This window comes from Ptychodera flava, chromosome 17 (assembly GCF_041260155.1).
Source record: "Ptychodera flava strain L36383 chromosome 17, AS_Pfla_20210202, whole genome shotgun sequence".
Taxonomy (NCBI): Eukaryota; Metazoa; Hemichordata; class Enteropneusta; family Ptychoderidae; genus Ptychodera; species Ptychodera flava.
Window position 1 is genome coordinate 3,723,581 of NC_091944.1, and position 144,179 is coordinate 3,867,759.

Below are 144,179 nucleotides of genomic sequence, written 5' to 3' on the forward strand. Positions count from 1 at the left end.
CTCTCATGAACTTTAAACTTCGATCTTAATTACTTGGTCTGGCTAACAGGGCATGGGCAATGGTGGTTAAAACGGTTCTGAATGTGGCAGTGCATCGTGGAAAGGGCTAGTATATTGCTCCATCCATCGACTATTAAGGGCCTTGTTATCAGGAAGGGTAGTGTCGCCTATCACAGCAGACGAGATCTGTATCTCTAGCAGCAGTGAATGCCCGGTGACGCCGATATTCAAGAATAGTGTAAACCGAGACGTTGGTCTGCTGCAACTGGTCTGGATCAGAATCCTATTAAGCTTTATGTTTGTATAATGAAATAATGAATTCCCCTTGTTTGTATGTAATTATGTATGTGTGTAATTATGTATGTATGTATGTATGTATGTATGTATGTATGTATGTATGTATGTATGTATGTATGTATGTATGTATGTATGTATGTATGTATGTATGTATGTATGTATGTATGTATGTATGTATGTATGTATATGTATGTATGCATTCGTACGCTCACATACAGACAAACATACATGCATACATCATACATACATACATACATACATACATACTGTAATTTGGTGTCAGTGAAGTAATAATCATAAATATGGAAACACCACGTCAAGCACTGTTTTATTCAAGTTAAAACATATCTCCTTTGATCATACTCACCTATATCTGTATAACGTATATCGATATAATCACATAATAGATGAAATACATGTAACTTATTTATATTTCTTCAAATGTATATTTGTGTTGTAGAAACTTTAAACGTACAGTCAATGTCTCTTAGGTTGTACAAGTGTAAAGTGAGAAATAAAGATACGCTTGTGGCTTTGGTAAAGGGAAGACACGTTTAATGGCAAAGACTCATCTAATATACAATGAAGTTGTTAATCAATTAAGCGTTTTAACATATCCTTGATCGTCTATAGTTCATTTACCAACTTTTTGTTTCAATATCTGCAATGTGGTCGGTTTACATGCTGTTAAAACCCTAAATGTTTTTCATTTTCTTCCGCTTGCTTAGTTGTCAGTGTTATGAAAAATCGATTGATAAATCACTCATGAAAAATTTATAAAACCCTTTCACCCCCGTTTAGCTGTACATAGGTCCAAAGGCACTGCACTAAATGAGTGTTGGGTTAGACTATGGCATGGCGGTTAAGGGGTCTATTATTTTATACCCCTTTGAAGGATTCGCCGCGGCGCCGCATACGCTATAGCCATGTCTGTAACACAGGCAACGCATGCCTTGTGGCAGAGCGCAACGGGAGAAGACCTGACCAATTACTGAAAAAGACTCTTTTGCGCAAATCGACATTTTATAAGCTGTTCCAAATGCGGATTAAATCCACAATGAATCCTTTGACTGATGCTTTCAATAAATATCATTTAGCAAATTTGAATTCGGATTTTTTATCCATATATTTACCATTATATCGCTTATTGCTAAAACCACTCGAATGATGGGTAAACATAAATCAGCTAAACCCAACCCGCTAGGAATAGTCTTGCCAACTTTCAGTACAACAAATAATAGTTCAATTTTAATATGAAATTCAATAGATGTATGAAGCCATGAATACCCGGTATATGGCGGTCACATTTGGTTTTTGCCTCCAAATAAGGCCAGTCGACTTTCTGATGTACTCCCGGGGCAGTACTGGATGGTGACGTGTTTATTTGTGTTGATGACTATGTCTTCGGCGAGCTAAATATTTGTGTTGTAAGATTCGCTCATGAAATGACATGTGCGTTTATGTTTGTTTGTTTGTTTGTGGGATAGCCTTGTTGCAAGGACTTGGTTCATCTTTGCCAGGCTTGGCGGAGTTCATGCGTTTACCACTTGCAAAGTTTTCATCCATGATGAGTCTGTCCCTCCTCTTAGAATTTCAAAGCAGTTTTTGTCTTGTGATCTAACATTGATTAATTGTTCTACAAAGTCATCGTAAACATGGAAATATCCATCAACCGCCATCATGAAAACGCCCCCAGCATCACCCTTCCCCTAAACTCCCCGTGGAGACGTCAACTTTGATTAGCGAGGACAAGCCTGCTGACATAACATTCCTAATATGGCCGCTAGAAAAGTCGTGGTTGTAATTTGTCACTGATCGACTCAAATAGCCCCGATCATTCCTCTGTGACGGCGTGCGGCCCACTTCTCGCCAAATAAGTGTCAGAAATTCGGGGGCGTAGTGCATATGTGTGTGGATTACTTAACCTTCGTAGCCTTCACTAATCCCACCAGTCAGGTCTTACATTGTTCGTGTCTAGGTGCACTTTGCTCCTACCGACAGTGTTTACTTGCTCAATTAACTCGCGCAAATAAAAAATGCACAATAAAAATGTTTCGGAACCCAAAACCTGAAACGGCTTTTATTGGTCCACTTTTTCCATTCTCTTTGTCGAGTCATTCACATTTGAGTTCATATTTTGTCACTAAATTGAGTACACGTACTACAATCGTTCTCGGCGACAATACAGCGTAAAACAAGGACAGTGTTCACATTCTATCGGTAGTATATTTTGTCCGTTTGTTTGTTTCTAGACTTTACACCGACAGTGTCGCGTTAAAACCGCCAAACGAAAGAATCAGACGAAAATGTTGGCGTGTAAAAATTGAAGTTTTTTTTAAATCTCGTGAAAATATGCGACTAAAGTTAACTGGGACGATATCAGAGGATGCGAACATGGCACAATCGGCCCTACGCCTGGAATCTGCGGTAGTTTTAGCTAGTCCACTCTGATGGTCACATTTTGTCGTTCGCTCATACGCATGGAACCCAGTTTCTTCAATTTTTCGGTCACTTCTCCTTCGCGCCGTTTTAAAAATGATTTCCACAAACCAGGTCAAGTAGTAAACTTTTCTCCCACTTATGCAATGTTGCACTTATGACGTCATGGTCTGATAAAGTTTAGAACTGACATCTCCTTGTCTCAGCACGTTTTGAGGCAACCCAGACGGCAAAACATTTTACAAGACATTGCTTTTTACATTAATTTTCACCACGAAATTCGTAAAATGTTCCAAAAGACAAAAGTCCCAAGTTCCACGAAACATCGGCGCATAGCTTGCTCTGAGGTTGTCCAGTACATTTGACATATTCATTTTTTATTTCAAACAGCTATAATAAATTGTGAAATTAACCTGGAGGGGAGATTGTTATCAAGCGTACCTACTTATGTGCTGATCCAACGGGAACTGTATAATAGCAAAGCATATTCGTTTACTGAAGCCGAACTAATAACGTTGTCACGATTTGATTCAAAACATAAGCTGTCTCTGGTGACAATACCATAAATTTTTCAATGGAAAAAGTTTTACAAGAGAAAAACAACATTACAAAAAGTGCATTGTGTTTTACTTACATAATCGAAGTCTTCAATTTAATGTCTTTTTCCTGCTGAAGTCTTTGTGTTATCGCATTTTAAATTGTTTTCGCTGAATACTGCTGTAAATGTGCAAGCTTTGAGCTACAAGTCAAGGAACTGCAACAAACAATCGCTGTCGGTGTATGATACAGTATATCTCTTGTAAGTTTCAAGGCATACCTGTTGGTTTTAATCCATTGGGTGCCATAATCTTACCCACCGACATTTTGGTAAAACATTTTACAAAGTTTTATGTGTTTTCCTGTATTTTTTACACTTTTGGACCACATTGATATGCTTTCCTATAGGCTACAGTTTTTCATCAAACATTCTGAAAAAATAGGAATAGGAAAAATTGCCTGTAAAAGTGACAAAGATTGGCACCCAAAGGTTATACACTATCCACTACAAATAATATGCGTTGTGACTAATATTGCTCTGTTTTGCCACCACCCCAAACACTGCAATTCATCTTCAAATTTTCAATTTATAAGTTTTGCTTAATTCTAAAATCGGAAGGCTTCGGTAAGGTAAGCTCTGCAACATATTTCGGACCGTTGGTTGGTGTACTGGACAATATGATTTGGGGTTTTTTCTACCAGCCAATTTGCATATTGTTGTTGGGGACACAGCGACCATGTTTATTATAATAATATTTATCAAACAGTCGCTTTTAAGCGTGCCTTTCATCTAGCGTATCTCTCAAATTTGAAAAAAGCCAAATTATTGTGGATTTTTTATAGTTGCGAGACCTAAATCCTACAGTTTGGCATAAAGGTATCCGCCGATTCAGTTAGGTTGGTGGTCAAGACATGCATACATAGGCTCGAGTCCCGTAATTGACGGAGTCTATCAAAACATGATAAGAAACTGTAAAAGTTACGATAAGGGCAAAGGTTAGTCCCTCACATCTCTCGTAAGCTTGAAAAGTCTTGATATCTCATCTTACAGATAAACTTTTTAGCTCGGCGATAACTGTCCGATAGGGACAGATTTGAGGTTGTTTACCCGCAAGTTCTGAGTTAGATCCCGAGCAAAACTGAAGTTAAGTTTGGCGCGCGAGTTTTGTCGCGCGTACGCATTGGCGGTGACTCAAACGAGCTCAGTGTAGCGGGGTGCAGGTAGGTGCTAATATCGGACTGATAGAGGCGCCTTTTTATCAAAATTAGGGTCTTTACGTTGATTTATTGACGTCAACTGCGCTTCGGACTAAAGGGTTGTTGTATCAGAAAAGAAAGAAAAGATAACGCATCTCTTATCAGTGTTGTTTTTGTTAGATAACACCAGCCCGATCAAAGCGGGCCCTCCAGCTTGTTGTTTGTGTGCAATGAAGTACCTGGCAAATGACGCAAGCCAAACTAACACAAAACAAGAACAGCAGCAATTCTGTTTAAACAGAAATCACAAAATTTACGCTAACTGTAAAATCGTTTTACAGCCAGGATTGCAAAAATAAAAGATCACTGAGAACAAGAATGGAGGCAGTATCAAAAGTTTATTTGATAAATGAACAGAATTGCCCATCTTTGCTGTATTGGTGGTGATAACCTGACATTGTTCGTACTTGTACGGATGTACACGTATCAATATTGACCGCGTGTCACTTTTCACAATTGGTGACATCAATAAAGATGCTTATATTGGATCAAATACTGTGACGCTGTCTGTCAGGATGTGTTCTCCGTATAGAAAACTCTCTGGTAAGTGGTCGGGTATCTGAAACTTACATTGCTCCGGAAACTTAAAGTATAAACTTCGACATAAGGTACACTACAAAAATTATCGATTTCTTTCGTCAACCCTTCTTCTACATGTTGACCCAACAATTACAAGTTATGACCAACTCTGACACAGCAAAAGATGACATGTTGTGTTAGCTCGTTAGCGATTAGCGAAGCCCCAGGGGATTATAAACTAATAAAACTCTGGTGAACCTTGCTACAGCCCAGACAAATAAAGTTTATCGCAGGTGAGCACGCTCGCGTGGCGTTGATAAACTTTGATCTGGAAATTTCAGGAGACCCAAGCGTGAGTTTGGAACTACATTGTATTTGCATAAAGACGACGTGTGAGGAAAATATAGGGATATGTAGGAATTAAACAGCAAGAAAGCAGTGCGGATTGTGAACGATTTTGTATGAACGAACATAATCGAAAGTGTTTGAGCAAGAGATTCCACGATAACTTGGTCCAGCATCCGTTGATTTGTAAACATTGTTGTTTGCATGTTTGCTATTTACTTCAATATTATCATCAATATTTTACTTTTTAAACTCAGTTATTGTGTTAACCTACATCTTCTCATTTTGTGTTCCAATTAATTCTCTCTCAATCAAAAGATTACATTCACAAGCAGGGCACACTACTGTTCATAAAACGACTGTGTCGGTGGCAGCTGCAGTCTGAATGTTTTTGAAGTGTCAGGCTAGATTCACATATGACCAATGGAGGTATTGAAATCAGCACCACCTAACACCTAACTGCCGTTTTTAATGGTCAAAGTGCATTCCTCGCAGCCCACAACCTTACAATAAATGTAATGTTCGCTTTGTTGGTTTGGTAAATCCTGGAACAGCAAAGCCGGTCTTTAGCTGTGACTTTGATGTATTTTTGAGTACATGTGTTCTATTTGCAAAATACAATTTCTTGTTCTATTCCCCGTATCGACTCAGAATGCCCAGTGTAAGATTGTCAACACAGCCTTTCTTTGTCTGTGCTATGTCCGACCTCATCCTTGATGAATGAATTATTAGTCCGGACTAGAATTCGTTGATCGACAATAATATTTTTATGCAGTAGACAATAAGTTGTGTTTGTAAGGCTTTATACTTAGCATTTCATCTTACCATAGTCCCCAATGCACAAAAGTCCCCTCCCAAAGTCCCCACCCAAGTCCTTCACCCTACTCCCCGACCCAAGTCCCCCATCAAATTCCCCCTCCCAAGTCCTCCATGGATGATCAAATAAGCCTTGTGAATTATGGCGTTCTGTACAGTATTTTCAATTTTTTTGTATTCGAGTGTAGCATCGTTGTTTTAACTGTTTATTTAGCTGTCTAAAGAATTACTCTAAAATGACTCTTAAAATTGAAATACGTATTTTTAATTTGATTTCATAGTTTAGTCCTGTTGAGCTGCAGTTTTGCATCACTTATCACTGTATACCATTTATTTGTGTACGTGCCGGTCACGGTAGATGTCAGTAATACATGTGTTGATGTATCAGCCATGCATTACTGGACCCGGGCTTTCATCTTTGCCAGGGAAACATATTTCCTGTCAACCCACGAACGCCTTGGAAGCCAAACACAGTGGGAATTTCCCGTGCTTACTGACCAGTCAAGGGGGACTATATGTATATTGATAAGAACACTAGGATAATTATCGAGCATAAGTTATTTCATACTTCTGTTGCTGTTGAAGATCTTCAGACATACCGATACGCTGTGGGCGCCGTGCAAATCAGCAACTGTAACGATAACGACAATAAATTCTATAAAAGCTTTAACCGTTCATTTGGATTTAGCTGATAAATATAAATCAGTAAATTGTATCTCAGTGAAACTATTAATTGCCGTAAGTTTATCGTTTGTTTGGAAAAAAAACATTGAAATTCCATTTGGGAATGTTCACCACCGGTGAACTGATTTAGTACTGTAGGTTTTAGTTTCTCTGTCTCTACTCGCTCCAGGTAGCAAAAAAATCATCGGCAAATATTTTGTAAAACTTGTTACTTTCAGATATTTCAGCGTTTATCAAAGCACAGAATATTTGTTTCAAAGTCTCTCCTCAACTCTTCAGAGATGAAATTTTTTTTAAAGCAGTGTCGAGTAAGGTGTGCTGCCACTGCGCCCTGACAACGTCTGTTTTGCACAACAGTTGTCCGACATTAAGGTACAAAGATTGTACCTTGGACACTCTCTGCTCTCAGTCCTCTCCTCCATCTCTGTTAATTAATATCTCTCACGGACTGTCACTTCTACTAGTTCACACATTTGTCTATGCATGTCTGTCAACCACTCTGTCCGTAGGCCCATCTGTGTGTGTGTGTGTGTGTGTGTGTGTGTGTGTGTGTGTGTGTCTGTCTGTCTGTCTGTCTGTTTGTCTGTCTGTCTGTCTGTCTGTCTGTCTGTCTGTCTGTCTGTCTGTCTGTATGTATATGTATGTATGTATGTATGTATGTATGTATGTATGTATGTATGTATGTATGTATGTATGTATGTATGTATGTATGTATGTATGTATGAATGTATGTGTGTATGCATATGTGTGTATGTGTTGGAGTGTATATCTTTCGCACTGTAGTGACTTTTGTACATAAAAGATGAAACTAAATTCCTTTAATCACTTTGTAACAACACTTCGTGTTCTTCTGTAGCTTAACTAGGCTACGCTGGAGTTATCCAACTGTTTTATTGAATGATACATAGGTATTTAACACTCCCCAATAACTCATTCGGTCATAAATCAGTTTTGAAGTGACACACATAGACACTTTAGCCCACGGTACCAGGCGCATCGTTGTATGGTCACACCATGCACAGTCATTGATTTATGAATAATTTCAGTAATACGAAAATAAGAAAGAAAAAGATTTGTCAAACTTGACCAGGTCAATTGTTTGAATAGCTTGTTAATTTCAGGTGACAAGTGCAATGCCCTTGGTTTTCGTGTTATGTGTATCGATGAAAACGGCATTTTGAACTCAGACCGGACAGCGGAAGAGTTTGCGTCAAACCTGGGCAGGGCAAAGTTCACGCGTGACCCAAAAAGTCAGCGGTGACTCTGAAAGGCTCTTGACAAGTTGAAACTGGCAAATATAAAGCTTATGTTGTCAGTTGTACAGCTGCTTATATACACATGAAAACACTTTTCGCCTAAATTTGCAATCTAGGCGATGACAGATTTCCAGGCTGATGCACTTTAATTTGAAGGAATTGCTAAAGTGCAATCACTGATATTCTTGTATTTCGTCGTAAAAAACGGTCGAGTGCTGGCCTACTTATCGCCAACAGAATGAAATGTGTCGTTTCTCTATTCACTCCGTCGTTTACGAGTGCGTTAATGAGCTTTGTAAATAAATGAACCGAGAAATTGTTCGGGGAAGGGAAAACAGCTCATGCGCTTGACTCAGAGTTGTATTCGACGAAAATGAACACCCGATACTTGACAATTGTATGTTTGCTTGGTAGAGTCAAATGGTTTTGTCATGTCTGTCTTAACTGTGTTACATGTCCTGCTTTGCCATCTATTTACAGGTTAAACGAGCATTGAATTGGACTCTAGCCTAGCCAGTAAACAAATACATAAAAGTCGACATCTATTTCGCAAGCCTGTTTGTCGCGTGGTTTTGAGAGCAGTTTGACACCATCCGTTAAAAGCTAAGAAACATAGAAGCCGATATAAATCACCCCACCACATACATTACACTCGTTGCATTTTATTCAGTATAAAATATATTACAGCGAACAAAGTACGGGTCAGGAGTCAAAACGGTCACTTTTTTGTCACAGAATATCAGAAGACAAAACTTAAGGCGGCTTCCAAGGCAAAACAAAGTGATTAATTAGAGGAACGCTGAATGACAGAAGTTTCTATTTCTTTTATTAACTTGATATCCTCAGACATAAACCTGTTTCTCAGAAATGAACGGACCTTGATGGGCTTCCAGTAGGAGTTTTTGAACTAGTATGTAAAATGTAAATTGATGTGTCAGTATGGTTTTTTTGAAATTCAAACTATCAGAGTTCTGATTTTGGTCTCAATAGCTAGGCAAAATAATTCAGTTATAAGCGGGAAGGCAAAGTTGCAGTTGTAACGTGATTTTTATCGCGCTAATATCTTAGATACTGTTAAAGTATCTACATGGTCAAAACAATGATAAAATTATATGGAGGCAGAGGAAGTAACCATCACCACAGTTCTGATGTTTAAGTTTTATCAAGATACTGAAAGTTACTGTAGGAAAGGATTGTGGAAATCTGATTCGATGCAAATTGATGCGACAAGATTTGATCTGGGATAAGCGTAACTAGAAAATAGACAACAAAGGCAAACAGCACATTCAATGCGAAATCACTACGCATAACTTTACTTTCAGACAAACAGACACGCGCCACTTTTTGGACAAATGGCGATACTGTAGCAAACACGATTTTATTGAAATAGCAAGTAAGTACGCATCGGTGAAGAGATATCGATAGCACTTATAAATATGGCCGATTTCTTAGTGAAATATAATCATTTGTGAAATGAACAATGTTTGAGTATGCAAATCGACTCAAAACGAGTCATCACCGGCGAACATTTATTGACCTAAAGTCGTGCACTGTATAGAGATGTCGGTGATCGTCTTAAGCTTGAAGAGTCAACTATAGTAATGTAGATATTTCTTGGTACAAACAAACCTGAAGGCAACTTTTGTCGATGGGTTGTTTGAGGACGATCAACAGGTGGTTTTTCGATGCCAAGGTAGGGAAGCTGCCCGTGTCTTCACTTGGTTGTCATTCCGTGGTGAAGAGCAAATTTTTACTGTTATCGTACAGAGAATAGGGCGAGTTTCTGGTGGTCGAAAAAAAAATCACTCTTTGACCTTCTCTCCCAGAGATGGCTCAAGAAGCTAATTTGCCGTTTGGCTTAAACAGTCGAATATCAGCCCCGGTGTCTAGACGATGTCGTAACCATAACGACCAAGGCGATCTCGGTCAACAGTGGATTACAATCTGTACCCGAATTTAATAAAATTCGGGGTAATCTTGTCGGGATTTGCGATCTGTGTAGTTAGCACACTACGCTTCAAAGTAGATCTACACATTAGATGTGACGCTACGGCTATCGAATCATCAACCATATCCTTCCATTAGTAACTGCTTGTGAGACACAGCAAACTACCGGTTAAAAAGTAATCTCAAGTGCTGTCATTTAACGCCATTGCATGAAGTTCTCATTGCTCAGAATTTCGCTTTCGTTAGCTTATTTTATTTATTTCTTTTGCCCAGCATTATCTGAATCATTATATCTTTGCTCCAAAATATTTACCAAGAAGCTTTGACACATATTTTCACCGTTACAGGTTCAGTAATATCATAGAATTCCTGCGATGCTGGGGAGGGGGAGGGGAGGAAGGAGACGGTATCATTTTTGTGGTATCCTCGAAACCGTGGCACATGTCGCTTTCATTAACAGTGCAGAAGTTCAACGACACGCATCTGTTCACTGCTGTGTAGTTATTTGTCCAAGAGTTCACACACTAGGGAAGTGTCCCTTCTACTGCCGTTGCGTGGTTGAAAGAAATATTGAAATACGGTGAAATACGGAAAATCGCCCATCAACATGTTGTAATTGAACTTGAATGAGTTTAATTTTTTCCAGTGACAAATGGGCGGCTACAAAAAATTTATTCGTGACTCGACTAATTTGAACGAGTTCACATCGATCTGTCTTTGCGACTCGTAAAAAGCCACGACAGAGTGACAACCCTGTTTTCCCGTTCAGAGATGGTAGCTGAGCTCCTGAGGTATTTCATTTGACACGTTGATATCGGAATCCGCCACCGAATAGGTAAACAGGAGTCGTCGAGTGTTAAGTGGAGTTTCATTGAGATGAATGGTTCCCGGGGTGTCAAGTTCATGACTGATTTCCGTGTCAACGAAAAACAGGGGGCGTTGGGGCGGGTTGCGGTGCTAAATCCCGGCCAACCTGGTTTTTCTGAGCTATCTAAGCCAATGGCTCGTTCTCAGCGATAAGCACGGCGTATATGGAGGTGTGCGGGTGACGCCGTATCAACGTTTATTAGAACAGATCGTGCTGGACAGAACATGTTTGCGTCACATCACGGGGGATGTTTTGGAGTGCTGGAGCTGCCAATCTTGAATTTTTCATAAACGAACGAATATCAGCTAAATGACGAGTGATACTCTCTCGAGATTTGATGCATTTTGCAAATTTTCAGTCGTCTCTGAAATGATACATGCACGTTAAATCAGCATTTGGATCAGCGCTACTACTGCCATTTGACACATTTCACTCCAAAACCAGTCCAAAGTTTTCCTCCCTTTCCCTAAGTCAGTTTGATCATAGAAAGTCCTGTGTTTTTATGCTTTTAAATTTCCACATTTGAATTTATCAGTTTATTTATCAGTCTTTCCATCTCTTTGGTTCTCCTCATTATCAGCCAGTCAACATTTCAATCTATCCAAAATAAAGCCATCGCCATGGCGTGTTTTGTAGTTTTTGCAGTTTGTTTAGAATTTTTACACGGACACGAATTGTCCGCCTCTAAACATATCCCCGTCCTTCCTGTTCTGTGATATGTAGAATCGACGATGACTGACAACAGAGGCCAATTAATGCATTACTTGTTTCCCATATATTTCTCATACTTATTTGCCTGTCCCGCGCGTCACCGCTACGTTTCCGTTCTTGCAACACTATGCGAGACCCGTTTGGTTCTTACACTTTTCTGTATGCGGATAACATACTGGGAAAAATGTTGTTTTCGAATGGTTCAGTCGATGTTCATTTGTCTGTCGCACGCGAAAATATATCTGTATTCCTATATAGGTCACCCTTGCGCAAAAACAGAAAATTCGATATTACCTCAATATTAAACATTCAAGTTGTCTGCCGTTTTGCTAACTTCCTTTGAAGCAGTGTTAAACTGATGTTATATGGTCAAATATAAATATTATTCTTCTATTCAAAGACATTTTCGATGAAAAAATCCGCGAAAAGTTTCGGGGGTCTTCATTGGCGAATGTGTGCTCATAGGGTGAGACCTTTATACCGGACAGATTAAGGGTCTACTATCTGAATGTGAAGCGGTGCTCTGAAATTTTTCCTTCTGAGGTTTCTTGTCTATGGACATAGTAGCCTGTAAATCAGCTGGCAGCATCGAACCTGTCGGGTTTTTGTGCTGTCAAGGCGGCGTACGGTTCAAGTTGTTTTTTGACTGCTCCCCTGCAATTCACAAACGTGTTCCAACATGCCGCACTGGGGCGGAGATGAACGTTACACCGACGGTGGTGCGACACTTCAGCGGTGCGACACTTCAGTGGTGCCATTCGATACATAGGGCACGCTGTACATAAAGCAGCACAACTTGACCCATTGCTGCGAGAGACCCTACAAGGCAGTGATTAACGCACGGTAGAACTACTTGTGTTACTGGGGAGAGGTGGGCAGTCTTTCCGCTATGTGTAAATTATCGTGCCCGTTGTTGTTTGTATACCTTTAATGTATGGGGGCAAATTTCAAAGTGGAGAAAAGAATGAGAAAAACATGTTTAATGTTAAAAACAGGACTGGTTAAGAAATGAACCGAATTGAAAGTTGGTCCTAGAGTCACGTAAACAAACTGTAGGTAAATCAAATGGTTCGTAAATTCTAAATTGTCGCATTGTAAGACAAACGTACGGACAACGATCGCTATTCTTCCCTGCCCATTTGTAACCCCCACCCCGACCCCGCACCCAATTTACAACCGTTTTGCAATTTTTTTGTCTCCCAAAATTATCTAAGCTATCCCAGGGAATATTCTTCCTTGAATCAGGTTGTCCTGACAAAAAGTGACGTTGTGCTCGACAGCGAACATTGAAAAGTCCTGGTGATACACAACCGCTTTGGCCAGAGCTCCCCGTTCACAACGTCGAATGCACCAAATCATTAAACCCCCGAACTCCACGTTGAGTGGCGTGAAACACCGCCACCATTGCCTGCTGTACGCAATCATCATGATAGGAACCTGTATCATAAGAGAGCCATAAATAGCTCAATTTCTGACGATTGTGTTGTAAAATCTACAATTTTATCACACGTTTGATTAAACTTGACAAAACTATCGAGGATGCTCGAGTGTCCTCAAAGATTTAAAAGTTAGTAGTTTAGGTTTAAGTGAGCTTGCAAGCTCTGAACTACTTTGTGACATTCTCGAGTTTTTCTTAAGCATATTTCTGCTTCATGTTCAGCGCTAAAATAGAACGAGTCGCCGTTTTCATGAATGGTGTAAACGTTTTATCTCATGTGTCTATACCTCTACTTCTACTTGCCAAACCATTACCGTCGTTTTCGTGTTTCACAATTATTTTGCGCGCCTTTGAGCGCGATCGATACAGCAATCAGTTAGACTGTGTCGGCACTAAAGAAGGTTAGATAAACAAGAAGTACTTATCGATAACTTAAAGTAAATTTGTAATTAATTATTTCAACACATCGGGGTGGATCGTTCCTATTTGGGTCTAAGAGCCCTCACTTCCAGATGGGGACTACATGTATTTGTCGCGCATGGGCAGAATTATCCAAGCTTTCCTTGATCACGTGTCTTAACACTTGCTCCATTTTTTGTAATAAAATTTATGAATGACAGGAGATCATTTGTCACAACTGACCTGTACTTTTTTCTACTCTGCTCTCACCATTCAGAGCAACAATTCTTCTGTTTACTCCCTTGCTTTTTTCATGTTTGTTAGTTTGTTGACTCATTTAGGGGCGAGAAACGCATCCACTCTCAACGACGACGCTCCAACTTCGATCTCAACAAGGGCGAAGGTTTCGCTGTCCCCATCACCTGTATATTTTCTCTGTGTGTACATGGGTTAATGCCGATACTTTGGCACAAGAAGTCGTCCTATCTATTTATAGAGCAGTAACCTTGGTAACAAATCACACCATTGTGGTTGACTCCCAGCTGCTATATTCCCAAGGTTAGAGATAGTGCCTTTCCGTTTTGGCGTCAACCAAGAGAAAATATGATGGAAAAAAAATTGTGTTTGAAAAATGTGATCATAAATCAATGATAGAAGGTGTTCTGGTGGTTTTTCCACTGGAGATATTCAGCACACATTAAGCATTACATTCTTTACAACTTTTCTCAACCTTCATCTACATCACCTGTACTGAAATAAAGCTGTAGAAAAGCCATAGTGTATACATAGCACTAACAAACTCACAATCAACACATCCAAAGTCATCGTACATCTCTACCGACATACAAATATGCGTGAAGGGTGTCGACGCAAACACATACATACATACATACATACATACATACATACATACATACATACATACATACATACATACATACATACATACTGATCTCTCTATGTGGAACAGGTGTACAGCTTTTCGTAAAGTTTGAACGGTTAAGCCTCTGTGCCTCCAACTGTCACCCCTTGTCACCGAGTGTTGAGGTTGTCCTACTCTCCCTATCACACCGTCACTTTCGAATGCTTGTCGACAATTCCAAAATAAACAACACCTTTTAGACCTGACGGATAGCTGTCAATCATTATCGCCCATGATACAGTGATTTGTTTTTTAATTTGCTTTTTTTTAAATTTCCAATCATAAACGGTGCTATCTACAATGGACCAGACGTAAGCCTCGTGTTGGTACCACAAATCCAAACGCATCTGACCTTACAACAAATTATCAGTCACACACTAACACAAATTTGATGTTGTTCAACTTAATATCTGCTCCAAAATGTAATGAAAACAATGATAAGATTGTGGAATTGCTGGCTCGCTACTTTACTATACAAGGTGTTCCCGTACATTGGTATCATACATAAAATCACAGTCGATAAGGGACAGTGTAAAAGTTATTTGGTACACTATCAACATGAATGGCAGATATTTTTTTAACGATTAGCAAAAGTTATCCTAATGACTTGTTGTATCACAACACTTGAGTGATAAGACGACTGTATTACTCGAATCATAAAAGTGTTTCCCGATCTAAAGTGGGATTTTATCGTGTTTTTTGAGAGTGGTTGACAAAGCAATGGAAGAGAGCTTGAAAAGGAACAGTTACTCAGGTTCAAATATACCTTTCACTGCCGGTGAGGCATGCAACTCTAAAATGACAGTCGCAAACTTTGCACATACTTTGTTCACTTCAAATTTAAGCGATATCTTCAGTTAAAATCTGCAATATAAATACACTCATTTTCCAACGCGAACAGACTCTCAGGGTTCGGAAAGGAAAGTACCCAGGTACCAGTGTTGGATATGTTTGAAATCCAAAATGGCCAACGCTCGGGGTGTTGACGGTATGCGGGAATATTAAATTTTCGATTTTTAAACAAACAGGTATTAAACCTAAATTTTCTCTTGGTTTGCATAGTTTACAGAATGACTCCTCATCACAACACGCCGGTAAAACCATGTCATATTTCAAGAGGTCGAAAATCTTGCAGGTACATCCTGCCTTCGACCTATTTACAGTATTACTGCTTAGGAGACAGTCAGAGTGATCATTTTCACGGAATTTTCTATTTGACTGTGAGAGACAAAATGTCCCCTTGCAGGGGTGTGTGATCGGCGTCCGGCCAGGTGATTTCGACATCTGAAAGACTCGCCACCTGTCGTTCAACACATAAAACAAGCACAGATCTGTCAATCGTCATGCGAAAAGCGTTTTTAATTTTTCAATTTATGTCGCCTTTTGGTGGTATAAAATTGATAATGTAGCGACATTTGACCCAGCACGTACTGCCCTATCATAATTGACTTCTTTTGAGGGGAGGTTACCCACCGCCGCGACACCGGCCTACTGGAGGAGGTAAAACGTGTTCCGACTTGGGGAACTTCTCTCAAGTGCGGTGATATACTGTGCCAGTAGACACATGTATTCAACAGTTGCGTACTCTGTACCCGAATTTAACAAACATGGACATGGTGCTCTGATGGAGCCTAATCATCACCATCTGACATGGTAAACTATATCACTATTGCTTCTTAAACCACAGCAGTTAAAATTCCGATCGGTCCAAGAGCGACAAACACGGTGTCGGACGGACAGAATCAGAGCTGTTAGCGATTGTCCAACCGTGATGTCAAAACTGATGACTGCTCCCTTCTGTCTTCCTTCCTTCCTTCTATAGAGAAAAGTCGAACAAGAAATATGTCAAATTTTTAGACATCTTGTGGACCCTGAGCCGACTGTTTTACCAGTGAGGCGGGCCGTACAACCGACAACGAATTGGTTTACACTTAACGTAGAATGCGCCTTGGGTACAGGTGTTTGGACTTCCAAACTTCTACAATTATTTTCTGGTCTATCACTTGTAGGGGTTCATTTTAAAGCTCTTTCTTGGTGTGAGAAAACTTTTCACCGTCTTTTTTTCGAAAATCGAAAATTCTATTTTCTCCATAAAGTTAACACAGGGATGGCGACCATTTTGAATTTCAAATACCGGTAAGTCTTGGGTAATTTGTGTCTCTAGTACCGCAATTTGTACGGCGACCCCCGATTTTTATTCTTGATTTTGAAAGAGAATGGCTGACATACACCTTGAGGAAAGTTTGAGCAAAAGTTTAAGTCTTTCACTTATCGAGGCGCATACTACCTTAATAACGAACTTGGTGGCCAAATTGTGACAGGAAATTGATGGCCGATATTTTTGTATATATCATAAATTCTAAATAATTGTAGAAAGTATCTCCATCGATTTGTTAAGAAAATAGAGACCTTATTGCTCTCCTTTGTCGAATCCTGACTTTTCCTTGAAGTGGAGCTCGCCATTCAGTGACTCAGTGTACATATTGTTGTGCAGGACATTTTAAAGTAAAGAATCGGTCGCTTTAAATTTAGTTTCAGCGATTCCATCAGATATTTTGATTAAAAAATATTTCATTAGAAACATTTCACGCCATTTTGATGTTGAAAGCGAAGTACCAGCTGGTCGTCAAAGAGAGAAAAAATGAACTCGACAAAGCGAGACAGGAGAATCTACCGTCATGACGGCGACGTGTCCAGTATCTTGCCAGGGAATTTTGGAGTGCATAAAAAACAGAGCCTACGCTGCAATCATCCTCTTTATCCTTGGAAAAAAATTCATGAAATGACCGCCAGTCATTCATCTGATAATCACGAAGATGAAACTGTAATCTTTATCATCACGACGATGGTACTGTCCTTCAATAGATTCACGAAAAAAGCAGTCCAGAGAATTTTGCGATTGAATGCAAAAAGGTGCAACTTTCGTTGTTTTTGTATTTTTTGAGGAATTCCTAAACATATGACTCCCATATATAGACTCCAAAAAGTTGCAAATGAAAATTCCAGCAAGGCAAAAGCACACGACAAAGTCAATATCTGGTGATAAACGGTTTGATACTACCATGATGAATCAGTTTGTTCCGAAAAGGGCACCTTCAGGCCCTTTGACTGTTTTAATTGAGCCGAAAATCGCAGAAGAAAATGTAAAAATAATTGTCAGATTTGACATATAGTATTTATTTTTGGAACATTTATTTTTGTTGTTGACGTGAGTCACAACGGTCCGTGTGATACCGTATGATTATTTGTCATTTCTATACAGATACTAATATGCGATTTACTCGACACTAATGGGAACTCCCTGACTCAGCTCATTTTTAACCTGAAAGCACTACTGATTCCCGGTCAATTTTCCTCAATGCAACCATTCTATAGAATACTGAATTTTCGTATGAAAAGTACGAATACATGTTGTATGGAGGGCATATATTCGTACTAGAGTTCGAGTTTGACGATGTCGGGACAGATATGATGCTAACCTGTTTTATCTCTTTAGTGGTGCGACAAAGTGATTTGTGGCAGAAAAAACCAGGTCTGGCAACTATGTATATACCTTGGCTGACACCGTACTTTGTTGTAAGTTGCAAATTGTTACGCATGTGAAATGGACATGTAGGGCACAGAGTTAACGACTTATCTTAATGCTTCTGAAAACAAATAAAAATTAATAAAGAAGCTTCGAAAAAAGAATAGATGAGGGCAGGTGTGTTCACTACTTTTACGGCAAAGAATGGCAGACACTGAGGCATTCATCAACGAGGTTTTTAAATGTATGTATGTATGTATGTATGTATGTATGTATGTATGTATGTATGTATGTATGTATGTATGTATGTATGTATGTATGTATGTATGTATGTATGTATGTATGTATGTATGTATGTATGTATGTATGTATGTATGTATGTGTGTATGTATTTATGTATGTATGCGTAAATATAGTGGCTTTGTCTGACATTGCACAAGAAATTGAGGTTCTATGGGGAATGAATTACTTTGTTTTCGACAGCTTTAAAATAACTTTATTTGTTTATTGCTATTTCATTTCATTTTATCAGTGTCCGGACAAGTTTGACATATTTACGACGTTGGTTGAAAGTACGCAAGTTTTGTGCAGGGTAATCGGTTTATTGTAATGTCAAGAAATACAGTTTTATGACTTATGAATTTTGGGCCAATATTGACTTTCTTGCATAGACTTACAAATACTTTTTACCACTTTTCTGATACCCTGGATACCCTGTTCAGTATATGTCCAAATTTGGGTTTCAATCAAAACGGTAGAGGTTATGAGCATCGGAAATTCTTTTGAGGGCGAGTCTTATTTCAGTATAGATTGTTCAAAACGCTGGGCCTTGTTCTTTCCATCATTGTACAGCCCATGATCAGTGCTACATGGAAATTGTAGAATGCAAACATTTTACCGCAAATTTCTTCCAGGTCTGTGTCCTTGTGCAAAGTTCCGATGCATGCTGCATTCATCAAGCCGTATGGTTGCCGTTGTTTGTGTTTGTTTTCGTCGTTGTTTTTGCTGCAGATGGTATTTTTTGAAGCAAACCCTGAAGACAACGAAACGGGCGGTGAAATAGTAGAACTGTCAGAAACTGAGCAATGCTACACACTACCACGTCCATTAGAGCTCCATCGATTTTCAGTCGTTGCCCAAATACCTCTGACGGCAAGTGTCAGCACTGCTCGACACCTTGACACTCACTTCTTGCCGTCTGTTTGGTTTAACACTTTTACTGAACAAACCTGACATGAAACAAGAATTTCCCATGTTTTGATATACCTGGTGCCAAATACCACTCCGCCAACTAGAGAAAGTTTTGAAACATGAGTGGTGTCACATTATTGTTTTTCGCCTTTATCAAATTCTGTATTTTCAAATAAGTTCTATGCGGGTGCAGTGAAGGACGAAGAACTTTGTATGTCAATTTTTGAAACTTTTATTGTCCCCTCTCATTGACTATTTTCCCGCCTTTTGTTGACCAAGATCGATTCATCTTCTCTGATGGTGGCATATTGATGGAAATTGTGTTTATTTAGGACTGAAGAGGACGTCAGTTATTCTTATAAATGTATTTGTTCCCAAATAAAAAAAGAGAAAGACCTAGGTGGAATGTGGTTTGCAGAAAATTGGCTTCTTTTTGAAAAATGCTGTCATCGTATGTTTCTTTGACAGTCACGTTTGTCCATCCGCGGTATCACTATAACTTCAGCGATTACCCATACAAGCTGACAATCACGCCTTTAAAAATGAGAAATCGCAAGAAACGTTACAAGTAACGTCTGATGTACGGTAAATTTGTATGAGTAACCAGAGCCTATGTACGTATCATGTCATGATAGAGGCTGAGACGTAATCATGCAAAGGATGAAAGTCAACTTTAAGTTAGGGCTTCATGCATACCATAATCTCTTAATGGATTTCTGATTCGAATTATGTTGAAGAAATATAAGTTCAGTGAGATCTTGACTCGCTACGTCCCTCTTGCATATCCACAGAGTTCCCTGAAGCCATCATGTTACGGAGCATAAAATAGATTACACCTGCGTTAACTTCCTACGATCCCCGTGAGTGTAACTACAAGATAAAAATTTGAGGAAGATGAGGGTAAAATCACATACAGAAGTTTTTGCTTTTCCATTTGGTGAATGGTTTCGAGAGATAGTTTAAAAATAATCACTTGGTTGCCGACTGTCAATTCATATTTCAACAATGACGTCATTTGATATTGCCAATATAATGAAATCGATTTATGTTAATAATTGGAAAATTTACGGCTTGGCTGCATGGGAAAACATGAACATTTTATTGAAGTAAATACTTTTTGAATCGTTATTCGCAGATTGGCAGATATCCACACTCGAAGTTGTTTGGCAGATTATCATACTCGGAGTCATTTGTCGTTGCTTTTACTTCTTTCTCGAATAGCACACTTTTATGCAATTCGCTGCAGCTTCTCTGTCACGAACTGTGACAATTTCATACATATAAAGTACAACTCATGAGCTTTGCGTCCCCTCTCTCTAATCATTCAGTGAAGTCGCCCATCGTGGCGTGTTTGACTTCTTGAACTGTATCAAACACGGGTAACTTCTTGTACTGAATCAATCCACACTTAATGATAGGGAATTCCTCATATAACCTCACAGCTACCGATAAAAATCTGTATCAGTGTCTTTGAAGACTAACAGATTTTGGGTGTGTTACATTCTTTACTGGGTTTCACCCGGCTCGCAACGTCTTGTTTGCGGAAGGTCGAGCGTTTCAGAGCGCCCTCATGACATTAGTCACCGATAATCCCTTACGGATAATAATCCTTGTCGATGTCGAGAATTCAACCTCATTCTGGGGCCATAGTGCCGTCTACGAAAGCTCATCTTCCGACATAAAAGTGTATATATATTTCAGAAACTTGTGAAAGTGATGAAATATGTTTTCTAGACTTCTCTTGGGTTATAAATCCGCACCACTCGCAACTATTAAGTGTCTGCAAAGACCGTTCACTAGTATCTGCGATGACTCGTGGAGGCGCTATTGTCTTTGGTGGCCAGCCAGCCAAAGTTTAATACCTCTACTGTGTGGTGTTGTCCTCGACGAAATGTTTCCTGTTCGAGAATTTACATTCTCCAAGTCTCTCCTGTTACGATGGGCTCAACCTTCTGAGTAAATTTCCTGATTCGTTGCCCTGTGCTTTAACTTATTCTTACTTTCACCCCTATTCTCAATCAACCTTGACATTCACAACCTTGCTAAACTTCGATCCTCACAACGGGAAGGGAAGAATTTTCGGAGACATTAAAAAACCAAAAAAGGCTGCAAATGCGTTGTCGAGAAGCTCCTAGTATCTATCTCGACCTTGATAACAAGACACCGTATTGACACAACACGTGTATCTATGAAGAGAACACTATTTTTCTTATTTAAGCAGTAACCGATACTCAACGTGTGTCATTTTTGTCAACACGCACTGTAGAATTAATCAAACCAGGTAAATTGAAAACGTACATTGTGACAAGGCCACCGACTTAGTGGCGTACCTCGCACCGTTTGGCAAGGCCACAAAAGGCACTCATTCGTCCAAAAGAAATATATCAACGTCTCGACAAAGGACGGCAGAAAAGCCACAAGGTTTCACACTTTCAAGCGGTTTTAGACTGTTTATATTTGGAGAATGTGTGGTCTGGTTTTCGTATCTACGGAGTGTTTCTTACAAGACCACAGCGACAAGTTCCGATGTATAGATTGTATGCAACTTTGTGTCATATCCAACTGGCGGGCGTAGTTTCCCAAGCTTCTCTTGTCCAGCGTTTGGTTTGCTTTGCAGATGGTTTTAGCTCCCCCTTGACATGACCCTACATAATTTATTACAATACTGCAGAAACACCTTCATTAATGACAACAATTTTTCAAACTAGGCTTAAACACACCTTGCCACCTTTCTTAAGCAAACTTTAAGGAAAACCGCAAGAAATGTGAACGTGACATGAGACGCTTTGAGACAACAGTATGAGAGAGAGAGAAAAAGAGAGAGAGACAGAGAGAGAGAGACAGAGAGAGAGAGACAGAGAGAGAGACACAGAGAGAGAGATACAGACTCCCCGGGGAGTGGGATAAAGAGGTAGGATTGTGATATTCGAAGTGTTCTCATAAAGAGAATAAAAGCACATAACCGGACAAAATCTGTGATATTTGTAATGACTCATTGAGTATTACGCAAATACACCTAACATACATGTTGACATGAACACAATTAACGGGTGCCAGGATTGGGGAGTAAAGTTGAATGCAAACCGTCTTTCAGACGAACAAAAAAGACATGGACAGGCTAATCTAAGTCACTCAAACTCAAACTCACCTGCAGCCTGTTATTCCAACATCCACGCTGATGGGGTCTGGACAGACACCTGTTGCATGGTCCGATACACCGGTCCTATCTCTAGCAGATACACAGAGTGTGTACAGACTCTGATTACCCATGACAGTTTTTACACTTTACAAAGGGTAAAATTGACATTGCTGTTGATAAAAAGACTGTCAAAAAAACCAGACTACTACGTTCCCTATTACGCTATAGATTAAAAAAAAGTCGGCTGCTCTGTGAATGCGACGTGAAGATCCGCTTAAAAACGATTAAAAAGGGTGTCCGCTTTCGAAGCCAAGCCATTTTTGTAGAATTTTTAATGAGAAGTTTATCTATCTTTGAAATTGCGGTTTTGTTGCGTGATAAAATTGATAATTTTATTTGATTAGCGGGAAAGAACTATTATTGAAGTTGTCGTTTGTATGATGCTCTGAGATCGGCTAGTATATGGATGTCATAATCCAGTACTGTCTGAAATATTCACCAGCTGATAGCATTATATAGCGACCATAATTTAGATATAAAACTGGCAAGAAATGTGACCAAATATTACATAGTAAGTGCAAACCTTTCTTTAGGGAAAAATTTCTCTAGGGTCTATGATGGAACACAAAACGCATCCAGTGTAAATATGTACGCGATTTCCTGAAAGTGTGAAATGTCGGACACTTTTATTGTCCACTGCTCTCATGTTTTCGACGGCGATTTAACGAGGTTTGATGTGTTGTATTCGGGCCATGATATGATCGAAATTGTGAGACGTCGCGAATCATGGCAAAATGTGACATTCTGAAAACGTCTGGTGATATGTTACTGGCGTGAAGGAGCTATGTCTGGCAGATTGACCGCAATTCGCGTGACTTGAAGGTCGAACAAAGGACTGCATTCATGGTGCTTTTGTGATAACGTGAAAATAATCGCAACCGTGTTCTAAAATAGGGTGCGATTTTATCGATTACAGCGTGGCCGTGTTTCTAATAAATTTGTGAACGTTGGAGAGCTCGAGCAAAGAAAACGTTTTGTAAAACCGTAGACAAGCTTTTAATAATGACATATTTTGAAATCATTTGCTGTGATAGAAAAATAAAATACCACTCGCGACAGATAATAAAAAAATAACGCGGCTTGCTGGTGATATACAGGTGAACACCTGCTATACAAAGTATACGGGGTTATCTTACCCTATGCCCGGAACGACAGCCGAACGAGAAAAGGATAGATAGTCTAAGCTCTGGCATGGCTAAGCAGTTGTGTCTCGGAGAAGGTGCATCCCGCCTCCATGTTTTCACCCGTCAAGGAATCACAGACATTGGAATCTATAATGGCTTGTTAAGATGATGTGTACATATTCTAGTCACTCTATCACTCTGTAAGGCATGGATCCAAGCGATTGAAATAAATCACTAGAAAGTTGTATCTCGCCTGCAACTACGGAAATACTCGTCAAGTAATAGTTTGTACAAAGCGGTAATGTTAGCCGGACAAGAACTTCTTCCGAACCATACATCCGAAGAAGAATCTCTTGGAAGCTTAGTTTCAAAAATTCCCCAAAAATCAGCGATTCGGATATTAAATATACCATCGTTGCAACCAATTTTTCCAGACCGAAATACCGTGTGGATTTGATGGAAATAGGAATAGCCAAATGTTGACTTAGCTAGCTTGATAAAGGTAAGCATTTTGATAAAATTGACTGTGTGTCTTGCCACATTCTTATTTTCCTTATCCAATTGCCCACATGAACAAAATGATTTTTAACTAGTTCTTTATGTTTTACTAGCTAAAGTGATGCTATTCCCATTGTATTTTGAAAGAACCGCTTTTTTCACACCATTACTGCATTTGAGGGCTGTGAAGGGAGGACAACTGCACACGTTGAGTCTATGCTAATTTAGTGATACACATTTCTGGATCTTTTACGTTGTGTATTAGCTCTATGTATCATAATGTGACGTTGAAGATTTTGTAGTACACACCTATACTATTAAGAAAAATTGTGGCATTTAGGTGTTGAAGTAGAAAAGTATAGAATAATAATTGATATAATGCCTTGCATCCATCAGAGGATATTCACTGGCGCTTGAACGCTTAAAAAAAAATGTTACAGACAAACTCCCAATTAAGTGAGTGTTTAGCTTTGTCTTGAAAGCACAGACATATTTGGATGAACTTATACATCTCGCAGTTGATTCCGACAGATTGATAAAGAGTAAGAGAAGGATCTATCGCAATATGATTTAAGTCTGGTATGACGCATTCGAGTGTCAGTTGAAGGCTTGATTGAAGAGATATGCTAGGTATTTAGGATTGAGGCTACATTGCGAATTATAGATGAAGATTTTTGAACTGAATTCTGTAGGGCACGGTAAACCAGTGAAGTAAAGCGTGTACTGACAAGAAAATAATCTATTTCTTGGTAAAATGTTTTGCAATAACATTTTATTACGATATTAAATTTAAGCCCCGACTAAAAGTGAGGCAACTGTGTGTACTAACATGCGATCGAATTTGCTACTGTAAAGCCCAATTTAATCAACGAAATTGTTGTCGGTTTTGTACCACGGAAACGAAAGTTTCCACTCTCATTGACGAAGATTTGTGAACACTCTCCTATCTTGCTCTATATTTACAATGTAATACTGCCGATAAGAAACTTCGTTTTCTATCATATTTCCGAAACTCTCGAAGTTATATTTCTGAAATGCGTGTCTGTTCTTCTGTCTGATGTTTTGGATCCAGCAAGTTTCATGATATGTATACTGAGATAGCAATAAAATAAGTTTCTGTTCTATATTATTATTTATAAATACATAAATAATGAAGCTTGTATGGTGTATTTTATGTACAAAAGTTAAATGGTCATTTCGATCAGGCTAGAGAGATAATTTATTATTTTATTTTACTGGCAGGACAATAAAGTCGCCCTGGGTACAATTTTTCTTCTTCTTTTTTTTTTACAAACCAGTAAATTATCCTTGTCATTGTGTAATATTAAATGTGCTGTCACTGTAAGTGTGCATTATGAGATGTAAATAAACAATAGATTTAGTTTCCAGAAATTTTACTCGTGTTGTAATGGCGCAGAGAACACGACTGAAAGGTGGCTGGAAATATTATTGCAGCGTGTCAATTCCGCTTAATTTTGCGGCATTTTCGTAATATCAAACTCGGCAGTGTGGGAAGCGTTAATTCCGGCTTGTAATTCCTTATCTCTCCGTCACATTCGATGAAAAAGAAAACTGGGAAATGGTGACCGACATTCTCTTCCAAGCAAAAGTATAAAGATCTGCGGAATAAAAGTATGAATTGTACTTAGAAGTGCATCAAACGAGGCAGGAATTGATCCCACTGTTAACAACGCGTACCATTATGTACATACACATGTACACTGTCATACTTCACTGAGAGCGGAATTGACGTGTATATCGAGAACTAATTATAAATAAGCCTTGCTACCATTAACATTTTCCTAAAATATTTTTCCACTCTGATATAACATTAACCTCATGCTGCAGAATTGCCGCTTTTATACCTTGCCGAGTTTAATGTTTTTCGAAAATGCTTCAGATTAAGCTAGAATTTTACTAACTCGCAGTAACATTTCATACTGATCTATGAGCGTGTTCTTCCCGATTCTTAAAATGGTGAATAACACTGTTTAAATAAAATGGCTTGAAACTAAATTTATTGTTTTTCAATCCTATATGATATACACTTACAGTGACTGAGATTTCAATGTCATAACATTTTTCGGAAAACATTAACTGTTCGTTAAAAAAACGAAGAAAAAAATCGCTCGCCGACGGTTTTATCTCCCCTGGAATAATTTTTCTGCAAAAGTGATACAATCGTGATTTCAATGGTTACAGCTTCCAAGATATGAAATATGACCGATCTGATATTCCCTTAATTGACCAGATCAAATATTTTGCATTTCCTTCTCGTCTCTTTTTGGAATATTTATCACACCATTTGCAACCATCACGTGAAATTAATGACACTGAAATCACATTAATCAATATTAGATTTTCCCCAACATGGACACTGTTATTTATCCACCATAATTTACAGAGTCTTAAATGAATTTTACAAGCTGTCCAACATACACTGGCAACAAAGCTACCTGTTTTCAAACTGAAACTTTATTTTTGTCCCCGCCACACATCGCTAGAACGACAAAATAAACGACAGACATCCCAACAGCATATGAGAGAAGCGGAGTCAAAAGAAATATTTTTACAGAGGAATTTTCTTTGTCACGATTATTTTATATTTTCGTGCATTTTAAAGATATGTTACCACAACGATAATGTTAAATACCCGACAGGTTTTGAAAGTATGTCATTTTTTATATTACCACCACCAAGTTCAACAACAACGAGAATAAGAACAACAACAACATTACTATTCCAACATATTGCACGCGTGTTTTCAGCTGATCGATTTGACACATATTTTTAACACTTTCACACCCCATCTCTCTTTACATGAGTCCACTCACCATACTGAAAATAATGGAAAAGTATCAGAGTCTTGTGGTGTCAGGGGTAATGTTCTTTGCATTTAAATATTGTGCAATGATTGGGTCATACCAGGCTAAAATCGGTACAGGTAGCGGCAATGTCATCCAATAATGAGTGTTAATTTCTTTATAGTAGGGAAAATGTGTCGATGAAAATACCTCAGTTCTCGTTGGAACCAGGTTGTTAGAACCCTTTGATCGTTTAACCTTACCGTAACGTCTCAGCCTGAGAGAGAATGCCGAATTTTGAGCATCAAATTTTTCCTTTCTATGTCACCGCCAGACATTTATCACGACCCCTTTACTTCAAAACCACCACAACGCTCTCGAATGGAATAAAGAGCGTAATCAAATTGGTCGGCATACTTTGTGGAAATTTTCCTGGTTTTTTCACCCAGACATTTTTAATTGATGAGGGGAGAAAATTTGAAGTGGCTGAATTACATGTAAGTGGTTTCTGATAAACACACAATGCTAACTTTGTTTCCACTAAACTTTAACCCAGATCTGTTTGAAGTACCAAGCTGAGAAGGGATTCAAAATGTCCACAACAGAATGGAAAGATATCAAGTAATGCTGAAATCAAGGAATAATTTGTCTGAAATATTTTTTCAACGTTGAATCAAAAGCCCGAATTGTCTAAATGTACTACCCATCAAAATATGGTTTCTGGAAGAGAAAGGTGAGGTCACAAATCACTAAATGAAGGAAAAGCAATTTTTTTTCTTTGTTTGCTTCGCGCTCTCACAGAAATTGTCGGCGAATTTCGTGTGAAATATTTAATTGACGAGATGTGGATTACAAGGAAAGGACGAACGATAAAGTGTTCAATCAAAGTCAAGAGGATTTTTTTCATAAACCCACATTAACTCTTACAAACTTTCATTCTTTTCGACATAAATATTAAGCGAGGATTGACATAACTATTATGCCGTTGTTGCCGTTGGATTTTGCTAAGCAAAGAAAGGTATTTCCGTCTTCAGAAAAAAGAGGACAGACGTTCAACATAAAATCGGAATTCGGCATTATTCAAATCATACCGGGAATGCCGGGGGAGGGGCGTAGGAGTTAAGAATGAGCAAGCGAAAAATATGAAACCACGCAGCAACGTACACCATTTGTAAGCGGTGCCTTTTCCTTGAGCTTTTCAGAGAGAGAGAGAGAGAGAGAGAGAGAGAGAGAGAGAGAGAGAGAGAGAGAGAGAGAGAGAGAGAGAGAGAGAGAGAGGGAGAAGAGAGAGAGATTTCATCTCGAATTTTCGTTCAGATATTTTCATCTTTTACAAAGAGTTCGAGAAGCCAGTAATACTCTATCTCATAAACAACGTTATGTTACAAAAGCGATCCACTATGACCATCCTGCCCCATTCCAAACAAGACCTCGTATATTTCCACACGATCAGCTCATTTCTTCTCATTATAATGTAGCCGACATTAATTTGAATAAAAGCATTTCCTACCTTCGATATCGCAACAAGCATTCGTGAGATGATATTCAAATCGCATCAATATAATTCTTTATTTCCTATCAAGCAAGGGTATCCGAAGGGTCGGTGCACTGTGTCACAGCCATCAGACGTAGCAATAACTGTTCTGAAATCGACCTGATGCGGTTGCGGAAACAATCCAAAGTTTCATAACGTCAGAGCATGACATAACTGTTTGCCTGCCTATCAGGGTCAGGTGAATATTTTGCCGGACACGGTGAAACTTTACAGCTATCTGTCAGATGGACAGATCGAAAAAATTCGCAACGATTTCGTTTACATCTGATGCCAAGAGAGCCAGATTAAGATAGTATGCGCCGAGAAAGTAAAAGACTTAAACCTTTGCTCAAAATCTCCACAAGGAATCTTTAAACAATTCTCTTTCAAATTCAAGAATAAAAATAGAGGGTCACCTTGCAAAGTTTGGTAATGGAGAAACAAGTTACCTACCATTTACCGATATTTAAAAGAAGATTTACCGTCTTAGTTAATCGAACACCGACTATATTATTTTCTCAACAGCGCTAACATAGGGAGGGCGGTGCCGCCATCCCTATGTTAGCGCTGTTGAGAAAATAATATAGTCGGTGTTCGATAAACTAAGACAGTAAATCTTTTTTCTAAATGAAACCCCACAAGTGGTAAATCAGAAAATTGGAAAGTTTGAGAGTCCAAATATCTGTCCCCGAGGCGCATTCTACCTTAACATTGTGTAGCAGGCATGTGCTATTTTGTTCTTGCGGGCGACTTTTAATAATCTACTTGTCGGGATATCAGGTTGTTTGGTTTATTTTCCAAGAATTTCTCGTACTCCAGTAATCGTATCTTGTGTCATTTTCAAATTATTTTTATTCTGCTTGTGAAATATATTGTTCCATTTAACTCCTCACATCACATCGCAATGCCTATTTTGGAAATCACATGTGTGTTGTGCAAATTGTTATCGTTGATATCTGCATTGTAGTCCAGACTAGACTTCTTTTGTCAACAATAAAATTGCACACAGCGTGTCGTGTTGGCAGGGTTGCAGAATTCGTAAATCAGCATGACTTAGGCAGAAAAGTAGAATAGTTATTTTTATGTAGAACAGCAATAAAAAAATATAGATAATCACATCCCTTGTCCCTTTAGCAATGATAGAAAGCACAGTTTTTTCGCATTAGAATCTGCCAGCACTTTGATGAAAATTACCTGTTGCATGCGTAGAACTGTCAAAGGAGCGTCTCCAAGGTCTTGCACTTCGTAGATTCTATGCTCTTTTAATAATATCATACAATTTCAATGCATGGTGAAGAGTTGTTGGACGAAAAGTATTTTTTAGAATTCACATAACAGTTAACTATACAAGCTCAATTTTGCAGAGCTCAACTTGAAGAGCTCTGGAAATATTGAAGGCCGTCCGTCAGAGGGCGCTAGTGCTCTTGGGTGAGATATGGCGACACATTTTTAGCTGCAAGTTATACATACATACATACATACAGACACACACACACACACACACACAAATTTAACAACAATAAAAAACCCGTTGGTTCATTTTACTATTTTTTATATTTATGAGTGGAGATTTGTTTCTTCTGTTTTATCAATTGTGTTTAGGTCTTCCGGTAATAAATAAATAAATAAATAAATAAATAAATAAATAAATAAATAATATATACTATACTATATATATATATATATATATATATATATATATATATATATATATATATATATATATATATATATTAAACCGGAAGACCTTAACACAATTAATAAAACAGAATAAACAAATCTCCACTCATAAATATAAAAAATAGTAAAACGAACCAACGGGTTTTTTATTGTTGTTAAATTTGGTAAATTGAATGATAATGATCGACGTAGGTGACTATACATTGTCCATTTGCTAGGCGCATAAATGCACTGTATCCGAGTCAATACTCAGCAACGCTGTGCCACTTTTATGGAGGGACTAGGGTTGTATACAGTGATACGATATAATTTACCGTATTTGACAGAATATGACAAACAAACGACACTCTCATTGGTAAACACGTCCTTACTGATCTGAAAGGTGTCTAGATCAAGCGATATGAACGTTACAAACTCTCTCTTTATACATGTCATGAACAAAAAAATGAAAAATATTACACAAAGATGTTTGTTAGCACACCTTTAGATCATGCATACTACCCAATCCAAACCGAGGGGGCCGGGCACCTACAGCATGAGGAAAGGTATAGTGTTAAAATGCAAAGAAGAACTTGAAATATTGCACAGATATGCGTGGCGTGACGAGCTTCTCATTTAAAAGCTTATCATCGAAAATTGTTAAAAAACTCCAACCAAAAATGTCAGCGATATGTACGACAGCTATAACACAGATGGAAAGACGTTGGACAAACAAATTATTCAATTAGCATACTTTTATGGCCACGTTTTAGGTCTAACGGGCCAGTAATTCTAACTTTTGATAATTTTTTCACTGATTTTGTATTTGATGTTAATTTCTTGCTCTATTCCCAAAGCTTGCTGAGATAAACATTATTCAGATTGTCAACTAAGCCTGTACATGTATAGACTGCATTGTTATTATTCAAGACTGATCTTTACTGAATGATGTACGCTTGTGATACACAGATGTACATAAGCCTGATGAAGTCACTGCGGGTGTTGAAATGTGTGTTGATGATATTCGCGGATGGATGAGAAGTAACATTCTGGTGCTGAACGATAACAAGACTGAAGTTCATTTTTCGTCACGCTTTAAAAACGATTCAACAGAACTGAATAGCCTCAGGATTGGTGAACTTAATATCACTCCCTCTCCTTTCGTTTGGAATCTTGGTGTTATTCTCAACAGGGATGGCTTTGTGTGTGACCATATCAGTCAGCTATGTAGGAACGTATATTTCTCTTTATCAAGAATCGGTAAAATTCGTAAATTACTCGACAAGCCCACTACTGAGAAACTCATCCATGCATTAGTTACATCCAGACTTGACTATTGTAAGTCTGTTCTACGGCATTTCAAATGACCAACTAAATCATCTGCAGTCTGTTCAGAATGCGGCAGCCTGTCTAGTCACAGGTACACGCAAATATGACCACATTACTCCTGCTTTAATTGATCTATACTGGCTACTTTTAAGATTGTTAGATGTGATGCATCTCTGTATCTGACTGATTTAATTGACCATTTATGTACCGACAAGATATCTACGATCTTCTGAGAAATTGCGTGTGACTCATCCACGCAGTTATTTTAATAAGTCCTACGGTCAGAGAGCATTTTCGGTATGTGCTCCTTTGCTGTGGAATGCACTGCCTTCAGAAATTCGTTGCGCCAGAAATATTGCATCTTTAAACATTTCTAAAAACCCACCTTTTTACTTTTTCGAGTTTTTAGCTGTCTTCTTGTATCTTTTTAACAGTTGTGTACATCGCACTGAGACGTTTATTACTATTATTATTATTATTAAGAGTAAGTTCTGGTCCGCACTAGAATTCAAATTTAAACAATAACAGTGCGTTTTACATTTATAAACGGGGGCTGGAGGAATCGCCATTGAAATCTCTTTTTTTCAGACCCCTCCTCAATACCCTCAAAAACGTTTCACACCCCCTCTATATGATCAAAACGTTTTAACCCCTCCAAAAACTAGCATCTAGTGTAGCCTCATATTTATAAGAGATGTATGCGGCAAATTAAACTTGTATCGTGCAGTTCTGCTCGCAGATGTTTGACACTCCCTTTTAAGACACACACAAATATTCTGTAGCGGTTATAGAAATGTTGTCAGCAGTTTGTGGAGCCATCTTCCTAGGGCAAGTTCTCATCAGTGGACTTTTTGGATTTATCAGTGTAAGCCGACTTGAGTTAGAAACCGCGCATAGAAATATCAAAAATTAACACTCGCGCGTATTTTTAGGTTGCAATTCTGTTGCGAGTGTAATAATATTGCCTTCCTGGAAGATATTCAGTCAGAAGAAGGTGATGATTTCACCAGACCTTTTATCCAAATCTGGTAGGGTCAATGGAACCCGGCCGCTGAAGACTACCCAAAATGCCGATCATGAGAGAGTATTTGAATTATGAATTCCAGCTGGCTACACTTTGCCGAATAGTGGAAAGCTGAGAAAGGTGACCTACCGAAGTAAGATTTTTATTAAAAGTACAAGATATATATATATATATATATATATATATATATATATATATATATATATATATATATAGGCTCTGAAGGAAGAATTTCGATTGCCTACTATACCTCTATTTTCGGTAGTTCATCGGCCAAACACCTGCCAACAGTCAATACCAGCGGTGATGTGAGAGGTGACGATGATGCAACTGATAACACTTGCGTCAAGGCACTTTATTCAGAAATTGCTGCAAGGAAGCCTGATGATCATCGATGTAGCAAACAGGGTGATCAAGGAAATACAGACAGTGAAGGGTTCACTACTGTTCAGCGACGTAGGAGAAATCGAAAACTACTAGTAATCGGTGCCTCTACTTGTTCTAAATCAGCATAAAAGGAATTCGACCACATCGTCCACGAAGTATATTTGTGTCAAGTTACATCCGTTGACATCTCCTGCGGACGTCGAGATGTACGCGAAGGGAAAATTTACAACGGATGCCAAATGTACTAAACTTAAAACACGATATGACACATATTCATTGTTTGTGGTCGAAATTTCCGGGGTGGATCTAAAGATTTTGCTGGATCCATCACGATGGTCTGAAAATGTTCTGGTTAAAAGATTTTTGCATCAAATAACATCAAAAGGGTGTCGCAGACTAACACTTTTCGTGTTATTTCCTACGACTGTAGGTCATTAAAGTCGTCTCTTCACGTGATTAGCGAATTATGTGACAAACACGATGTTTGTCTTCTGCAAGAACATTGGCTTGTCAAGGAAGAACTTTCGCTATTGCATGACATTCATACCGACTTGACTTCATACGGCGTGTCTGCCTTTGACTCTCAAGAACTACGTATAGGTAGACCAAATGGTGGCTTAGCAATTTTACGGAGAAAATCTTTGGGAAGTATTGCCAGAATTTTGGACTGCAAAGATTGCCATCTTCTCGGTTATATGTTGACAATTGCGAGGACGAGTACACATTTCTTAATTGTTACCTACCAACTAATGCCTCAGGGAATTTTGAAATTTTGAATATTTGCACAAGATTAATGATTGTGTTCAAGAAACAGATACCAGCAACATTTTTATCATCGGTGACTTGAATGCTGACGTAGCAGCCAACACTGATTTTGGTAAGGAGTTGAAAGAGTATTGTGATCAATTTGATTACGTTATTTCTGATGTTGAGTTGTTAGGTTTGAAATCAGAGGCTTTTACATATCTTAGTAATGTTCATGGTACTACTTCATGGATTGACCACTATCACAACTCAACAGTCTCATAGCAAAGTTATTTCTGTCAACATATTTCGTCTGACAAAGGCCGGGGGTAATCTTTTTTTCACGAAAAATGCAGGGGGTCTATATTTTTTTTGAACACCGGCGACAAGATTTTGCCGGCCCCCAGACCGTAAAAACTGAACGGTCCCTCTAAGTTTGGACCGTGATCTAATGTTTTCATATGGCTGGGTACGGGTATCTCCAAATAGAGATTATGACCCCGAAATCTAAATTTGAAAAGAAAAGAAAAGGTCATGATTTTCATAACAGAGGGCGAGAAATTAGTCGATTGACGCGTAGATCCAGACTTGGTTCAACTCAAGTCTGTGATTTTTGAATGTTTGAGTGGAGTGAACGCAATGATTTCATGTGAAACCCGCACGTTAGTGGAGTGGACGCTATTTGTACGAAATAGGAGAGACACAAGAGAAACTATTAGGCCTATATTAATTTATTAATTTATATTATTATAAATGATTTTTTTTTTAATTCACCGACTTGAACCAAGTCTAGCGTAGATCCAGTAGCGTGATTGGCTGGAGTACGTTCTGAATACAAATTTATGTAGATTATTATGCAAATGAACAACTCCTGCGGCAGGATGCAACATGCAAATGAACCATAGCAGTTGATAAACGTAGGAAGTGTTGTCCGGTCTGCATGCGCAAGCTCAAAGGTTGAGAGAGCTGATACTGGAGTGAAGTAAAACGAACGCTCAAACGGAAGTGTTCTGGCGAAATGCAGTCGTAGGCTGTTATATACAAACACCACACATGTGTCTAAATCCTTACGGTCAGCTGAGAGCGTTTGATCGGCTACTATAGAAACGAAATACTCAATCCGTCGTACAGTCGCCTCAGAATTATGTGAAGATCGGACCAAATGGCACAATGGCTGCTAATATGTACGTTTGTGGGTCTCTACATCGCGACAAATTTCACAAACAAGGTATGGCACCTGTACAAGTAGGCTGTACAAGTAGTAAAGGGGGTGGTGCTGGTGTAATAATGCGGATAGAGCTTCCCGAGCAAGTGGACACATGAAGTTACACGTCACTTCCTGCTGAAGTTTGGAAAAATTACCATGTATTGCCTCCTTTCGTTTTCTAGAGTTTTAATTTTGCCCTCAACCAGCAGTATGTATAGTGTTCTTTATTCTGTTTAGCCCACAGTCACCTGTGATCGTTCTATTCCGCTCGACGTCTATGCCCCCATAGACGTGTGTACATATGCCTGAGGGTTTTTCTCAGGCATACGTACACACGTCTATGGGGCATAGACGTCGAGCGGAATAGACCGATCACAGGTGACTGTGGTTTAGCCATACTATGAAACTTTTTGCAAGGATATACAACAAGAATTATCAATCAACCTTATTTAATTAAATAATTATACTCAACTCACACTAGCATCTAGGGTGTGCTATGTACATTCAAAAATTTGACGAAGAACATTACTGATATGATAATTATGTATAAATTCACTTAAAAGAACATTTTCACAAAATTCACAATAAAAAATGAGGGAAGGGGCAGATACCACATGATACCTGTATAAATAAAAAACTACAGCGTCATTTTGATGAAAGCTTGTATTGTAGGTAGCATTGTTGCCACGGGGAAAATGATTGATTGACCAGTGACTGCAGTATTACCTTAGGTTGCCAGCAACATAACTGCAATTTGCTAGGGGAGGGGGTTACATGATAGGGGATTGTAGAACCTGTCCCTAGGAGGAGGAGGAACAACAGGTCGAATTAGATTGTACATTGCTATAATGTCATGCATATAGCTGTACACATACTGCAAGATGATGTATGCCATGTGTTACACATAAAATGACCATGTTATGTTGATCTCCTTATAAAACGGAATGCTGCAACACCACGCTGGGAAATTTAATGTTGAAAAGTAAACATAAAATGTTTGAAATGGAAAAATGTACACCATAACAAGTACAATCTGCCAAATATAATCATCATTTAAATTCTCATTTACAGTTGGCACAATCTGCTGATTTAATGAACCTTTAACTATGTTCGAAAAAACGATGAAATAATTATTTTGATTGTACATTAGTATCATCCTTATCAGTCTAGATATACTCTGTATCAGGAAGCAATGAAGGACAAAATTATATTTACTCAGTTTATGTGCGTTTAGAACGCTCCAGAGTATTGGATCAAATCCCCAATGGTCCAAAGTTCATCACACTAAGATATTAAGGTCATATTTTTGGACATCTTAGGTCAAAAGTGCAGTATATTGACAGTCATCCTATGGTCACAGGTCAGTCTTGATATGACCTTTGATTCATAGTCAACTTTGTCATGTGAGTTTATTAAAAAAATGCATTATTTGCTTCATTCCACAGTATGTGTTATCAGTTCTTCAGTTCACCTTTCCGACAATTTTCCAAGGTTGGCAGACACTGGTTGGTTATCTACTGCTAACTCTGGTGGGAAAATGGCAATATGTGGACAGAGGTAGCATATCAAAGTGAGTGCTTTGTTGAAATATAATAATTCTCCATTTTGTCCAACCTCTACAGGCGTGCATTTAGTCTGGCAGAGACCCCGCGATTCGCGTTCTTCCCTGGGCCTGTTGGAACACGCGCCAACCTTTAGAGACGCGACGCGAATCCCAGGGTCTGGACGTTCTTGCAAGCAACCGGTCGGATTTCTGCCTGATCCGGGTACTTTATAGAACTCCACGTATCTGTTAATCAAAAAAAATGACAAGTACCATAGCCGAATAAAATTAAAAATGAAAAATAAAAACATACTACATATATAAATCTACCAGCTACTAGTAAAAATTTTCTCCGCCCAGTTAGATAGGTGTTTCTTTTGACGACACTACCCTTATGAATATTCATACCCTTGCAAAAACGGACAGTCGCTGTGTCTGGCAGCGCGTGCTCACAGCTAGCACAGTGTAGCCTTCGAATGCAGGCCCATCGTAGGCGCGCACAAAACAAGGCACAGCGACTGTGGAGAGTCTAGCGTGCATTATGAACTGCTACATCCATCAAGCATTTGTTCTGATTAAATCAACAATCCCATTTGTCTCAATTATATATATATATATATATATATATATATAGATAGATAGATAGATAGATAGATAGATAGATAGATAGATAGATAGATAGATAGATAGATAAATGAAAATAAACATTACTTCAAGTACAAAGTAATTAAATCTATTACTTAAGTTTCATGCATCTTGCAATCCTCATATATATATATATATATATATATATATATATATATATTGCATCTTGCAATCCTCAATATATATATATATATATATATATATATATATATATATATATATATATATATATATATATATATATATATATATATATATATATATATATCTCATTTGAGGTTACTTCTGTTTAATTTCATTCACCATGAAATTTCTGAAAAAAAAATTAATGAGAACTTTTGACATTGCTACTTGTACCTAAGAATTATAATGACTGATGTTGAATTTGTTATCGAAAAAAGCAGTCAAATAATGCAAAATTGAATGTACCCACAAAAGCAGGTTTTCTCTAATTTTTGTGTGTAAATTTGTGTTTTAGCTCATATTTTGTTTTATATATAAATACCAAAAAGAGCTTATATGATGAGTCTGAGTGGTGTCTGTATGTCTGTATATTTGTGGGTATGTGCGGATGTATGTCCGTCACACACAAAGGTTCCCATACCGCCAAAGCTACCGTCTCAGTATTTTTTTAAATTTGTAAAATATCAGTTTCATATCATTTTCATAAAAGAGGGCTTTCAGACTTAACCAGTGAACTCCATGCTGTGTTTATAGTCAATCTATAATAGTGCACCAGGTTAGTCATAATGGGAGCAAGTGAAAGTGAAATAAGATGCCAAGAGTGTGAAGGTCATTTCATGTCAAAGGTCACTGACCTTGTTTCTCCATTGCAGATCCAGTGTGAAGGAATGGTTACCAGCTGGCATTCTCTATGTTGGGGTCATATATTCAGGGTCAAAAGCACTCTCAAAATTGGTAAGTGTTGACATACTGCCTCATTGGTGCTGGTACAGAGATCTTTTGATGTGAGGTATGATTGTAATGAATCACTGGACTATGATTATTTAGTTGGGCTAAGGGACTGTCTCAGATTGTCGCATAAGTTCAAAAAGCGAAATTCATTCGTTTAGGGGGGAGGGGTTTGACTTCCATTCAATTAGTGAACTTCACTTTCGCACTTTTATTTTGTTATTACAAGTATTCTTTACATTGTGTGTAAAAATGAACAAAAAGTGCACACTTGTACCAACAAATGGTGCTGTAACTGTTTCCAACTCGTTTGTGTCATACTATGGTCAGTAATAAAATTTGATCGACTACTTGATGATGTAATGTGCTCAGTAGTAGATACATACATGTATTCTTCAGTAGCTACAGCCAAATGCTACATTGTACTCTCGGGCAGGCATCAACATTTCACACTTTTGAACTTTCGTTTGGGGGAAGGGGAGGGGGGTTTGATGTGAATGAAGAAATTTTGTTTCTTAAACTTATGCGGCAATCTGAGACGGTCCCTAAGCTACCCATTCTCTCTAATGCTGTCTTTCAAAGATATCGCAGGATGAATTTACCCAAAGTCGTCATCCAAGCCCTCAGTGTAAATTAACAGCGTTCTCACCAGGCCGCGATTCCGCGATATTCTCACGTATTTTTCTGTTTTGTCGCGAATATCTTGGGCATGCGCGCCCATAGTGGCGTGCCTTTGAAATTATAAACTTTCGTGGTGCCAGCCGTACGGCCGGCCGGCCGTATCATACAGCCAATACTTTTCACCATGGACGTAAATGATTGACACGAGTAATTACACTTCCTGGTTGAAACCGAGGCAATCTGGAGGCAATACCCGTCAGAGGGCGTACTTAAGCCACAGTCACTTGTGATTACGATTCGATACATGATGGCCGATGTGTGGATGCATTACGTATACCACACAGCGGCCGTCGTGTAATTGAACCACACGAGACTGTGGTAGTCTGATGCACTGGACGTGTTCGCTTTGCATGCATACCGGTACATGTCCACGGAATTCGCGGAAGCTGGAGGCGTCATGGGCACGATAAATATTTTCATAGGCTACGACAACAATAATCCGAACTACGAAAACACAAGAATGTAAAGCTTGTATATCCCTAAGGATTTTTCGAAAACAACGAACTCGAAGCTGGTAGCATTATACTGTGAGTTCCGCATGGCAACCAGGGTCTTGACGGGAACGACGTTATAGTGTTCGTGCCGTTGAGATTCAGTGAATTTTTGTTCTCGAAAAATAACGCAACTTTGTCTGAGATAATTTTTAGGTCTTTGCTATGTTTGGAATCATGTATAAACTTCGCGGGAGATAAGTGTTGTGTGATGTTATCAGGCATTTGCTCCATTCCTCACCCACGCGACCTAGTACCCACGACTGGAAATGATCGACAACTGGCCCACTGCCGATTGATAATTATTCCAAAAGTAGTTCCGAGGTTTAAATGTGGAATAGTTGGAGGAAAGTTCTCTTATTATGCAAAAAATTATCAATTCTTGGCTTGCGCATGTGATAAGTATATTATTCCAGGCGAACTTATACGTGAGAACATGGACGTCTTTTTTCCATGCTTCAATCAATTGACTAAATTTGTAGCCTTGGCTGGCGACCAAAATTTCACGTCAAAAGTTGATGATTGTTTACAAACATCATAGGGATATGTTTCCTGATCTAAATAAATGCTGACTTCTGCTGGTTGTGAAAGGGGGTTTAGTGTGCGAAAAAAACGTAACTAATGACAGGAATCAACTGGTAGCTGAACGGCTGGACACTCTAGCAGCTACTGTTATTGTAGAGGGCCCCGAAATGGACTTTCACACTGGAAAGAACGAAAGTCCCATAGACTTTTCATTAAAAGGCACTGATATTCAATATCAGTTGATATGTTCACCGAATGTTTACAAAAAAGTTGTTAAGTTGAATGAGTTGTTGAGTCCTTTATTTTTTCCATGCATAGAATAAGGTTCGTATTTGCAGTTTGACTTTTTTAACATATTTATATATTGTCTCACAAAAATCATCCGTTGTCCCGCTTTTTTTTGGTCAGCGGGACAAAATGTCTCACAAAATTTTTTTTCTGGTGAGAACACTGAATTAACAGGGCAGTGATGCGATTTATGTATAGTTATTTATTGCTGGCGCAAATAAACTTGGAACACCGAAGTCCCTATATACATAGGAAAACCGCTGGCGATATCCCTATATCGCCAAGTGATTAGCCAAAGCGGTATCGCTAGTGAGTTAGATCATCTTACAGTTTGTTTATCGAAAACACTGCGGGGTGCCCATACTGCATGTGTTTCATAGACAAAAAGCCATAGCAGAGGCCGTTCAATTTGCGTGAATGATGGTACAAGAAAGGATTGACGTTTTGAGTAAAGTTACTTGGGTAAATTTCGATGAGCAGGGAACCTGTTGAAGCAACCGTTTTGACAGACTTTCCCTCAAAATGAAGAAAGAGTGTAGGTGAGAAAACGGTAGGTGTTGTCATTGAGCTCGCTATCGTTTGGCTTCGTTTCGTTGTGCAGGCGTGTCATCATAAATGCCGTCATTTCCACTATCTCACAAAAATTGTAAATTACGCCCGGCATTGTGGTTAAATCTGTATTTTTAACTTTCATTTTTATAAAGTGATCAGCTTACGTTGAGTTTTACAATGTGCGTCTCTTTCTTATATGTTGTACATGAACCTTTATTCACGTTTTACACCCATCGAGCGATGTAATATCTCGAGCATGTATTTCGACAATATCCATTCAAAGCGACAGTGTTTCCTTGAGTGAAATTCAAAGTCGCTAAATTTCTAATTTCGTTTCGAAGAAACCGCTTTGTCCATAGACCCTCGTTTCTCGAGGATCTATGGTTTGTCGACCGGTGTAAAGTAGATGCGTATTCTAAGTGAGGAATAGACGGTTGTGAACATAACCAATGGTACCGGTACGTTACCGGTACGTTATCGGCCGTGCGAGTTGCTGGGTAAAACTTCCTGGCTTTGACGTTTTTTTATCCGACATGTCGTAGCGAAATTCTGTGAGAACTAATGCTGGCAAGGTTTCGGTTTTCGGAGAATTTCAGTGTATCAGCTGATTATCAAGTTGAAATAAAGCGCGAGCGTGGATGGTCCGACTTGTTGCTGCTGGCGCACGGCGTGGTGTGGCGGGGAATCTCTGTTACAAGCATCCAACTGTCGGCCATAACCTCTACGGTCGCCATCGACGGCTTTCGTGATTTTGAAGAATAAACTAAACCGTAGATAAAGCTAGACTTTTCTCGGCTTTGTTTCTGGAAATCTCTCCTCAGAGGCAAAGGCGACGTAAACCGTGTCCGAGTCTCGGCCTTGACATGACGCAAGAAAGTCATAGTTCAATCACATTTATTGCGTGCGTCATACAGATGATATCATTATTCATAGGGGTATCCGATTGAAGTGGGTACATACTATTCTCAAGAAACGTACGATGAAAAAGGACAGGCTAAATAAAAATGTTTCAATCATATCATCAATTGCAAAGAACGCTGAAATGCTGCAGATTTTAATCGCTACGGCAAAGTTTGTTTTTTGACCTCAACGTTATCCGATCGAGAACGTAAACTTAGTTTGACCCAAAGTTTGAAAATGTATTTTCTGATCTCCCGCGGCATGGCCCGCAGCCCAGCCAGTGACGTCGACGTTTCGTACTTCGAATTCTGAGAGCTACATCAAATCGCCACGGTCAGCGGACAAGAAATTACTATATTCAAATCGCTATCACCAAAAAATTACAGAGAAATGAGACAACACGGTGAGAAAAAAGGCATATCATCAATGATGTTGATAACCGCAGGCTACATTTTGCTTCAAAACGGGTACCTTTTCAAACCACCCAGATTCCCGATACCAACTCGCCCGAATTCATTGACAATTTGTTGGGCGAGCCAACGATATATTTTTCCTGCAAACGTAAACAGACTTGCACTGAGCACTGAAAGGAATAGTTGGCGATATCTTTACCGAAACTCAAAAAATAGCTGAAGAAGTAGCCACCTCTCAGTCAGTACACGGCCAAGGTAAACCTGAGCGTTCATATTCGACTAATGCCAAATGGAGCATTTTCAACGAAAACGGCGATGTCTAGGCGATGACTTATTTTTAAAGTTGAAGAAAAATGCTTAAAATTTTGGTTGTGTTAGTCAATCTATCGAAATATTTTTGTTCCAACTGATAAAATCATAGACAGTCTCGATTATACCATCCATAATTAATATTTACAGACTATATCGGCAGGGGGGATGTGAATTTTAACACAAGGAACGCGGTACGAACGAACGTGTAATCTCAAACAACGGGCGAGTTGGTTTCGGGCCAATATGACTAAAATCAGATGTAGGTTCCCTGGTCATTGAAATTTACCAACGTAACTTTACTCAAAACATCAATTCTTTATTGTACCATCGTTCACGCAAAATGAACGGCCTCTGCTAAGGCGTTTTGTCTATGAGACACAGCATGGGCACCCCGCAGTGTTTTCGATAAACAAAGTGTAAGATGACCCAATGCACTAGCGATACCGCTGTTGGCTGATTACTTGGCGATATAGGGATATTCCCAACGGTTTTCCTATGTATATAGGGACTTCGGTGTTCCAAGTTTATTTGCGCCAGCAGTAAAGTTCAAGTGATATTGTAAGTTCTTGTTAAACTTTAAATCACTCAGCCAGTCCATGGTGTGATTTTTAACAATGATACTTTCATGATCAGCCTTTATGAAGACTCATCATGCAAACATTGTGACAGTTATGTTTTGATGTACCTCATTGTGATTTTATGAGCTAAACTCTGCTACCATGGCAATGTCAGCCATAGTTTTGAAGTTTCATCAACAAAAACATTGCCTATTTTATTAATGTCTGGATGAAAGAAAAACAAGCTCTTCAGTTTTCAAAAAATTAATTACGCTGTTATTTGCCGTTATTGACTGTATCAGGGATGTAGAAAATTTTGATTACAGGTGGCAAAAATCAAAGCATTTACAAGTAGTGTATGTGCACATTAGGTTTGTGCAAAATGTCCTGAATTTTCACTAAAACTAAATTTTCACAGCTGGCAAATTTTAGCAGACTGTCGGTTGTTTTTGTCGGCTGTTGGCTATTTTCTACATCCCTACTGTATGGATAGGACATGTTATCCTTTTCTCAAAAGTAAACTATTTGAACAAATATTTTTCTATGTATTTCAGCTTGAAATCAAATCCCTGTGAAATTGTCAAAGATTTTAAATTTTTGACAATGATAATAAAGGTGTAATGCATGCAAGATCTCTACTACCCTGAAGACTGTTTGTAAAATTCAATATTTTCTTGACAATAATTATTCGTTATGGAAAAACTACATAATAATTTCCAGATGGCCTCTAGAGGGCGTCCTCTTTGAGTGTTTGTTCATTGCTGTTTGTTTTGAAGCCTTTTGCCTCTGTTTTGCTGTGTAGAGGTGCAACGTTACTATAGACAACAGCATGGTTGTACTTGAGTTAGGAGGCTTAAGGGTTTTGATACACAGAATACTGCCAATATCCTAACAGAGTATATCTCTATGAAAGGAATCAGTCAAATTTATGAAGATGTTTCCTGCTGTCTGTATTAGACAACAGCTGACGCATCACCTCATGTATTGCATTATAAACCATGTGCTGTGCAATAAAATACCATCAGCCTGGTTCACTCATAATGCTGAACACGTGTCACGGCTGATCAGCTGATGAGTATCTCATATATATGATACCGGTATGTTTCAATTTCTATAGGTAATCTATTTTTCAATCGTCAGTGCATTCTATGTTTGTATGTCCACGACATTAGAATTAGACAGAAAATATGAAAGAGAACAGAATACTGGTATTTTTTTAGCAGTAAATTATTGCTAGACAGCAGATCATCCATGTCTAGATACAAATAAGCAATTAGAATTTGACATTTAATAAGCTTATAATTTCTGGAGTGCACAGGTGCACAGAGTTTAACTTTTTATGGTGTTTAAATCCGCTTATCACCCAGTGATATTTGTGTTCAGTACAGACATGTTTCCAGTGTACACGTGTTGACGCGTGTTTCCACCAAGACAGACTTCCAAAACAGCAGTCAAATTGTGTGTTGTGGACTGGAGACATTTTGCAAGATAGGAAATTTTATTTTGGTTATGTGAACTAAATTGTAAAAATTTGTGATCAGTTTAGTTCTGATAATAAAATGTAATCTTTCACCACGCAAAAGTAAATTATCCTTCTTTATATTTACTGATTTGTTGGACTGTGCTTTTAAATGTTTTCCACTCTTGAAACATAATTTGTTAGAAAGTACAGAATAGTGCGTGTTGGTATTCGATTTCTCCTCTCTGACCATTTGATCAATAACATTTCTTATTACGATTTTTTTCCGATTTCTAGAGAAATTCAAGTACACTTACATTTGTCATAAATAGTGGACTGACTCATCCATGTATTGTATTTTTTCATTTTTTTGCGATATTATAATTTATGTTAAAGACATACAATGTTAATCAGCTTTATTTTTAAAAAATCAGTTAATTGAGAAAGCTTTCAAAGAAAAATGAAATTACCAACACCATGTCAACTGCAAATTAATGCATGTACCAATGATTTAGATTTAAAGTTGTAGCTTAAATATTTACAGAATTTAACCCTTTGAGTGCTGTAATTTGCCCGCCACAATTTTAGAGCAACATTTTACCAATTTTTATGATTTTTTCTCTAAGTTTTTTTAAATTTTGGACCAAATGGACATCACATTTCATTTGCTACAGGTTTTTATCAAAATTTGGCAAAAAGACTGAAAAAAATTGACTAGGGTATAAGGGTGACAAAAATTGACTTTGGCGTTCAAAGGTTAAACAGACAGCAAATCATTTCAACATAAAAAATTTACTCATGGACTGAAGACTTGTAAAGTATGAATAGGGTTGTTACAAAAAGATGTCATTGTTCTCTCATAAACATACAAAAACAAATATTTGCATGAAGTTTTAGATTATACTTTTGGAAATAACCCATGTAAGGACGGCAAAAATACAACTTAGTAGGTGACTGTTAGTGTTGCAGTAAAAACTAAAAGACATATTAACGGCTCAAACTTCAAACTGCAACAACAGGTATGCGTTCAACTCTGTCAGTACTTGCCCGCATTTCAAAGGAGCACATACTGTCTGATGTTGTACACATACTATATTTAGTAACAAACCTGTAACCGGGAACAGCACTATTAGATTGATACAAACTTACAACAATTGGTGTAACATGTTAAATGATATATGCCCTTTTTCAGTTGTTATATCAGCAGAGACTGTCCCTGTACATGGTATAGAGACAGCATTGTACACTGAACTGTGAACTCTGTACACTCTCATCACCTTTGACCTCACTGTTTGTTTGTTTGTTTTCTTGTCATTTGCAGGCAATTCCAGTATTTGTTATATTTCAGAACACAACTCACAACACTGTCGCCTTCCTGGAATGGGCTTACCTCGGAAAGATACCGTCCTTTGATATTCAGTTTGGGTAAGCTACATCTGCAAAAGGGATGTCTGCGTTTGATAGAGTGTGTTGATAAAGGAGCAAGTGTGTTGTCAAATTTTCCATAAAGAAACTTTAAATCATTTCCTTTTGATTTAAGCGTAAAAATCAGGGGTCACTGTGCAAAATTTGGTATCTGAGAAACAAATTGCTCAAAATTTATTTGAAATTCAAAATGGCTAGCATCCCTGGGTTAGCAGTAACTCTATGGGGAAAAATAACATTTCTAGTGTATACTTTACTTCATGAACTTCAAAATGAAACCCCACAAGTGATAGACCAGAAAAAGCATTGTAAAAATTTGAGAGTATGAATATCTGTCCCAAGGCGCATTCTATAAATATTTACTGTAAACTTCAGAGTAATAAAAACCATTTAGCATATGATCTGTTATCCTGTTTTGAAAATTGAAACAACAGAAAACTGGAAAGAAAGAAGCTATATCATTCATTTTTGCATTTTTGTGTCGCATTGTTATAAAAGGGCAAAGAGTTTCATTATTTTTCTTTTGTATGTCAATGGCAAATTCTAGTTCTATTCCCTAAAGCATGTTGAAACATCCATCTAGTTTGCCAATATTGCATCTGTATGTGAAAAATGCATTGTTATCTTTCAATCTGAACCAACATTCACTTGTCAACAATAACAATGCAGTCTGCACATGTACAGGCTGAGTTGACAAACTGAATACTTTGCATCTCAACATGCTACGGGAAGTAGGACAAGAACAGTGTTTCTGCTACCCGCTCGCCAAATCGCAAATGCGAGAAAAAAGTAGCGTTTGGCGAGAAGATTTTGGCAAAAGTTAGCCAAACTTGCGAATCGGAAATTGCACTATGACGTCATCACTTTGTCTGTCCGCGCACACATGTCCTGCATTCAACTTGAGACGTAATGCTTTATCTCTGTGCATCCCCGACCTTATGCGTCAGGAGATCCTATTTTTAACGCATAGAGTATGAATAAAATTGTAACGAAATAACTCACAAATCAATAGTACCGCATGTATATCATGACTAGTTGACTAAAATGTTGCGAAGTTTTGGGTTTGACTACACGCAATGTGTGCCTACAGCTTCCTTAAATATAAATTCGCGACAATTTTCAGTGTATCACGGACCGTGGTGTATTGTGACGTGACATCGTATACAGACTTTCACTCAGAGAAGCGCTCGCTCGTCCGCCGAGTGGGCCTAGTTCCGCGTTCACATCGTGCAAATAAATACGCAAAGTCTTGTCGCGATATTTGAGCATTTAACTTGATCGTCAGTGAAACAAAAAGATGTTTCTCCATATCAAAAGGGTATATATTTGATATTTTACGGTTCTGTTTACTAATAGACGTGAACATTTGGATTTATGACCCGTGATTTCCGCGATCCATGGCATGATTCAAGCTGGCTGTGAATACACACTGACGTCTTTGATGATGACCCCTGACCCAAGCGCCATTGATACGCTGTGCGCTGTCCAAGCTTCGCTTGCTAAACTTCAAGCGTAAAGCAAATGTATTGGAAGTCTAAAAAAATGCACATACTTCTCAAGTCTGAGAGTATTTTACTTTCGAACTACTACGAGAATTGATTCGTTTGAAAAAACTAGTATGCTGAACCAGGTTTCGTGCCGTTGTCTGTAGCGATATCGCACGATATACCGTACGAATACTATAGCAATTTCAGGTTTGTTACTGAATATAGTTGCATACGCCTAACTTTGGACAAGTGTCGCTTGAAATTCGGACAAATTTTATGTTGTATGCGTGGCTGATGTTGGCACCTTGTAATCTGAACCATAAATTGGTGTTACTTTTAGTATCTATAGTAGCACTAACAGGGTTTATTTCCGTCATTCTTACGACAAATATTTATTTTTGCATATTAATGAAAAGAAATGACGTCATTTGTGATCAGTGGTATCGGCTTGGCTAATTGAATATCGGGTTTGGCGAATAATTTTTTAGGGCTTCTAGCCAAATTTGCTACAAGATTTTGGAACCCAGGGGAAACACTGAAGAAAGTACATGTACTTTACAGTCAAAACAAAAGGAGTGAAAAAAATCATCAAAAGGTACAGCTACTGACCATGTAAACAAGTTTAAACAAAAATGTTCCATTGATTATGTGATCATTGATCATTTTAATAGTCTTTCAAGGTAGTATGCACCTCGAAAGTGAAAGAAACTTTTGCTCAAACTTTCCTTAAGGAATCTTTCAACCGTTCTTTTTCAAAATCAAGAATAATAATCAGGGGTCACCTTGGAAATTTTGGTACTAGAGAAACAAATTACCCAAATTTACCAACACTTGAAATTCAAAATGGCTGCCATCCCTGTGTTAACTCTATGGAGAAAAAATAAAATTTTCGATTTTCGAAAAACTAAGCCAGTGAAAGTTTTTCTTTCTCCAAGAGCTTCAAAATGAGCAGAGATCAGAAAAGAATTGTAATAGTCTGAATATCTGTCCCCGAAGTGCTATCTGCCTTAATATGCTGTCAGGGAGATAGAGTGTCAGTATTGATTTATCAAATCTGACCCAAATACATGCGCCTGAATCACAAATGTCATGTTTCTTATTTTGTAAATCATTTTTCTTATTTTGTAAATCATTTTGCATTTACAGTCTACTATGGATGCTAGTGTCAGCGTTACTAGTGTTACAGACTGATCCACAGGTGAGAACTAAATGCCAAACACACTTTAACTTGTGTCATTCATGTGCATATGTTACTGTGATAAATTCATGTATCTATTTATCACAGGGTGAATCTGATGTTTTGTATGTTGTCTTACCAACACACTCATCTACTCAACAAAATTACGTCAACCTATATCTCAGTTTGAATCCTATAGTTGTATACATTACTTAAACAACAGACTGAAATGTGAAATGACCAAAGTTGACCTCAAGCAACATTAGTTTTATGAAGACTATAGATCAGTATTTGAAAGTGCACTATTGGAGTCAAGGTTGATGTATCTGTGATTAAATATAAGCGTAGACATCAGTGATTTTACACCCCAACCCTTGTACCCACATCCTATTGATGCAGCATCCAATTGGTTGTAGCATAACAAACACATCACAACAATTTGTCAGTGAAATTGTACACTTGTTGTTTCATCATGTTTTCAATTGTCATACTGTCCATGGTATTTGCAAAGGTTATTATATGGCCTGTCCGTATGACAATTATATTTGTTCAATATGTCCAGGTCTTTGTCTGTCTTTACTTCATCTTTTTCTTCACCGCTGTTAAACCTCGTTTGAATATTTTATCCATCAGATCAACCCTCACAATACAGTTTACCCATCCCTTCAGTGTTACAATTTCGCTGTGAACAGAGGTTTGTTGGTTGTTGTCCTGTCTGCTTGTCAAACTGTCTGTCTTTGCTATGCTTCTCACACCATTGAATTTTTGTCTTGGTTCAGTTGTAGTGCGCCCTCTATGGCAACATGACACTCTCCAGGCTCACAAGTGTTCTGTTTGATGCGAGAAAACTTTGTATTCTGCATGTATCTGTGCCTGTATTAGGCTGCATTAAAGCAAATATCCAGAAATTTCAAAAGTGACCAAAAAATCAGAAATCTTGTGAGCCTTTTGGGGGCGACACTCATCTATACCTAGTGTCAGAGTCTAAGGAGGAAGCTCCCTAAAGTGCATACAATGAATGTACTATTTCATGTAAAAGTTGACCACTAGCACCCATCTAAGTGTGCACATGGATTTTACAAATTTTGCATGTCTTTAAGTCTATTTAAAGTAACATGGCAAAGATGAGAAACCATCAGTTTCTGTTCAATTTAATGCCAGCTTGGTGATACCAGTACATGCTTCTTGACTGAAGTCAGACAGTGAATTGTATATCTGTAATTTGAATCGTTTGCTTTTGTTACAACACATTCTCCATTAAAATTAGGATATCCGTAATATTTCCATGCAGCAATTTTCAGTGACCATAGGGTAATAATTGCCCAAACCAAACAGAGCCAGACATTTCTAGCTATCTTGATTTAATCACCCATGATAATTTCAAATACAGAGAAACGTAATCTTTCTTGATATTGTCAGATACTTGTTAACTTGTGTTACGGTCAACAGTTTCCATGAAATTGTACATTCTGATTTCCTAGTGCACCTGTATGGAAGGCCTGGTACTTGGAATATTTTTTTTCCATACATATTTATTGATCCTTGCCAAGGTAGTTGAACTATCGTGGAACCTTCCCCTCGTAAGGTGTTTCATTGTTATGTGGCTAAGGTATCACTAGACTGTTGTGTAGGCACTTTACTACAGAGGGCAGTGGTGGTAGTCACAATGTGTTCAAGTCTGTATGGAATGATACCCAGCACAGTAATCAAAGCCTCTCTGCCCGGACAGTGCAGGTCTGGTGTGTGTTGTTTTCTGCTATGATTTGGGATTTCCAAACATTTAGTTACTAAGGTCAATGCCATACCGTTTTGAAAGCTCATTCTGGTACACATGGAATTTCAATACTATACGATGATATCCTTTAGTTGGATAAATGGTTCAATCCCTCAGCTTTATTACATAAATAAATTAGTGCTTACATGCATGTTACTGAACATACCAATGCAGCATACACAGTAAGGCCATTTAAAGAAAATTCTTTGTTTGCTGTCCTTGGATTTTTTAAAAACCTACCAGCCAGCCAGGGAAAAAACAAACACAGACAAAAAAACAAGTGTATTAACATAAGCTCAACTTTAATTTGGTTGTCTTTGGAAAAATAATATTTGTATTTGTAATAGTGTTAACAATGTGTTTGTTCTCTTAATTTTCTCTGAAAACCTACCAGCATGCGGACAGCAAACAAAGAATTTTATATAAAGTGCCTACTTACATGCATACTCCATCACACATTAATTAGGTAGACAAAGTGGGTAGGATTCATGAAGATTAGATCAATCGTAACAATTATGCAAGCAGGTGGCAATCTAGAGCATTTTATCAGCATGTGCGTGATTAACAGTCTTAATAAATGCAAATTAGATATAATGATCTTCTCATGAATATGCTAATTAATTTGAATCATGTGTTCACCTCTGCCAATCCAAGTTCTGCTATTCTGGTCAGGTGAGAACATACAGTTTTAGCAGTTTTGATTTGAATGAGAAGCATTGTGTTGTCCATGAGTCGCTTAAGCTGATTGGATGTTACAGTTAAACACTGCCTCTTTTAGAAGTAATCAACCAATTAGGAGAGTTTTAAAATCATACATTATGTCTGTTGTCTTTCCGCAAGTTTATTTGCCAATATTACTACAGTACAGTAAACTGCTGACAGTTGAAAATCTCTTTGCGACATGTGAGAAGAAAAAAAACAGTTATTTATTGTTTTGTTTCAGTTTCATGTTGATGGTTACATCTGGATGGCACTGCATGTACTGTGTTCATCATTCTACACATTATACACCACACATATAGCTAAAAATGTCAAACTCAGGTAAGGTTGTGTCGTCATTGAAATATATGTTACCATGGTATCCACAGCAGAGCTCAGCAGCCATGTTGATTTATATTGTCATGGATTGCTCAGATCTCTTGTTCAAAATATGTCACAGTCCCTCCATACACAGAGAGGAAAACAAGCCATTAATCACTTTGTACCTCAATGATGTGAAATTTGGAACATTTCTGTCATTGTTTTTGCAAAATAACCGAAACATCTGGAACAATTTAGAAACGAAACATCTGGAACAATTTATTCATAAAATCTCATCTTTTTCACTCACCAACTGTAACATATGGGCATATCGTTTTTATTCTTCACTGCAGTACAACTGAAAAGACACCCATTCCAGAGAGGTTTATAAACCAGCTGCTTTCATGTGTCCCCCTAGCATGATGCAAAAAGTCATAAATGTATGGAAATGGGCCCTTATGGCTTACTTCCAGCAATATATATGTAACAAGAACACTGAAACATTAAATTTGTAATCATGATTTTGTCATTTTTGTGTATCGCCTCTTATAGAATGTTTATATTTTTGCTTATTTGACTTTAGTAAATGGACAGCATAAAAATTGCTCAATCAAAATTCGAGAGTGAATGGCAAATGAGTTGATGACATATACTGGTACAGTCCATGCATATTGACATTACTCATATAACTGTTTCTGTTTTTTATCATTTGTTCCACAGTGAAGTCAATAAACTCTACTGCAATTATTTCATAGCTGTAGTCATATTGATTCCCTTGGTCATCTTACTGGGTGAGTTTACAGGACTGGAATCTGTCCACTTTCTGTTATTTTGAAGGAAATGCTTTGTCATCATGTACAATTATACTTGGGTAGAGAATACATGATTAACACAGTTTATCAATAAAAAAGATGAAGGCTTGAATGAAATGAATGACAAGACAACAAAAAAGTGAAACTTTACCATAATTACTGGACAGCTATTCTGAAAGTTATGTATAGTTGACATCTTGTCTTTAAACACTTATGAATGGAAAGGAAAAATTTAATTCTTGTATCTAGCTGCATAGAAAATATTTGAATGTTCCATCACTCTACACAGTGTTTCACTATAAAGTAAAAAATATGAAGTTCTTGCAAAGATTTGTCAGTACATTTAGCAGGATAACAGTGGTGAATATCTTTAAAGTCTGAAATGTTTCAGTCAGCAGTTTTGCACTGTTTCTCAATGAAGTGGATATTGTAGAAATTAAATTTATTTGCAAAGAGTCATCACAAAGTTAAGGGTTCAACAGGTCAGGGGTCAAGGGTCATGCCATGCCTGATATATGACTGTCTATGTGTTCTGTTTCAGGTGATGCTTTTTATGCCAGAAATTTTCCATTCTGGTTTTACTATCGCTTTCACACTGGATGTGTGTTCAGGTACGTCCCGGAAACTAATAGATAATTCCAAGCATTAGCAAAGTTGACTTTTGTCAGTTCAAATGTGAACATTTTTAAGTACTAATATGTACCACTTATCTTCCATGTCAAAACAGTGTTGTGTCTTTTAATTACATGTATGCAGTCTGAGGTCAGAAGACCATGATTTGCTGTTTACAGTCAGAAATTCTTAAATTCTTTAAATTCTATTTTAAAATTGCATAATTAGCTTTCCATATGTTCTTGAAAGGAGCGATTCCATTTGGTATTTTTCACTTCCTTTGATCCAGCAATCTGTACAGTTTTGCTATATTGGAGATGGTAATCAAAAATAATATCTAAATATTTTTACATTGCAGTGGTATCTTTGGCACTTTCCTGAACCTATCAATGATCAAACTCACAGATATACTGCCCTCAACGTCCTTCAACTGGATGACTTTACTTGCAAGAGTGCTGCTCACATTTTTATCTTTCTTCATCTTTGAATTTTACTTCACAACAAGCTTTCTTATTTGGTAAGTTAGTGAAAAAACAAACACTTTCAAGAGAGAGAGAGAGAGAGCCATATTTTCATTGTTTAATAATTGGTTTATACTTTGCATCACATGTCTAATTTATGTAATGACCATTTAAGTTGGCGAATTTTCATTACAAATATTAAATTTTGGTGTCATGTTGTACTTCATTTGTGTCTGCTAGGTATAAAAATGTTGAACCAACATATGGTCCACAGGGGATTTATGCAAATTTTCTATGGATATTTTGATTACGTTTGTCAGAAATGCGTGATTGCGACTTTTATGTGTGTGGGTGCTTCATGATCTCGACAGTGTGTGGAGGGATCGCTGTTAGAAAAACTGTAACATCTATAGCTTGGTGGAGATTTAGCAGAGTGGTTTTGACTGTTATGTCTTCACCAGGTGACTGGGTGCTGTACAGTGAGAGTTTAAATCACAGCAAGAATTTACTGAATTTGGCTCTGAAGTACAACAGACAATAGAAAGCTATTATTATTAGAGTCAGTTGTAGCCTATTTCCACTATTAACTACTCTCAAAGGTGCTTTTAACCGTCAATGATGTGTTTTCTCTTTCAGTGTGATGTCAGGTATTTTCAGTGATATTGCGTACGTGTACACAAGGATCATTTTACATGATGACAAAGCCACAACATGGACTCCCACAGAGGTAGAGAGTGTGTAAAACTATCAACTGAAAACTCACAGTGTGTAAAGTTACCAAGGGAGAACTCACATTCAACATGGTTTCCATTCACAACACAGAAAACAGTGTTTACTGACAATCAGAGATAGTTTAAGCTGTTTTGAGTAAATGAAAGCCTGTTGGTGTGACATAATACATGTTATCAGACTTGACACTTATTTTAAAGTTATTTTAAAGCTTCCCTAAAGTCTAAATCTGATGAATCTTTATTCCTCGTTCATTATCATAGAAATTCATACCTTGTGCATCTGAAAATCTCTTTTCATATCAACCTGAATTGCTTGCATCTTAGGTTCTGAAGATATACTAGCATGTGCTGATACGTAGCAGTGACTTTCTGCTAGATGTACAGTAGATACACTTTTTGTTTGTGTTTGGCATTTTGGGAAAACAGTGAATATACAATATTTCTCGTCTGATATTATTTCTTTGATAGGCTGAAGGGTTACTGCCAGGGGTCATTTATGACAGTCTATACCCAGAATGTATACTTGTAGGAAAATGACTCCCGAGCTAAGAGGCAAGAAATCAAGTTAGTGAAAGCGATATTGAAAATGGTGAAACAAGTATGATAGGAGCACAGTTGCTGTGTTTTGAGTCTCAAAATACAGCAACTACAGTACTGTTGCTGTATTTTGAGACTCAAAATACATCAACTACAGCACTGTTGCTGTATTTTGAGACTCAAAATACAGCAACTACAGCACTGTTGCTGTATTTTGAGTCTCAAAATACAGCAACTACAGTACTGTTGCTGTATTTTGAGACTCAAAATACATCAACTACAGTACTGTTGCTGTATTTTGAGACTCAAAATACAGCAACTACAGCACTGTTGCTGTATTTTGATTCTTTGAGTTATTTCCGTATGATGTGATTATCTTTTCTTTTATCCCACTGGTGGGATATATTGAATCTTCAGTTGACAATATCAGTACTCATGCTATGTGTACAAGCCCTAGCATGTAAATATTTTATTGATGTTTTGGCCATTGTCATTATCCCTTTGTGACCCACTTCCTGACATCTTAGTTGGTTTAATTAGCTTGACAAACTTTGAGAAGCAACTGTATTCACCGAAGACTGAACAAATTTCCTCCAACTTTTTTCAAACAAACTTTGCACTTTTCTCAATGCATAAAATGAACTCACAAATACTACAAAAGCTGTCCATTCGGCGTGTGGAGGGATTTTGCTATATCTACCCTATGTAAACTGATTTAAAGTTATGTAGGGATCATAATAGTGATTAATTTCCACTGTGTTCTTGGATCTATGTCATGAAATATTCATGAAATTGTGTTAAGCAGGATCAAATAAGAGGTTTTGGGGAGAATAATTGTTGGTGTGCAGTTTGAGAGGAATAAAATGAGTCCTTAATATTTCATGGTGATTGAAAGAACAAATTTATGTCACAAGAAGTCTTATCTGAAAATTACAAATGGTTTGTTCTTTGTTTTACTGGGACCAAGTAATTGAGAAAATAATGAGTCTTGGGTTCCTACGAGCATTTCAAGAATTGTATAACTACAGACAAGATTAATTATGTGTGTTCAAAGGCTAATTGCACAAAATTTCATCAAAATGCAGTTCATTTATGACACAACAATAATTGGAATATGAGAAATTATCATACTCAGTGAACTGAAAAATCCTGGCACCATGTCAAATTGATGAGTGGGATATTAATAAATTTACTTCACATTTAGATTGCAATGGACACTTTATTTATTGCCAACATTTTATGATTCACTGAATATGCAAATGAGAAAAGTATATATGTTACAATTGCTATATACACTTACCAGTAAAATGTTAATGATATGGTTTTCATAAATGTGGGTCATGTCTACATTTTAGTACTGTCAATGATAATCCTATCATTCAATCATAATCCCTGCAACATAACAGTGAGAAACAAAGCATTAATTTACAAAATATGTACATCGTATTGTGAGATAAATATTATTCATAATACAAAATTTATGTGGCACAATTTGATGGGGTAACTGTGCCTCTAGGTCAAGATGCAATGATTAATTTTTGGATTCGACTACAAATTTCACCGTGTGTATTTTTATTGATAGGAGATATTTCTTGAACTCGTATAATAATTATGTACATATTTAGACAATCGAAGTGGTAGTGCCATTCGACTAGTGTTGAGTCATTTTAGAACTGAAACCCACTGTTTAGCCTGCCAACACAGCTTCTATGTGTCTAAAATGCACTGGTATTGTGAACATTTGAATTCTAGTCCTGACCAAAGTTCACTTGTCAACAATAACAATGCAGTCTACACATGTACAGACTTGAGTTGACAAACTGAATACTAAGTATCTCAACATGCTTTGGTGAGTAGAACAAGCATTATAATGAAGAACAAAAACAGCAACACAATGATCATCACATGTTACAGCTATTGGCCCAATAATCAGTGATGGCCAGAATGGTCAGCGAGTTCAAAAATGTATATCTCAAAGGAAGAGGAGCAACAATATCCTGAAGTCAGTATGAATAATATCATCAGTGTGCTTTTATATCTAAGGCATACATTGCATTAACCCTTTGAGCACCATAGTCAATTTTTGTTGTCTTTACAAAATAGTCCCAGTCAATTTTTTTCAGATTTTTGTTAAGATTTTGATAAAAAATGTAGCCAATGAAATATGATGTCTGTTTGGTCCAAAATTATCAACAGAAATTACGATGAAAAATTCATGAAAATAGGTAAAATGTTGCACTAAAATTTTGATGGGAAAAATTACAGCACTCATAGGGGTTAATACAATGTATTGTGAGGTCCTTTAGGTGTGAGATCTTGTCTAAAACATTAATCAAGGAAGTCTCTGATTTACAGAACAGATTATCAAATTATTTTGTCTGTATAAAATTAATTTTTGTCCATTTAGTTTTTGATCTTGTTTTACTTGAGGAAGAGTCATATTTTTTGGATTGTTGTATAATTTTTGTTTGATTTTGACAACTTTATTTTTGAAACGTAGGCAATCATTTAATAAAGAAAACAATGAATTATTTCCGTGTCCTTTTGTAATATTACAGTAACTGTGTAAAAACTTTGAGACACTGATGTATGTGAATTGTGAGTGTAATATTGTATCACACAAACTGTTGATGATCTCTGTACGTCAAAAATATTTTACAGACTCTATTTAAATCTTTTCTCTGTAATGGTTTGGTCCAGATGTGTTGTTTCTGGCAAAGTTGACATCAACGAAGTGATACAGAGACAAAAGGGCAGCTACAAAAGGATGTCAGTGATATTCGGAGGTGAGGGTTCACATGACCAACAGAAGCTGAGTTACGGTAAACCTTACAAAAATTATGACAGCTTGGCTAGTGTATCACCATATTCTGGTACCCTGGACAGAGCTGTTGGGTATTGTGTCCAGCAACACTGGTTGGAACGCATATGCTATTGTGAAAATCTGAGAGCCAAAATGGCTAACTTTGGCTATTGATATGTTTATAAAATTGCTACAAGCAAACTGATAGAACGTGAAGACATGCTTTAATACTCTGGACGATGAGATAGGAATAACATGGAATGTAGATTAAACATTTGTGTCTTGGATCAAGGAATATGCCCTTGTAACATTTGATCAGTAAATCGTGCAACAGAGATGGCAATTGCAATTGCTTTCGAATTTGGGTTGGATGTTTGTAAGGGTGTTACCCTTCTAATTTGTTGAAATTACAACAGAATTAGCAAAACTACCGACAATTTTTGTCTTTTTCGTTGAGAAAACTACTTCTCAAAAACTACTTGTCTAAAGCTTTGTAATTTGATATATTAAAGTCCCGAGGGACGTTATGAGATAAATCTGCTCAATGTGTTGGGAAGCCCCCAAATATGTATATTTTAGGTAATTTTCTCAGTCTTTCACCTTAAATGACCTATACCAACCCACCAAGGATACGTTGTTAGACAGTGTCATATTTGGTATCAATAATGGGCCAATCACGTGACCTGTATTAGCGGAGTCGATCGACTCATTTGGGTCATACAGGTTATGTGATTGACCCATTAACGATTTCAAAGTGCTGGCATGGCTCAACGGACAACACAGTGATCCGGGCGTTTAAACTCCTCATGTAGAAGAGCAGAAAATGGAAGAAATGGTATCAGCACGACTTTAGATCCACAGGAAAACTGCTTTCTTTTTGATCGTACATTCATTTTACATGTTGAACATGAGAGCACCATTCATATCCTTCCCAACTGGTATGGATTTTTACTCATTTGCGGTGAGACGGTCATTTTATGTGCGGTTGGAAAAATTATATCACCGGCCGTGTCATGGCGTTGCCGGGCATTAAGTCACATCCTTTGTGGAAGTATAGTGAATATTGGTACTGCTGTTGCATGTTGAATATGTTGCATGAGCTGTTCAGTCAATCATTTCAATCTTTTTTTCAATGTGCTGTTGTTTCTTACACTCACACACATACATTATATAAATATATATATATATATATATATATATATATATATATATATATATGTGTTATATCTATATATGTGCGTGTGTATACATTTGTTTATTTGTTTATTTCATTTGTTTATGTGTCTGATTATTAACTAAGTAATTTTTTGCTTGTTTTTACATTTATTTTTTTGGTTTTTTTATTTATTTGTTTGTTTGTTTGTATGCTTTTTTGTTTGTTTTTTCCTGGCTTCCCTCTGCTTCAAGTCCTCTTCTTGTCGCTCCGTAGTCGTCGGTGTGTGCATGTGGCAAATCTAATCTGTATTTTATTCAAGGGTTATTTTAGAAGGGATAAATGGTGAAATTTCCTGGACTTAGGTTTCCCTTTAAATGAATTCTATTGACTGATTTAATTCAAAATAAAGTGAAATAAATAAATAAATAAATAAATAAATGAATAAATGAACACAAGGCACTTTCACCATATGTCGGCACTTCTATTTAAGGAGAAAAAGGAAACATTCTTATGCTTATAGCACGTATGGACTTGGAAACTGCAGTTTATTATTAAATACAATGATATATGTACACTTTCACTATGTAACAGACAATAACTTGTATTCAATATTTTTGTTTACAAATTATCAGCTATTATTTTTATTCAACTGCCCAAAGCATGTTGAGATACACAGTGTTGTCAACTCAGCCTGCACCATACATGTTAAACTGCATTGTTAATTGGACAAGTTTATTCCCGTCTGAACTAAATTCAAAAGTAAATAATATTAGAGTATTTGCAGTATAGACACTGTGTTGACAACCTAAATTATGTTGGTGTTTCAACATGCTTGAGGGAGTAGCATAAGAAACTATAGTTGACTTTAAAAACAAAACAGAGAAAAAGTAATCAAAAGTTAAATTCAGTGACTGAACCATTAATTATGGCCTGACTATCAATGACATTGTATATTCATTTTGTTTTTATTAAATAAGTTACAATAATAATTGTAATTGGAAAAATAGTGTTGGCGTTTCAATCACTGAATTTCAATATTTTGGTGCTCTGAGCTGTAATTTTGAATTTGATGTATGTAGCTCATTTTGTCCAGTACAGTGGACAGTAAAATTGGTATTGATATTTGCATTGTTCGATATCATAAACATTTTGAAATATTGTTGAGAAAAAAATGTAAAAAATGTCACATCCCATAGTGCACAACACATGCCGAGTAAAAAAACAGCGTTAATCATTAATCTGGTATTTTGCATTGAGGAGTTGGGCCACGTGTCATGTCGAATGTATATTTGACAGTTAAGGGGTAAATCATAACATGTTTATTCTCGGTGTGCTATGGGGCCTCTCTGACCCCAGATGACCTCACACTATGACCTCGCAGGTACTGGTATGGCGCTTGTTTCCTTCAAAGAATGTCTTCAAATCTCGAAGTGCATGCATGATTTAGCAAATGTATGATAGCATGTTTGTAAAGAACGAAAAGCTTATATGTGTGACCACCGTTCTATCGTGCGGTTTTTTTTGGCCTTTGTTTGCGCGCGCGCTCTGCAAATTACAGTCAGAAAGTCGTCGCGTGTCGAAGGCCAGAGCCAGCGTATGTGAGCATAGTATCATTATATCACTGGTCTGTTGACGTGTTGTATATCTAGTATCTACGCTTCCATTGGCTTGAGTCGTCTGCTTTTTCTCGTTATGCACAGCAAGCTTCCATGTCGTGAGATGCCTCCGATCAAAATAAGACTCAAAGTTCTGCCAGTAATCTGCATCACTGGTATCTTGCTGTTCATTATTATATCATGGGTTGTCAGACGTGGCACCCTGGAAGACTGGAGGTCTATGCACAACTATCGCATGTCCAAAGCTCAGAGCATAGCGTCACTCCTCAGCCAAGACAGTCCCTACAACAGACGAGTTGTCGGTGTTCCTAGGTTTAGTCCGGACGGTAAGTCAGCGTCAAACATTTTAATTGTACAAAATGGAAGCTGTTTGGATGTGTTGTAAGTAAAACATGTTGCAACAAAACACAAGCAGTCACGTACGACTGACATCTTAGCAAGCAGAGTTCCTGCGTTAGTACTTTCTATGTAGTACCACCTTGATCAGAGATAACGCACTACCTTCATGGTACCACAGACGATAGAGAGCTAGTAAAGATCCTTTTCTAGTGTATGTGACATGGCCATTTGTTTATACGTACAAGAAAATTGTCAAGGTATTAAAATACACCATTCTTCACAGTATTGATTGTGGAATATTTTCTCAGCTTTGTCAGTTAATACATGTAGACACCAATTCACATTTTCTGAACTGAAAGTGTTTGCCAAGCCCTCCATCTGTGTCATTATAATCCAATAATCACATGTCATTTATTACAGATACCTACCTTTTCAGTCAGTTGCAATAAATAGGGTTCCTTAATAGCGCTGTTCACGGTTACAGGTTTGTTACTAAATATAGCTGTACGTGCGCGACATCGGACATGCAGCTTGAAATGCGAACAAATTTTATCATGATGCATACATGGCTGTTTTTGCAGCTTGTACTCTGAGTCGTCAATGCCTTTTAGTATTCATTGTTAAACTAGCAGTCGCCCACTAAGATGTGTTTTCATTGTTCTTGCATGCGTAATTTTCAAAAGTGTAATCTAAAACTGTGGACAAATATTTATTTTTGCATATTAATGAGAGAACAGTGACGTAAAGTGTGAACAGCTCTATTTTCCCAGCTCACCCAGTCAGGCATGAGATTTCAACAGGGGATTGCGCTACATTACATTACATTACATTACATTACAGATACAAAGTTTGGCAAGTCACAACCTCAAACCAGAATATGAAAAGTTATGTTAGCTGCCTATAATTTTCTCATGCCTGCAGACATCATCCAGACAGCTTAATAACTGATGGGGCGGCTAATCCAGTAGTTGGTGGCTGGTTCAGATATACTTTTTCTGCAACATTTAATCATAATATTTGGACTTGTTGACCAACATGTTGAAGTGTTTCATAATTGTTGTGCATGCATATACCGGTAATATGATAACAATTTTGTCTCGCAGATGTTCCCGTGTTTTACAAAGGTCTCCTTGGATACAATACGTCAAGGTATGTGTAGAAAGAAACGCTCTGATGTACTTGTACTCTGTGATGTGATATTTTGTAAATATATTTGCACAACAGGTTCCATACGCTCAAAGTCCTTCACAATTCAAGAATTCTCAAGGACTTTTTCAGCAATGTTGAGGGACATTTGGAAGACCCAAGGTGCCATTTCCCCATATATCATTCTGTATGATATATCATATCATATTTATGTATCATTTGATTTTGATGTATTCATTTTATGATATCAAGTCATCGTTTCTGTGCTTTTTGGAAATTGTTGGTGGATTATCAATTTTCCAGAGCTGTCCTGCATGTCTAAGGACCCTCCGGCACTTAAATTTCCAGAAGGCTTTTAAATTCCAGGACTTTCCAGGAGCATATGGACCCTGACATGATGTCATCAACACATATTGCATCTGGTTTGATACTGTGAGATTGTTTAAAAAGGAAAAAGGGAAATTTATTGGCAAATGTATAGGTCTTAGGCTATTTTGTTTACCATAATTTTTTATAGACATTTGAGCAGGGCTGAAGTAATGCCCAGGCCCACACTGAAGAATTTAACAGATTAGCATAATCCTCGGGGATCCATTTGCTACACAAAACCAGGGGAGGGCTCCCTAGTGAAATGCTATGGTTTTTATTACCAAGAATGAGCTCACTGTTTTGTAGGAGCACTGACATGTATCTATAAATTATTAACAATTTTGTTTGAATGTGAAGCCATTTGTCATATAGTGCAACCACCTGAAAACTAAAATTGTTAAAAAAACTAATACACTGAATTTTTTTGCACCACTTAGCTTTGTTTAGGCTATACAGGGAGTTTTATACAAATACCACATAACTGTATACTTATCTGTGTGTCTTTTTACTCTGTACAAAATTAGTAAATAATGTTGACTCAAAATATTAAAATGTCACTTTCAAAATAGTCATTTTAGACCAATATACATTAAAGGCCAATATACATTATTCTTGGGTGTGTTTTAGCTTATTGACCTGTTGCTATGGAGTACACTATTATCAGATTATCTGATAACAAGTCAATATGGTATACTGTCTGACTGTCCACAGTTTTGATTTCACTCTTGTCGACCAGATGGATGGTAACCTTGATGAAAATGGTGATGGAAAAGTCTACAAGGGCCATTCATGCCTTTTTTACACTCAATTTGTTGAGAAGTAACACATGCTTACTGGGAAATTGTAGCAAACTTTATCGTAGTGAGAATTCTGGGTTACCCGACTGTGTTGTCCATTATCAGTAATCAATCAATCAATCATGTAAATTTGTGCTGAACTACATTAAATTGTGCTTTCAGAGTAAATAGTATAAGGTTAGTAATGAGAATGAATTCTGTTTCCAAGGGATTGTCGATAATTAAAATGCTCTATGGCAAACAAAACTCATTGTGTTTGATCTCAAAGCCCATCCCGTTCAAGTTAGGAAAGTATGCAGTTATGAAAATCCTCTGCCAATATTATTATTTAAACTTCCTCCAAGATGTTTAAACTGCTGATAGGTTTTTGAACAACAAGTATTTCACAACAGAATCTAATCAGTGATGGTATACAAGGCTTGCATGGTGTAACCTCAATGTGAATATGCAGATGATAATTAAAATTCACCTGAACCCCTCCCCTAAATGTTATGAGTTTCCTCATGCACGTTTTAATCATCTGCAGCCCCTGAGAAGGTGATGTAGATCGTAAGATTTATCATATAAGGACGCTTCTTGCACCCTGACCAAAGAGCATTAAGTGAAGGACTTCCAGTCTACAAAGGTAACATGGAGCTGTGTTAGAAGTGTGAAGTTAGCTACTGTACAATGTTTTTCTAATCTCTCATTTTCCATTCCAATTCATGCTATAGGATTCCCGCACTGGTATACAAGGATGGCATATTTGTGGCATTCTGTGAGGCAAGGAAAGACACAGACATGGACATTGGGAATATGGACATTATATCAAGGAGAGGAAAAAGATCGGGAAGCAGGATTATCTGGGATAAACCAACAGTCGTGGCAAGCATTCCCGGAAGCAGGTAAAGGAATTGTTTTACATATTTGTGAATACTTGATGTGTATATAACCCTTAACCAAAATGTTACTTTGAGCATATGTAAAGCTTGACAATAAAACACTTGAAGGGACAAAGTCACTATTATTTCACATTATTTCGATCATTTTTGTTTCGCCTGTGCAAGTAATCATATTGTTCTGCCCACTGAAACATGCTAAATTATCAGTAGCCAGATCTCTACTCGCTCCCTGCTTGCAGACATACAATAAATGCTTTGATTTTATGGTATGATTTATGTGCTAGAATTTGTTAAGAGTCAGTTTTAAATATTAACAGGTGATGTTTGCTGTGCTGTTTTCCTGGAGGTGAGAGTTCAGTTCCGTATTAAATAGAAAAAATAAAACAATTTTCTTTAACATTAAATCACAAATATTGGTCAATTTTGCATTTGGTATATTCCAAACATTTGCAAAGCAAGGTATTTTGTTTTCAAAAGTTTCAATGTATTCACAAGAATTTTGAAAATCCGATGCAGTGTTCCACTCAATAGCATCACATTTTTGTCCTGTCTGGCAGCGATAAAGTCAAGTTACAGACAACCTAATGCACTAACCCGTTCACCATTATGGTTCAGCCCAAACCCATTGTTATCAATGTTGAGATTGGACCTGTTTACAGGGAACATGGGGTGAACAGGTTACATCTAGGAACTCATATTAGAAACAAAGTTGTGATCGTTGGCTAATTTATTCATGTGAGTTCAAATTGGCTGCATTGAGAAGACGAGAATAGTCATGTTGAGGGGTGAATTATTAACTAAATATAAGAACTAATAAATCATGTGAAAGGAATTTTAACCCTTTGGCAACCTTGAAATCCAGAAATTTCTTGTTTGGTATTGAATTACTGTATACCTTGAGCATTGTGTTGGTCAGGGGTTAAATTAAATTATTGGAACATGTCTGTGTTATTTTTACACATTTTTAGCTCCCATAGCCATATGTATATATGGCAATGGAAGCTATTCTTATAGGCTAGGGAAATGTCTGTATGTATGTATGTCTGTATGTTTACATAATGTCACTGGTATGACGCTATTTCAGGGTTATGAATCCCACACCGATTGTCGACAAAGTCAGAAACACCATTGTTTTGGTGTTTATCTCACTTGTGGCAGAGGTTGACCAGCATGATGTCTTAGCGAATGGTACCTTAGCACAAGGCTTACACTTTACAAAGGTATGTTGCTCCTTCAGTCCAAAGAGGAAAACAGTTTGTTACCTATTCTTGCAGTTTCTCACCTTATGTTGTATTTCTGCTGCTTATGAACTCCCCCTTTAATGTTACTTTTATGTTGCAAATAGCGTTGATCACGATGTCAGGTTTGTTACTAAATACATGTATAGCTGCACGCGCAACTTTCGACAATACTACCTGAAATTTGGACAAATTTTCTTGTTGTATATGTGGCTGTCGTTGCAGCTTGTAATCTAAGCCAATTCAACTGACTTTTTGTAGCCATTGTAACGCTAGCAGGTGTTATTTTCATCGTTTATGCTGAAAATGCGGACAGATATTTATTTATGCATATTAAAGGGACATAAGCTGTAGCTTGTGGCAAGTTTTTCAGTATTCTGCTTCTGTATATCAACTACCGTGTCTGACCCTAATCCGTTTGTCATGCTGAAATTTCGAGTATTCTTTTTGTCAACACAGCTTGTACATGTATGTGTGTAGTGATCATTGTTTATTGTTTACAAATGAATTCTAGTCCAGACTTGAATACAATTTTCAACAACAACAATGTAGATTATACTCATATAGGTTGTGTTGATATGCTAAATACTTGGCATTAAATTACAGTTTAGAGATTCAATGCAGAAAGTGTAGGGAAACCACAAAATAAAAGTTTTGAAGAAATAGGCAAAAGATACAGCTCATGGAGCTTTAATAAAAGAACAAGTGACGTCATTCGCGATCAGTGCTATTGGATCTTGTGAGTTCAAAGGAAAAACTAACAAAAAGAAATTTAAGAATTAACATTTTTTTACTGCATCATTTTTTAAGAGACTTAAGATGAGAAATAAACATAATTTTCAGGGCTTCATAGTGATTAAAATGATAAATAAATTTGCTGGATGGTTTCCTTTTATAATACTTGTAACTTTCAATAATAGCAATAATTTTGGTGCTTTTATCAAGGTTAAAAAACATAGGTAAATATTTTTGAACTCCTGTTACATTTCTTTCATTCATTTTTAATATGGTATGTTTTAGTATAAACCAGGTAAATCATCTGGCTGATTGTTTCATTTACACAAATTATTATGCTTGCTATACAGGAATTTACTGTTTGAAAGGACAGTCTGTAATTTTTGAAAGTACAGTTTCACAAATTTTTGTTCTATTAAAATTTTTTTTTTTCTGGAATGTGTTGAAATATAAAACATTGCCCTTCCCAATACAACACAACATGCAGTGTTTATTATTCACAGTTTTTTTGACAAATTCATTTTAGTCCAGACTAAAATTTGGATTGTTGACAATAAATTCAAATTATATATACAAGTGGCGTTGACAATTTCAACACCCTAGGAGAAAAATGTTAAAGTGTATTTGATAGACAGAAGAAAAATACCAGAAAAAACATCAAAAGTTTTAGATAGTAGTGCTATCACTTTGTTTTCTGGGTGATTATGGCAGTGCTATAATCATGGTTAACATTGGGGAATGACATGGAGAACGAGACCGGGACCATGGGCCTGTATAGGTCACCACGCATTGCTTTGTCTTACAACTCACTTTGTGTACTCTAGACGTAACATAATGCGCCACCTCCTTCCCTCAATCACTGTTACCTAAACTACTTGAGTCATCTCAGCTGAGTCAATACCCACTTATCAATCCAAATCCAATCAATTCTGCACTTCGGCCATTTTAACTTTTGCCATGCTCAAGTTCACCTCTTTTATTTGATTCTGCCAATTTATATGTCCATTTTCTTTCATTTATAGACATCTGACTATGGTCTGACTTGGAGCAAGCCTGTGAATTTGTCATCTAGTATTCTTCTCCGTATGAAATTCACTCCATTAATGTTTGCGACAGGTAAGCTGTGAAAAGTATAACACAAACACATTTCACTGAACAAAAATAATAAAATAAAATATCAACAGTTACAGCTGTCACTGCATTTTATCCTTTATTAGGCAGAATTTTAATGTAATATTGTATACCTTTGGGAATATATGTACCTGTACTAAAGGTGTTTGCTTTCACATTTGAACTGGACAGGGCCTGGTCATGGAATACAGCTGAGTTCAGGCAGGCTTATTGTACCAGCTAATACCTTCTACAAAGATAAAAGAGGTGAGTTGCTTGTTACTCATTCAGCCGTGATGTTTTATAAACATGATTTGTCAATATTTTATGGATGTTGATTTGTATTTCAATGCGTTCAAGTTGGCTTCACCATCTTGTTTAGTTCACGATAATGTCAACATGGTTGATTCCAAATGATGCTACATTTCTGTCATTGATGAGCTGATAATTGTGTATACTTTGTGAGATTGGAATGAGAAACATCCCATATCCTCTACCAATATGAAATTCCTACATCCAATTGATGATGGCACATTGTTACCAATGTGATCATAAATTTCACCAACAGGCTCATACAAACAGAAAGACTGCCTTGACCATTCCCTGGTACTGTACTCTGATGATGGCGGAGACAATTGGAACATCGGTGGTTCAGTACCTGTGACAAAAGACAGTAAAGGATATATTATCTTAACCAATGAAGTACAGGTATTAAACTTTCCCATTTATCCCAATCTCCACACTCTATTATGTCATAAGTACACACAATTATTTTTTACACAGAAGCAAATCATACAATGATGCCCATTCTATGAATGCCTACAAGTAATACTGCCATAATTTCATTTTCATGTTGGTATTTTTTTGAATGTTATACACAGCTTGTTCCACATTTATGAATATTTACACCAACTGGGACTGCAGTGCAGACGAGTAGTGTTGTTTGTGTCTCATAACATAGATGCCAGATGTTAATAAGTGTCTTTGATGTGTACGTTAGAAACTTCAATTTGTCAACATCTCTTGTTCGATTTTGTGAATGTTTCAACATACATTTGCACTGTTTTTCATGTGGATTTAGACGCTAAAGAAATAAATTACTATAATTATTATCACAGGGTGTAATCGACGATTGCGGTCAGTGTCATGTCAATTGCATTGCTTATTGTCCTGGTTGCCATATTACAACATCCCTCTTCCAAAACATCTTCAAATTTTAATGAAACAATTTTAATATCACAGTAGCGCGAGCCCGTAAGCTTGCGGAGTAAGATTGGAAATAGAATTTCAATAGGGCTGTTTGTAAATAGTGTCAAACTTCTCTAATTAATATGCAAAAATAAATATTTGTCTACAAATTAAGATTACATTTTTTGGAAATAATGCATGCAAGACATTGAAAATATATGCAATTTTTACCTTCTTGTGTCTATTTATAGACAGAGAAGGTATTAGAGTTGAAAACCAGTATGCTGCTGTCAAGACTTCCGTCTGTCAAGACTTCTGTCAAGACTTCCGTCTGTCAAGACTTCCGTCTGTCAAGATCCGTTGACGTCATGCCATTGTGATGGGTCATATTATAAACTGGTGGGGGTGTTCATGGCTCAGGTTGAGGTGTGGGAGAACGATTTTGAGCTATGACAAAAATCAAAAGGGACTTAGCGGCATAGCCACAGTGTTTAAAAGCCTTTCTCCAAGGTTTCTAAGTTGACTACAATCTATTACAGACTACTGAGCTGACGTTAGGGGTACTCACTTTGTGTTTGCTCACTCTGTGAGCGCTAGTGTTTGGTACTGAGTTGCGTGGATATCCCCTCATGGCCTCACGTGATCTTGGCCTGTTGCATAATCTGCAGAGATGATCATATGCCTCCGAGTCTGAAAACTGTCATTGTGTAAGCCTGTCGGCATTTTCCTTGCATTTTTTCTCATTTAATTTTGCAAATATCGGCCAGTACCTCAATATTTCAAGATAACCCTTTCTTCCCAATCGTTTCCTGGAGTTTCAGAGTCATATGACAAAATGAGTGAAAGTTTTAGATAGGAAAATCGGACGTCGGCCATGTACATGTTCAATGTTTACAGTACAATCAGAAGTTACGTGGAGGAATTAACCAACAAACACTGATGCCCGCCCTCTAGAGCAGACCCTCGGATATGAAGTACCACATTTGATGCTTGTGGAAAGCTTGACCACACAATGGAGCATTTAAACTTTTAGAAAATGACAAACTGAATAAGAGGGTATTCAGAAAATGTCAAATACTGAGGAAAAATGCGCAAATATTCAAAATAAACAGGTTAACTGACTGGTCAGCTATAAAAAACAATGAAAATGTTTATGATCAAAAGTTTTTGAGATGCGCACATTTTAACAAATACAGAAATTATTAACATTATAAATATAAGATCAAACTATTTTTCAGGGATGGGACAGGTTGGAAATGAGGGGTGAGAGACAAAGGCACTCCTATTGCTGCATATGGATGCAGCCACACCATTTCATTTACAGCATACTTATTCACTGTGTTGTGTTCAAGCTCATTGTACTGACTGTCATACAAGGATAACATTAGCAAATCAAATCAAATTAGAAAAGGATCAATGCTGTTGTGTGGATTTTGCTGAACATGGCTGATTTTCAATATTTCGCCCTATATATTTGGTATCCAGCAAATGCATATTTTGATGTAAAGTCAAAATTAACACTACATTGCTGACAATATATTTTACCGTTTCTGCATGAACTTTTCTTTTTTAAATTATAGTATATTAGTACTTCAAACAGATTAACAGTTATCGTGATGTCAACCCATAATTTTACATCACAAAGACTGTAATTCTGCCAATTTTTTTTGTTTTTCAGTCATTTTATAAATTTTGCACTGCACAAGATGATTGAACAAATTGCAATGATTGAATTTGTAAACTCAAAGAATAAAAATCCTTTGGTCACAGATTAAATTATTTTTTGAAAAGAAATTTACTCTTAAACACTTTAGCATATATTCTTTACACTGTCATGTATTTCAAGGAAAATATGCCTATTAAAAACAGTAATTTCTTCACTTTCATTTTTTTTACAATACTATGACAATTATCAGCCATGAGGTTATACAAACACAAGACCAGATAAGCGTTTTTCATCATTTCCACAGGACTTTTTGGAAAATCCATTAAAAACAGTTAAAAGTGACTTAAAATAATCACGTGGTATACATTTAATTTACACATGCCAGGTTGTGTATTTCACATGCACTCAGGTCAGTAAGGAAGTGCGTCATTACTATTTTGGACTGTTAATTCTTATTTCTGAATTATTTAACTTTTTTCCACATTGAACTATCTTTAGGCAGTTTATACTGTAGCTTAGAATTTTTTTGATTGATGTATTTAATCATCTTTTGGGTTCTTTGGGTCCATATCCCACCTCATGCCCCTACATCATCAACTATTTACCAACAACTCCATGCCAACAACCAATTACCTGACCTCATGGCCACACATTAGAGAAGGTACAGCGTCATTGACGGTATTTTTTAAGATTCTCTTCTTTGTCACAGGTGTTGATGACCTTGACGGCTACGCATACGGCAGCTCACTGAGCCCTGCTACCAAGCATACATGTACATGTACTTTGTGCTAGGACAGTGGCCCTCGAGTTATGCTGTCTGCTATCGAACTTTGCTGAATTTTTCATCTCCAGCAAATGAAAATATTGATGCCTTTTAATGTATTTTTTAAAGTTATTTTAGTGACTTTTTGCAAATCTTAACCAAAGTAAAAAATACTGAAACTTGGATCCGATGTTTGATAATCAACACACTCAAAGCATTGTGGGATTGCAATGGCAACCACTATATGGTCATTGAAAAACTTCTTATGATACGGCTGACGTCTGCGTATCAGTTAGCTGCTGGTGGCCATTATCCCCACAACTATACTAATGTATCATTTTAACTTTCGGCGATCCACTGCGGTTGCATCCTGTGAAAATATCAGTTTTGTCTTTGTTCTTTCGATCGTCATTTCTTTTTCCTTTTGTGTCGTTACCAGGCTGTTGAATTGGATGATCATGTGGTTTGCTTGAACAGCCGTACCTTGAGTTCATTCCAGACACGTGCCATATCTTGTAGTTATGATGGAGGCCTCACTTTCAAACCTCCGGACTTGATCGATGGATTAATTGAACCAGGATTCAAGTATAAGATGGGCCTAATACAGTCAGGAAATTTCTCTGGTTGTCAGGTGAGTTAAAAAATGTATATTAGCAAAATCTCTACAAAATAAAGGATATTTGCTGAAATTTTATTGGTGACTTTCACATCACTGTGTTGATGTCCGTAGGATGGAGACATTTCCCTTTTTCTTCAAGTAGTTGTTCATATACATCCACTGCAATCTTCCATAGTGTTTGAAAGTCTTATCCCCGTGTCTCTTTAAATTAATGAGAATTTGCTGAGGACTTTACACAAATAGATTCTTACTTTTCACACCCAGTAAGTTATTTGTTTTCTCTTTTACATTTCGGCAACTAGTTTATTACCATCCTCATAACTAACTGACTTATACTGATTGATTGTTCATCACTACACAGCACTGTGGTGAATGAATTGTCATATGTCAGTCAGTCCTCAGAAAGGCAATATAAAGTCTTGTTGCAGAAACATCAACAGGAAAACATAAACACTATGTTTAGAAAAATACTAGCTAGAATTTTTTTGTGCAATATGTGTTTCTTATAAAGGTAGTACACATGTCAAAATTGAAACACTTAAACTTTTTCTCAAACGTTCCTTGATGAAACTTTCAACAACACTCCTCAAATCAAGAATAAAAATCAGTGGTCAGTGAGCAAATTTTGGTTCAAGAGAAACAAAATGGCCACCATTTACCGATATTTCAAATTCAGTATGGCAGCCATCCTTGAGTTAACTTTGTGTGGAAAGATAGAAGTTTGATTTTCAGAAATCAAAGAGGCTAAAAACGTTCCTTAATCCAAGAACTTGAAAATAAGCTCCCTCAAGTGTTAAGGTATTGAGAGTCTGAATATCTGTTCCTTAGGATTAATAGAATCTCACACCCCAAGGAACTGGGATCAGATTTCTCACACAAGTTGGGGATATTTTGTCTCACAGGAGCTGCAGGTGAGTGTGAGACTAATAGAATCTCACACCCCCAAGGACCTGGGATCAGATTTCTCACACGAGTTGGGGATATTTTGTCTCACACGAGCCGCAGGCGAGTGTGAGACAAAATATCCCCAACGAGTGTGAGAAATCTGATCCCAGGTCCTTGGTGTGTGAGATTCTTTTTCTCACATGACCACAAAATGCGTTAAATTCATATTGGACACGTACAATATTATCAAAAATCGTGACAACTCTGTCGTCTGCCACTGTACTTTGACCTGCTTACTTTGTAGTTCTAGTCCATGTGTTACTCGTCGTGCCATTGGATAACATTTTGCGCGTGGAACAAAACAGACTGTTTATCATCCAATCAGAGCTCGTGTATTATTTACTGCAGAGTGTGGGACGGTTTCTGAGAGTGGGCGATCGATTTTTCCCACACTGTCGATCCCGCACTCCCAGCGGCCAGGAATGTGAGAACATTCATTCTTGATTGATGTTGCATGGGACTTGTTTTGTCTGATCTTTAATATTAAACAAAATACATACATTGATAATTTTTGTGATCTGAAATCCCCTTTACTATATGAAAACTTCTTCAGGACAATTTCAATAAAAAATTCAAATGCCTGCGAGATGAGGTTATTGTCCTTCTGACAGTAAAAATTTCTGTATTAACTTTTTCAGGCAAGTATGATAGGATTTCCAGCACCACCAGGCACTGTCTTCAATGCCAACATTACCAAAAGATGGGTTTTGTTTTCCAACCCAGCTGATGTTGCAGAAAGGAAAGACACATCTATTCGTATCAGTAAAGATGGTCTGAAAACTTGGAGCGAACCTTGGACTATCAACTACGAAGCAGGGGCATATTCTGATATGACATACTTCGAGGCTAAGGAAGGGTTCAAGAAGGTTCAAAAGTTTGGTATTCTGTACGAGAGAGGTCACCGAGATGCATATGAAGCCATAGTCTTCAGGACATTCACTCTCAATGATGTCATCAAGGGAGTTCAGTAGCCTGTGTCAAAGATCAATAAAAACAGGTCAAAGGTCAAAAGTCACAAGTCATGTGTTTACAGGAGTGGGGACTTAAATTCCAGCCTTCATGAAGAAGGCAATTAGCTGCACTTTTAAAGATATGATGAACATTATGGACAATTGGTGTGTTGGAGTTTCTTTCATTTCACAGGTTTTTCAGCCCAGTTTGTATTCGTTTTGAAATTCATGATAAAGGCATTTTTGGATCAAATTATTTGTATAGTTCTAATTATCATGTTGTTGACTGATATACATTTCTAATTCTGGGTACACCCTACTCAAAAGTTTTCTTCAAGATGTTTTCAAAAATGAAGAAACATTAATAGCAAATCTTAGCAATATATGTATATTTCAATCTTTATTGCAATGATTTCCAGACCACATGTAGCGGTAGTTTTAGATTCTACGTGAAAAAGGGGCTGTTTTTGATGAGATTGGCATCATTGTAGCCTCTTAATAGATCACAACACAGACATGGATTCCCGTGTGAAGAGAAAATCATTTGGAGTGAAAGTCAGGGTTATTGTAGCAAACTGTGTTGGACAAGCTCCCTCCATATTTTATAAAATGAAGTTCTGTGGAAGTCATGTACTTTTTCTGAAAGATCTCTGGAGAGAATGAATGGTGACATTTTTGCTGTTTTACACATCAATAACTTCTATCTTCAAATGTGTTTCATCAATAGTTTGGAGGTCCAAAGCATTTTTATGAAGCACACACCAACACATACATATACAGTAAAACCTGTCTAAACCAAACCCTGTCTAAACTGGAAACCTGTCTAAATTGAACCCTTTTCCCAGTCCCATTCCAATAGAACTCTATTTTAAAAGGACCTCTATAAACCAAACACCTGTCCAAACCGAACAATTTTCTCAGTCCCTGAATGGTTCAGTTTAGACAGGTTTAACTGTACATAAATTCACAGATCTGAGATGGATATTTCTATATTGCTAACTTCACTTACGTTTTTTTGCTTTTGCTATTTTTACACCATGCACCCCTATTTCACAGTGTAGAGATCGAACTTTTGTCAAGAAAACAACATGTTTATATTACAATTTGGCAATGAAAGTGTCAAAACAGTGAGGCTGCAAAGTTAGATTTTAGATGAGTTTAGGTTTGACAGAATCAAGTTGACAAATTTTTCGAGTGGCTTCTTATCACATTCCTTTACATTTCTCTTTCCCCATAGATAATGAGAGATTTTGAATTTCAGTATTGATTGACATAAATACATATCAACTATTTTGTTTCAAGGAAATAATCTTTAATTACGTGTCATATGAAAAGCCTTTTCGAAGTGTTTGCCAGTGATCGCATGGTCAACTGTATTTTTGAAGGTTTACTGCGTAGTGTATTCTGACTGCCGCCTCTATGATATACCCCAGCAATTTTAAAACAAAACAGTCAATCAGGAAGACATGCATCTGAAATTCATAATATTTCCTAACACCTCTGTGGTGCTGAGTCAGAAACTGACTTAAGTATGTCAAATGAATGTGCCTTGTATTTTCTGTATACAGCTTGGATGTTTTGCTATCGTAGATAACAATAATTTTCACTGACGAGAGAAGCCATGTAACAGCACCAAACTGACTGTTTTTAGAGCTACGTAAACATGGAACTAAAAAAGAAAGAAAAGACTTGTAAAATTACACGTTCATTACTTTGCATTTGATTTTTGCTTGAACGAGGATGTCTTTTATGTTTTTTTTCCCTTTTATATGTATGATACATTTTTCTGGAAATGTTGTGGCCAGTGTTTGACTGCCCTGAACCCCTGAAAAATGCATATTCAAAAATAAAAATATTTTGGGAAAAAATTCCTGCCGACCTACCTACCCTATTTTTGAAAACAATGTCACCGGAATAGCACAGATTTTTTGGGGGGGGCCATATTCATTCAATGATGTTACTGTCATTTCCTATAAGATACAAATTCAGATAATCATGTTAACTTTAAGCGTTAATGGGTGATCTATCAATGACCCTTTTTATTAATTATGCAGTGAAAACATATAATCCGACAAAATGTACACACAAAAGAAAACATACACACATATATATGTACACACGCGTATCATTTTCAAGTCTCTTCACAATCACTTTGGCTCATTTCTGGAAGAGATGGTTGAACATTGTCACAACTTGAACTGGGCCCAGGTACGTACTTAGCTAGGTCACCTCTTTGCAGTTGTCGTAAATCATTTTGTGATCATCGACATAGATCCCAAATTTAATATCCTGAAATACGCTGACATTGCGGATTAGAGCATATGAAAGAGAACATATGAAAGCCGTGTCAATAGTGTGACATACGTACATATAAATATAAACTGGCAGCATAATACGTTGATGTGCTCTACACATGTGATCATGCAGTACCTTAGCCCAAGCTTGGCGGTACTCTGTGAAATGTAAAAATCATTTTGAAATGTGCAAAAACTGTACCATTTTGCATATCCTATCTCACATGTCTCTCATTATGATAAAAAAAAATTGTCGCTGATGCGAAAAATTAATTGCATTTCTTGAAAATGTAGTTTGGTGTCAGACCTGCCCACAAAACGCAATTTGAAATGTCCACCAACGTCCTACTTCTGGTTCTATGGTCAATGACATCATTTGAGCCAAACACAAGTGGCATGGTTGCTATTGAACTGTGGCCGTCTAGCAGAGTATATTATCTTTTCTTATATGTAAATAGATGTTGCGCTCTTAAAGAAGGGAAGGAGTTCAAATTGGGTGTGTCCAACTTCACACGTGAGGTTTTACAAAAAGCTGGCCAAAATATGTAAATACCAGGTCATTTTTTCTGGAGGGTTTAATATTAGAAGTTAATCTAGCCATTTGACATCCATCATGCAGTATTTGATTTTGTCACATCATTTTAGTCCCCACGGACACCGTCTGGGGGGACTTATAGGTGTTGTCGTGTCAGTGCGTGCATGCATCCATCCGTTCACGCAGATATCTCAGAGATGCAATGAGCGATTTCATTCAAACTTGGTACAAGGATTACTTCATATGTCATACAGATGCGTGTCAATTTGTTTTGTGATACGATCCAATATGGCCGCCAGGCGGCCATTTTATTACGATTTTTTCATGTACAAAGCCATAACTCAGACATGTTTCAACCGATTTTATTCAAAGCTGGTACAAGGACATTGACCAATGTCATAGATATGCACCTTAATTTGTTTTGTGATACGATCCAATATGGCTGCCTTGTGGCCATTTTGCTACGATTTTTTCATGTACAAAGCCATAACTCAGACATGTTTCAACCGATTTTATTCAAAGCTGGTACAAGGACATTGACCAATGTCATAGATATGCACGTCAATTTGTTTTGTGACACAATCGAATATGGCCGCCAGGCGGCCATTTTATTACGATTTTTTCATGTACAGAGCCATAACTCAGGCATATCTCAACCGATTTTATTCAAAGTTGGTACAAGGACATTAACCAATGTCATAGATATGCACCTTAATTTGTTTTGTGATACGATCCAATATGGCTGCCTTGTGGCCATTTTGCTACGATTTTTTCATGTACAAAGCCATAACTCAGACATGTTTCAACTGATTTTATTCAAAGCTGGTACAAGGACATTAACAATGTCATAGATATGCACATCAATTTATTTTGTGATATGATCCAATATGGCCACCAGGCGGCCATTTTATTACAATTTTTCATGTACAGAGCCATAACTCAGGCATATCTCAACCGATTTTATTCAAAGTTGGTACAAGGACATTGACCAATGTCATAGATATGCACGTCAATTTGTTTTGTGAAACAATCGAATATGGCCGCCAGGCGGCCATTTTATTACGATTTTTTCATGTACAGAGCCATAACTCAGACATGTTTCAACTGATTTTATTTAAAGTTGGTACAAGGACATTAACCAATGTCATAGATATGCACCTTAATTTGTTTTGTGATACGATCCAATATGGCTGCCTTGTGGCCATTTTGCTACGATTTTTTCATGTACAAAGCCATAACTCAGACATGTTTCAACTGATTTTATTCAAAGCTGGTACAAGGACATTAACCAATGTCATAGATATGCACGTCAATTTGTTTTGTGATATGATCCAATATGGCCACCAGGCGGCCATTTTATTACAATTTTTCATGTACAGAGCCATAACTCAGGCATATCTCAACCGATTTTATTCAAAGTTGGTACAAGGACATTGACCAATGTCATAGATATGCACGTCAATTTGTTTTGTGATACAATCGAATATGGCCGCCAGGCGGCCATTTTATTACGATTTTTTCATGTACAGAGCCATAACTCAGACATGTTCCTACTGATTTTATTCAAAGCTGGTACAAGGACATTAACCAATGTCATAGATATGCACGTCAATTTTTTTTGTGATATGATCCAATGTGGCCACCAGGCGGCCATTTTATTACAATTTTTTCATGTACAGAGCCATAACTCAGGCATATCTCAACCGATTTTATTCAAAGTTGGTACAAGGACATTGACCAATGTCATAGATATGCACGTCAATTTGTTTTGTGAAACAATCGAATATGGCCGCCAGGCGGCCATTTTATTACGATTTTTTCATGTACAGAGCCATAACTCGGACATGTTTTAACCGATTTTTATTCAAAGTTGGTACAAGGACATTAACCAATGTCATAGATATGCACCTTAATTTGTTTTGTGATACGATCCAATATGGCTGCCTTGTGGCCATTTTGCTACGATTTTTTCATGTACAAAGCCATAACTCAGACATGTTTCAACTGATTTTATTCAAAGCTGGTACAAGGACATTAACCAATGTCATAGATATGCACGTCAATTTGTTTTGTGATATGATCCAATATGGCCACCAGGCGGCCATATGATTACAATTTTTTCATGTACAGAGCCATAACTCAGGCATATCTCAACCGATTTTATTCAAAGTTGGTACAAGGACATTGACCAATGTCATAGATATGTATGTCAATTTGTTTTGTGGTATGATCCAATATGGCTGACGTGCGGCCATTTTGTTACGATGTTTTCATGTACAGAACCATAATACTCAGACATGTATCAAGTGAATTTATTCAAAGTTGGTACAAGGAGATTGACTAATGTCATACATATGTATTGCAATTTGTTATGTGATATGATTCAATATGGCTGCTGTGCGGCCATTTTGTTACGATTTTTTCATGTACAGAGCCATAATACTCAGGCATATCTCAACCGATTTTATTCAAAGTTTGTACAAGGACATTAACCTATGTCATACATATGTACGTCAATTTGTTTCATGATATGATCCAATATGGCTGCATGGCAGCCATTTTCTTACAATTTGTTCACGTCCTTAGCCAAAACTTGGGCACGTCTCAACTGATTTTATACACCAATTTTATTCAAACTTAGTACAAGGACATTGACCTATGTCATACATATGCACATTGATTTGTTTTGTGATACAATCCAATATGGCCACTGTGTGGCCATTTTTTTCCCCGATTTTTTCATGTCCGGAACCATAACTCAGACATGTATCAAGTGAATTTATTCAAAGTTGGTACAAGGACATTGACTTATTTATACATATGTATGTCGATTGGTTTCATGAGATGGTCAAATATGGCCACATGGTGGCAATTTTGTTATGGTTGTTTCATGTCGAGAGCCATAACTCTGGCAAGTCTCAACTGATCTTATTCAAAGTTGGTACATGGACATCGACTTATGTCATACATATACGTGTTGATTTTTTAAACAGTAAGATCAAATATCGCTGCATGGCGGTGATTTTGTTACAATTTTCTAATGTACAGAGCCATAAGTCAGATATATTTCCACCAGTATCATTCAAAGTTTGTACAAGGACATTGACCTATTTCATACATATGTTCGTCAATTTGTTTCACGTAATGTAGCAGTAACATGTCAATTATTGAAGTTTCGTAAGTAGGCTGATATGTCAAGAAATACTGCACCAAATTTCATGAAACTTTGTACAGATGTTAAGCTCACATTGCTTTAACATTGAAAAAGACATTTATCAGTGTCATTTTAATTAATTTGTAATTGCATATGTAATGAACTTTCCTAAATTAGAGTGATATAGCCACAAATTAATACAACGTCAAATTTGATGAAACTTGATACAGATGTTGATCTCATAGTGTTGTAAATACTCCATCAAACTTTATGAAATATGGTACCAGTGATAATCTGTTAATTAGGATTGTATGCAAAAATGTTTTGCAACATCCTGTTGATTAATTCCTAGTTGACTCATTTTATGAACTTTAGAATGGTGGCCTACATTGGTTTTATGTTTTCATCACCGTGGAACTCAGACTTGGCCATTGAGCGCCATCTGTATCAAAGTATTTTTATCACAGACCTAATTAATGACGAGGACTCTATCCTCTCTGAGGACTAGTAATCAAAGTACCCATTAACAAGTGGGGACTGTGTCATCAACGATGACTTGTTGTAGGTGTACTTTATATGGATGACATGTACCCAGAAACACTATGAGTGAATGACAGACATCATTCGTGAAGTGGAGGAGAATGAAAGTAAAGAGAATATGGTCTCTGTCGCATCTTCATCACGCAATTCTATCAGAGATTTGACCTGAGAACAGCAATGCTGGTAAGTTTGTTAATAGATGCCCTTTGGTATTTATCTCAGTGTACAACTCTGCTCTACTTTTGAAATCCGTTTGGCCAGCAAACTGTAATTGTTTTAGTGGCTCAATTTCCCAAAGTTTACTTATTATCCCTGTGATGTAATTTTCCCATTGAACAAAGCTGAACAAGGATTTATGGATTGGGTTCCATATATCTGTCTGGAGCCACTTCACGGAAAATGACTTCACAGATTTTTAACATAATGACCGTAAGTTATTGTTACTGTGATGGGGTTGGTTGAGTTGACGTCGGACAGTGAAAATTTTCCGTAAACAAGTGCTGAACAGACTGTGTTAATTAGTGATTTAACTCCGAAAGTACTGTGCTAAAGTTGATGAAACCCGCTACATATATTGATATGACAGATATCTGATTGTTCTGTGAAGCTTACTACTATGTGCACAGGGGACACGTGCTTGTTGTTTATTTGTGTGTATGTTTGTGTTTGTTTATTTATTTTTAATAAAATAACAGCGAAAAGCTGTTTTGTTAATATTTGTCAATAAAGAGCAGTTTATTTATTTATTTGTTTGTTTATCTATTTATTTATTTGTTTGTTTGTTTGTTTCTTTGTTGGTACGTATTTCCGATGGTTAGGGTTAGGCTTAAGTTAGGGTTAGGGTTACGGTTAGGGTTAGGCTTATTCACTCCCTCTATATATTGAGTGAATAAGTCTAACCCTAACCCTAACTTAAGCCTAACCCTAACCCTAACCCTAACCCTAACTTAAGCCTGAGCCTAACCCTAACCATACGTTTCAACAAACAAACAAACAAACAAACAAACAAACAAACAAATAAACAAACAAATAAACTGCTCTTTATTGACAAATATTAACAAAACAGCTTTTCGCTGTTATTTTATTAAAAATAACAACTAAACAAACACAAACATACACACAAACAAACAGACACAAATAAACAACAAGCACGTGTCCCCTGTGCTATGTGTAATGAACCTGTTGTAAACCACGTGAGCACATTCAGTTCACATCTGGTTACAAAAATGTGGTGGATAACGACATTTTTGCTAATCGTCGTAGAGTAATACGCCTCGCTAGAGAGCTATAACCGCTTGGAATGCTGTTCTTAATACGATGTAGATATAGTACTGCAATGGAGTGTTGTCGGAAGTCTGTTTGGGCAACTTTGCCGCGTTAGGAAGTGGTGGTCTAACAAGAACACAACGACTATTATGTTCTGTAATTTTCAGAGTATATATATCAGTCATTGTACTAAATCAGTGTCTTTATTTACTGATGCAAGGTTTTGAAGGAGAGTTTTACTTTGTATTCTACAGAACCATGGCAATATCTATACCATGATTTTTTATTGGAGTTATCAAAAGATTTTAATACATGTCTTATTAATCTGAGATTTTTTTTACATTACAGAAGCCAATAAGGTATTGAACATCAATCATACATTATCATTATCATATGTCATGTCTGTTATGCATGGGTCTCGGTGGATATTAGAACTTTAAATTCCCTACTTCTTACAATTTATGCAAACATTTTCTCTTTTCCAAAGGCAATCTGAATCTAAGTTTTTTATGCAGAGTTAACAGATCTACCACTTCCGGGGGAGGCTAATTTTAAAGCTTTTAGGTCTTTAATTGTATTAGATTTTTGAAAATACAAAATTTCATTTTTCTTGTAGAGTTAACACAGGGGTTGTGGCCATTTTAAATATTAAATATCGTGAAATGTTGGATAATTGTTTCTCTAGTACAAATCGTTGCACAGTGACCTCTGATTTTAAATCTTAATGTGGTAAGACAATGGGTGAAAGTTTCAATTGAGGAAAGTTTGAGCAAAAGTTTAAGTCGTTTACTTTTGAGGCGTTGTCTACGTTTATTCTGTTTACTGATAGATGTCAAAGCTGGAACGTTTACGATCACGACTCCATCAGATCCAAGCAGCATATCGTACTTGGCTAGAACTGCCACAACATTCACATTCATTCTGGTCGTAACAGAGATAGCCGGAACTGTTGCCGGTTCATTAACAGACATCAACGTGTATTTCGTCATCAATGCCAAGTACAAAGACGCAATCGTCATTTCATCTGCCACCAGGGCTTCGAAACCAGTCGACGGGACACCGACTGCCATTCATGCTGGGAGTGCAAATGAAGTGACGGTTTCTTGAGCCATTGTAGCTTACGGTTGACGAGGCGAACTGCATATCCTATTTGCATGTGTGTACAGTCATAACGGTGGTCGGAGATGAAGTGGGTACGGATGACGACTAAACGTGCACAGTATTCGATGCTACCAGTGCTGGGATGGTCGTCTGTCCAGGTAAATGTACATGTTAAAATAACCTGCTCTGAGTTATGGCCTATATGTAAATTTTGATGTACTTTCCAGTTGTTTGAAAAAAAAAATTCTTGTTCTATGTTCTAATTCCAAAATGATGTAATAATGTCTAGTTTTCAACTCAACAATTTGTGTGTATTGTCTCTTGCTATTGTCGACTTGTCGATTTAATATTTCTCCAGATAAGAATCCATTATATTAGTGGACAATAAAGACTGCATGGATTGTACTCAATATTCTGTCATTACTAGGCTGCTTCTGTTAGTGCAAAGAATTTAAAATGGTGAAAAAATAAATACACTTGTTTACTAGTGACAATAAAAATAGAAATATAGCAGCTATTCCCCATAAACAGATTTCGACCTATGCCACTTTTAAGCTAAATAAGTTCAAAATTACTTTTTGCAAAGTTCTGAACTGGCACGGTTAATGTCAGATAAACGCTTTGCTTTAAATAGGTCACTTCGCTTTTCCTGTCTCGCCTCTGGTAATTCCTGTTCTTTCACAACTTGATCTCCGTCAAAATGGAGTATCTCTGGCTTTAAGATCAGTCTATATTTAAGTCAAATATTGAACTGTAATCCATGGTACTGTTATATCCTAGATGTTTCTGCCTGAGCACTTGTCGTGACGAATCCAAGCCAAATCAAGTACGAAACAGACGCCGCTGCCAGTAGATGACTATTCACTATTCTTTTTTTGTATATTTTCCAATCACCAAAGCATGTTGAAACACCATTTTAATATTCAGCTTTTCACCGTCTATTGTACGTGTAAAATGCAATTTATATTTTTTAACATTTGAATTCTAATCCGATTAAAATACATACACTTGTCAACAATAACAATACATGTACAGGCCTGATTGAGTTTACAGGCCGCTTACTGCATATCTCAACATGTCTTGGAGCTAGATCTATGGCTGACATCTAACACTAACACAGTGAAAAAACCCATAAATAGTTAAAGCTTCTGGCTTTTTAAAAACACGGATATTATCATTTGGTGTCGAATAACAACTGCGCTGCATTATTGAGTGTCAATGTCAACAGGTACATGTAACTTGTATGTGATGCTATAAACTGCTTACTGTATAGTAGAAATCTGATTGATTGATTGATTGATTGATTGATTAACTCTCTTTCTTATTAGGATCCCAAAGTAGTATAAAGTCCCTTGGCGAGCTTTGTGATATCTCTTCGTCTCGATGGATCCTATGATGCACGATCTGGTCCGTCATGGCTTAAACTCATTCCAGTAAATAAGTTTTCAGAGTACGCTTCTTTGGTTAATTTTCTAATTATGAGTTCATGTAGCGGAGGCGTTTCGGCGTTAAAGCTAAAGCGTGGATTTTACTTGTTCAACATATTTCAATTCTCTGTCTTTCAAGTTTACAGTCCCCTTCATCGATTCATTGCAACTCTGCACATACATGTAACACCATATTATGCCAAATGTTTTGAGACGGTTTAAAAACTAATATCACGCCTACGTTCACAACTCATGAGGCCTCTGCCGCTGATGTGTGACACTGGGAATGCACAAACCAGACGAAGTTCGTGCTGGTGACAGTGTATGGACCTTAATTTATTATATTTGCAGCGAATTTCTTTGCTTCTGTACTTAATTCACTTCGTCGATGGATGGAATTTTTATGTTATTTCCGTGGCATATCCAACGAATTGTTGTTGACGTTTTTATCTACAATAGCAATGAAATATTGCATTTCATACATGTTGAGTGATGAACCACTTTTATATAAAAGTGTATCCTGTCAAAAACGGAACACACACCTTTCGTATTGTAAAAAAGGCAGCAAATGACAAATTCAATAATAAATGTCAAACACAAAGTTTTCAACATATAAAACATCCTAAACAAGTGACAATTTTATGCTTTAACTGTGCAAATACAACAAATAATATGAAAAATATTCAAACAATAACAAATCTGCACAACAAACACGACAATGCAGAGAAAAAATAAAGACAGGCAATAAAGCAATCAATGCAGGGGCATAAATTCAATAAAAGAAGGAAAATGCGTAAAAGACTTTCAAATCATTACATGTGAACATTATAAATTAATCAGTTCCTGCTTAGCATTATCATCCTAACGTTGATATGAAACATTGCATCCCTTTCTCGCAACTTGTTCTCGAGGAGTACAGGTTATAGGTGGTGCTTCACATGCTGGATGTGCTGGGTTCGTTGTTGTTGTGTAAAAAAAAACGTAACTAAAAAATGACGTTTCTCTCTCCCCTGTCATTAATCAACCGTTGCTTCCACATAGGTATCAGGCTGGCTGAAGAAGACGTGGATAGAGTAATAGGATACAACAAAATGAGGGAAAGGAGTGAAGATGGTAAAAAATTGGGACCCTTCTTTTCAATCATTTTCCCCTAAGTTTCCAAGCCCCCATTCCTAATTCTTACCCCCAAAATAATTTATCGCCCCTTTCAGAACGTAACCTTTGACCTTATCTCCATAAGTACGCACATCTTTGACGTCATCAGTTTGTGGCTATACCACTTATAAAATGATGCCGCTTTTCCGGTTGCTATGACATTCATTGACTTTGTTTCTGTAATATTCAGATTAAGCAAAATCAAGCTCCCGGCAAAAGCGATTTCTAAACTGTTTAAAAGTTTGTCTTCTGATTACGGTTTGATGCAGCCTCCACTTTCTTTCTGCACGTCTCTTCAGTCTTCTGACAAGTGTAACGCGCTCCAATAGTCAGGGTAAACTCTGTTCAGTTTTTACTTGTTTAGAAACCATAGCATTGGAGCGTGCGGGCTCCGAGCATGCTCATCTGAGAGTTTGCTTAAGGGGAAACCTAAGTCCAGCGAATTTCACCATTTATCCCTGAATAAAATGCAGCCTTAAATTTGCCACATACTTGCACGCGCCGACGACTACTGTGTGACGAAAAGAGACGTTGAAGTAGACGACATTTATGAAAATGAGCTCGGAATCCGATTGGTGCGAAAGGGCTCATGGGAGGAGCGTGCGTGACGTCATCGGCGATACACGAAAGTTTGTGACAGCTTACCGTAGCATTGGAGTCTATGACTGTTATATGTGGAAACCAACGTATTCAGATTACTACTCAGCAAAATAACTGGGTCGTAAAGAGCAGACAATAGCATATCATTTCTGAATGTTGTTAGGTTGATCTTTCTATAAGCACAAACTGTAACATATTTGTTTTCGATACTCCTGTGAACACAACAGTGATCTGAAATAAAGTGATTACTCTCAGGTGAAGTGATACCAAGTCTATTGTCATCTCTTGTAATGATTAAGTCAAGCGTATTTCCGGATTCATGGGTTGGAATAGACACATGTTGAATGAGGTCCCTTGCAAAGCAGATGTTGTTAAATTTCTGGGCTGATTGATCTTCAGCCTTGTTGACGTGAATATTGAAGTCGCCGCATATCAGGATTGGCTCACTACAGATTAGCATCCTATCCTTGTAACTTTCAAATTCATGTAAGAAGACATTGAGGCAGACTGGATGATGGAGGCCTGTATATTGTTACAAACTTTATCTTTCCATTCTTAACAGGAACACTCCATTCGGCAAATTCAAACCAACATTCTTCCCCAGCATGACTCTCAGGCTGTGTTCACAAATAACGGGTTGAGGCGCTGGAGGAATCTCGCAAAAAGCCCCCCATCTATATGATCAAAAATTTCCAAGTCCTCCCATCTATATGATCAAAAATTTCCAAGTCCCCCCACCGAATTATCATATAGCAGCATAGGGATGAATACAACGAGAAAAAAACCATATGGCTACTCTAGCAATAAACAACAAACATACTAAAGTAATGGTAAAAAGCGACGGACACACAGTGTTGGGAGGTCAGGGTCAACTACTTTAATACAAGTTGACAAGCTGTAAGCCAAAGTCCGCCAAAGCTCCCCCAATACTGGTGGTGAGCGCTAGCCCTCCTCCATACCGATTTAATGTCGTAAAAATATCCAACCGATGCAAAAATGAATTATCAAGAGATCTAGCCACCATCCTATTTACAAAAATCCGGACACGCTGATCATTGACAGTGAAATTTAATAATTAAAGTAATGAAAATAATAGCAGTATATTTGTAGATTATATTTTGAAAACTTAATAAAATTAAATATGTTTTCATTGTCTGATAAATAAACATTTTTGATTGACTAAAGATCTTGAATATATAGATAATGAAATCCATCAATTGCAAATTTTACATTCAGGTTTTTTCCACATCTTTTCCTTTTTTTTATTTTGACAATAAACACAAAATAATAAAAAAACAACTACGAACATTATGACGTCATATCTTGGCTATAAAACGCATAATATATAATGAAGGGTTTGAGTATATACAGCCTTTGTGTCAACTATCATGTAAACCTTCGGAGCATTAGTGCCAGAAGAACTATTTTCATATGTTTCCGATAGCCGATTCTTGTGCATATTCAGAGCGTAATTTGTCTCTCAAAACCGACGACAAAAAACATTCAGCCACTTTGAAAGGCGTTCGTGCAAGGATAAACCTGTACCAAAAGTGATACTAAATGCATGTTTGTTAAAATAATGTTAATGTCAAACTCCTAGACACAGGTGAGCGAAGTGTAAAGATTGTAGCTTCAACTGCATTATCTCGCATCGGAAACTTTACAGTAATTTTCCTGTACATCAAAATAATAAAATAATAATTTAAATAATAGAAACAAATGGGGGAACTTTAATGATAATTACATTGAGGCTTGTACTGTGCCAATATCAGTAGCTACATACATAGGGTATTCATCATGACAAAGAGGACAATAGCACTGATAATATATTAGCAAATATAATTTCATACTGCAGTTAACTGAAATAAAAACACTAACTACTCAGACCGTTCTACCAATCAACTGGCACCACTGAAAATCTAAGTAATGACAACATTACGTGGCTGTGAAAAGATTTATGACATTGATGATGGGCAACAGATAAAAAACTTTGTATTCCAATGTCATGGCAGGAAAAACAATCTGATTGGGATTTTTTTCTGTCATGAAATGGGAAAATGTCGCCAACTCATGACATTATATCTGGTCCCAACAAGTGCATATCATTAGATTGGTATTCTTATTTTTGTTAAATTTCGAAACAATAAGGGTATGTACAGGTGGCCAAAATGGCTGGGTGTAATATTTATTTCAGAGACAATAGTGAAGAAATTGAAGATCGTTTCTCTTCAAAATTTCTTGAGTATTCTGTTAAGGCAATACGGAAATTCTCAAGAAGTCGTTACTTTAGTCAAGAACTTTTTGACATTTCAAAGTTTTTCTTATGTCAATACATAGTTGGCACAAGGCTAAAATTTCCAAAACGTGAGTTCACCGTCAAATGAAATAAATGAAATACAGAGCCAGACACTTCTGTCATTGCAATACAGTCGAAGTAGCCACACTGGCGTTACATAACTTTAAAATAAACTAATGTTCAAAAGTAGTAGCAGCAGCTCAAGGTCACTCTGATGAGTTCAACATTTGCAGTTTCATTCCTTAGGAGTGATAGCTGAAATAGCACTGAACTGGAAACACAAACATTATCAAATAAAATCGAGTGTGACTTACATTTTCATTCCAATGCCAGCTCTATTCATCATGACACTTTGTTGTGTCCTTGCATTCACCTATACTTTGTTGCCTACTAAGGTACAGCAACTATCAGGAAACGTTTTATTAGCTTCTTTGAGCTGTGTGTATTTGAAATCCTCTGGTCCATTAATGCCACAGTATTTGCCTTGAATGAAAGAAAAAGAAAGTGGCTTTGAAAAAAATGGTGTCTCCTTCAAGTTGTAAACGTTGTTTGGGCCGTAAGAGAATACATAAATGAAGTTTTCTGAATTAACGATTTTGTCATTATCTCATACTGAAGACGACTGTATCTACATTTTTGAATACATGTATTTTATAGACACGTATAAAATTTTACGTTATTGTAATCACCAGAAGCGTCATTTTTCCATTTTCCATTTTCTATATTTGATTTTTCGATCAGGTATTTAAGTAACACGATTCACGTCTGTACCCACTTCAAAAGACCATCAAATAAGGCTCATCATGTAAAAAGCTTTAACAATTTCCATTGTTAAATAGCATTTTTATGTCAAATTAATTTAGGTTTCGGGCGAATAAGTGTCGTACGTGTTTTGAATGTTTCCCGTCGACGTTCAATCTACAAGATACTAAGTAATGTTTCTTCTAAGAAAAGAGTTACTGTCAATCAAAAAGTTCTTTAATGGAATTAATGTAAAAAATAAAGTTAGAATAATTTCAATACTCAGTGATACATAAAATTGAACACATTGATTCGTAAGAATGAACCATACATGTCAATGATCGAATTATCAAGTCACGACAGGATGGTTATCATGAGTTCATGTACATAAATTCAAATTCTCTTAATGCGATAAAGTGTTCAATCAACCATGGTTCAGTGCAATCGTTTGAGGTGTTATGATGCTATATACAGTATTGTTTGAAAAGGTTTCTTTTATGGTGTTGGAAAATGGCCGATTAGTTTCAAAGAGCATAGAGGTTTATTAAGGTTACTTGAAAAAGTCAAAATATCACCATTTTTTTATGAATAAGACTTAATATATCATGTTGGAACAGTTGGCAATAAAAGTACTGTTTATTTTCCCGATATCATTTGTACTGCGTATTCACTTTTATTTATTTGAAGATCCTCAGCTTTGACGTCATATCTCTTTAAATGCAATTGTCGCATCATTTAAGTAATCAGTAAGGTTCAAACTACAAACATAATAGCACAAAAAAGAAAGGACAAAAGAAGAAGAAAACTGTTCCTCATATTTTCTTCTGTAAAGTTACTGTCTATTACTGAATTTATTTTTACGAACCATTAAACTACTCTCAAACTTGTTACATTGCTATTGTTAACTTGAAGTCTACACATTAAAAACCGTCCAACAATAGGAGATTGATAGAACCATTGAGGTATCAGTCTTCTGGTACCTCCATGATAGAAGTCTTAGCATTTCTGCATGCTCCAAGTCCGCTCCAAGTGAGAAAGTAACAAAAACCACGAAAATATTCACAATTAAAATGCTGTACAAAAATATCTTAAAATTGGCTAACGAAGAAGTGGACATCGCGAGGCACGATTTAATTATTCTTCTCGGCCCAAATGAAATGTATTTTACATTGTACATTTCATATAAGAATCTATTGAGTGTATGTGAAGTTGCCTGTTGCCTTGCTACTCGTTTCTGGTAGAGCGCCCTCAAGACAATAAGCGACAAAACAGGTATTAAGCTCCAGCTCCATTTTACTTCACTTACTCCAATGCATCTTCTACTTTTGACTTACTCTGGTTAAATTTATTTGAAGGACGGCTTACTGGATGAGCACTTTAAATTTGGAAGACCGAAAACCAGACCGAGCTACGGTGCATAGTGGGACCGTGATTAACAAACAAGAGACTGCAAAAAAACAAAATGAATAGTTCGAATGGCCGCTGACGGCAAACTGACCAAGGTCAGGTCAGGTCAAAGGGGTGTCACCTTGAAAGAGCGTCCAAATTCCATCTGCAGTGGTTGATGGCAGGGACGCTTAGTCTGCGACCAGATATTCTCCCTGTAAGCCTTTCAACGTCTCCCGTTCAGTGAGTTTCCTGTCAGGGAAACCTTAAGCTTTAATAGCAGGTACAGGTAGGCAAACGTTACAACTTTGAAAACACTACACTATCCCGATAGGACTATTTTCACAATCAAAGCTTACCCTGGATCAGGATGTACTCAGCGCCACTAGTACTGTACCTCCATGCTCCAGATGCCATAAAGCTTTGCGTGTTGTGGAGCTGGTGCCTGGCCTATGTGGAGGTTGTGTAATTTCAGGGCTTGCTAATTTAGAGATAGTGAGTGTACCAATGCTAGGAACTCACAGACCTGTGTGCAGGGCTATGCCCCTGCTTTAAAAGTTTTGGACTGATCAGATTATACAGTTCTAATATGCTGGTGATTGAACGCGTGTCAATCCCGTGAGAGGCTGGCTACGCGCGTCGATCTCATAGTCAGTTTACATTGATAGATTGATAGCAATACACAGCGTGACAAGAAGCATTAACACATGGATTCCAGACATACTTGCTTGACGTTCTAATGCCAGTGATGAATGTACTTGAGCTAGCTGCTCAGTCCATCGTCATCACGTGAACAACACCATTACTAAACAGAAATAATGGGCCAGGAATAAGAGCGGTGTTAATGTTACAGGGTAGGGTAAAGGACAGTATTTCCACGACAATATGGCGCAGGACTGAGGAAGGTATTTTCGCTACATAATGGGATGAAGGATGGCATTTTCTCAAAAGAATAGGGCGAAGGACAATATTTTCACGACAGAATATAATGGAGAAGTCACTACAAAAATGGGTAAAGGACGGTATACACTGCACATATTGACAGGCCATGAGGGTAACAGCATACGTGTACCCGTACCCGGAGGGATTGTGAGTCACCCGCCAAGGGAAACGGTGTTTTGAGGGTTGACATACATGCCCAAGGGTTACTGACGTATGCTGTAACCCTCATGGCCAGCCAATATGTTTTATGACACACCTCATTCACAGTCATGGATAAAAGAGTACTATAAAAAAAACTTGTAGCGTATAATATGTAACAAGAACAAATTTTTCCCAATAGCATCACCAGTGTTGGAAACTGGCCAAAATATTTACCAGACATCAGGACTGGTAACTTTCAAAACTTGCCTGTCCTGCCACAAAGTTGCCTGTCCTGAATTTTTGACAAATGCATTCATTCAAAAACCACAAAACCATTATGTACTTCAAACTGTAAACAACTTTACTTTCAACATGAGTATTAACTGTGATCTTACAAACAAACTGTTCTGAATTCCACCTTTTGAAATGAATTATAATCCAGACTTGAATACAAAATTTCTATAATAACTGCTGATAACACTGATACATTGTGTTGATAACCGAGTACTGGACATTTCATCATGGATCTGTGCATGGTCTCCTTGATGAAATCAGTGCTGACATGAGTCAAGCACAGATTACATCAAGTCAGTGTCACTACCAACATCACTTTCCAGGAGATCAGAAAAATCTGATTCATAATCAGAGTCCAGTCCCTGAGGACAGGGACTGGAGCTGAGCCTACTGCAGCTGAGCTTACTGAGAAAAAATCAAAATCTGAGAGAGCTGCCATATAAGTAATCAAAGTTGGCGGCACGAATTAAATAAACCAATACTCTCCTCAGACCAAACCGATTTCAAAGGCTGTTTACAGCAAATATTGTTAACGAAACCATGAAACCTTGGAATGGCTAAACACAGAGAAACAAGATTTATTTCTGGAAACAGACCTTCAGAATATGCTTTTCAAACACCGGAAAGCAGGCACCAATATCAACCCGAAATCTATTACAAAGTCCACGAAAAATTGACACAAAACTAAAAGTTCGGATAATCGATTTACACTGGTATGCAGATAAGAATGGACAGTGAAATTGATCTAAATGTTGTCACACTTGTGTAATTGGTTTGTAAAGTTGTTCCAAAACTTGTCTTGCACTGACTTGTTATAACTGCGGTGAAAATCAAAGAGCTTTTATGGACCCATAATAAACACACACCAGGGAGTACACTTTGAAGTGCACTTCACATACACAGACTCATATTACATTCCTTATATGCTGCTTTGCGTTACATTGTATCACAGCCAAGTCAGAGTCTAGTTGTCATTAGACTCTTGTTGCCTTTGCATTGTAGAAGTTCTTTGCCAAAAAAAATCAGGATTTACAGGAAAAGAGGTGTACATACGCCAGAAATAATAAGTGAGAAAGTTGTCGAAATATACGGGGATAGAAAGTCAGAAAATCTTTACCCTACACACATAGACACTAATCTGTGTCTACTTTATTGCTTTATATCAACAATTACAGCAGAAGCCTACTGTGAAACAACACTATAATCTGTCTTTAGTTTGCCGCAACTCAACTAAAGTTACCGATCATGTAGTAAATTTTGAAACAACTTTACAAACCAATTACACAAGTGTGATAACATTTAGATCAATTTCACTGTCCATTCTTATCTGCAAACGACAGTAAATGCCTAAAACAAACTAATCATTGACAGATTAGTACAACATTTACTGTTAACATAACGAGCACTAGCAACGCTCAAAGTATGCCTTAAAACAAAAATTCTTACAAGCGTCTAGAAACTCTGGTCGATGCTGGGTCATGTTTATTATAATATGACACCACACACCGGATCGCTCACTATAGAGTCAGTCAATAGTGGCTAACTCTCTCAATAACGAACTCTGGCTTCTCCTCCTTGAGGACGAAGATGACTTCGTTACACAACCAAGTGGAGGGGATACAAAACAAGAGAGCGACTGATGAAGGAACCCCATTTTTGGTTCCGAAACACCGTAAAGACGAATCACTCAATCAACAAACCGGTTTACCGGGGACCCAGATCACATGACTAGGGTCAAAGCACTATCGATTCACCGGTGTCTCGCAATGTATTCCACATAAAATAAATGCAATGATCCTTTTATTCACCATATCGTAATACTAAACAATCTTGGTAGAGCCGATGTGTGGAGTTGCCCTCATTTTCCATTCTATCATCCCTGAGGACGCATGTGCTCTGGCTGATATCGCGCAAATCTCGCTTAGTGTGAGATTTACTAGTATGAGCGACTTCCTGTTTACCCGTGTTTACATGTCTCACTTGCATTGCGTTCCGGCGTCACAAAGTTGCACAGTTTCAGTAGCATAAGCGCGTCGAAGTTGGACGTATTGGCATACTACATTTCGTTTATTTTACACAACATCTAGAAGCAGCTGATCGATGAGATTACTGGGTATGCCGTATGGGCTACTATCGAGAGCCCGACACACGGACGTGGAAGTACAATTTTCCTCCCGTCCGACTGAAAAGTTACTCGTCCCGGACGGGAGGATGGGTGGTAGTTTCCAACGCTGGCATCACAATACTTCTGCAAAACTGTCAATGCACCTTTCATTGTCATTTTCATCCATCCGTTTTGAGCTCTTGTTGGAAACTGTAGTGAAATTTTCATATTTGTGTTTTGGGGGCAATTTTTTTACAATTTCGTTCAAAAAATCATTTTCTTGAATTAACTATTCTCATTACTTTGAAACCTGGTAGGCAACCTTAGTTGAGTGTCTTCAAATTGTGATGAAATTTTCATATTTGTATTTTGGGGCAATTATGTGCTATTTTTGTTAAAAAACATTTTCCCTGAAATGGCTCATCCGCTTGCTTTGAAACTTCGTATGCATGCTCCAGGGGTAAACTTAGTCAAGTATACTCACTCTGGCCTGCCACATTGAAACAAATTTGAGCCCAGTGTTGTTGATGGTATGTTTAAGCAATAAAGCACACCTAGCGATGGTATATCACGAGATTTTGACCAGTTCACGACATATATGCACAAGCGATAGCAAGTGCATATATGAATTCTGTGAACTGGTCAAAATCGAGTGGTATACCATTGCTGGGTGTGATTTATTGCTATTATATCATAACAGTATATTGAAATTCTGGTGTGGAACGTCATAAATGGATTTTTGCTCAAGCTGAGAGCTCGCGCGTATGCCAGCAGTGGTATATCGCCAAATACCACGGCTCTTTTCATGTCATGACCAATCAAATCGCTGTATTTGCACCGTCAATATACTGGTATGATATAATTGAAGTTAGCGGGCATCGGTTGTCAGAACTGATGCCTGGCAGGCAACAGTTCAGACAACTGATGCCTGATTACATCATTTATCACATTTCACTTGACTATCATTTGACAAATCAAAACACAGACTGTGGATGAGTTGTGTTATAATGCTATAACTACAAATTTGGGCACAATACAGTATTTTTATAACAGAATAGGGAAAAGGACAGTTTGTCACTCCCTTATAAAATGAAGGACACATAGTGGGGAAAACAGTGTTCTCAAAACATAACTGAGTGAATGGCAGCCCTTTCGTATGGATGTGGGTGCAAAACAGTACTTTTAACAACTAAATACATGTAGGATCAAAGACAGTGGTTTCAAAACAGAAATCATTGAAGGACAGTATTTTCACTTGAGAATAGGGTGAGGAGCACTAGTGTTATTTCTTCAAAATAGGGGAAAGGAAATATTTTGCTCCTGAAAAGGATGAAGGAGTGTGCTTTCTTTTCACTGCAGACTTCGATAATTGAAGGATTGCATTCACAACAGAATGAGTTGAAGGACAGTATTTTCACTTCAGAAGTGATAGAGGGACAGCATTTTCACTTCAGAAGTGATAGAGGGACAGCATTTTCACTTCAGAAGCGATAGAGGGACAGCATTTTCACTTCAGAAGCAATAGAGGGACAGCATTTTCACTTCAGAAGCAACAGAGGGACAGCATTTCACTACAGAAGGACAGTACTTTCACTGCAGAATATGTTGGAGGACATTGCCTGCACAGATAGTCTTTTCCTTTGCCGAATTATGGGGTGAAAATTCTGTTGTTCACTTCATTCTGTATCGTTAAAATCCTGTCTTCCACCAAGTATTTTGTAATGATGTACATGTATGTCTTTCACAAAATTCTACCGTATAAGAATGTTGTCCTTTGCCTTTTTATGCAGTGAAAATGTCAAACAGACATAGGTTGGGTGACAAAGAAGTGTACATTTACACAAATTTATATAAACCACCTGATTTCCTTGCTTCTCTTTTCTCCCAATTTCAAGATTTCCACAGAATTTAATTCCACTCTGACCGGGTCAAATTTTATGAAATTTTTATATTACATTCTTTAAATACTATTTAATGAAATCAGTATTTTGTTTGGCAATGAAATTCTTGAGCTGGCCACATACCTTATAGACACTTTCAGATTTTTATTTTTTTCTCAGTTATAGAAGTCCAAAACACTAATAAAGTATACATTTTCTGAAAGCTTGATATTGGAAAATCCGACCGTGCACAGTACATAGTCATTATTTGCAAAATAGTCATGTGACAAGCATTTTGCTGAACCTTCCAAAAATCAGTTTTTCCTCCCTTTAGCCAATATGCTTGAAATTTTGCTTCCCTAAGCATTTTGCTGAACCTTCCAAAAATCAGTTTTTCCTCCATTTAGCCAATATGCTTGAAATTTGTGCTTTCCCAAGCATTTGCTGAACCTTCCAAAAATCAGTTTTTCCTCCATTTAGCCAATATGCTTGAAATTTGTGCTTTGACAAGCCTTGATAAATTCCGGTACCCTTCAAATCTGTGTCCGGGATTTCCTTTATATGCCTTTTTTTGTTATGCACTATAAAAGGTGTTAGACTAAGATGCTTTTCAAGGTGTTAGACTAAGGTGCTTTTCAAGGATTTTAATTGGCGCACCATATAATTTGAATGGGGACTCAGAGAAAAAATCGCAGACACGGAAATATATATATATATATATATATATATATATATATATATATATATATATATATATATATATATATATATATATATATAAACTTTTGCTACCATACTACACTTCAGATTCTCTGCTTTTTGAAAATATGTAGTTTGAGGGGGTTTTCTTGTCAACTTTGATGAGGAATATTCCCTTGAAAAAACTGTTGGTTGTGTATATGCACAGTCTTTCCTGTGGCTATTTCACATCTTGACAATATCATCTTACAGATCACGTCCATAACCATAAACAATCATTTGTTCAATCACTATTAGCTAATTTAATTTATTTTGTACTCATACATTCAGATATGATCAGTATTGTAGCAAATACTCCAAATTATTCATTACCAGTCACCAAATGATTTTTCATTACTATATAGCTGTGTTAACAAAGTTGTCACTTATTTTTCATGCATGTGCAAAACAGCGTTGAACTACCACCAATGTCATTATAGTTAGGAGATTAGTATAGTCCTCTTCCAATACTGTAACAAGTCTATTCTTAATATTACTAAATTTTGACAAGAAATCTTAGCAGCTCTTTCCACGACCTTTGATCAGTAATTATGAAGTGCACATACATAGCTTTTCCTGTATAGACAAAAAATTGTGACATATTGGCTAAAAATCACAACTAAGGAAGGGGAAATACAAAGTTCACTGCAGGATAACGTGACAGCTGATATGTTTGACACAGTATGAGGAAACGCAGCAATTTTTGTTGAACTTTTGATCTCAGAACAAACAGTGCTTACTGTATACTGAAACAAACTTACCTGTCACAATGAAAATTATTGTGGATGTTACAGAGTAAACATTAACCACCTATGGTAAAATGCTACAGAAAATAACTGTCTGATTTTCACATTTTGGAAGATGTCGCACCCATGACAAAGAAATGGACCAAATTCAGCTTGTCATGATTTTTGATAGAAGCAGACTTTGTAGAACCACATTATCTTTACATGTGGTTTTGTGCTTGTAACTATTTGAGTGGGAAAATTGTGATTGGATGTCAAATTATATATTCTGTGACAAAATGCTTTTTCCACACAGAAATGACAAGCTTCTGTCTAACCTCTGCCCTTTGACCTAGCTGTGTGACATGAGTAAGCCCATAAGCCAAGATCTCAGGATGATGGGGTGATTGACACAATCAAATTACCCTACCACCCGACTGCAACTATGTGCCAGTCATCCTAGGCTGATAGATACACAATCATGTGCATCATATATATATATATATATATATATATATATATATATATATATATATATATATATATATATATATATATATATATATATATATATATATATATATTTGAACAAACATGAGGTGTGTATATATATATATACAAAACACACACACACACACACACACACACACATATATATATATATATATATATATATATATATATATATATATATATATATATATATATATATCTATCTTTATATATACCTCATTTTCGTCCAAAGGGTACCAATTTGACAACATGAAATCTGAGAAAATGTATAAATGTGCAAATAAGCGAATGTTACACTATCAATCATTTTGTATATCAGTGATTTACAGTGTTTGTAATTGTGTTGTTGTTCAGTTTGTAGTTTGCTTCTTTGAGAGTATTACAGATGATAATATGCAGGAATGTAACAAACACAGGATTCAGTATCTTCACCTGTAGGAACACATCTACACAATACCCTAACAACATATTTAGACACTGACAGTCAATATGTTTTGCAGGTGGTGACCACATATACATTTGTATTTTTATATTCTATGTAAAGGATAAAACAACATGCATGTATCACATCATTCCACTTCATTACTAAGAAGAAAAATTAATCGTTGTACTTGATCAATACTCTTCCTGACTTTTCCTATTCGTAAATTTATTAATTTTGGTAAAAAAATTAGTAAGTGCAAATGGTTCTACTCCCGATGAGAGAACCTGTGGTGTTCTACAGGCTTTGTACGCCCAACAGATCATGTGATGGTAGTACAAACAAACCCAGGTGTACAAAGGTGTACCGAAATACACATACTTCTCTGCGCGATGTGAACGTAAGTTTGTTTGTAACATGGTCCATTCAAATTATGGGTTTGACCTTATATGTAACGCTGACTCCCACCCCTGATTTTCAACAAGAACTACTGGTACTCATTGATTTATTTTCCAGGGTTTATTTTAAGCAAATAAAAACAGTGAAAGTATCCATATATAGAAAACTTGAAATCAGTAGACTAAAGCAAATGAAAAACTTCTCTTTTGTTACATGCATATACAGTGTGCTTTTTATTGACACTGAATTTGATACACTTTAGCAAGTTTCTTCCATTTCATCACAGTACATGCATGGGTCATGGATTCATTTAACAAGTGTTAACGCATGAGCTGATAACAACAATGTACATAAATCTCTCACCATACATTTAATACTTTTTGTTATTTTTCATTTTTTTCATAATTTAGAGTCATTAACATTAGCAAGAGCACAGACTTCACTTACAAAGATAACATTTGCGTTTTCTGTATTCTTGTTTTCTTGTTTTCTTTATAGAGATAACTGGACAGCCATCAAGCTCACAGATGTAAACCTCAAAGCAGAGTTCACTTACTCCTGTTTAAAATAAAGACTCTATGGAGTGCAGCATGGAGTACAGACTGACGGACTATCCCAGACTCCTTCTGACTCAACTTGCATTGATGAGAAATCAGCAGGTTTTGACAGATACAGTAGTGCGCACAAAAGAGGAAGATTATCCATGTCATCTTCTGATGTTAGCTAGTCTAAGTCCACTGTTCACAAAACCAAGTTCTGTACGGTCTGCTCTGGAGAAGTTATGTAATCGTGATGCGCATGTTGTAGAAAAGATAATTGACTTTGCATACTCCGGGAGCATAACAATCAGGAGCAATGACATTCATTTGCTGGAAGAGGCAGCTGATGAACTTAAAATCAGTTCACTTTCCAAGATGTGTGATGAATTCAGGCAAACGCCAAGAAATGCTGATGCTGTTGAAAGTGAAGGACACTGGTGTGCCAGACCTAGGGAAGAAAATGTGATGTGTGCAGGGAGTGAGATAGAGCCAGCCGATGTAACTGTTAGACCTGCAATGGATTATAATACCTCTACATCATTTATCACTAAGCAAGATGGTCATATAAGTGATGATGCTGATGAAGATTATAATGCTTACAATGATTTAAATGATGCAGATGATGATAATAATGAAGTTGGACATGCTGAACGTAATGAAAATGGTCACTGTTTACCAGAAAACATCTCAGGTATATCAGCAACTGGGTTTAACATGATCTCGAACAGTCCTGTTTCCAGAACATCTGAACCAAATGAAAGTGGATTGCATGGTATTTCAGGAGGCACTGACAGTTACATTCCTCAAATCAAGGTTGAGTTTGACTCAGATAATGTTGAAAGTGGAGATCAAGACCGTGAAAGTGAGGCTGAGCCTGAGAGAATGTTCAGAGATCATGCCCGAAGTGTAGAGTTTGAGAATGGGTTCTTAGTTGACCAAGGAATGCCCACTCTCCAGAGTGAAGCTGGTTATGTAGCGGGAGCTACTATAACTAATAATGGACTCACTTTTGACAATGGAAACTATAGAATTGAGCATATAATAAGAAAGGACTCAGGATTACTGAAGGATGAACAACTCTTTGAGGACACAGATGATGTAGAAGAAGATGAAATTGAATATTCATCAATTTTAGTAGCAAGTGAGGAAATGAAAAGTGAGCATTTTCCTCAGGAAAGTGAAAGTGAAGGTGACGCATTAGAAGAATTTCCTGATCCGGAAATCTCTGGTAGTACCTCAAGCAATAACCTCACCAATCCTTTACACCATGGAATTCATCAGACATTGAGAGTCTCTTTACATGATGTATATGGAGAACATAATGTTGGTGATAGTAGTAAGAGTAAAAGAGGAAACAAGCCAAGGAAAAATGGGAAAAGATCTAGAAAGATTACTGCGTTGACATGCGATATATGCCACAGAAGGTTTGCAGAGCCAAGAAATGTCATGAGACACAAATTGGCCATGCATCAGAAAGACAGGCAAAAACCAACCCCTGTGAGATGTGTGGTGACGAATTTCTGAACTTGAGAGATCTTCATCTTCACAAACTTGATTCACATGAAGGTGATGGATTATCTGCCTCAGAAAAGGACCAGCTTGAAAGATGCAGGTGCCCCACTTGTGGTGCAATCTTCTCTAACTTTGCTAATTTGAAAAGACATGAGAGGTCATGTGTGCAAAGAAGGGAGAGGGAAAAAACTTCAACAACTGGAAGGGGCAATGTAACATCTGACAATTCAGAAGGAACATTTAACTTGAGCGGATCAGTAATTTCAAACATACCAGAAGATACAGCTTATGTTGATGGAGCAATAATGTCAAGAGCAATAGCTCACTCATTTCCAATGAAGATTCAGAGGTCATGGCTTCTTCAAGTGCAACACCAATAAGGGTAAAAGATGTGGATGGCCAAGCTCATTCAAGGACAGCAAGCAATTTAAGAAACCTGGTAGATCTCCTGCAGAGAAAAGACAAAAAATGGAGATGCTACAGATGTCATCAGTGCTTTCAGTCTCAGGCTTTGCTTCGCAGGCACCTCAAAAGTCACAGAAAGAAGAATGACCACAAATGTGATGATTGCGGAAGGATATTCCAGATCAAACGTGTCCTACACAATCACATACGTGTTAAACATCGTGAAACATGGAAAGCTAAACATCAAGCTATTCTCACTTGTGAAATATGTAAGAAAGTATTTGCCAGGCACAGTAATGTTCAGAGACACAAATTGGCCATGCATGAAGAAGATAGCAGGAAACCAGATCCTTGTGAACTGTGCGGTAAAAAATTCAATAGTTTGAGAGATCTACATCTGCACAAACTTGAATCACATCAAGGAAATGGATTGTCAAGCTTTGAGAAGGACAGACTTGAAAGGTGTAGGTGTTCAGAGTGTGGTGTAATCTCTTCCAGCTTTACAAACTTGAAAAGACATCAGAAGTCATGTATGCAACGAAAGGAGAGGGGAAAAACTGCAACAAGTGGAAGGGGAAATTTAACATCCGACAATTCAGAAGACACATTAATCTTGAGCGGATCATTTATAGCAGAAGATACAGCCAATGTTGATGGAGCAACAATGTCTACAAGTGAGTCGGAATTTGCAACAAGAGCAGATAGAACACTCGTTTCCAATGACGATTCAGAAGTCATGGCTACCTCAAGTGCATCATCAGTAGTTGGCAAGGATTTGGATGACCAAGGTCATTCAAGAACAGCAAGAAATGTAAGAAAACTTCCTATAAATATGCAGAGAAAAGACAGAAAGTGGAGATGCTATAGATGTCATCAGTGCTTTCAGTCTCACTCTTTGCTTCGCAGGCATCTCAAAAGTCACAGAAAGAAGAATGACCACAAATGTGATGATTGCGGAAGGATATTCCAGATCAAACGTGTCCTACACAATCACATAAGAGTTAACCATCGTGAAACATGGAAAGCTAAACATCAAGCTATTCTCACTTGTGAAATATGTAAGAAAGTATTTGCCAGGCATAGTAATGTTCAGAGACACAAATTGGCCATGCATAAGAAAGATAGCAGGAAACCAGATCCTTGTGAACTGTGCGGCAAAAAATTTCGTAGCTTGAGAGGGCTACATTTGCACAAACTTGAATCACATCAAGGAAATGGATTGTCAAGCTTTGAGAAGGACAGACTTGAAAGGTGTAGGTGTTCAGAGTGTGGTGTAATCTCTTCCAGCTTTACAAACTTGAAAAGACATCAGAAGTCATGTATACGACAAAAGGAGAGAAAAACCCCAACTAGTAAATGTGGGCCATCAACATCTCACCATGATACACAAGGAACATGTAACTCCAGTGTTACAGCATTCTTAAATGACTCGCATTGTAAAGCCAGTGCATATGGACAAGGTATTGCTATACTTACATCTCAAGCAAACACAACGCCAGTATTGCAGACTAATTGTAGAGTTCATGCTAGCACAGGTGGAATGACACCCATCATGGACGATCTGAATGTCTCACCAGGTCCAAGTAGTGCAAGTAACAATACTGAAGACCTTTCTCAGGGGATGCAGAGAGAACAAAACGTATTTGCATGCTGTGACTGCAAGCAGTCCTTCAAGTCACAAGATTTGCTTCACAAGCATTACGAAAATTGCAGAAAGAATGACAGCAACAGCTGTGGTAGGTGTGGAAAGGAATTTCGAACAAGGCACAAACATTGTGGGAGATGTCTAGCTGAGCAAAGAGAACCCTGTGATGAGCTGTGGAAGGTTTCTTTAATATATAAAAGATATCCTTGTGAGTTATGCAGAAAGGTTTGCATTGGCTTGAGAGATCTACAATTACACAAGCTTGAATCACATGAAGGTGATGGCTTGTCAACTCTTGAGAGGGACCAACTTGAAAAGGACAGGTGTTCCGTTTGTGGCATAATCATTTCCAAATATGCAGTTATGAGAAAACACCTGAAGAAGTGTAAGCAAATACACAAACAGAAAACTTCAGGAACTGTAAGTGGCAAGTCAACTTTGAAAGGCAAATTAATTGAAACAGAATATTCAAGCAAGTCAAAGGCTACAGCCAGCACAGATGAAGCTCCTATTTCAACAAACGTTGTAAAAGCTGCTGCCAGTGCAGCAATAATTTCAAACAATGATTCAGATGACCAATCTAGCATGAATAAAGCATTAATCCCCAGCAATAATAATTCAAAATACCTTGCAGCAACAAGTGGACCATTGATTCCAAGCAATGATATTTCAAAAGATCAAACTTGCTCAAATGGGGCACTGATTCGCAACACTTATGAGTCTGGATTCCTGCCAACCTCAAGAAATGTTCTAATTCAAAGTGTAAGTTCTGATGGTCCAATCTGCGAAAATGAAAGGATGATGTCGAAAAGTGAATCAGAAGAAGAAGAAATTGGCAGACTTTTTTCCAGCCAAGATAACAACTCTCCAGCTGGTACAACAATACTCAGAGGTGAATCAGAAGGTACAGAAGGTGCTGGCAGAACACTTGATCATGGCAAAGAACTGCATGGCTCACCTGTACCTAGCCCTAGTGAAGCAGTCATGTCTGATAGTGAATCAGAGGGTGCATGTGCAGAAAGTGTCAGTGAAGCGCAAGTTTCAAGTAAAGATTTAGGCGGCACCCCCACCACAAGTGAAGAAGTGAAACCCGCCAGTGAAGCACTGGACTCAGGAAGTGTTAGTAGTAAACCTATTTCCAGCAGAGTTTCAGATGACCTATGCAGCACTACCAGTAGCGGAACAATGATGTGTAAAAGTCAGTCAGAAGGAACGCTATCTTCCAGCGGTGATTTTGATGACCCAGCCAAGGCAACAAGAACCAGTAACAAATCAGGAAGCCTTTCTAAGAAGAGGGAAGACAGCGAGTTGGCATGTTATAAATCCAGCCAGAGCTCTAAGCCACAGGTTTTGCCTAAGAAGCAACAGAAATGTCACAAACAGACCATTGGCCACAAATGTAAAGAGTGTGGAAAGGTGCTTGCAACAAAGGTGGTCCTGAAGACACATTTAAAACGTCATCATCAGGAAAGATGGAAGATTAAAAAAAGTAGTGTTCCCACTTGTGAAATATGTAAGAAGGTTTTTGCCAGGCAGTGTAATGTCCACAGACATAAATTAGCCATGCATCAGAAAGGTAGCAGGAAACCAGACCCTTGTGAATTTTGTAGCACAGAGTTCCTTCACTTGAGAGATCTGCATGTTCACAAACTTGAATCACACCAAGGTAAAGGATTGTCTACCAATGACAAGGATCAACTTGAAAAGTGTAGGTGTTCCGTTTGCGGTATAATCTTATCAAACTTTTCCAACATGAAAAGACATGAGAATTCACATGCATGGGAAAAGAAGAAGCCTACAGCTAGCAAAGGTGGAACCGAATCTTCTGACAGCAATGTCGGGGGTAAAGAGAGCAGCGGTGAAAAGCAACTATTTGCTGATGTTAAAAAAGACCTACACGTACCTAATGCAAGTGGAAGTCTTATTTCAAACAAACATTCTGAGGGGGACTCTCATAATGCAGATATTGGAGAAGGAGAGTGGCAATGTAGTGAATGCAAGCAGGGCTTTGAGTCCAAGGATTTGTTATGTGAACATCAAGAAAAAGACCATCAGGGCATGAAGCCCTATGCATGTGAAAAATGTGGACATGCATTTGCATCAAAACCTGTTCTAGTTAGACATCAGAGACATTGGTGTTCTCGTCCATTCAACAAGAGTGAAGTTGTCACATGTGAAATATGTGATAAGAAATTTGCCAATGCTGGAAATGTTCAAAGACACAAATTAGCCATGCATGAAATAGAAAGCAGGAAACCAGATCCTTGTGAATTGTGTGGTACAGAATGTCTTAACTTGAGAGATCTACATCTCCACAAACTTGAATCACATCAAGGTGAAGGATTGTCTGCTCTCGAGAAGGACCAACTGGAAAAGTGCAAGTGTTCAATCTGTGGCAAGATCTTGGCTAACTTTAGCAATATGAAACGACACCATGAGCTGCATCACAAAATTGGATTTCAGAGCAAATTGAAACAGTATCAACGGTCACAGCACACCAATAGGTCACAAAGGAAGCCCACTGAAAATAACAAGTGGATTTGTCGCGAATGTGAGCAGAGTTTTGAGTCACAAATACTGCTTCGCAAACACTACAAAACTCATGATAACAAGTGCTACAGATGCGAAAAATGTGGGAAGAGTTTTGGAATGAAACACAGTCTGTCCAAGCATGTGATGTGTCATCGGTATGAAGGGCAATTTGAGTGTCCTATCTGCCATAAAGTCTTCGCTCAGAAGTGGTACATGCAGAACCACCTACGTGTTACCCACTCCACCATAAGACCATATTCATGCGACCAGTGTGAGAAGTCATTCAAAGTGAGAACAAGTCTCCTCTCCCACAAACGCATTGTGCATGAGAAGGACAACAAACAACATTTGTGTACTGCATGTGGAAAGATGTTCAAGACTAAAGGTAACTTGAACTTGCACTTCAGGGGAATGCACACCAACGAAACACCTTATGTCTGTCCGGTATGCAGCAAGGGCTTCCGGTATAACACAGAATTCAAGAGTCACATGCAGAGACATTCACAGGGGCTGAATTTCTTATGTGAACTTTGTGGGAAGGCTTTTAAAACAGAAGTTGCTGTTTCAAGACACAGAAATGTGACTCATTCCAATGTATTTCCATATACTTGTCCTCTGTGTGGAAAAGCATTTAAAGTTAAAGCTAAGATGAAGGCACACTTAGCCAGACATAGATGAAGGCATACTTATCCAGACATACTACGTCTTATTTAAATGGGCAGTGATATTTGGTATTCCTTTTTAAGGGACCATAGCTGTAACTTTTGATGAAATATTCTCATCATGTTTTTGTTGTACAACGCAAACAAATTTTCTTATTCTTAGTTCTCTACAGCATGTGAGAATACAAGACATTAGGCTAAGAATAAAATGCAAATCATTCAATATGCAGTGTTATATAATAAATTCTTGTCTCGACAAAAATTCACACTTCAACAATAACATTGATTGTTAAACACATATAGATTCTGTAAGTTGAACGCCAGACATTTCAAAGCTTTTTGAGTGGAGTAAGCAGCACAAAAAGCAATTTTACACTCAGACTACAAATACTGGAAAACTTGATAGTCCTGTTCAAATCATTGTTTATTTTTTCGTGTAGGAATATCTACCTATCCATACATGTTTGTGCATGTAAACTCTGTTTTTGACTTAGCTGATTTTTTGTTTAGTTGCCGATAAGTATGACATCTCACAATCGTGAGAAATTGTAGTTTAAACTTCATTAATTTTAATTCTTCAAACTGCAACACATACCGGGGTACTCATGCTGTAAATGAGTGTTGAACATATGATGCAAAGTCAATGTTTGGAAGATACATTGTTCTTCAAGTTCATTAGAAATTCAGTTTTGTGCTTGTGAACTGTAACTCCCTGGGGGAAATATGATTGATGTTTGCAAGTAGTCATATCTAATATTTTAGCAAATACAGCTAAAAAGTGTGTTTGCTTCATTTCATGAATATGTCACGCACAAATCAATTTCATGAATCTTTTCAGACGAGAAAGCGTTGCAGTTTCTTTGATGTAATTAGACAATGTAAATTTTGCAACTTCCTAAACAAGTAACTTGGTAACTTGGTAAATGTGTGGAGGTGTGTGGTTTTTCTAAAATTCAAATTATTATAGCCTCATTTTCACATTTAAACTTTTCGATTTGAGTGTGTAGAAAAAATTCAAAATTCAGTGTTAGAATTTAAATTTAAACTTAAAGATAACAAAATGGAAATTTTAATTTTTTTACCAAAACAACAATCTGCTAAATTAACTTTCAACCATGTCAAAGTCGTGATTACAGCATAACATTTTACCACATTTTTGTAATGTGGGTTTTCATCTTGATTCAGGCTTGCGGATGGAACATCATGTCAGTCACATTTGTAGAACAACTTGTACAATCTTTGATGAATTTTTCATTATTTGAGTTAAGGCACTTATGAAAGTCTTGTTCAGGCTTCATTATCTCAATTTGCATGGCATGTCAAATCTTTTTTTGATAAATAATGTGTTTTGAATGATGTAGTGATGGTGGTGATACATCTGAAAAAGTATGATGATGTGACCGACTGTCTTATTCCACTGGCTTCTAGCAAAGATCAGGATACATTCAAGATAATTTCATCTTGTTTTAAAATGTATTATATATATTGTATTTTTACTCTGATTAATTGTATACTTTTTAGTGTATTGTAAGCCTTTTTGAATATTTTACTGTAGAAAAGCTGTTTTGACTGGCTAAAACATTGTCATTTTCAAACAACTTGTTGCAAAACTCTGTTACACCAATGTCACAAATCTGCATGTGCTAAGTTCTGTGGATCAGCCATTTCCAAGATTTAAGTCCTTATTTTGGCAAATCTGCAATGCTTTCACACAGCATTTCAGTAGAAACCATAGACCCTCCAAAAAACTATGTAGAAACTGACTCTCTGTTAACTTAAAATTGTCATTTTGTGCTCCCATATAGGTTAAAGTATTGAATAGTTCATCTTCATTACCATGCAAACCACAGGCATCAAACTCTGATCAGTTGTAGCTGTTTCCAAATTCCAATATGTAGCACATTGTATCTCAATTAAGTTAACCACTCAAAGCTATCAAAATAACAGACAGACAGACTAACATCTTCACCTCACTTAGCCCCTTTATGTCAAAAGTGGAGCTCTAATCTGCAAACTTGTGACAAGTGCTGTACTTTTTCTCTGGCTTTTCATTATGATTGAGTTCACTGCAACATCTTATTTTATGTAGTTATTGTTCAGCAAAACTAATCATATTTACTTTATAATTATATCTATGTAAATGAAACGAGTTTCTTAGGTTATGTAACTTGTTTTAGTGGGCTTAAAACTAAGAGAGCAGGGGCTCATCTTGTTTGTAACTTTTATTACAGAACTGTACCCATTTTAGTTCTGATAGGTATTGTTTCAGACATTTTTCATATATTCTTAATTCGATTCTTTTTAATCAAGCTGTAATGTTCATTACTTAAAATGTTTATTATTAATCTGTATTAGGCACTATTAAAACTTTTATCGTGTAAGCTGAAGTCAGTGGCGTCTGTATATGTATGTATGTGTGTATGTATGTATGTCCATCAACATCAATAACACGCAAACCGCTGCACTTTCAGCTTGGTATTTGGTGTGTTCATGCATCCTGGGCTATAGATGGGATTTTATTCAAATGAAATCTGCATTGCCAAAATTATGCAAATGAGCTTAAAAATGTGAACATGGTCAAGAATTAATAACTCAAGAACTGCTGTTTTGATTGCTTTGAAAATTTGTGTGCAAGTACCTTAGGTGAACCTTAAACAGTTTTATGAATATCGTAAAGATATTTTTAATTTTGTATTTTTGCTGAATTTTTTGGTGATTTTTCTCATTTTCAGCAAAAATTATTCTTCTCTGAAACCGCCAGCCAAATCGCTCTCAAATTTTGGTTGGATCTTTGAAGGGGTGTTACTCTTCTAATTTGTTGAAAGGGTGTTACTCTTCTAATTGTTGAAATTATGACAAAATTGGGGAAATTACTATTTTGGGGCAATTTTTGTCATTTTTGGTCAAAAAATCTTAAAAAGCATTTTCTTTTCAAAGCCCCTGGACAGACAGCTTTTATTAGCTCCGCTGTCAGCGATGCTGTATCACCCCAATATGTAATAATTAACCCAATATGTAATACTAACCCAATATGTAATAACACTTAACCCAATATGTAATACTAACCCAATATGTAATAACACTTAACCCAATATGTAATACTAACCCAATATGTAATAACACTTAACCCAATATGTAATAAAGCTAAACTTGGGATATAATACTAAGGAAAATAATACAAAAAATGCCTAACAACCATCAACACGTCCCTGTGTAGCCAAAACACTTCAAAAAAACTTAAGATAAAAGTGGAGGCAATTATTGAGATCAATAAACTTGCAAAAAAGCTAAGAACGCCCAGATACCCTAATCAAGCCATCGTCGAGCATTTAAATTTTAATTTTAATTGTTCCTTAATTTTCATACAGCGGAAAATACATGAAAACACACACGTTTCTTATAATCATTTAGCAATACGGAAAGAAAAGTTTCACCATTATTGCTAGTTCCTGACCTTACAACAATCAGAAAATGACAGCAATGGTTAAAATTTTTCGCTTGTTTGTTTACATGCAGAACACTTATGGCTGTCAACATTCATAAAACCAAACACAATTTATGGTAAATATGAAAGCGACTACCGATATATTAATATGATGTGTAATATCACAACATTATGGGCAAATAAACGGGAATATTATATAGACATAAATGTTTCAACAGATTAATAAAGAGAAGAAACTATACATGATAGCTCTGAAAGGCTAAAGTGACCAACTTCGATTGAATGATCATACTGGCCTTTCGTTTATGAGGTAGAAAGAAATATTCATTTATCTATTTTTGGTATTCTCTCAAAATATGTGCCCCCACACAATATGTTTTGGTTAACTCAATATGTCATTAACGATCTATTTTGGATAAACTAAATATGTAATAAACCTTCCATGTAATTAAGTTCCCCAAGGAGAATGCATGGAAGATTTATTACATATTGGTTTAACCCAATATGTAATAAAGTCCACTAAGGAGAATGCATTGAAATTTTATTACATATTGGGTTAACCCAATATGTAATAAAGTCCCCATAGAGAATGCATGGAAGTTTTATTACATATTGGGTTAACCCAATATGTAATAAAGTCCCCATTGAGAATGCATGGAAGTTTTATTACATATTGGGTTAACCCAATATGTAATAAAGTCCCCATTGAGAATGCATGGAAAGTTTATTACATATTTGGTTAACCCAATATGTAATAAAGTCCCCATTGAGAATGCATGGAAGGTTTATTACATATTGGGTTAACCCAATATGTAATAAAGTCCCCATTGAGAATGCATGGAAGTTTTATTACATATTGGGTTAACCCAATATGTAATAAAGTCCCCATAGAGAATGCATTGACGTTTTATTACATATTGGGTTAACCCAATATGTAATAAAGTCCCCATAGAGAATGCATTGACGTTTTATTACCTTCTCGTGTCTATTTATAGACAGAGAAGGTATTAGAGTTGAAAACCAATATGCTGCTGTCAAGAACTTCCGTCTGTCAAGACTTCCGTCTGTCAAGATCCGTTGACGTCATGCCATTGTGATGGGTCATATCATAAACTGGTGGGGGTGTTCATCGCTCAGGTTGAGGTGTGGGAGAACGATTTTGAGCTATGACAAAAATCAAAAGGGACTTAGCGGCATAGCCACAGTGTTAAGCCTTTCTCCAAGGTTTCTTAGTTGACTACAATCTATTACAGACTACTGAGCTGACGTTAGGGGTACTCACTTTGTGTTTGCTTACTCTGTGAGCGCTAGTGTTTGGTACTGAGTTGCGTGGATATCCCCTCATGGCCTCACGTGATCTGGGCCTGTTGCATAATCTGCAGAGATGATCATATGCCTCCAAGTCTGAAAACTGTCATTGTGTAAGCCTGTCGGCATTTTCCTTGCATTTTTTCTCATTTAATTTTGCAAAATATCGGCGAGTACCTCAATATTTCAAGATAACCCTTTCTTCCCAATCGTTTTCTGGAGTTTCAGAGTTATATGAACGAAAATGAGTGAAAGTTTTAGACAGGAAAATCGGACGTCGGCCATGTTCAATGTTTACAGCACAATCAGAAGTTTACGTGGAGGAATTAACCAACAAACACAGGAGTGTTCATGATGCCCGCCCTCTAGAGGCAGACCCTCCTATATGAAGTACCACATTTGATGCTTGTGGAAAGCTTGACCACACAATGGAGCATTTAAACTTTTAGAAAATGACAAACTGAATAAGAAGGTATTCAGAAAATGTCAAATACTGAGGAAAAATGCGCAAATATTCAAAATAAACAGGTTAACTGATTGGTCAGCTATAAAAAACAATGAAAATGTCTATGATCAAAAGTCTTTGAGATGCGCACATTTTAACAAATACAGAAATTATTAACATTATAAATATAAGACTATTTTTTCAGGGATGGGACAGGTTGGAAATGAGGGGTGAGAGACAAAGGCACTCCTATTGCTGCATGTGGATGCAGCCACACCATTTCATTTACACCATACTTATTCACTGTGTTGTGTTCAAGTTCCATATTGTACTGACTGTCATACAAGGATAACATAAGCAAATCAAATCAAATTAGAAAAGGATCAATGCTGTTGTGTGGATTTTGCTGAACATGGCTGATATTTCGCCCATATATTTGGTATCCAGCAAAGGCATATTTTGATGTAAAGTCAAAATTAACACTACATTGCTGACAATATATTTTACCGTTTCTGCATGAATTTTTCTTTTTTAAATTATAGTATATTAGTACTTCAAACAGATTAACAGTTATCGTGATGTCAACCCATAATTTTAAATCACAAAGACTGTAATTCTGCCAATTTCTTTTTGTTTTTCAGTCATTTTATAAATTTTGCACTGCACAAGATGATTGAACAAATTGCAATGTTTGAATTTGTAAACTCAATGAATAAAAATCCTTTGGTCACAAATTAAATTATTTTTTGAAAAGAAATTTACTCTTAAACACTTTTAGCATATATTCTTTACACGGTCATGTATTTCAAGGAAAATATGCCTATTAAAAACAGTAATTTCTTCACTTTCAATTTTTTTTCAATACTATGATAATTATCAGCCATGAGGTTATACAAACACAAGACCAGATAGGCGTTTTTCATCATTTCCGCAGCACTCTTTGGAAAGTCCATTAAAAACAGTTAAAAGTGCCTGGAAATGATCACTTGGTATACATTTAATTTACAGTTGCCAGGTTGTGTATTTCACATGCACTCAGGTCAGTAAGGAAGTAATTTCTGAATTGTTTAACTTTTTTCCACATTGAACTATCTTTAGGCAGTTTATACTGTAGCTTAGAATTTTTTTGATTGATGTATTTAATCATCTTTTGGGTTCTTTGGGTCCATATCCTACCTCATGCCCCTACATCATCAACTATTTACCAACAACTCCATGCCAACAACCAATTACCTGACCTGGCCACACATTAGAGAAGGAACAGCGTCATTGACGGTATTTTTACATATTGGGTTAACCCAATATGTAATAAAGTCCCAATAGAGAATGCATGGAAATTTTATTACATTTATTACATTACGATTTCCTAATTACATTTCATGAAGAAAAACTACATTGCATTAGACTTGAAGTGATCACCATGCATGATACAGATGACAAAGTGTTTACGTAAAACACCACAGACTCTGGCGGATGACTGGCTACTGGATTTTTTATCGATGGAATGAAACCGAGTTTACTTGGTTCACATAAAATTTTTGAAGTTGAACTAACTGTTGCAAATGTTACAGCTCTTCAAATGTTATATAAAAATTAAACTCAACAAATAAAATGGAAATATAAAAGCTGGAATTTATATTATTGCCACTAGTACTCTATGTTCATTGGTTATTCTATGTTTTGCAGAACGTTTCATTTTGTCATATTGTACTCATTGTTTGCAGACACATTTGTTGGCTTTCGCATGCCAAAATTATTTTAGTCGTCTCAGGCGCGAAACAGCCAGACTTAAGCTTACCACAGTGTATCTTTAGTATATCAACTTCACGGTCTCTATCGATTCCATAGTACCTCATTAATTAATGTTATGTACTTTGAAAACATACTCCATTGATATGTCACAAGCACTTGAAGGTTGAGACTTTAATTTGAAGATTGTGAAGAAATGTCCCGAGGATTGGACGTTCAAGTGATTTTGTATGCGAATGTACGTATTTGGCTAAATGCTATTACGTACTGGGCTAGGATTATATATTGGTTAGAATTTTATTACCTATTCGTTTTGTATTACAAATTGGATCCAATATTATTACTTATTGGGTGAAATGTTCTTACATGGTTAGTATAACATATTGGGTAAAAAAAACACACACAATAATTTTTGAAAAATTATCAAATTTTAGAAATGCTGCAGGTTGTGAAGGGGCGTGATCATGGTTGCTATGCATATTTTAGTCTTGTTTTGGTCAGTATTATATCCCCAATTCATTTTTTATTACATATAGGGTTAAGTGTTATTACATATTGGGTTAGTATTACATATTGGGTTAAGTGTTATTACATATTGGGTTAGTATTACATATTGGGTTAAGTGTTATTACATATTGGGTTAGTATTACATATTGGGTTAATTATTACATATTGGGGTGATACAGATGCGGAGCTTATCAAATAGGTTGATTTTCCGTCGTCGTCCGTCGTCATCGTCAGTCAACAATGCCTTCTCCTCTTAAACTGCAAGTCCAATTACTTTGAAATTTTATATGCAGTTCACTTGGGATGACCTCACTTAAATTTGTTCAAATCGTGGTGAAATTTGCATATTTGTATTTTTGGGGTATTTTTTGGTGTTTTTGGTAAAAAAATCTTCTGTTCTGAAACCGCTTGTCCGATTGCTTTGAAATTTTATATGCAGTTTACTTAGGGTGACTTCAGTCAGATTTGTTCAAATCGTGGTGAAATTTGCATATTTGTATTGTTAAGGCAATTTTTGTCACTTTTGGTAAAAAAATCTTTAAAAATCTTCCTCTTCAAAACTACCAGTCAGATAGCTTTGATATTTGGTACATATGTCCCTAGGGATGATCTATTTCAGATTTGTTCAAATTGTGCAGAAATATGCAAATTTGCATTTTTAAGGCAATTTTTGGCAATTTTTGCCATTTTTGGTCAAAAAATGTATTTCTCAAAAAGCATTGGTCTGATAGTTTTGAAATTCGGTATACAGGTTTCTATAGGTGAACTAAGTAATATATATTGAATTTCTGATGAAATCTGCAATTTTGTATTTTGGGGGCAATTTTTGCCATTTTTGGTCAAAAAATGTGTATTTCCAAAACTACTCATCTGATAGCTTTGCAATTTTGTATACACGTTCCTACAGATCACCTTAATGATATTTATTGAAATTATGATGAAATCTGTAATGTTGTATTTTTGGGGCAATTTTAGCCATTTTTGGTCAAAAAATGTGTTTCTCAAAAAGTACTCATCTGATAGTTTTGAAATTTGGTATACAGGTTTCTATAGATGAACTGACTGATATTTATTGAAATTATGATGAAATCTGCAATTTTGAATTTTTGGAGCAATTTTAGCCATTTTTGGTCAAAACTTATGTTTCTCAAAATGTACTGGTCTAACAGCTTTGAAATTTGGTATACAGGTTTCTATAGGGCAATTGTTGCCATTTTTGGTCAGAAAATTTTATTCTCAAAAACTGCTCATCAGATAGCTTTGGTTGACATGTTCTTAGGGATGATCCGATGTGGTATATTCAAAGTATAATGAAATCTTCAATTGTGTATTTTTGCAGCTATTTTAGCCACTTTTTCTGGCCACTGCATTGAGCTATCAAAGATTTCCACCTTCTTCATCAACATGTGTCAAAAATAGTTATTCTCTACATAAACACAGCGGAGCTATATCGGCCGCTAGGTCGCTTGTATTAGGTACACAGATATCCAGAGATGACCATAGTTAGATATGTGGAAATTGTCCTGAAATATACAAATTTGTATTTTTAAGACAATTTTTGTCATTTTTGGTCAAGAAAACTTGTTCTCAAAATTACTTATCTGATAGCTTTGTAATTTGGTATAAAGTCCCGAGGGATGTTATTAGTAAATTTTCTGCTCGAAGTGTCGGGAACCCCAAAATTTGTATATTTTAGGTAATTTTCTCTGTTTGTGGTCTTAAATGACCTACAACGACCCAGGATATGTTGTGATACAGTTTCAAAGGCTGTGACATAATTTTGTCATATTTGGTATCAATTTGTAGGAAAATTTGATCCAGAAAACAAAGCTTAAGTGAATTTTTTCATTGCGGACCAATTTTTGCAACTTTTCTAGAACTGATGAGAAATTTGGATCCAGGATAATTCCAGATGTCGTAATCACCCCCACAGTGGAAGGCATTCCACTATCTGTAACTAACTAACTTAAGTGCTATTTACATTAGAATGATAGCGCTCATAGCATTAATTAAAAAAATTATCACGTAACCGTCAATCGTTCCCGTTCATTCCCAAAATAATAATTCAACATTTTAGATATTCGGAGATTTTTTTCTGTGACCTTTCTTTGTTGACAAGTCTGCAAAGCGTACGGAAGTAAAGTAAGCTATTAATTATTATTCGAACGGTTATGTTATTGAGCCAAATCTGTCTTTTGTAAGGGCACAAGGCTGTGACGTCATGAAATTCTTGAACGATTTTCTTGTCATACGATAACATTAAATACTATTAGACATCAGTAAACGTTACACGAAGGCTACAGCTTCCAGCATTTATGAATGTTATCACAGACTTAATAATAATATTGTTTTCAGTGTCCTATATTACTTTGTCAACTCTGGAACTGTGACGCCTTAAGGTAAGATGGTAGTGACTGCATCTCGAGTGTATCTCTTTGCTGTGTGTTGGCTATTTGTGGTGCAACCTCGCTAGCCAAAGGTGTTTATTCGGGCAGGGACTTCCCCTCAAAAAATGTTGGTTAGACTCAACCACACCGATCTACTCAAGTTGTGTGGACCGGACGTTTGAGGCTTAAGCTGATAATTCTGCATGTATTGTCTGTTTCGAAAAACAATTCACAGATTTTATATGATCTTGAATAGGGATGGGAGAAAAGCATCGGGGAGAAACATAATGATAACGACGGGATCAAGATATTATTTTCTAAGCATGTATTTTCTCGACTGCTCTGAACGCTGGCAGACCAGGCTCCCTGTGGTCTTGGTTAAAATTGTTTTGTATCGCGACATCATTTCCTGTGTTAATTCATCGAAGAAATTATAGTATAATAATACAAAATGCCGGCAATCGATGAAAGAAATTGCATGTCCGCAAATGTGAAGACTTAAGTGAAAGTCTCGAAACATAAATCATTGGAAAATATTTATAACATTTAGAATAGACTGTTTTTGTTAGCTTTTACCTTTTAAATAATTGCAGCATAAAAGGATTAAGTTACAGTCACTAAGGAACATGTTTTATAATTATATTTTTCAGAAGCCAGACTTTAGCCTTCACTACTATTGTTTCCGATCCTGTACGACAAAATGTCTAAGTTTATCGTTTGGGGCTACGTAAGATCGTATCATATACCCTTCTTGTGAGTTGTCCAGAGAACCTTGTCACTTTTCAAAACCTAAGGTAAAGACTCGTAGAAAGAATATATATATACTGGTGTCACAAACTTTGCGGTTGAAAAGAGAGAACCTTGGCCGTGATTCACTACGCAGATTATGTAGGCTTCTTCTTCCGTTTTCGAGAGTGACGTCTATCACTTTTAGGTTCCAGGGAGCTAAACAGCCGGTTACCTATTGACGAGGAACCCAACAGCAGCCAATATGAAGTCATGGTTTCCGAGGCAAGTTTGAATATTTTCTAAACCAAATCATGTATACGTGACAATATAAGGTGAGTAGCGCTGAAATAATCGCAAATTGTTCTTCCATAATTTTAAACTTATGCAGGATTTAATTTAGTAGGACTAACCTGTAAGGGGAGGCATTATCGCGCTGCAGGTTTAAGGTCCTGTAAAATTTATGTGCAATCCATGCGCTGTTAAGTTTTGCATAGTAAACCGTCATTTTGTTTGTGTGTGTAGTACTGTCCAGATCAAAGGAGCGCACGTTTTTTAATATTAAAACTGTCGAAGTATAACGTCAAACAAATGAGAAAATAGAAGTGCGAAACCATATCTCGCTCATGTTTACTTCCGTTTAATGAGTAACCCACACAATTAAACATGTCAGTCCTTCGACACAAAGGTTATCAAATGTCACCCTCGAAAGGGAATAAACATTTAGCCGCTGGAAAAGCCATGACGGGCGAAGCGATAATATTAATGAAGATAGAACATAGGCAATACGCATTCATCAAGATTGTGGAGCATAATACATTATTGTATTTCCGATTTTTTTAAATATAAGCTTAAATTTGTATCCTCCGATGACATTTACTTGACTTTTTTCTTGTATGTATTTTTTTGTAAATACATACCATCCTTATAAATGTGGGATAGCAGCTGATTCAGTTCTCATAATCTTTATCCATTGACATCGATCATTATGGCCTTAGGTAATATATATTGATTATATCTTTATTATACCTACCCGTATGTGTACCTATGTTTGACTCGGTGTCTCCGTCTCTGCCCCGGCGTTTTTCTCACAAAAGGACACCAAACCAGGTACCGTGGTATTTACACCACCGGCAGGTGTTCAAAACCTTTCTAAAAATCTGAGTGATGCAGGTGACTTAAACCATCAAATCAAGGATGGAAATAAATTACGTAGACACAATTTTGCATCCATTTTATTAGTGCAGTTCACTTATAAATTATTATGTTTAACTACAAAAATGCAAGTTTACAGTCCGCACGTGTTAAAAAGAAAGACACAGATTATGGCGATATAAGATAGCTAACTTCTTTCCACCGATTCTAGACCAAGTAAGGAAGTCCTGCAAACTTAGAGTAACTTTAAATAACGGATGAATTCAATGACGTCATGTTACAGCAAATTTAATACTTAATTCAGTGTTTGTCCGGTAAAAGTGAAACGGGCTAGAATATTCCCGAGAAAACTGGTACTTATTACAATATTCAGAGTTAACATAAATATTTGAGGATGTAGGCCCATGAAAGGTCTTACACACAAACGTTGGGATCGCTCCCAGTTCTAGTGTTCCAACCGTCTTGGATGACACGATTCATCTGAATTTGATGAGAAGGCGGTTATACTACCTCCCCAACAGGACGTACAATACCAAATTATAGACTCAACCGTTGATCTGTAGAAATATATGCAAAACGTTACCTCATTCATCATATCAAAGCAACTTACAGAGAAAAATATCCTTTGATGACATTTATAGAGATGGCTTGTGGCCGAGCTGACGTTTGCAAAGTTGGTTTGACTTTACTGTTGGCCGGCTTAGTATCTGGCTGAGTTGGGTAAGGCCGAGTTGGTTTTGGCCGAGTTGGTTTTGTGGCGTGTGAACTATGAACCTAACTGTACTATTACCTGTCTGCTGTATAGCTCGAGACTGTGACGTCATGAAACTCTCTTGGACAATTTCCGTGTCATATGATGACAGTATTTACTAGACAAGCAGTAAACGTACGACTAAAGATCCCAGTAACCATGAATGTAATCACACATTTAATAATTGTTTCCAGTCTCCTGTGTTACTTTGTCAACTCCGGAACTGTGACTTCTCAAGGTAAGATGGTGGTGACTGCATCGCGGGTGTATCTTTTTGCTTTATGTTGGTTAATTGTAGTGCAACTTCGCTAGCCAAATGTTTTTGTTTGGGCAGGAACTTTCCCTCAAAAAGGTTGGTCAAGGAGGTAATGCCACCTCGAACTACCAAGCTGTGCGGACTGGACGATTTTGATGTATTGTCTCTTTCGCATAAACAATTTACAGTTTTTATGACATCTTGCAGTAGGGGTGACAGCAAAGCATCGGGGCAAAACTTAATGATAGCGGGATCAAGACATATTGTCAGCATGTATTTTCTTGACTACTCTCAACGCCGAACGGACCAAGTTCCTTGTAGTCTCGGCTGATATTGTCTTGCATCGTGACACGTTTGCATTTATTAATTCGTCAAAAATTGTAATTACAAAAACGCATGCAATCGATGAAAGAAGTTAAATCTTCATACCTATGACGACATAAGGTAAAACTAGACAGCATTTGCAAGCAAAAGCGAAGTTCCAGAGACCAGAGCAGCGGAAGAAACAAGAGAATGTGTGAGAAAGATAGGTGCAGAATGAAAGAGTGGTTTGGATTTTAATATTCAAGCATGATCGATCGGGACAAGTGCTGTATACGAAACGCGGAAACATATTCACAAGAACGCACTGTCATCGGAGTTATGAAAAAAAATGCTGTTTTATTCAAAAAATTTCGTGGTCATTACGTGTATTGAAACCATTAGTAGGATTGTACTCGTGAGTTTCGTACTTAATTTACGAGATCCAACGACAAATATTCTCTCCGTTGATCAGAAAAGAAAACACCGACCGAACCATTATCGGAATGCACGCATATCACGGACCCCATATCGCACTGCAGCAACACTATAACTTCCGCGTTTTTATACATCGGAAAGGTTTCGGGATTGCGTTGGAGCTAAATGCACAGGAATTCAGTAATACTGTGAGGAAGAATTTTGAAATCGAAAATGTAAAACATTTGAGAGAAATTTCCTCTCAATTCAATATCACCAAGCTGTGCTCACAACCTGCATGAGGACTGTTCTGAGATTCGGTAGTTGTGATAATTTAACACGGATCCAAAGTTTTGAACCAGCGTAGAATCAAAAGCTGTTAAAGTAAAGCACTTCAATCGTATTTTGTATTGCCATTGTTTACTGCGTTTTAATCAGTATCGGCGGGTGTCGTTTTCTGGTTGTTCTAATCATAGACCCTGGAGTTTTTATCAGGGGTGTATATTCTATTAGACTCGAAGTTAAATGACAGACCCATAAAAAACTTCCTCATAACGACTGAGCATTGTAACGTCATAATGTTTTTCTCCTTGTCTGTGGTTGAACGTTCTATGGGTGGATTTGTTAAAAGAATTTAATAATTTGTCTTGGATTGTCTTTTCTAGCGGTTACTGTTATCTCGCCGACAATGTCTTTTGTATATTTTGGTCGGCGCATTCTTCAGGTTTTGTCAGACATATGGCTACCGAATCTATTGGAAGCAAATTGACTTGAATACTCCACATGCTGTGAAAATCGACCAAAGAAAGGTCCACGATGCGTAAACATCAGTCCCGCGACATGCCATGTGTCAGCGGTGTATTTGATCCAACAACGGTGTGCTACGTGAGACCAATCTCTACTCATGGAGTGCTACAACAATTTAAACGCTCTGAGGACTAATAAAACACGCGTTAGTCGAATTACTTGAGATAATTTCTCGCTTTGCACGAGTCATAACATTGTACAATTCCAATGTTGGAGAGCATGACACATGTCTTTTTCGCGCCTCTAAGATTATAAAAATTTATGGCCGTATACGATTTGAATTTTATGACGAAGACGCATATTCCCATAATTCGGGGGGGGGGGGGGGGGGGGGGCAATACATTCACACAGTGACCGAACGGTGAATGACGTCTTTTTCCGAATAGCCTGACAAAGGGGAGAGCACACTTTTGAAAAAAAAATATTATGAAATTAGCTGACCCGATAGCAGAACTGTATAGTGAGAGAGCTGTCTTGGCGGGCATAAAATTACAACTTATTTTTAAGAACCACTTCGATAGTTACAGATGTGACATCGGTTACAAATTCCAAAGCCATGTCCAGTCTTACCTGAAATGACAAAATTATAACACCCGTTTTGACTTTGATGCAATTTTGAATTACCTCCCACTCGCAGAAACGAAATTTATGATTTATCTGGAAATCATTCATCATTTTTATTTGACACTTTTGGTGTTTAATCAGGGGGCAAGGGCAGGTGGAAATAGATACCGACCTGGCTTAATTATATAATTGATTCAAATTAATGCGGAGTGTGGAGGAATGCCAACATTTTAATGAGTAGGGCTGGAAATAAATGACGCTTGTTTGGTTGTGTGTACCTTTCACCGAGTCGGTACTCTCGTTATAGGTTTTTGAAGGGTCGACATTTCTATTGGTGGGTCGACACCGCCTGGGAAACTGGGGCTTCCGAATCGTTGCACGGTGAATAGGGTAAACAGCAAACAAAGCATCCATCATCCATCATGGTGGTTCGATGTTGAAATTGTTTCTGTATTTTATATTTGGCGAATTACCACCTGAGGGTCTCAGCGGAACGATCGGACGCGTTTACACGCTCACCGATTGCACCGCACGCCGGCGGTAACCTACATAGGTTTCCGACCAACCGAGGCAATCAGTCCGACAGTCCCCCGAACACAATCTGTCGGCCACATTGGAGGCACTATGGTTCGTCTTTGCAGACAGATATACAGACAAATGCACCCGCTCGTTAAAGAATTATTGCGGTTCACATACGCTTGTATGAAGCTTGAAGAAAAGTTGCGATGGAGAAATTAGTACAAATGAATGAGAACAGAAAAACCTTACTCCGGTGTGAAGTAAATTAAATACAAATTTTCAGTAAAGGAAATTACACACTTCATGGTATTCGGGACACTAAACGAATATTTCTTTTTTTAGAATGATTTGTAAGCCTCCGAATCCTGGCGAAATGTAACCCTTGGTCGGTCAATCGTCGACGCGTAAGCCCGGTTATTGGTTTATCTGAATTCAATTTTATCTACATAACGGGAATAAAATCATGTCTGGCTCTCAAATCGGGATAAACAGACGCGATAAAATTCGACCTCGTTAACTTGATAGTCGATTCGGCGAACAGAACGCCGTCGTGAGGCCAAAAAAAAAATTGTGTGTTTCCGGTAACCCGACCTACCCTAGTTCAACCCCCCCCCCCCCGACCCTAAACTTTTTTATGGACCTTGAAAACAAAATCCGCGAGATTGGCTGGGAAAAGTTTTAAATCGCGCGTGATTTCATGACGTCATTAAACAACAATGGCGACTGCTTGTGCAAGCGTGTTTTCCGTAACATGTGAGAAATGCGATCACGTTCAAGAAAAAATGTAAAAAGTGTGAAAGAGGCTCCCCACCTAACTATCCAAAATGTTTTTGTGTCGAGTTTGTGTTTGATTCGTTTCAAAAATGTGTTCCTACATTCTTATCCCATTGTTTGTGTTAATGAAAATGTTTGTTTCGCCTCGGATATTTGTAGGGAAGTTTGGATTAGTGTGTACGGTAATGTTTTGTTTGTGTGGGGAAAGCTTATTGCGAGACGCAGCCGGACCTATGGTGTTACAAAGTTGATAGAGTGGCCCTTTGACGCTTGAGTTTCGAAACCCGAGTGTGGTTTCTCATCAGTCGCAATGTAGATTCTTTCCTTAGTTTGTGCATGGAGGTAGTACTACCTCCATGGTTTGTGTTTGTGAAAATTTATTTTAATATATTTTAGTGGTCTTGCTCTTCGAATAGAGAGGCAAGAATATCAATGTTTGGGTCTCGTTGTGAGTCCGTTTGGTGGTCTGGTTTGTTTGGTTTTTGTTTCTTTACTTCTGTAAATTTTGTTTTGACTAGTGTGTCTTTTAGGTTTTTGTTTCTCTTGTAAGCACGGTCCCTCCACAAAAGAAACGCCACCAGTTTCTTTTGTTATAGTCCGGGTTTCGATTGGGCTTTCTGTTGATTTTACTGATGGGGATAATCCCGGATTATCATGCGTGCAGCGGGAGGTGTTAACAGTTACGTGCATAAAATTATCGTAAGCAGAAACTTAATTCTCCCAGAATGCATTCTGATTATTGTCTGCGCATGCGTCTAAAGGCCAAAGTTTGTTTACATCTGCCTGCCGTGGAGTCACGCGCAGCGTGAACTATGTACAAGTTCGGAGACGATTTCGTCAATTTTGACGACTCCCATGTTAATTTGGACTTCATTTTGGAAGATAAAAATCCTGCGTCAACACGTACTGCTGCGAAACCCAAGCCTTGCGTGGTCTTCCAATGTCCACAGTGTAGCAACCGATACAATCAGTTTGTATATAGTTGCGTGTTGTAAGCAATGATTGGTGATTCTGGGAATAGATTCCTTAGTGTTGAGTCCTTCTCCAGTTCAGTCCAATGTTTCAAAAGACTTCCCTTAAGATCTTTTGTTTTTATGGAAGGGCTGTATGTTGTACTGAAATGAGTTTGTTTGTTGCTTCTTTACGTGTACTTGTACAGTTTGTTAGTGTATTACGAATACTGTGGTTTATTTTTTCTGTTATATTCGTGATTTCATTGTTTTTGTATTCTCTGTCGAGTAGTTTGTTTCTAAAGAAAGCGACTTTTTTAGTAAAGTCGTCATTGTTGTTACAAGAGCGAGCGTATCTAAGGATTTCACCTTTGATAAAGCCATTAAATGTTGCTGTCGGGTGACACAATTCTCCATGTAGAAATTGGAATGTGTCTGTTGGTTTAGTATGTGTTTTGATGTCGAGGATATTTTCTTTGTGGTATCTTGCACCTTTGAAAACTGCTACATCTAGGAATGCAATTTCTTGTGTTGAGTTTTCGTATGAAAACTTAAACGTTGGGTGCATTGTGTTGATTTTTTGAATGAAGTTAGTGAGTTCGGTTTGTGTTCCCAGAAAGATTGCAAAGACATCATCTCTGAATCTTTTCCAGAAATGAATGTTGTTGTAGTTGTTTACGATTATTTTCTTTTCAAGTTCATGAAAAGCAATGTCTGCTATCTCTGGCGAGGCATTCGATCCCATGCTGCAGCCGCGGGTTTGGCGGAAATATTGCTTGTTAAATTCAAAACTGTTGTGTTTTAGAATTAGTGAAAGCATTTCTATTAAGTCTTCCGTGGGTGGTTTTTTGATGCCGTAATTTGTTTGAAGCGAGGTTTGTGAGTTTAATGTTTCACTGACTAGCCAAATCGCTTCGTCGTGAATTGTGTTTGTGTACATCGACACCACGTCGAGTGTTACAAGAAATGCATGTTGGGGGAAATTTGTTTTTTCTATTTCTTGTATGAAGTTTGTTGTGTCTTTTATTGATTATATGACGGTTGTTGCTGGACCAGTGGTTTTATGAAGTAATCCAGGAATTCTGAAATTCTGTTAGTGGGACTGGAGCAGCCACTAATTATTTGTCTCCCTGCAAACGTTGAGTTTTCAGGCGGCGGTTTGTGAATTTTAGGCGATAAGTACCACTGCGGGGTACGGATTTTTATGTTTTTTGGATCGAGATACTTTTAAGTATCATGGTCGATGTGTTTGTTCTCGTACATTTTGTTTAATAGTTCGTGTACTTTGTTTACTGTTTGTTTTGTGTCGTCACTGTCTAGTTGTGTATAATACTGAGTGTTGCGTAATTGTCTTTCGCATTCGTGTATGTAATCTTCTGTGTTGACAATGATGACGATGCCTCGACCCTTGTCGAAGGGTATTAAAATTTTCCCATTTTCTTTTTTGCAGAGAAAAAAAAAATTACCAAAAAAAAAGATTTTTTCCTACCTACCTACCCTATTTGTGAAGAGCATGTTACAGGAAACACACAATTTTTTTTGGCCTGAGGTGTGGAGTTAAAAAATCCTAAATGTTTTGATTTCGAGTACTCGGAGGATACCGTATTCAACCACTGCAATATCTGCTCGCTGGTCTTAGGTCAGAGCAAAATAGCAATGCTGATACAAAATTTGATTCTTTTTTCGTGTTCACTGTGGCTTTTGCCGTTGGTTTAACACGATAACGTCCCCATTACTAACCAGACAGCAGGGGTTACACTTAATTATCAGTTAATCGGATGAAATGTGACAAGCCAAGTCCTGCCGGCGGTAACATTCCAACACTCTGTGTACAGGGATTACCCCTTTTTTGCCACTGAGGAGCAGAATGTTTCAACGCAGCAACCGTTGAGCATTTTTTATTGATACAACGCGTTTAATATTTCACAGTTTTTAGAGAGAAAATCCACCAAATTATTGCCTAATTGTCGTTGCACTTTTTCGTTGACTCGCAAATTTGGGCTTGCTAACAGGTACATTCGGTTGTAATGTGCGGCTTCGCCACAAGCTAAAAGAGTGTCTCCTTTGCCGCCGGCAATTTACACATTTTGATCCATAGCGTTGTTCTTTTGTTTGTTTCGCAGACATCGTTATATCACTGGGCTCTTAGCAAGGCGCGTTTATTGCCTTGCTCATGGAGCTAAATGCCCCATGCTCCATGCCTTGCTAAACCGTTTCTCTGATTTTGAAGAGGTCTTTCGGCTCGGAAAACAAGACCACGCAGACTGGCGCTTAGCACCCGTTTCCTTGAAATGGAAAAGCGTTTTCCAAAACTTTGTAACACCGAAATGAGCTGGTATCTTGTTAGGGGCCCAGCAAAACGGACAGAGGTCAACAGAAGGTTAAGTCAAATCATGATAAGCTTTAATAGTTTACCTTTTCGATATTTACTCCATCATAAGTGCATCTATATGTTTTTGAGTTAATCCACGGAGAATTTGACGGTAAGTATGGGCCTTGTTTTACGCTTGTCTCTTTCCGTTGCGGTGGCAAACTTGATGCCGGACATCCTATTGCGTCAGTTCCAGCAAACAAAATTCACAAACATTTCTCTGAAATTGAACGTAAGGGCAAAAAGTATCATAACTATTTGACTGTGTAAGTTTGAACAAATTAACGAAAAATAGCGCCAACGGCACTTGATCACAACTGGCACATTGTGAAACTACTCTATCTCTGGGTACACCTGTACATGAAATACTGATTGGGTAGGTGCTGCGGGTTTGGAGTTTGTCAGTAAATGCACACAGAAAACAAAGTCCCGAAGTAACGAATTCCAGCCATTTTCAAACCAAACTGTTTGTCAGTGGGGTAAGCAATATTCGCAAAAATCACATTTCCAGGCTAATAGACTATGTTTTACGAAATCACACGTCCTTATTACAAAATAAAACGATCTTTGTCTTTAAATCAATGTGCAAGTAAACAGGTCCAGCAGCTAGTTATATCATCAAGTCTGTAATGTTAAGGGTCATAACAAATGTGAGAAATCTAAAACATTAAATATGTTCTTTTTTATCAATTTTATTACCAAAAGCGCATGAAAATCTCTGATACTTTGAATCAGCCATCCTGCATATTTGTAACATTCATCAAAACCTCATTTCTGTTCCACAACTCATTAAATAGTCCACAATGCAGGATTGGTGTACATTCCAAAACTACATATATGAAAGACCCCTAAAATCAATTAGATAAAAAGGGGGGTTAGAAATTTCCCAAAACTATCTAACCGGCGCTCCGTTTGGCTTCATTTTTCGGAATCGGAACCTTGGAACCAGTCTATGTATCGGTATCAAATATCAACGTAGTCCGTTCAGCAGTTTTTGACTTTTTGTCGTTTACGGAAATGGACGACATCAAACACCGGTTGAAATCACCTCTATATCACAACTTCCAGTTGTGATAAAAATCGTACCTGAAGGATCGTGAGAACAACAAATGTCACTTAAGTACTCGACATACTCGCCCATGCGTATTTTTTCACAATGGTCGTGTCGTCTTTTCGATCACGAGATGTTCAAATTCCGACAGTCGAGGAAAAAGACAATCCCTTGTTTATTTCTCGTCATAGTACATTTCACTTTGCTTGAACAAGGGATACGCCGGTGGTTGAGACTCTACCTAAAGTCTCGCTAGACAATGGACACGAAATGCGATTAGCGCGATTAGGGGAGCGTCGGGTCCTCACAAAGTCGCGCAAGCAGATCTTTATCTCTGGGGAGCCATTCCACAACGCCTGGGCCGTAGCTAATGTTTTAAATCAACAGGTTACCCTAGATAAAAAAAAGCCCAGTGCCTTATCACAAATTGGGAGGTAAAGTTTACACACGGGTAATTACTGTTAGTGCAACCAGTGCTGGACGCGTCAATCATTGACATGACGTAAGAAAGAAATAGACAGATACTGCCGGTGTTGTGGAGAGAAATAAAGAAAAACAGGTGCCCAGTGCAATGTATGTTTTATTTAGTGTGCGAAAAAATGACTACTTTAAGATTCTGCAGCAGGATGCATTTTTGTTTGTGTGCAAAACAAGTGCTTAGCAGTCCGTTTAGCCGTTATCTGTCTTTCTGATACCAGGGGCGGTTATCTTGTGATAAATTACCCGTTCTAAGATATTGCTGTTTCATACCATTTACACTTGCATTAGCAGCGTGCAATGAGACTGCGAAGGACACAACCTGCTCCTGCACAAAAAACTCCGCATTTCTCTTGCAACGGTTTTCAAAGTAGACCGTCCGAGAAAATATAGCCTGCGTGTTTCAAGTCCTTTGTCGGTATTAAAACTTGGCGAACCTTCGCAATCTGTCTACGTAATCACAAGCACTCACGTAACCAATTTCTTGGTGTTTTAAGCCGAACAGCAAACTACCCCACATGGAGACTGTGCACTTCGTCCGAGACACCAGTCTGTCGACCCCTCCTTACTGTAGCAATTTGGTCTTGTCACTGGCTACTGTACATAAGCTTGGATACATGAAGCAAACACGTCGGCTCCTTTTATGAAGTTCTTTTCTAAAACTGGTTTCTCATCCATTATAGCATACCTTCACTGCCAAAGCCACAGATCAGGCGAGTCAACATTTTGCAGGTCGCAGGACAAACATCTTTGAAACGATTAAGAAATTGACTTTTCGCATTTGGGAACAGAAATTAATTAAAAGAGCCGATTTCGCGTAAACAAGCACCTAGACAGCCCCGCCTAGTTTTCACAAGGAACGATGTTAATAAATTTGGTGCTAGGAGGTTTGCACTGAACGAATTGCTCTATCTTATAGCTTTAGCGAGTCCCTCGGATCAAAATTACCGAACAGAAGTCCGCTCGTGGCATAACCAGCCAAGCGTTCTCGAGTCTTATGAACTTGGAAGTAAACCAAGGCAGCTCAAACTTTCAGCTATATTATCGGACATGGTATAGAACGATAAAGTATTTTGGACTGAATAAAGGTCTCCTCCTTGTACCTCCTACGTGATAAGATAGAGACCTCGTTCAGCATCAATAAAAACGACTTGGTTACCATGGCTATAGTCGATGGTGCTTTCCAAATGCGTTCATAAGCTGCGAGTTGAGAGTTTACCGTACGCGTCTTGAAGAGTCAGCTTTATCAACAACATTGTGGGCTACCTTATGCAAAGTTCTTCATCCAGAAGTATACTCAGTCAGCCTTATTTCAATAGATTTGGACTTATATATATATATATATATATATATATATATATATATATATAGAGAGAGAGAGAGAGAGAGAGAGAGAGAGAGAGAGAGAGAGAGAGAGAGAGAGAGCCAACGGTCTATGTACCATTCTCAGTTAATCGCGCCTAATTTCCACCAGACGAAAAAACAGTGATTTGCAAACCTTAATTAAGACTGCAGTCAAGAATTAATGATAGCAGAAATGCATGAAGAAAGCATAATTTGTTCGGTCTGGGACTGGTTCACCTGTTGAATTTGTTAGCATTGCCGAAGAAACGAAAGTCAACACTGCAATTCCTATAATTTTTCTTTTTCATGAAAACATTATGAGGTTATATATATATATATATATATATATATATATATATATATATACGCAAATGGTCATACACATATAAACATACATAAATACACATAAATACGTACATACACATATTAGGACATGCGTGCTTTCTACGACTTTGAACGACTGTTCATCCATTATCAAAATGACAGATAACAGATAATAGCACTTGGGATTGACTGATAATCAAAATATATAAGGAAACTACAGCTCGGTTACTTTTTGTAATTTTTACGCTAAGACAATAAAAACTACGTCAGTGGTCTAATGTACCCCCACCATTTGCGCGACAACTTGTGGGACGTGAAGACCCACCATTCGTGTTTCAGCTCGGCTGAGGATGGACAATGCAGACAGAAGCTGCACATGTCGTTTATTGTCACTGCATACTATAGTGTATGATTGTATCATATCAGCTGCAAACAGCGACAAGGGCAATCAATCCGGAAACGTATAATAATATTATCTGTAATTGTAATGATAGCACAACTGTCATGCCGTTCAAAGTCAGGTTATAGACACTAGCATACCATCGCTATAATTGTACACTGCTGGACAGATCCGCCCACTGTTAAATTATGGCCGTGACGTCTGACAGCGGCCACTTCGAAGTTCAACTATTCGCTCTGGTGACGTGTTAGTGGCTGTACTTTGAATACAACAGGTGGTTAAGTCAACCTTGCAGCGAATTCCGGAAGCATTTCTATTCCTAAATCTATCAATTGTCATCCCTGTGTATGCTAAGGTTCTGGTTGATCAAAGGGAGAAAATATATGCGATATGGATTCGGAGAGGATACTGAACTGGGGACGGATACGAAAGATGTGATTGCCCATTTCCTTCAAGGTTAACGGCAACGCTGTGGACTCGGGCGCAGTGATTTGGCGTTACCTAGCGTCACTGTGCGTCAGAACAAATAAATAACTCACTAGACACCAAAAGAAACTTGACAAATAAAAATTGGGAAATACCAATGACACCTGAACGCTTGAAGAATTTCTCAAGCCATTATGGCAAACAACGCTAGTATTTCCATTGCGCATTAATCGTTGACACACTTACGTCCCTCTAAAGTATAATTGATACGAACTATGAAGTTTAAAATTTGTCTTAATATCTGAAATTACTAAGTACTGTTTTTACGCCGTCTACACACTGCCCTGATGGATCTTTATTCGTAAAACTAATATGGCAAATGTACGAAAAAAATATACAAAACACAACTATGTGATCTGTATCTCCTAAGCTATCGGTGTTATCTTTAAACCGACCCAGCGTCAGAGGCTAAGCTTCGGTGATCAACATTGCAGCCATTGAGCACAAAGTTTCTTTAAGGGATGGCTAACTGTCAGTATGATTTAATACAGTAAAAATATCTGCTTCGATGGACTTGTGGCAGAATCGTTCGTTTACTGAGCGTTTACTATTCACTCAATGATTAAGTCCCTGCACCGAGTACACTCATAGCTACGAGGAAATGTGTACCGAACACTCATTTACGATGAAGAAAATTTCTTTTCCCGCGGCCTAAACCAATTGTGTTTATACTAACGTCAGCAGTGAACACATGGCGGTTTCCACTTGCTATAATAATAGGATGTCACCTGAAGTGAAAGTTAACATTGTTGCGCACGCGCACTGTGGCAACGTTTCCTTTGATCGAACTCTTGTTTGCCATGCGAGCGTGGAAGTTACCTTAGTGCATTTCGAAATTACCATGCGCCTAAGCATTACGTTGCCTCTTCTGAACGCTCACGTCGGCATACTGGGTCTGCCGTGGTAGTTTCAGTGACGTTACGAAACTAGCAAGTGACAAAATCTTATTTCTGGGAATTGTTATTCAGAAACGACTTTCAAAATGTAATCTATTTTGAAAACGGAATCCGTCGATAAACTTCCCTGTCGGAGTGGAAGAGCCGATCGATGAAGAACACAAAGCAAGTGACAGGCTCTTCCGAAAAAAAAGCGGCTTTTTTTCAAGTTGGCGCATAGAACTGAGCACTTCCACCGACTCTTGGACCAATCTTTTGCAAGAAACGATGCTCCTGGGAGGAAATCAGTGATTCAAATCCCCGGGGGGATTATGACGTTCGGTTCATATAAATATTATAACTTTTCGAAAAATGCATCCAGGGTTGTACTGCGGGGCATTACATACTGGCTTTGTGCAATCCCTAAATTGCCGTAACAGGCAGTGCCATGCGCACATGACATTCTCCCGTTTCTGTCAACAAGAGCGATTTTTTCCCTTCAATCACAAATTTGTTTCATCTTTCATAAATGTCTTCCTTATTTACCTAACAGACCAGGGTTGACAAGTTGAGCTGTAACGCCCCTCCCTGTAGAGATTTTATCTCGAAGCGTCCCTCACGTGGCCAAGACGGCCAAGACGTGTGAAGGTCATTGACTCAGATCGTACGAGAAGCAGATAAGAGATAGTGTGATAGTTTAATTAATTATTGGTTAAGATTTCATTGAGAACAATCGAGAATGGGATATTCCATGGTGTGATCTTATTTAATCTTAAGAACCAATCAAAGACTGGCGGGAAAATTACCACGTGATAACTTTTGTAATTATGTAAGTTTGAAGATTTATTAACTTTGTAGAGAGCTTAGACTAGAGACTTGAGATCAGACCGTTGACAGTGAACGTTACGGTCGCCATCTTGCAATAAAGTACAAGGTTGTGTTACAATATTTACATCTTGGTGTGTCGGCTTCAGTTACTGAAAGCATTACGATCCAGGCTGGTACCTCTCAACTCGTAATTCCCCTAACTACGAGCGCAACAGAGCGATTATTAAACTTCTGCAGTTTGCAACAAACAGAAACCAGAAACGAAATTCAGAAGTGAAAATTAGCAAACTATAAAAATCTGCTTGGGACGAGGTCGTGACACCGTCTTTGCCCACTTGGCCATGAAATTTTACATATTGTTTAACTCACAGTCCCTCTACATTGGATGGGCTGTGTTCAACTGCACCTTTCCGCTTTACCAGGTTCTGACATTCCATGATTCCTAACTTTGACTGAGTGTATAATTTCTATGGCTTATAGCGCATAGCATAAGGTATACGAAGATGATAAGATATTAACATCTTTGACAACCCCAAGTATCATCTATTGTGTTAGTTTTACGGAATTAAACCGGAAACGTTCAAGCCTTTCCTCGATGCAAAACGGAAAAGCGCCTTACACTGATGAGCACGTATGAAAAATTGACGGTACATTATGAATGGTGACCATTGAAACCAGCCTAGAGTTGTCCTCGTCATCTCTATATAGAGGAACTTACTCGTTTCCCCGTAACGTGTAAAATAAGTGTTCACCCAATTCCGCGTTTCTGTTCAGTACAGATTTCATCATACCACGGCCTTCGTGTCGGCGCGTCTTTCACTGTCACGCCGGTTTGTGGGATGACCGTAAGCGTCGACAACAACGGAAAGTGCGTCATCTTAAAACCGTTCGGTAACATATACCCCGAAAAATAAAAGTTAGTTAAATTTGTTGATAAATAATGGCGATATTTCGAAAATTTACGAGAAATCAGGAATTCAACATCCGCTTTTCTTGAAAAGAACAATCATGAATTTTTCGGACAATTGTCGCATTCGAGTCCACAATACAAAACAAAATAAAATGACGTGATTTTTGGATAGCGAAAAACTTTTTTAATTCCACTTGTTCGACAAAGGTAAACGAACCCAACTATCAATGCCGCCACGGTTGTCTTGTGGCGTCAGTTCTGATTTTGTCTTTGTTTTATGAGAAATAATTTCCGCATCGGACATATAAATGATTTTATCGTGTATGAGGTGAGTGCGATTTCTTGGCGTTTGTAACTTGCCCATGTTTTGAAACAAGTACTGTTCGCTTTTGTGGCAGGACTCTAGACCAAGTTGGTCAAAATTAAATTGTCCGAAACACTAGGTCCGAGGTAAATTACAAAGCATTCGGTCATCCACGATGCACAAGCCTGTCCAGCTAGTTTCCAAAGGCGCAAATCGGAAAGCGACTGCTCGCGACCATTGTATGGGTGCCTAGCAATAAGAAAACGCAACGTGTAGGTCACATCACCCGTTGCTATTACTCAATCCGCGGATGAACTGAGAAAGACACTTATTCAGCCCGTTTCGGTATTTATTACTAATTATTTGATAAGACTGGAAACGACAAACCAAACGCGCCTAAATGGGCTGTTCGCAAGTCAACGAGAACTTGCGTCCGTAGTTCCGATACCTTACAATGTTACTGGGTAAGGGGAGAGTGACAAATATGTCAGAAGTCAGTGTGCAGAAAAATTGCATATACTAGAAGATCCGGGCGGTAGCTGCATATCGCGCGTGCGTAGAAACAATTAATCGCTGACTGTGCGGCACAGAGCTACGCCCTTGTCATATATTCGAACGGCCAAATAACATAGAGGCAACTTTAGATTATCACAAGATGTTATTATCTTCATTATCTCGTTTCCACATCCATACAATCGTTGATGGCGCAAGAATGACAAAAGATTTTCTTCAAATTCACTGTATTTAACCATAGAGTCAATTGAAAACCGAGTCGAAAGTCTATTTCCACGGCAAGAGAGCCTGAAGCCTACATGGGTATGGTCTCGCCTTGTCTGGCTGAATACACGACTTTCAATATTTCTGGTACAAATATCTTAGAAGCAGAGTTCAACTGATTATCGGCCTCACACTCAAGGCGATGGTGAGAATATACTAGTACCGCTGTGTTGTGAAAAAGGTCGCCCTTCATCGCCAAACTTCAGCAGCGATGCTGATATTTGTCAGTATCTGTTGGACTGGTAGCTTGGCGTAAGACGACGACGGTAGTGCCTGATCGACACCGCTGAGGAACTACGAATACCAGTAATTCTTTTGAATAGCCATCTTATTAAAATAAGCTATTACTTATACATATGTAATATATATATATATATATATATATATATATATATATATATATATATATATATATATATATATATATATATATATATATATATATATATATATATATATATATAATCTGATGACTTATAGAACTGGGTAGTTCAAAGTCCGTCTTGCTTCCAATCCCGAGTAGCAATAAAATAGCGACGTTTCAGTGCGACTAGCGTACCTTCATCAAGCTTTACAACAACACGAATACAAACGAAACTGGAGGTACCACTGAATGGAATAAATACTGGTGCACACTCGTACACGGAGGGCGAGAACATTACAACTGAGGGGTGGGAACTGTACATATACACAAAAGGTGACAACATTACAACAGAGGGGTGAAAATTACATGCGGTAGGCAGAAAGTTGCTTAATCTGAAATTGCTGTGGGTTCATATTCATTGAGTCCCTTTGGATGGATTGTTCCTACTCTGTAAATCCAGAGACTCTCTAATGCTTTTGCCATTTGAACATTAGTGTTTGATATGTGACAAACTTTTGCCATTTGAACATTGGTGTTTGATATGTGACAAAGTACTGTGGCAATTAAAGCATATTGTCTTTCAAAGTGTGGCCAGGCATTCTAAAGTGAGGAACAACGTAGGGAGATCTGTCTGATTTGTTTGTTTTAATATTTGAGCGATGTCCATTGAGGCGTTTATGAAATGGTTGTGTAGTTTTTCCAATGTATTGAATACCACAAGTTTTGCAAGTAAGAGCGTAGATTACATTGTGAGATTTGCAATTCACTGCATGTTTTATCGTGAAAACTCTTCCTGTTGTTGTGGATTTGAAGTGTTTGGTGCTTTCAATTAACTGAACAAAAGGCACATCTTGCAGTATTGCAGCCCCATGAAATTGTTTCCGACGTTGAGTGTTTGATGTTATTTTGACGCAGTAGGTTTCCAAGCGTAGCTGGTCTGCGTTGTGCAATGATAGGTGGATTAGGCATAACCTGTTTCATGCGGGTAGACGATTGCAATATAATTTGATTTTCCTGGCTTATTTTACGTAGATAAGGTTGTCGTGGATCATAGGTAGACACCCAAGGTACACGGTCAGACACTTTCTTCTCCTTGTACTGAAGGATTTCCATACGGGAAGGAACGGATGCGCGGGCTATTTGTGTGTTGATTATCTTGCGTGAATATCCGGAATTACGAAGGTGACATGCAAACTCTGTCAGTCGTTCGCTACTCCACTGTGGTTTACTGCAGATGCGTCGTATACGCAGAGCACCTGAGTACACAATGGACTTGAATATGTGTGGTGGATGATAGCTGGTTGGTGGAAGATATCGGTGAGATGTTGTGGGTTTACAATATAGGTCAGTTTCCAGTTTATTGTTTATTAAGTGAATATGTACATCTAGGAATGGTACCGACTGCTTACTAATGTCAGCTGTGAACTTAATTCTCGGATGGCAATTATTGAGATTTTTGACGAACGTACGGAGATTTTCTTCTGTGGCTGTGGAAAAAGAGCTGAGATCATCGATAAACCGGTATGTAACATCAGGGCAATGTGGTACATAGAAGTAATATTTCTTCATCCACCAGCTCATATAGATGTTAGCATATGAAACGGCAAAGGGGGTTCCCATTGCGGTACCAGAGACTTGTCTATAGTATTTAGAGTTGAACTGAAATACATTGTTGTTGAGCACGAAGCGGGCCAGCTGTAGAATATGCGTGATTATGTTGTCGTCTAATTCACTACAGGAGCGGAAAGCTTCTTTCAAGGCGACAACACCCTCTGTGATATCAATATTTGGATAAAGTGAAACGACATCTAATGTCATGAGATGTGTGTAAGGCAGTGGAACATTTGTATTGAGTTGATCGATATGCTGTAGAAGGCTGGTGGTATCTTTCACTAGTTCTGTACAATATTTCTCACAAAGCGGTGCGAGTTTCCAGTTGAGCCAAAGTGATGCCGCCCTGGTAGGTGATGCTGTTTGGCTACATATTGGTCGTCCTGGTGGTAAATCACCTGGAACTTTGATTTTGTGAATTTTTCCAAGGATGTAAAAGTACGCACCTTTGCGGTTAGGCCAGTGTGTGATGGCAGTGGCCTCTTCATCTGGTAAATTAAGTGTGGAAATTAAATTCACCAAATCTTGATATACTTCAGTTGATTTGTCATCTGCCAATTCTTCGTATACATTAGTATCGGACAACTGCCTCATGCACTCTTGTTCATAGTCGCTAGCGTTCCAGATCACAGTATTACCACCCTTATCTGCTCTCCAATAACGATAGATGTGTCCTTTTTGAGCGATGTTAGGGCTATACGTCTTTCAACGGTAAGGTTGTTTTTAATGCTAGGTTCTTCATGGCTTCTAATAATGCGATGGATATTTCTATTATAGCATTCTAGGGCGTCGTTACGGTTGGTGGGTGGTTTCTGATCTGAATGGATGTAGAGTGATGGAGGGAGAGACGGCTGCTGTGTTTCTCCATCAAAGAAGAGTTCCTTCCATCTGATTCTGCGAATATATGTATCTGCATCAATTAGTTCCCGAGCGTGATCATATCTAGGAGGGAGCGGGACAAAAAGATAATGGCAATTGAAGTAGAGAGGCTTCGTGTACAGAAAGTGGACGATCGCTGAGGTTAATTACATAGTTTTGTGTTGACCTCGACTTGATCATACGTACATATTGTTGATGTTTAGCCGCACGCGCTAAACGCCTTTTAATGCGAAAGTGTCGATTTTTGCGGCGGTTCTTTGACATATCTAATAATGGCTGTAATGGTAACTTCGATGTTTGTTTGTTATCTTCCTTTTTGTTATTTATATGTTCAGACAGTTTTTCAATGTGGCGTTGTTGTATTTTCTTCTGTAGTGAACGGTGCATGTTGGAAATAGAGCGACGCTGAGTGTTAAAACGAAGTGGTGATGACGACTTTAAATTGGTCATCGCAGTGTTGTATTCTTTTCTCAGTTGGGGTATGACTTTTCTTTCATATGTAGATATCAGTGATGCATTGAGGTTGCCAGACGTTTCATCTAGGATCGCCTGCCAATCAGTGTCAAGTGATGTGTCATTAACAGGTGGTGGTGGAACAGAGAGTTTAAGTGCTTTCGTAATCACACCCTTCTGTTGACATATTTTGGAGTACCTCAGGTGTTCGACAAAACGTGTCAGTTTCTTCGCAGCTTTGATTGCAACAGAGTATTCGCGAGTGTAGTTCATGGTGGAACAACGAGCATCCGATTCAGTCAAGCTGAATTCACAGGGTCTCAAGCAGAGTAGGTTCGAATAGTAGATGTAACTGAGACACACAAAGATACCAACCACCATGGTTCGGGAAATCCATACCGTTGTTGTTGATGGATTCATCAGAGGGTGCAAGTGTAAAATAATAAATACAATCTGATGACTTATAGAACTGGGTAGTTCAAAGTCCGTCTTGCTTCCAATCCCGAGTAGCAATAAAATAGCGACGTTTCGGTGCGACTAGCGTACCTTCATCAAGCTTTACAACAACACGAATACAAACGAAACTGGAGGTACCACTGAATGGAATAAATACACGTATATATATATATATATATATATATATATATATATATATATATATATATATATATATATATATATATATATGTGTGTCATAATCTTCCAGAATAGTAATATTTCATGCTCAAAATACATTAGCGTTCTGGGACGCGAGTGATCAAGCTGACATTTCTTTGTTTGGACTCTAACAATGCTGGCGCCACGAAATACCAGCACAGTATCGACAACATGATCTCGCTCATTTACACATTTGAAAGAATTACCCAGTAACTAATTTTTCTCATGGAGGTATTCTGCGTACTACCCCCATGTTCTATTGTGTTTCAACCAATCGTAATATTGAGCCGTTGTCATCATTTTAATTTATTCATGGCGTGGGTTTGAAACACAAGAATTGTAGCAAGCCACGCACGGGCAAGTGATAATTTCTAAAGACGCACAAAGTCCGCCATCCAAAGCCTACACGCTCTTTACTATTATCTTCGAGGCCAAACGAGCCCAATTATTACCCGCCAAAGACGCGAGGATTATTTTTAAGGTCAATAGCGATCATGCATTTTATGATTATAAATCACACGTGTTTCAGACTTTCTTTCAAAGAAATGTACTTTGTCATATTCTCAACTCAGAGGGAACGGACGTATTTTTTTTGAAAATGAGGTCATTTTCTATTTCGAAATTGGTCCATGTCATAATCTTCCAGAATAGTAATATTTCATGCTCAAAATACATTAGCGTTCTGGGACGCGAGTGATCAAGCTGACATTTCTTTGTTTGGACTCTAACAATGCTGGCGCCACGAAATACCAGCACAGTATCGACAACATGATCTCGCTCATTTACACATTTGAAAGAATTACCCAGTAACTAATTTTTCTCATGGAGGTATTCTGCGTACTACCCCCATGTTCTATTGTGTTTCAACCAATCGTAATATTGAGCCGTTGTCATCATTTTAATTTATTCATGGCGTGGGTTTGAAACACAAGAATTGTAGCAAGCCACGCACGGGCAAGTGATAATTTCTAAAGACGCACAAAGTCCGCCATCCAAATGCCTACACGCTCTTTACTATTATTCTTCGAGGCCAAACGAGCCCAATTATTACCCGCCAAAGACGCGAGGATTATTTTTAAGGTCAATAGCGATCATGCATTTTATGATTATAAATCACACGTGTTTCAGACTTTCTTTCAAAGAAATGTACTTTGTCATATTCTCAACTCAGAGGGAACGGACGTATTTTTTTTGAAAATGAGGTCATTTTCTATTTCGAAATTGGTCCATGTCATAATCTTCCAGAATAGTAATATTTCATGCTCAAGATACATTAGCGTTCTGGGACGCGAGTGATCAAGCTGACATTTCTTTGTTTGAACTCTAACAATGCTGGCGCCACGAAATACCAGCACAGTATCGACAACATGATCTCGCTCATTTACACATTTGAAAGAATTACCCAGTAACTAATTTTTCTCATGGAGGTATTCTGCGTACTACCCTCATGTTCTATTGTGTTTCAACCAATCGTAATATTGAGCCGTTGTCATCATTTTAATTTATTCATGGCGTGGGTTTGAAACGAAAGAATTGTAGCAAGCCACGCACGGACAAGTGATAATTTCTACTTTTGTAATCTTTTCTAATGCCGTCAAAGCCATTTCTGGCGATCCCTGGGATCGCCTTTGTTCTAGTCTGTAAGAGGATTATGGAGGTGTGATAGCCTTTTGTTTTCCATTGAAATTATAGTCCGGTTGGTAAATTTTCTGATGACACAATCTGGCGCCAACGAATGCCTTTAAATCAAAGTATTGTCTTATTATATTCTTTATGGCGTCGGCATCCTAAATAGCCAAGATACTGTGTAAATGGACACAGTAACCTCGAGACTAAAAACGAGGACCGATAACCACGGTCACTCTCTCTCTTGTGACCGAGGCAGGACATTCACTCAGAAACTAGAACTTTGACCGAAACGAGAACTTGGACCACGGTCACTCCTCTGTGTAGTGACCAAGACTCAACAGAGGACAAACTAACTTGGTCCGACTGACACACAGGCAGATTCATGTATCGTTGACTGCGCCGTTAGGCGTATAGTCATGGTTCCGTATTCAATAAATAAGTTCCAGTTACATCAACACTCGTCGTCAGATCCAGCTTCTTTCCCTTATGTTATGACATATATATATATTTACATCCACCAATATATGTATATAATTACATGCTGACATACCGACAGACAAGCAAGCCTTGCTTTAATGAAGAAGAACAAAATATAATAGCGTTCTCGCGAAAATGCGAAAACGAAATCATGGAACTTTTTATCAGTTCAAATAATTTAAAAGTAAACGAAGACGGATTGTAAAGTGTTATAGGTGAGTCCCATGTGATAGCGTAAGCAACGTTAGATGTGGACCTGATAAAAACTTTATGTCTGAACAAAAAAAGAGACAAGTCCGCGTTGGCAATGAGGTCGTAGCCATAGAAACTCATAGGTGATAGACTTCAAGATGATTTTCAAAGTACATTCTCAAGAAGAGAGTTGTAGAAAAGTTTCAGGCGGCAATAAAGCAGAATGGAAGGGAAAGTTCACTGCTTATTTTATGGGTGGTTACCTCGTTTTAGTTTCTTTCTACACTGTCTCTCATTTGGCGGCCAGAGTCAACAAGAATCCAAGGCAATAAATTTCCGCAAAGAATTTTAAGCGACTTTTACGAGTTCCTGCCGGTACAAGAGCCCATTTAGCTGACATTTTCAGAACGCGTCGTAAAAAGTTGTAAAAATTATTGGTCATTTTGGCACGATTTCGCCCTCGATGTTGAAGCTGTGAGCGATCACTTGTTATGTTTACACTGATTAACAGCGAAACATTTAAAGGGTGTGTTGGGAAGAGTTGAAAAGAACCAATAACCTGTTTCATTTAGACTGCACGATTTCTGCGGTTAATTAGTCGAAAAAGAAATTCGTGTAGGCCCTCGAAAGCCCGTCAAATAAAAAGTCAAACCAATTGTGAATTGTATGAAACAAATCAGAAAACGACGGCAGGAATTTAAACACACACTCTCTGTGCAAACTTACATGCACATTAATTATATTTTTGTTTGGCACGGTGGTTTTAATGAACTTTTACTGCCTGGAAATGCGAGCCAAGGGCTTGTCTCTGAACTTGACTTAATGGTAACATTCTCCGAAGTAATTGCGCAAGTTTTATTAAATCAATTGTTACTTCGAAAAGATCTAACATTCGGTTGTTTATAAATCTTTTATATGCCGAGTTTTGCGGTTAAGATGAAAAAAGCGCAATGGTCCGGAAACTAGACCCGAGAGGAAGGGGAAACAGCCATGCTTTTCGCGATTTTAAGTCCCAGCTTCGCGCGTGTTTAGCTTCCGATGTGTTCACTTGTCAGCCTCACATGCATAGACCACGGCACCGCTACGCCAAATGCATCACGTGCTGGGGCGTGTCAAATCAATTAGACTGAATGACAGTTGTCAAGAACAGCGAAGTTTTAGACCAATCAGCGTTCGCATGAATCAATCACCGAGGCGTCTTGATTAGCTTACAAATAACAGCTACAGGTCATGTGACAACGTAAGCTGTTTCAGTCTGTATATAAATTACACGGGGCGCCTGGTCAATAAAACTTTGCACTAGGTAGCTATACACACCGCTGTGATATTCATTATCGCCGCTCGTCGTATATACAACTTTAGGACAAGGCTCGTCAACTGAATGCGTCACGCTCCTCGGCCCGTTGCCCACAGAAGTTGCAATTTTTTACGACTTTCCCTAGTGGTCTTAATAGCGATTATGAAGTTGGTTTTCTTATCTGAGAGATACTGAATAACGATTGGAAACTGGTTCCTGCTACACAGATCAGGTAGGCGGCTATTTGGTGGTTTCAGAGTTATTGCATGAATCGGGGACATGCACGAGTGTTTTAATTCGGGCTGACGTATGTCTTATCACCGCCAACTTATCGTAAACTTATCAAAATGGATATTTACTGCCAATAGAGTTATAGCAATGGCCAGTATCTCGGTTTCCAAAGGAAATCCCCAAAGTTTACGATCTTAACTTTGTCAGGAAACGTCACGGAGTTCGAAATCCTCTGGCGCGTTCCACTGTTTGGCCTGTAAGACGTCGGATTGCTGTTGCAGTTGACTGCGAGGGGTGTCTTCTAACGCTGTGGACACAATACAGGGGTAAAGTCCATATCTCACAGAAACCATATTGTTCGCTTCTGTAAATTAAATTTGGCATTTGACCTTGCCGATATTAAGTAAACTTGTTTGTCCGCCTCGTGGAAGTTTCGAAGTTTTGTGGTGAGATTTGGTAGCCTTTACATACCCATGTACGCGCGCAAATAACTTTTGTCGCCTGGGTAAAGCGTCATCTGGTTCACTTCCTGTGAAACGACTCAACAACCTGTTTCACAGTTTTTGAACTTTCTGCCCAAGTTTCTTTGAAAAGGTTTGTAAAGAGTGGTTTTTGATCCGCGCAAGAAACACTGTAAAGTCTTGTAGACTGACGGACGGACGATCTAGGCCATGCTGAACATTTGCTGGCAATTCTACGATCGATCATCCATTAAGGTGCGGAATTGTGATTTTATCGTTTTTAGAAAGTTTAGCTGGAAGTTTAGAAAGCTAAATTAGAAGTCTAAATCTAAATCTAAACTTAGAAAGTTTAGCCAGAAACGATAATTATCGCCTTCTAAATAGCGTTCTAAATTTAGAAATTAGCTGAAGTTTAGAAAGTCGGGCCTCGGGTGAAAACATTTTTCCAATGATATATCGGATAAAAACGATAATTATCACTATCTAAATAGCGTTCTAAGTTTAGAAATTAGCTGAAGTTTAGAAAGTCGGGCCTTGGCTGAAAAAAAATTGTTCTAGGATATATCGGATAAAAACGATAATTATCACTTTCTAAAGAGCGTTCTAAGTTTAGAAATTAGCTGTAGTTTAGAAAATCGGGCCTTGGGTGAAAAAAATTTGTTCGAGGATATGTCGGATAGAATCAGGAAAATACTGTATCAGTTTTGCCAAGCGGCAAATTCAAAGCTCAAATGTGATTTTGTCCATAAACCCGCGAGAAAAGCACCCCTTATTGAATTGACCATTGCAACGGGCAAGAATTGAATGTCATTGTCATGAAGTAGAGAAATGTGGCTCTGAGTGAGCGATGACGAAAAATTGTGAATGTTTATTCTTTGACCGTCAAAAACAAAGACTGTCAAATAGCCACCGCTAGTGTTAATGACAAATAAACCAGATGTGTGAGGTGAAGACCAATGTAAATAACCATACTGCCACAATTCGCATGACCAAGGTGTGTTCAGACACAGACAAGAAGAGGGTCAGATAGTTCCACGACAATCGTGTCCATTGTGGTGCAAATTAATGCTAATAGCCTTATCAATGCCTCATTAGCATTAACTTGAAACACAAATTGACGCGCGCGATCGTAATTGAATACACCTTGCTCATTAGAACTGTGGTAGTATTGTTCCATTTTTGGTTTATTGGACAAGCTCATTTGAGCTTTGGATTTTAAAACTTACTTCTGGGGGAAACTGATATTATTTTCCGGGTTCTACAAGAAAACTCCTACATACTCACTCTTTTACTTTATAAAAACACTTGGGAATATACAGATGACAACAGAAACGTTGTATCAGCCTTTTTTCCGACATATTCTTGGAAAAGTTTGCGGGACTTCATCTCACGCACTCCACATTTCACTGTGAGCACGCAGCCTGGAGATGGCAGCCTGGCCGGCAACACTTTTGATAGGGCCAATGCATTAATTTGGAGGTATATCTCGTCGGTCTATTGGACAAGTCACATTTCAGCTTTGGCTTTTAGAACTTGCTTCTGGGAGAAAACTGATAGTATTTTCCAGGTTCTACAAGACTGCTCCTACAAGCTCACACTTTTCTCCTTGAAACACTAGGGAATATACAGATGACAACAGAAATGGTGTACCAACGTTTTTATCCGATATATCCTTGGAAAATTTTTCCACTGACTCCGACTTTCTAAACTACAGCTAATTTCTAAACTTAGAACGCTATTTAGAAAGCGATAATTATCGTTTTTATCCGATATATCCTTGGAAAACTTTTTCCACTCCAACCCCGACTCTCTAAACTACAGCTATTTTCTAAACTTAGCACGCTATTTAGAAAGCGATAATTATCGTTTTTATCCGATATATCAAGGAAAAATTGTTTTCACTTCAGGCCCCATTTTCTGAATGATTCAATCTTTTACTGTGAGCACGCAGCTGGAAGATGGCGGCCTGACCGGCAACACATTTGATAAGACCATTAGCATAAATTTGCATTAATCAGCAAAAATGGACGTGATCGTTGTGGACAAATCTCAACACACCTTGGCAACCACAGGGGCAACACGTTAAATAAGGCCATTAGCATTAATTTGCACCATTACTTAATCTGCACAAATGGACGCGATCAAGATAATCTCAACACACCTTGGTCATTTGAACTGTGGAAGTATGGTAACTTTTATGTACATTCGTCTCCACGTCAAATATCTGGTTTATTTTTCATAACACGTAGTCTAGCCGGGTGGTTATTTGACAGACTTTGTTTTTGACGAACAAAACAAATATTTACAATTTCTCTTCACAAATTGTGTTTATGCTGACTCACTGTCACATTTCTCTACTTCGTAACATTCAACTTCTTGCCAAACGCAATGGTCAATTTTATAGGAAGTATGCTCTCTCGGGGTCTATTGGCCAAGTCATATTTGAGCTTTGGATTTTAAAACTTACTTCTTGGGAAAACTATTAGTATTTTCCTGGTTCTACAAGACTACTCCTACAAACTCACACATTTTCCCTTGAAACACTGGGAAAACATTACAATAGAAATGCTGTATCATCGTTTTTATCAGACATATCCGGTGAATTAACGTTTTTTCTCAACGTAAAGCTCAACTTTCTAAACTACAGCTAATTTCTAAACTTAGAACGCTATTTAGAAAGTGATAATTATCGTTTTTATCCGATATATCCTTGGAAAACTTTTTCCACTCCAAGCCGACTTTCTAAACTACAGCTAATTTCTAAACTTAGAACGCTATTTACAAAGTGATAATTATCGTTTTTATCCGATATATCCTTGGAAAAAAATTTTCAACCTAAGGCCCGACTTTCTAAACTTTCTAAACTTCAGCTAATTTCTAAACTTAGAACGCTATTTAGAAAGTGATAATTATCGTTTTTATCCAATATATCCTTGGAAAAAAATTTTCAACCTTACGCCCGACTTTCTAAACTACAGCTATTTTCTAAACTTAGAACGCTATTTAGAAAGTGATAATTATCGTTTTTATCCGATATATCCTTGGAAAAAAATTTCACACCTAAGGCCCGACTTTCTAAACTTCAGCTAAACTTCAGCTAATTTCTAAACTTAGAACGCTATTTAGAAAGTGATAATTATCGTTTTTATCCGATATATCCTTGGAAGAAATTTTTCAACCTAACGCCCGACTTTCTAAACTACAGCTATTTTCTAAACTTAGAACGCTATTTAGAAAGTGATAATAATCGTTTTTATCCGATATATCCTTGGAAAAAACTTTTTCCATTCCAGGCCCGACTTTCTAAACTACAGCTATTTTCTAAACTTAGAACGCTATTTAGAAAGTGGTTATTATCGTTTTTATCCGATATATCCTTGGAAAACTTTTTCCACCCCAAGCCGACTTTCTAAACTACAGCTAATTTCTAAACTTAGAACGCTATTTAGAAAGTGATAATTATCGTTTTTATCCGATATATCCTTGGAAGAAATTTTTCAACCTAACGCCCGACTTTCTAAACTACAGCTATTTTCTAAACTTAGAACGCTATTTAGAAAGTGATAATTATCGTTTTTATCCGATATATCCTTGGAAAAAACGTTTCCACTCCAAGCCGACTTTCTAAACTTCAGCTATTTTCTAAACTTAGAACGCTATTTAGAAAGTGATAATTATCGTTTTTTATCCGATATATCCTTGGGAAATTTTTTCACTCCAAGCCCGACTTTCTTAACTTTTAAACTTCAGCTAATTTCTAAACTTAGAACGCTATTTAGAAAGTGATAATTATCGTTTTTATCCGATATATCCTTGGAAAAAAATTTTCAACCTAAGTCCCGACTTTCTAAACTTTCTAAACTTCAGCTATTTTCTAAACTTAAAACGATATTTAGAAAGTGATAATTATCGTTTTTATCCGATATATCCTTGGGAAACTTTTTTCACTCCAAGCCCGACTTTCAAAACTACAGCTATTTTCTAAACTTAGAACGCTATTTAGAAAGTGATAATTATCGTTTTAATCCGATATATCCTGTGAAAAAAATTTTCAATCTAAGTCCCGACTTTCTAAACTTCATCTAAACTTCAGTTAATTTCTAAACTTAGAACGCTATTTAGAAAGTGATAATTATCGTTTTTTTGCCGTGTTTATCGTTTTTAGCTAGTTTAGCCCTCATAGGGAATACACGTAGTTTAGAAATGGCTTTCAGGAAAAGACACAATTCCGCACCTAACTCCGATCATCGCACAATCGCGGCGACCATCGGTCGGTAGGCGTTCCCAGGTACAGTTCATAAGTAATATTCCATAACCTGTGTGGATTAGATGGAAAAAGTATAGAGCCAGGGTGTAGAGTAAAATAATTATTTGTCACACTTTTTATAATGAACAAGGAAGTAACATGCCCCGGGAACATGTCACTTAAAGCATAGACTCTCGAGAAAAACGGGACAGGCAACTCCGATAGAGAACAA

General features: G+C 37.5%; 3 protein-coding genes across 7 annotated transcripts in view; all 3 read left to right on the forward strand.

Annotated features, from left to right (window-relative positions):
• The first annotated feature begins 34,438 nt into the window (after positions 1-34,438).
• LOC139115170 (UDP-N-acetylglucosamine transporter TMEM241 homolog) lies at positions 34,439-55,649 on the forward strand. The gene is made up of 10 exons (XM_070677090.1): positions 34,439-34,682; positions 36,107-36,231; positions 37,686-37,767; positions 45,261-45,364; positions 47,998-48,049; positions 50,746-50,843; positions 51,543-51,613; positions 52,176-52,245; positions 52,605-52,763; positions 53,344-55,649. Exons 1-10 carry the CDS (start codon positions 34,617-34,619, stop codon positions 53,447-53,449), a joined length of 933 nt encoding a protein of 310 aa, XP_070533191.1. The 5' UTR covers positions 34,439-34,616; the 3' UTR covers positions 53,450-55,649.
• Positions 55,650-59,282: 3,633 nt separating this feature from the next.
• Positions 59,283-73,996, forward strand: LOC139115168 (sialidase-3-like). 5 transcript variants are annotated; one of them, XR_011548067.1, is made up of 11 exons: positions 59,285-59,315; positions 59,635-59,876; positions 60,993-61,038; positions 62,915-63,085; positions 64,167-64,302; positions 66,078-66,171; positions 66,358-66,432; positions 66,734-66,873; positions 70,222-70,413; positions 71,985-72,424; positions 72,534-73,996. XR_011548067.1 is itself a non-coding variant. In XM_070677087.1 (10 exons), the coding sequence occupies exons 2-10, from the start codon at positions 59,654-59,656 to the stop codon at positions 72,315-72,317; spliced, it is 1,410 nt and encodes a 469-aa protein (XP_070533188.1). In that variant the 5' UTR covers positions 59,283-59,315; positions 59,635-59,653; the 3' UTR covers positions 72,318-73,996. The 5 variants fall into 5 exon arrangements, 3 of the variants coding, with proteins under 3 accessions (XP_070533188.1, XP_070533190.1, XP_070533187.1); XM_070677087.1 differs by having other exon boundaries at positions 59,283-59,315; positions 71,985-73,996; XM_070677089.1 differs by having other exon boundaries at positions 59,296-59,386; positions 71,985-73,996.
• A 64,979-nt stretch (positions 73,997-138,975) lies between these two features.
• The window catches only part of LOC139115171 (uncharacterized), a 16,648-nt gene continuing 11,444 nt past the window's right edge, over positions 138,976-144,179 (forward strand). Inside the window, exon 1 of the mRNA XM_070677091.1 lies at positions 138,976-139,241. The gene's annotated coding sequence lies outside the window, so the exon portion shown is untranslated. The remainder of the gene's footprint in view (positions 139,242-144,179) is intronic.

Coding starts and splice junctions, on each gene's coding strand:
- LOC139115170 (XM_070677090.1), top strand. CDS start 34,617: ATGGCACAATGGCTGCTAATATGTACGTTTGTGGGTCTCTACATCGCG. Junction 50,844..51,542: donor GCTAAAAATGTCAAACTCAG/GTAAGGTTGTGT, acceptor TTTGTTCCACAG/TGAAGTCAATAAACTCTACT. Junction 51,614..52,175: donor TCCCTTGGTCATCTTACTGG/GTGAGTTTACAG, acceptor GTTCTGTTTCAG/GTGATGCTTTTTATGCCAGA.
- LOC139115168 (XM_070677086.1), top strand. CDS start 59,627: ATGCACAGCAAGCTTCCATGTCGTGAGATGCCTCCGATCAAAATAAGA. Junction 63,086..64,166: donor GCAAGCATTCCCGGAAGCAG/GTAAAGGAATTG, acceptor ACGCTATTTCAG/GGTTATGAATCCCACACCGA. Junction 66,172..66,357: donor TCCATTAATGTTTGCGACAG/GTAAGCTGTGAA, acceptor TGAACTGGACAG/GGCCTGGTCATGGAATACAG.